Source organism: Gavia stellata, chromosome 1, assembly GCF_030936135.1.
Source record: "Gavia stellata isolate bGavSte3 chromosome 1, bGavSte3.hap2, whole genome shotgun sequence".
Classification (NCBI taxonomy): Eukaryota; Metazoa; Chordata; class Aves; order Gaviiformes; family Gaviidae; genus Gavia; species Gavia stellata.
In genome coordinates this window covers 129,189,407-129,310,441 of record NC_082594.1, presented here as the reverse complement: position 1 = coordinate 129,310,441, position 121,035 = coordinate 129,189,407, and the positions used below count along the sequence as shown (strand labels likewise).

The 121,035-nt window shown below is 47.5% G+C and overlaps 4 protein-coding genes across 6 annotated transcripts; 1 reads left to right on the top strand and 3 right to left on the bottom strand.

Moving 5' to 3' along the window:
- Positions 1-2,970: 2,970 nt before the first annotated feature.
- VANGL1 (VANGL planar cell polarity protein 1) lies at positions 2,971-34,528 on the bottom strand. Its single transcript, XM_059822943.1, has 8 exons — positions 34,458-34,528; positions 33,507-33,512; positions 32,436-32,562; positions 29,005-29,612; positions 10,196-10,329; positions 6,751-6,883; positions 4,485-4,719; positions 2,971-3,231 (listed from the first exon to the last, which is right to left on the bottom strand). The coding sequence occupies exons 1-8, from the start codon at positions 34,526-34,528 to the stop codon at positions 2,971-2,973; spliced, it is 1,575 nt and encodes a 524-aa protein (XP_059678926.1).
- A 16,254-nt stretch (positions 34,529-50,782) lies between these two features.
- CHD1L (chromodomain helicase DNA binding protein 1 like) lies at positions 50,783-75,031 on the bottom strand. 3 transcript variants are annotated; one of them, XM_059816709.1, is made up of 22 exons: positions 74,985-75,023; positions 74,100-74,206; positions 72,720-72,834; positions 71,169-71,200; positions 68,168-68,250; positions 66,713-66,883; positions 66,217-66,372; positions 64,900-64,992; positions 64,374-64,470; positions 61,727-61,800; positions 60,512-60,622; positions 59,425-59,539; positions 58,831-58,984; positions 57,571-57,736; positions 56,081-56,226; positions 55,544-55,707; positions 54,603-54,811; positions 53,436-53,534; positions 52,602-52,672; positions 52,225-52,339; positions 51,868-51,976; positions 50,783-51,185 (listed from the first exon to the last, which is right to left on the bottom strand). In XM_059816709.1, the coding sequence occupies exons 1-22, from the start codon at positions 75,006-75,008 to the stop codon at positions 51,107-51,109; spliced, it is 2,490 nt and encodes an 829-aa protein (XP_059672692.1). In that variant the 5' UTR covers positions 75,009-75,023; the 3' UTR covers positions 50,783-51,106. The 3 variants fall into 3 exon arrangements, with proteins under 3 accessions (XP_059672692.1, XP_059672676.1, XP_059672684.1); XM_059816693.1 differs by having other exon boundaries at positions 66,713-66,875; positions 68,169-68,250; XM_059816701.1 differs by lacking the exon at positions 74,100-74,206 and having other exon boundaries at positions 66,713-66,875; positions 68,169-68,250; positions 74,985-75,031.
- Positions 75,032-77,444: 2,413 nt separating this feature from the next.
- Positions 77,445-94,057, top strand: LOC104251349 (uncharacterized). The gene is made up of 20 exons (XM_059818650.1): positions 77,445-77,603; positions 77,692-77,748; positions 80,015-80,052; positions 81,298-81,438; positions 83,029-83,091; positions 84,271-84,391; positions 84,823-84,915; positions 85,971-86,131; positions 87,234-87,319; positions 87,535-87,618; positions 88,854-88,916; positions 89,037-89,114; positions 89,209-89,297; positions 90,051-90,087; positions 91,316-91,464; positions 91,681-91,743; positions 92,051-92,126; positions 92,771-92,855; positions 93,037-93,124; positions 93,690-94,057. Exons 1-20 carry the CDS (start codon positions 77,445-77,447, stop codon positions 93,798-93,800), a joined length of 1,842 nt encoding a protein of 613 aa, XP_059674633.1. The 3' UTR covers positions 93,801-94,057.
- A 3,185-nt stretch (positions 94,058-97,242) lies between these two features.
- TMEM39A (transmembrane protein 39A) lies at positions 97,243-117,303 on the bottom strand. The gene is made up of 9 exons (XM_059835796.1): positions 117,272-117,303; positions 105,279-105,472; positions 103,484-103,706; positions 102,215-102,298; positions 100,679-100,821; positions 99,873-100,221; positions 98,864-99,051; positions 98,223-98,343; positions 97,243-97,674 (listed from the first exon to the last, which is right to left on the bottom strand). The coding sequence occupies exons 2-9, from the start codon at positions 105,389-105,391 to the stop codon at positions 97,441-97,443; spliced, it is 1,455 nt and encodes a 484-aa protein (XP_059691779.1). The 5' UTR covers positions 105,392-105,472; positions 117,272-117,303; the 3' UTR covers positions 97,243-97,440.
- Positions 117,304-121,035: the final 3,732 nt, after the last annotated feature.

Below are 121,035 nucleotides of genomic sequence, written 5' to 3'. Positions count from 1 at the left end.
CTCACCTTCAGATTTCATCAAGCAAAGCACTCATGCTGCCGATGCACGGAAGAGCGTTTAATGCAGGAGCTGGCCCCCGTTGACAGTGTCCTTTTTGGCAGCAGGCAGAAAAAGCCTGCCAGAGATGAGGCAGCAGACCCAGAGCAAGCACACGCTGCTTCCGTCTGGTTCTCCATGTGTTCAAGGATTTAACGCAATTAAGACGTGAGTTTCCTGAGCAGATACCGTCAGACAATCCCCCTCGTGGGGGAGGGAAAAGGAAAGGGGAAGGAAATCCTGGGAAAGTAAGAAAGTTTCACAGAGGTGCCTGAGACAAGGTGCTCTCACACACACGGCACGCCCAAGCCCCCAGCAAGGTAGTTCTTGTTCTGGCTTCACAGAAATGAGCCAATTCAGCCACAGGCAGTTAGCCTCCGCACAGGCGTAAGTGCTCCATAGTCTCCCAAGCTACTCCCAGTCTCTTCCACCTTGCTGGTTATGCACATCATAAAAGCCAGATACAGGCATCTTTAGGAGAGCCAAGTGTGAAATACTATATGCTCCCCTTCCTCTTTTTTTTTTTTTTAAAGGAGGGCATAAAATAATCTATTTTTTCAAAATAAAATACTGCAAAGGCCACAGTCAATAAAGGAGTCCCTGGACAGAGTACCAGAAAGCCTGACCTAGAAAGAAACCCAAACATTAAGTTCAGAGAAGGAAAAACTCTACCTATTTCCCAGCCTTTAAGTGCCATGGGCCCAATCCCGTCATCTACCGCACCATCTAGTCTCTTCACAACCACATCCGGCACGTTATATGGAGAAGACGGGATCCCGGTGACTACCACGCACTTGTAAGAAAGGTGCGGGAGACCGCAGGTGTCACTTGGATGGGGAGTCACCACTTCGGACCCTTGCTTACCAGGGTGCTCCCTTGATCCCAAGAGGGCTGTTTGCAGGTGCTGTTGGACATGCAGCTCCACTGCTGCTGAAGCTGGAAGAGGCTGGACCCCCCCGCCCTGTCTCCAGCACCCCCGATTAAGGCAGCTGCTCCCTCCCACCGGCTCGTGGTGGGCACCAGCCATGCCATGCGGCACTAGCAGAGCCCCACTCTTAGCCGGGCCACCTCATGCTGGTGGGAGCATGGAGGCAGCCCCACGAGCTGCTGGAGGAGCCCAGGGAAGGCCTGGGAAAGGCCAAAGGGGACAGGAGGGGCTCTCACAGCCCCTCTCGGAAGACAATGCACCCTGGCAATGAAAGGCACTGGCTTAATGTACCTCGCTGAACCGGGGTCCTCTGCATTAAGACATCCGTATAGAGGGCAGGTCAGATCCTGCCCGATAAGAGATATTTGCATGGCAAAAAAGACTGGGCAGAATGAATCTAGCGTTTGCATTCACACACGAAAATCCACTGCCACAGAGCTGGGAGGGTCTTGGAAGGGCCTGACTGAAGGTGGGTCACTGCCAGCCTTGGAGCTGGCTCCAGTCAGGCGATGCCCTGCGCCAGCAACCAGACTTCAGCCACTGGTTTAGGCTCAGCATTAAAAGCAAACCTTTCAAAACTCCACAAATCTTAGATGACAAGTCACACACGAATGCTGCCCTGATGGACAAAGGGGGCCTTACAAACCAAACTGCAATTTAAGAGCTACGCATCTCTCGCAGGAGCAGATCCCGGCACCGAGCAGAAACTCCCACAGTACAGAAAGGCCAAGAAAGGCAGGCAGATTTTCAACATTCAGACATAGTTTGGTATTTCTTAGCTATAACTGAAGGCGTACGGTGGGGAAGGACACACTGCAGTGTTTCCAGAGCACAGTAGTTCTCCAAAGCAAGTGCATGTGGCAGAGGTCAGCCCTTCCCTGGCTCCTCTCCTCAAGGAGGGAAGTGCTTTTGCCCGCCTTTCCTCCAGATGCACTTGAAGCCGGCTGGAGAGGGAGGGGCGCATTCCTGCCTGCACCCTGCACCCCCCTTCCCCTCCAAAAGGCTGTCAGACATAGGGAGGGTCTGTGATTTATCTGAGGAGCAGCCAGCTACTTACCTACCCCATCCCAGTGCAAAAACGCAGCCCTTGCAGGTGCAAAAGGAAGCGGCGGTAAGGCAGACCCCGAGGGGACCACGGCTGAAGAAATGCATTTGGAAAGCCAGACAGAAGGGGACAAAACCAGGGAGCCTCGGGAGTGCCTGACACAGATGCAGGCAAGCAGGAGAGAGGGAAGCAGGTGAGAGATAAGAGGGAGCTGTGTCACACAGAACAGTTTCACTAACAAGCACTAGTAAAAAAAAAAAAAAGAAAATAAAAAAAATTGAAGAGCTGCAAGATGGGCTGATCCAGTTCAAGACAAGCAACTTCGGAGGGACGGAGAGCAAAACCATCCCACTACGCTCGTACAGGTCTGGCACTGACAGAAGGGGGCACATGGAGAGGAGGAAAAGAGTACGTCTTCAGTCTCCAGATCAGGCGGCTCACAGGAGCAGCCCTCTCACACCCACCCTTTGACACCCTCTCCTCCCCGAGCCAACAGGGACTGCAACCCCCCCTGTGCAAGCAGGTTTCTATAGCGGAGAGGGGAGCAACGCACTCTCAGAAATAGCTACAGGTAGCAAAAGCAGAGACACAAAAGCGCAGGCGCACGCACGGCGTAAGGCAGCGCTCCAACAAAAATACCGACGTTGCAATCGTGCGGAGAAAGAGAGCGTGAGATTTACAGTAGGCCTGGAAGGGGCGGGGGGAGAGGCGGAGAAGAAAAAGATCTGTTCTGTCTCCAAGGCTGAGCTAACCGAGCCAAGTCACCCTGTCGCCTCTTAAGATATTTCTTTCTAGATAAGATATCCCAACTCCCCCCTCCCCTTTCCAAATAAAGTGCAGATGGTCAAATATTACTGGTCCATCATCTGCCAGTTTCAGTCAGCATTGGGGAAATTAAACCCAAAAGCACAATATTGAAAAAAAAAAAATAAATCCCCAAACAACCCACCCTCAAAATCCCTTAGACTGAAGTCTCAGACTGTAAGCGGAGGACAAATTTATGAGATTTAGGGTCTATGAACTCTTCCGAGAGTTTGATGAAGGGGATTTTCTTCACATTAACAACAAGGCTGAAGTCCAAGCACTTGAGGACAAAAACAATGCCGTCTTGTAACCCGCTTGTGACCGCTTCCTCGCTGACAAGCGTCCACTGCTTGGAGAACCAGCGATCCCTGTCGTACTGGAGGGTTGGGCCCGGGTTGAGGTAACGCTCCAGGAATGCCTGCCGAGAGAGGGACATGCGTTAGCCCCGGCCCCGCAACCTGCTCTGCGTCGATGCTCTCTTCCCATCCCCAGCTACAGCTCCGCGAGCACGGGTTTGCCACGCTGCAAATGGTTTCAGCTTCCGCACCTCAGGAGACCTGCTCTCCCCAGTGCCCCCCCAGCTTTTCAGACTCCAGCAGCAGACACAATCACCAGGAGATCCTCTTTCAGTCCATCCCAGCACGCTTGCAAAGTTATAGCCCCGACTTCTGCTGTCAGCACTGCCATCCAGCAGCAGTTCAGTAGAGCAGAGGTCCTTTCTCCCTTACCAGCCCCATAACCCATCCCAAAATTCCAGTCCCAGAAAGGCAGATGGGATAGCCGGCCCTCCCTTCTTCAAGCCAAGCCAAGGTGGAAAGCAGAGGTTTCCATGTTTGCAGCCTGAGCGAGGCTGCAAAACTGAAAGCAGAACGGGGAACGCTGTTTGAGGTTGCTTGTGTTTTAAAGTCTCCTTTGCAATCTTAATGGCAGCAGAACTCCCCCTTGCACACCTGGGCGAGGTCCCACGTGGATCCCAGTGAGAGGGTGCTAAGCCCCATCTCTTGACAGCATTTCTGCTCTTAGCGAAGTAAGTCCTGGGTAAACGCCTGGGAGTAAATTCTCCCACTTCTAATCCTTCTCTAGGATCGTGGGGTGTTTTTAGAGGGGAAGGTGGAGAATGGGACCCTGTGACCTGTTTCCCTTATCATTCAGTCCCTCCCTGTGTCTGCAAGGTAGTCACAGTCAGGGCGTGAAGCAGCAAACTGACATTTGACCAAGTGGCCCACGAATTAAAAACACTGTGGGACAGACAGGGATTTAGGTAATAATTAGAAGCAGTCCAAAATGCAGCACTGCAGAGGAGATAAAAAACCCCCCAATAATGGTCCTTTGCATGTTGCCACCTGCATCATGCTGCTACCACGAGCAGCTCGGAGGATTCCCTGTGACTCAAGGCCACCGTCTCAAATACTTCTTTGATACTCCCTTTGCTGAACTAGATATGAGAACAATTACCTCACAGGCACTTTCAGATAAAAAAGAGACAGAAGATGCTGTAGAGGAAACATTACTTCCCTTTAAGACCTGATGCAACCTACAATGCTCTGAACATACCACAGACAGCAACCATGAAAACCTCCAACCCACCTCTCCCAACAATTTTCTGTTCTGCACACAGATGTGCCGTCCCCTTCTCCCTCCTTCCTGCACCAACGTTAGAGAAAGCGTTACCTTTGGTGTCATGTTATTGGTGATGCAGAAGGACAAGTGTTGCAAGATGCTCTCCATGCTGTGGTACTGTTGCTGGCGGGTGGTGCGAAGGTACTTCTGCAGAGCTCTTGCCATAGAGGGGAAGATTGCCTGGGCTGCTTCTCGGGGGTCCATCATCTCTCCTGGAGCTTTCTGCTGTTCCTCTGCCTGCAGGCGTTTGATGTGAGTGAAAGCCTCCTCTACTGCAACCACAAGCCTGCAGAAGGAAAAATCAGGACAGCAAGAGTCACAACAAGAGAAGTAAGATGGGTCTGTGGTTAAGGCAGAGCCTGGGAGTCAGGATTTACAAGCTCCTATTCCCGTCTCTGCCACTGACTTACTGCCTGCTATCAGACAATTTACATAAAGTCTTCTCTACTGACAGTCTGAGGGGTACACAGCTTTTCTTTCCTTGCCCAAGCCATCCAGCAACTGAGGGTCATAAACCAGGATTAAGACTTTAAAAGCCTGAGTGTCGTACTTGGTTCTGCCAACACAGCATAAACATCAGCCACATGACTCAAACAAGACACAGCTGCCCTTGCGTTTAATGCATGTTTTTGAAAACAACGGTTCCAGCATACAGTACCGCAGCGTGAAGTGTAAGGACGGGCAAGCAGTCAGGAAGAGGCTGGCTATAAACTAGCATGACCCAGGGCACGGACTACTCCGTGACTCTCTGTGCTCACAAGCTGCAGTCTGCTCCGATTTACACCAACCGGGTACGGACCTTGTGCTGCCGAATGATTGTTCTGCACCCCTCCGCTGAACAATGACGGGGCTCCCATCTTCATTCCTAACACTGCAGCTAGAGACATCCTCTGCAAACCATTCCTGCGTTGGCACAGGTGAGCAAACACCAAGACCACACCACAAAAAGGCAAACAGATGCCAAAGGACACTGGCAAGTTAGCCCAGTACTGAGTAATAAGTGAGGGGCTACAGTGCAGTTAGTGAGGAAAAAGCAATGATAATGGAAGAGCCACCCAACAAAACTCTCTTGCCTCCCGCAACGGGGCTTGTTTCACACTAGATCTCTACTCAAGTCACCAACCGCTGTCCACACTGCCCTCAATACCCAAAGCATCTGAAAGTCAGGGGAAGCTGCCTCACGACAGGCAGAGGTACAGCATACTGCATTCAGACTATACACGAGGAACAGCACGAGAAGCCCTGACCCCTGCCCATTTTGTTTAATTTGACTTGGGGGAGGTGGAAATCACTGTCTAATCTCCCCGTCTCTTTTTGTTGCAGCTCTGACCTTTCTCCTTTGAAACATCTGCCCTGGTCTTCTAGTGACTGATGGGTTTCCTCTGACTAAGCAGCTGTTCTAACCAAACTCGGCAAGCAAGGGAGATGTGCACGAGTTAGGATGCTGCGCTGCATGGAACGGAAAGTTTAAGTTCCTATTGCTCTTGAGGCTGGAAAAGAGCCCAAAAGACAGCGGCTATGGAGCACAGGTCAGAGCGAAGCAGGCTATGGGGGGACACTGTGCCAGCACTTTCCCAATGAAATACAAACTGCCAGAAGAAAACACAAAACAAGCCAGCTCCTTCCAGTTACGGCACATTCCTTCCCAACACAGCTCAGTTCAGGGGTGCCTGTCCGTAAGCAACTTGCCTCAAACCGTTAGGTAGGTTAACTACAAACTGTAATTAGGCTCCAGAGCAAAGAGAGGCACAATCTCGGGCCACCACAACAAAGTGTCAACTCTGCAGCCTGACTGGCAGAAAACATACCTATAAAACAAAACGCAACCGCTTCTGGTCACGTCTTTCCTCCCCAGCTGATCGAAAAGGGCCGTCAAGCTGCTCCTTTTCACTGACTGCAAACACAAATATCCGCCTTGCCCATGACCAAGCAACACCAAGTGCTCCACTGATCCTGTCCCTGGATTACTTGAGCTAAGACGACAAGCCTGGGCATGGGGAAATAATGGGATTTCCTACAGCAAGTAACTACAGATTCGTCAAGCACTGGACTGTTCCCTAATTCGTGACATTGCATTAGCTTATCTGGCATAATATACGTGAGCTCTGCTTTATGCATGTTCTTCAGATAATTCCAGTTGCAAGCTGTCACTGTCCCTTATGCATCTGGGTTTCATATGCTTCTTCACTGTGACAGATTTACAGCCAACCCCCAGCCCTTAATCACGGGTCCTCCCCCCTCTTGTCAGGCTTGGCAAGCCCCACGCGACTGAGCCTCGCAGCGCCGAGAAGCGGCATCCGGGAAGGGACGGCTTTACCTTGCACGGCGTTTTTTCACTCGGCGCTCGTGGTCGGCCTCTTCGTAGTAGAGCTCGTTGTGACTGGAGTCCCTGCGACGGGCTGCAGCCGCAATCATGGCACGGGACTGCCCCGAGGCGTTGTTACCTGGGCCTTTGGGAGGCGAGGATGAGCAAAAAGGAGACAAGAAAGGCAGCGTTACTGCCACAAGACTGGGGCTGGGACAGACCAGCACCCCACAGCATCTGTCACAAGTGCTCTGTGGCTCCAGCCTTCCCAGCCGAAGCTTATAAACCCCTCCCTGGTCCTCAGGAGCTCTGGTAGAAACCCTGCTAGGCAGCACAGGCTCGGAGAGGGGGCTTTGGCACGTGGACAAGGGAAGTTAGTTGGGATGAAGGATCTCACACAACGCACGCAAAGGCAGAGGTGAGGTGCACATGCCAAGGATGCAACTTACCACCCATTATATATGTTTTCAGTTTGAAGGCAAGGGCAGCTGGAACACACCGAATTTCAGCAACAAGACAGTGTGAGAGCACAAGAAGTGAGGAGTTGGAAGGAGGAGAAAGACAAACACAAGAACATCATGAGACATGGAGATGAATGAACGAAAGCCAAACTCCAGTTACACGCAGGGAGGAAAAACAGGATGCAGAGGCAGCAGGGTCACCTTTAGACAAAGCACAGGGTTTTCCAGAAGGGCAGATGCTGTCAGAGCAGCAGTCCTGCAATAGGGTAGGCTGGGGTCTATACATGCAGTAGCTTCTCATGGCACTCTGAGCAGCACCTGCTATTATGGCTTCTGTTGTGGTTAACGGGTCCTACACAGCTACCGGAACAGGGAAGCTGCGGTCTGCTCTGTAACACCCGGTCAAGCGGCAGAGCTGTCTACTACAGGACCTTAAAATACGGTTCTGCAGGTCCCCCGTGAAGCTCACAGCTCTGGCTCTTTGGGCACAGTGAGGAAAAATTGTTGCCCCAAAAGAGTCTACCAACCCTTCTATCTAGATAGAGGGCAGAGGTGGGTCTACCCAGAGGGAAAAAGGAGAAGTCTAGGACTGCCCCCAAACCACCAAGAGCTGCTTTTCTGACTAACTGTTCTGAAAGCCCGCACTCTCAACCGGCAGTGGTTAAGGCCAATCAATTGTACAGACACGCTTAGAATTGTTCTGCTCACGCAAGGGCAGCTTTTTAATTCTTTTTATGAAAAAGCACAAACCAGATTCCAAGACAGAAGCCTGAAACTCAGCAGTGCGAAGGACAAGCATTCGCACAGACAGCTGTGTGACAGTCTAAACACTTCAGACTTTGTATGACAGCCCTGAAACGGAGGCTATGACTCAAGGGAGACACCAGCTCCCAAACTTGGGGTAGAACTGTAATTCGCCTCGTTGACTATGCCTGGCAATGAAAATCCTGATTTTGAAGGTAAGCCTCCCCACTCTGTATCAGAGAGATTATGTATAAGAGAGATTACAGCAAGATGTTTTTCCTTCCTGGCTGCTCCAGTATCAAATACAAAAGCTGCCAACAAATTAGGCTGCCTTAATAGCATTATTGTCTACACATGGACGGTATAAGAGACTGTCAGGATGCCAAGGCAAGCTGCAGCCAGAACTACACTCTGCTTTGTAAAATGGATGAGAATCTTCTTAAGGACATGCCTCTAAGCCTGAGATTTCCACGTCCACAAAGGCAGCGGCATTGCACAAGGAACAGCCCAGGGAACTGGTACTGCCCCAGAAGGGAAGACATGAGTTTTCAGGCCCTGGCAGGCTCATGAGCTTGACACTCGGAAAGGCCTGCCAGCCACATCTGGAGCTTGCTTCTGCTTCCTTCTCTTCCAGCAAAGTTTTGTGAGCTAGCAGCTCCTAAGCTCCTAACGCTACCAGACGGGCAGTTTTTCCTCCGAGCTTGGGAGTCCCAGCAGGTGCTGCAGGAACAGAGACCCTGCCACCTCCTGAAGGGATGCTGTAGCGCAGGAGGAGCCAAGCCAGCTAGGAACCAGAACGGCACGTCCTGCAGCCAGCCTGGCAGGGTTTGCACGGTGTGCAGTCACCTGTGGGATGGGGAAGCCCTCGCTTTCCACGAGAGTGAGCAGCTGGAATGAAAGATTTCACCTCTAGGAAAGTGCAGAGCAAGCCTGTTTGCTTCCCCTTTCCAATTCAACTCCTTCTCGCCCATTTGAGAGCTTCTTCACTCCAGGCAGCAGAGGACACGCAGTGAGCGATCCTGCTTCTCTTCCCTCCCCGCTTCCACTGTCAGGATGGGGACATCTCAACCTTAAGGATCTAAACTTCCAATTAATTTTATGGACTCAGGAGTGCTGCATCAGGTTTGGGGAAACATTTAGGATACGGTCTTTGAAACCTCTAAAGTCACCAAAAATGAAAAAAAATTTAAAAAACCCCAAAACATAAGGCACTGAAGCTTTGTTGAAGGTGAAACAATCATGTCTCATGTTTTCCCATGCGACAGATATTCTTCATTATTTTGGTCTCCACACCCTGCACGCAGAGCCACCTTGCCCAGCTATGCCCCTTCAGTTGCTTCTCCCTTCCAGCTCTCGAAGTCTGTAACGCTAATGAATACTGTATCTCAAATACTAATGAATTCAGAGGCAGGATGTGCCTTACCACATCTTGTCACAGAACTTCATCCGTACTTCACCATGAAAGCTTCCCTACACAACTTCAGCTCTTCCATCAAAGCAATGCGCACTTTTATAAAGGCTCTGCTACCTGGGCACACCCTGCTTATCAAGCCTAGCTTTCACTGATGGGGTTTAAGAGATGTCAAGTGATTAAGTGCAATTTTCACTGCTTTTGAGTGTCCACAGGGATCCACCCACCCATCCTCGCAGAGGCCTCTTTAAAGTCCAAAAGTTTGAAACAGGTTTGTAGAATGGCAAAGCTCAAGAGGAATAGTTATCTGTCTCTGAATTTCCATGAACTGCTTGGCATGACGATGACTTGGGAGCATGGCCACGTGTAAGCCAGGCATCGCTAAATTACTGCTAAGGCTGCTGCTTCTTCCCACATTAGTATCAACCTCCTTCATTTTTCCTGAAGGCTGCCTGTGGAAGTGGCACTGGTAAACAATTGAGGTTTACCAGTTTTTAGGTTAAGAGTTGTCTTTATTGTACCAGCACAACCAAGGAGATGACCCAAGGGTGACAAAAACCCAAAGCTGCCTAAAACCAAGCAGCGGTGTCAAAAAGTGCTTGTCAAGCCTGACCCAAAACTTGGCTGTTTCACCTGGCAAAGACAAAAGCCTTATTGTGGGCTAAACACATCTGTAAAGTCATCTGGAACCAGCAAACTCAGCACTGTTAGGAAGATTTCCAGCAAGAGACAAGGATTTGGCAAAGCAAAAAGGTGAGAATGTGTGCGTAACAAAGCATAAAGCCAACCCAGCCCTTCCCCATCCCACCCAGTCTCCGGGACTACATTTCACCTCACCTACCATCAACGTTGTAGACTTTCAGGCCAGCCATATGCTTGGCTGCACGGGATTTGGAGGCTGTTAACAAGGCTGGGTTGTAGACTGTGAAATCTTTGTAGTAATTTTCCAGAACCACCAGAGCAGCTCGCTGGATGCTAGGGAAAAAAAGAAAAAAAAAACAAGAGAAAACCCCCCCAAAATGCAACAAGATCTTTTGTTTCCTTTTAAAAAAAAAAAAGAAAAGATGATGAAATAGCCACATCATTTGGAACAGGTTGTCACTCCCATGAAATTATGCAACATGCAGAATATTAATTACTCTCTCTAGGACCTAACATTTCATCTGAGATGCAAGATAACGTGTCTGCCTTCACCTCAGCAAGAGGATGATAGGAAATCCCTAAACAAGGGCAGCACAAACTGAAGTGCTAGGCTGCCTGCAGCATGGGAAAATGTGGAATAAGAGCTCATCCCGCCTCGGCAGTACGATAGCTGTGACACAGAGACCTGGCCCAGGCTGAAGAGCAGAGCACGGTGCTGGCTTTGCTGTAGCGGGCCTCCCTGGATGGAGGGACCGGCTCAGGATGGATGCTTTTCCCTTTGAGTCATTTCCAGCCGCACCTTGCAGCTCCTCAGATCTCCTCCATCCCAGCACTGACAAGAGCCCAATCTCTTCAGCTTTCACAGCAAGATAAGATCGGTGCCTGAGGAGTACGGCTGCCAGAGAAGGGATTACCTCAGTATTGCTTGTTAAATCCCAGGCGAAAGACAGAATAAGGAGCAGTGACACTCCCTCCCTCCCTTTGAAGGGATGCCCCTACATAAAATGATGACACACGGGAGCAAAACAGCACACGCGCCAGCAGCAGGAAAGGCTCAACCCAGAGGTATCTTCCTTTGCAATCATTTCGACAACAGAGAGATGTCTGTAGGCACTGCTACTAACAAATAGGACAGTATTTCAAAACAAGCCAGAGCTACGGTGTTTAAAAGTGCCAACACACACACGGGATCGGACATGGCTCTCTCCACGTTGCTCTGGCTCCGTGCCCCAGCATGGCATCTGGTTGGCAGTAGCATTCTCGGCAAATCACCACGATTGCCAATTCGGCCAGCTGGAGTTTGCCAAGAACCCAGACTTAATTTCATTTTGAACCCACAAAAATTACAAAGGAACTGTCAACACATTTGTTGCCGGTTAATTGTAAAGTTCACACTTACCAACAAAGCCTCTCCTAAGGAAAGCAACCAAGTATTCTCACATGTTACAACACGGGAAGAAAACATTACAAGGATGGTAACGTGGGAAAATAAGCCATCAACAAATTAAGACCTAAATTCAATTCTCAGCACTACCACCGATTCAACTCATGCTCCCGGAGGAGCAATTTAAATTTTCCTGTGCCTTGTGCTAATATTAAACTTCTGCATCACACGCCAGTAATTTAAACACACGCACCCACACCCTCCGCCATCCTCAAGCTCCAGCTGCCCTCCTCCCACTGATCAGTGAATTAAGCATAGATGCCAGCCCATCCACGAGATTCTGAGAAAGAAGAACAAACCCAGACTTGTTCACTCCGTACCTTCATCAGTCAGTATTATGGTACAGCGGCATGTATTTCATTAGCTGTATACCTTTAAGATGATGAATTTAGCTTTTGAAGCAAAGTCCATCTTTAGGACTGTTTGGTGGGGTTGTTTGCATCCAGCTACAGCATCTTCAAGAAGCTTTACTTTTCAGGTGCTGGTCCTTCGTATTTCCTCCTAGCAGGTTTGTTAAAAGCAACTCCATTTAAGCACTGATATGTAATAAAAAGCCACTATTTAATCAAGGGAATAATCTTCCTTTAATGAAGTAGTACAGACTGACCCACTGCCACATACTCGCAGGCACTGACATACAACACGTGAAAGCCGGTTTATTTTTCCCTGCTAAACTTCCGATTTCAGCTGTGAATTTGCTGCAGCTTGAAAACAAAATGTCACAGAAGTCATGCGGCAGCAGCACACATTCCCCCTTCTGACCGCCTTCAAATGTGACTGAGTTTTTCCATGTCTGCTTCCCAGGAAGGTAAAACTCCATGGAGTTTCATCTCAAAATGCAACGTTTGGAAAACTAGGACCAGCTAAAACCAAGAAGATAAAGATGAACGGAGTTATACTCTGCTAATACATTGCACTCATTTCCGGCAGCATTGGGACTTCCATCCCAGCAGTGGGAATGTTTGGGAGGTGCTCTGTTGACCAACTAGCTCTATTAGGACAGAATAATTAATTTTAATACATACACATTTTCCCTAGACCCCACAGAGAACATTATCATCAGGTTGCCCGCTTTCCCCACCCACTACCCCTTCCGTCCCTTCACTAAATAACCTACCCCACCAATTCATTGGCACACGCACCCAAAATCCAAACACAACGAAGCTTTTACGTTGCAATAAGCAACCATCACTGCCCTGAAAATTAGAGCCCAGCTATTTTTTCCTGATGCAAATCCAGTACAGGCTCAGTCCTGAATACGATACCCCAATCACACAGAAGGTCTGCTCTCTAGGGAGAGAATTGTAGTTAAACATCAGTTTCCCAGATTTCTACCAGCCCATTTCTGTCTCCCATGTAGTCCATCCTAAGCACGGCAGGTTAGGAAGAGAGCTGGACTGCGACTCTTCAAATTCTCTTTTAAAGAAAAGAAAAAAAAAGAATTAAAGAGAAGATGCTGTGGGCAAGAAAATTAGAAGGGTCGCAATAATTAGCAAAAGCGAGGAGGAGGCTGAATCAGAGCCTTCTGGACTATGTTGCTCAACCTCTTTACCCACATCAAGGGGAAGCCTCACCCTGCACCGCGCAGGACAGCCAGCCCTGCCCCGCGCCGGAGCTGCAAAGAACCCCCCCGAACAGGCACAGCCATCCCAAACACGGCCAAAAGGACCCCAACGCTCTTGTGCAACACAATGTGCGAGGAGGAGGGTAACCACAAGCAAATAAGCATCCAGAGCAGACCTGAGGAGCGAGTAGGAGCAAAGCCAAACGCTAAGGAAGCCTGCTGCCTCCCGACAGAAATTCAGGTTTTTTGGGACTTTCCGCTGCAGGGCAGACCCTCTGCTGCCTTGCGAGCGAGGTGAAGTGGCCGCAGCAAGCCTCCTCTCCACCCACACGCCAGCTCCGATGGGAATGGAAACTGGCAGTCTTCCCAGAGCCCGCATTTGGAGGCTGGTTCCTTGCAGGAGTGTCTCAGGAGGAGTTCAGCACCATGTCGGTCACTGCATTCATTCACCCCGCGCTTCAGCAAACCGAGGCTTTCCGTGCGTTGACGGTTTTAAAAGAATGGGGAGGGGCAGGAAAAAAATGAACAGAAAGTTTCTATACTTAGTTGCCTGTTTGGAGAGGGTCAGAGCGAGGATCCTCCTCACATCCTACAAGGAGGATCTGGCAGCCCAATATATTTCAGCCATTGTAACAAACTACCAGAACACAGAAAAGCGTATCGGGACATGAAAAGCACTTTCATGGAACAGTTCAGACTCAGAAAACCTATGACACAAGAAAAAAAAAGCTCTTGCACAGGCCAGAGACCTACTGGAAACTTAGTTTTCCTTGTAGGCAATATTGGTTAAGGCTCTACGTTTTGTTGCTTTGCATTTTGCGTGGTTGGAGGGTCGCTTTGTTCGGTTTTTTTCTTTTAATTCTTATCATTACTACCCTGAAGAAGGCCATGTCGCAGCACGCTGCCAACAAGGAAAGCAAACAAGCAGATCCAACAGAAGCACAGGGTACCTCAGTGGCATTTGGCAGGAGAGAAACGCAGTCCTTTACAAACAGTAATGAATTAACTTTTACAGGGCATCCAAGGAAGTGGAGGAGGGGACTATGTGACACAAAGGCAGCCACTATCGCCAATTTTTTTCCTTTCAAAAGGAAAGTCAGGAACAGTTTTGCCTGAATCCTGCTACACAGGATTTTGATATTTGAGGTCTTGCCATACTCTGTAGCTCAGAGGCAATTTTGGCTTTCTATTTGCCTTCTGTGACATAGCTACACCAATACTGAAATTGGCTTTTTTAGAGGATTCCCAGGAAAACAAACCAGTGCTACGCTGAAGCAAAGCACAAGCAAAGAACCCTGTTTATATAACCAAAATACTGGCTTTGGGCCCTGCCCGTTTCTAGAAAAATGGGTTTGAGTCTTCTGAAGTGGTGGGAAAGGGTTAGCAAAAAAGAATATAAGGAGTAAAAAAAAAAAAAAAAAAAAGATCGAAGCCACAGCCCAGTGCTCAAAGTCGGCACTGGACACACTACGGTCAAACCCAGGAGGCTGCAGCCGCCATCATTCACATGGTTTCAGCGGTTTCCCGCTAAGCTAGAAATGTAGCATGGCACGGTACTACACCAGCCAGCGGCTAGACACCGCTCATCATTGAAGGCAGAGGAGCGCCTCACGCTTGTGCAGATATAGACATAAATACACATCCAGAAAGAGCTGTTTGCTACCACAGCACCCCCTTCCTTACCTTGCTACGGATGCAAATCCCGTAGGATCAGAGTTTAGGGTGAGCCACACACCTAAAATCCACAGGGATACTCAGCAGCCTGATCACTGCTGTGCTAATGGAGGGCTGGGGGCAGAGGAAGCCTAGGATTATTTAATCAAATGGTTCCTAACACAGACCCCGCTCCTCCAAACAACCTTTTTTTTTTTTGATGTTCTCCAAAACAGACACAGCATCAAACCAAGCCAAGGTCTCCAGGCAGACGAAATACATTCCACAGCCAGTTGGGAAGCTTTGGCACCTCAAAGAGAAGCTGAGCAAGGACTGCAGAAAGCAACCTTCCACGCAGAGTCGGCTTTGCCTTACCCAGCTGTCTCCAGCCTACAACTGCATCAAGCTTATCTACTGCAAGAGATGCTGAGGTCTCCTGGAGTGCTGAGCTAGTTATCCACAGCACTTACTACTCTCTAGCAGTGCTGTCAGCTCACACCCAACAGGCTCGGAAAAATTCTGCACCTTCCCACAGAATCACAGAATCATTAAGGTTGGAAAAGACCTGTAAGATCATCAAGTCCAACCATCAACCCAAGCCCCCCATGCCCACTAAACCATGTCCTGCAGTGCCACGTCCACACGTTCCTTGAACACCTCCAGTGATGGTGACTCCACCACCTCCCTGGGCAGCCTGTTCCAGTGCTTCACCACTCTCTCAGCAAAGAAATATTTCCTAATATCCAGTCTACACCTCCCCCTGGTGCAACTTGAGGCCATTTCCTCTTGTCCTATCACTTGTCACTTGGGAGAAGAGACCAACACCCACCTCACCACAACGCCCTTTCAGGCAGTTGTAGAGAGTGATAAGGTCTCCCCTCAGCCTCCTCTTCTCCAGACTGAACAACCCCAGCTCCCTCAGCCGCTCCTCATCAGACTTGTGCTCCAGGTGCCCAGAAGCACCCTACAATCACATCTCCCTCCCAGAAAAGCCCTTTCCTTCCCATGTACTTCTGCTAGGTGCAGAGCTGGGCCTTGAGTTCCTGGTCCTTCACCACGACTGCTCTTCCAAAGCCAACTCACCAGGACCGAAGCCTTGGAAATAAAACTGGAAATACACAACGGAAATTAAAATGCTTCCCAGCCCAACATCCCCGCTGAAAACAGTTACAGAAGGTACTTCCACCATGCTCTACGTAAGTCTTGCTACCCCGCTCTGCCTACCATAGCCGGGGGCGAGGCCGGCGCAGGCTGCCCGGACGGACGCTCCCTGGGCAGCACTGCCAGACCAGGAGCCGCCTCCGGCAAGCTGGCATAGCGCGAGGGATTTGGTACTCGCTGGCTTCCCAAGCAGCGCCTTGAAGCAAGGCTCCGGAGAGGAGCGAGGTCATGCAGAAGCGCTTCACAGCGCCGGCAGTAGCAGCAGTGCCTTAGCTACAGGTTTGTCCTCTCCAGTAAACAGAGCCAGAGTCAGATCTCGGCAGAGATGCCAAGATGAGGAACTCCTCCTGCAGCCGTGGCCAAACAAGCAAGGCAGAAAAACGCCTTTTGATCGTCGTAACTACAACAGCATTTCAGTCTGGTGGAGTCAAGAGAACAAGACCGCAGCCCCTAGGAAGAGGAAAACCACATTTTCTTGTCAGACAACCACAACTGAAGTCTCCACTGGGCTAGGGCAGGCAAGCGCAATCCTCGCCCTCCCTGGAACCGGCACCGGGCGACCGAGACGCAGCAAGTTTGTTTTAGATACCCGACTTCTGGCATTTAGTCAGGCAGAGAAGAGAACTTGCAAGGTCAAGCCTTTATTGGGGAAGGGAAGGAAACCCCAGCATAGTAACAGGTTGTCACTGTGACGGCAGCACGGCTGCTGCCCCCAAGGAAGGGAACATCCACCCGTTAATGGTGCAATTTATAGGGAGCCCAAAACACACACACAAGGTTTGCCCCACAGTCTTGCAGCAACTAGTCCTCATCTGTTCTCTCCCCTCCCACCCTTTAAAAAAAAAATAAAATAAAAGAACAGCAATTTAAGAGTGTGTCCACACCCCCCAACGCTGCACATCTGACCAACTGCCACGTGAGTGCTGTAAGTTTAAGGAGAGCACCAGCCCAGTTTCTAGCTGCCGATCTCCCCTTTTCTGCCCCGCATGGTCCAAGACACAATGCTCTCCAACACGCACACTCTCTGCCAAGTCTCGTGTTTCCTGAGACAAAAACCAGAATCAACACACCAGCTAAGCAACACAATAGTTCGCTGCTAATGCAGAAGGGATTTCAATGTACGGATTTTCTGAATAAGAATTCAGATTCATTTTCAGGTTGGGTTTTTTTGTCTTCTTCAATAGCAGCCTAGCCAAAACCCTCCAGTATGGACTAAAAAGGAAAGGACCCCTGCAACTCTACTACTAATGTCGCTGTTATGTTCTAATTCTTTTATTTGGAAGAGAAGTTGTGAGTATGGAAACAGGAGCTTTTAAAATAAGAGGATTTTACAGGATGGTATGACCAAACTTTGGGAAAAAAAAAAAATCCACTCCTTTATGTCATACGACCCAAACAAGCTACTTATTTAAGCCTCCCTGAAGAACGCTATAAAAGTACTCCCAGACCAGTACTAAGAAGATGCTGCTACAGAAGTACAGAGTGCTAAGTTTTAGCAAGCAGCTATAAAACCCCAGTAAACCCGCAGGCATGCTCCCATTGCAATTTTCCTTCTGAGAAAACTTCCCAAAGTATCAGGCTGGAAAGTAACTGATCTTCAGGGTACCAGCACATGGGCTGAATGTTTTTCCCAGTCACCTTTACCGGTAGAACTTCAAATTTCGATGAATGCTTTCCCAACAGCTGCACTGCCCTCGCTTCCACTTCCAAGAGCTGATAGTGGCAGCTAATATAATTAGCTAAGACAAAAACCCAAGACACTAATGGTAATATATAGCGAGGAGGAGAGCGCAATCCTCTCGCTCGAAGAGTGGTCCAAAAGGTCCAATAATATGATTTACCAGAAAAAGACAGTCACTGTGTTGAAGTCTGATGCTGTGACAGCACCACACTTCTCTTCCTCAGTAGCACAGTGAATATCTCATTTCACGGTACACAGTGCCACGGCAGGCAAAGATCATAGGGACACTTACTACCCCCGACATCGTATTCATGATAGAAATGAAATAGAATAGAAATGAATAGATAGAAAATGAAATAAGAAATAAGCTGCAAAAGTCTAATGTGAGTTTTAGAAACAATGGAGGTCCCGGAGCACCAGAAGAGCTTCCTATGGGAGGCAGGGGACTCTTTTCACAAGAAAGGAAAGACTTAAGCCCTTGCTGAGCCTAAGCGTCATCCCAGGTTCACTGTATGCAGTTCTAGAATGCCTTATTGCGAGGGGTCAGCCTAGGTAACCAGAAAGGCTGTCTTCCAGCCCCCTCGCAGACTAGCAAAGGGGAGTTTGTTAGCGTGCGGCAAAGGTACGTTGCACTGATTACCTCAGCCCATCCACTGAGACGGGTACGTGAGCGTACAACAAGAGCAGCTTCAGGGGCTGCATCTGAAAGAGCAGCTTGTGAAAGCCTGAGCACGCGGCAGGACAAACCTCTCCCCCCGAAGGCTGAGGAAGCCAGCTGCCAGGACAGCAGGCTCCAGAGCAAACCACTCGCATCCTCCTACGCCAAGACCGCCTCTCCAAGACGAGCAGTGTGTGGGGGGGGTTGTTTTCAAGCACTTACTCACCATGCAGATACCTAGCAGAACCACTAAATCCAAAAGGTGTAACTCACGGATTAGCCAGTGGACAACAGCAGCTTTCAGGCACTAACAGCTCGGGCTGGATTTCAACCAGTTCCTCAGACACCAATAACCACATGCAGATGCCCCAACAGCTCTCAAACTAGAGACATCCACTTCCCTTTGATCATATATAACATTCAAACCTGCGGAGGTGCTACCTTCTCATCAAGCAGAGACTGAGCCCTTGCTACCAGCACCTCATTGCCCCAGGGTCTGCTGCAACACAGAGAAAAAAGATGAGAGCAAAGGAGCTGCCGGTGCCCGGCCATGTATCCGCCATGCCCCAGACACCCACAGCGAACCGAACCAACGCCTGGCCAGACATCCACACCACAAGCTCAACCCAGCACTCTCAAGAGACAGCAGTAGTCGAATCTGACCTGGAGAGCAGCAGCTACTGGATCCACGCGCCAGAGCTCAGAAATGGGTTTTCCGAGCGCACCGCCAGCACACCAAGCGGTCTGCCTCCACACCACTGTTTCGCAAAGTGGTGGGGCATCCTCAGGGGAGCTAGTGAGAATACTAACTTGCTTATTTAGGAGAAAAAAAAACCCTAACGTCTGCTCACACTGAAGCAAAACCCAAGCTGTGAAAGGCTTCCTTTATCTACTGAGCAAATTGGCAGGTTGGGAAGGAGGGCAGTGAGAGAAGAGCACAAACGGGACAACCTCAGTGAAAAGATGATGGGAGGAGGCTGCTGCCAAGCTGTCCCCATGAACCTGCACAGCATGGCAGATAACAGGCACACCAGACAGATGCAGGTGCTGACAGAGAAGGGGCAAGCCAGCTTCCCCCGGCACCTACGGGTGTTGCACCCAGCTGCCAGCAGCCCAAGCGGGCTCCACTTGTCCGCACCCAACTCAACACAGACCCACGACCGACTGGAGAGAGTCAGGGACACTGCTGAAGTCGATCTTACGGCGAACATCTCCATAGCTGAGCGGACTATTGAGGCCAGTGAGCCCCGTGGAAGGAGACCCGCATGACTCACGATAATAATTTAGAGTCCCACCTCGCAGCTGGCAATCTGACTCTACACCAAGCCCGCAACAATAAGCGGCCATGGGGTGCACCGTGTCCGGCTCTGCACCTTAAGGGATGTGACCTGGGACATGAGACCTGTCCCTCATGTTTGGGCCACGGCTGGTCTCCTGTAGGGCTGCTGGGTAGGGGAGAAGCAAGGACTTGATGCTCTCCTTTCCCCGAGCTCCGCAGAGGAGCACACCTTTGCGAACAGAGCCGCGCGCCACCGAGGGTTGCTCCTGCTCTGCAGGCAGACTGCAGCAACGCACCTGCACAACCTATCTCCTCATGCAGGCATTTCAATGAAACCATCACCGCCATGAGAGGATGCTGTCCTGCCTCTTTCCCATCACACCTTTCTGCTGCCACCACAAGCCTTTGTAACCCTTAAGCACCAAAAGGGCAGTTAAAAAGACTGCAGAAATTGAAGCGGGCTAAATAATACAGGAAAAAAGATATACACACAAACTGTAAAGCTATGTAGATAATAGAGAGGTACATGACCAGTTCCACCATCCAGATCCCTGCGCAACCAGGCAAGATTTCTTTGGGAGGGGTGAGGAAGGATCAGACAGTTGACAGGATAAATTTTTTCAGCAGCATTAGTTTAAGAAGTGATGTGAAACTACGATCAAACATTTATGTAATTGAGGGGTGGACCAAGTATTTATGAGGGAGGCTTAACCTCTTGGAAAAGTTTCTATGCACTTGAGGTTATATTTAGGATTTAAGGAGTTTCAAACAAGTGAGGGGGGACAGGCTGACACCAAAGTGTGCTTTACCTTCTGAACACAGGAGTTGGGAGCAAGAGCCTACCCTGCATGCAAGAGTGATGCAGGCACTTAGTGCAGACACTTCAGGGATGAAATACCAGACTGCCCCGAGTCCTGAGCACCATGGCACCCATTAGCCTCCAACTCGAGCTTGTGCCCCGCTCAAGCGCCTAGGAACCTTGCAGCAGCCGGCAATACGCAGTACCCTGGATTACCACTTCCAGTCCCTGGGATTAGCATCATCCGTGACAGCGACGCATTTCCTCTCCCAACATACACGTATGCTATGCCTCCGATTAGTCTGAGCCTCAAAAGAAAAAAAAAAAGGCAGGAACTAGCAGGTATGGCAAGAAGTTTATAAGAGTCTACATTTTCAAAAGATAACTTAAAGCCTGACCATGCATCAAATAAGGCCAGAGTCTTTAGACAAGGAATTCTTCAAGTGACATTAGTAGTTATGAAGTAACTAAGGGTGGGGTGGGGGTTTTAAGTGAAGGCTAAGAAATGCAACTTTAATTCCAAGGAAAGAACAGAAAGTGTTCAAAGCTTTTACCGGCACCAAAACTTCAGTGCTGTAATAGGACTTCACATTTAGATGCTGCTGCCATGGAACAGCAGTATTCAGCTCTTGTTCCAAGGGCAGCCTGGTAGGGTGCTCTCTCAGGAAAGAGGACCACCTCTTACTCGACCCCCAGCATGGGACAGGATGAACATGGCCAGACTTTGCATGAAGTTTGCCATTTGAGTCAATACAACAGCTTCAACTTCTAGCATTTCTCTCACAACACCTACGAGCATTATTTCCCTGTAAGCCTACACGGAAAGCAGCATCGATGCTACCCACTAGCCGACCCTTGCAGACAGAGGAGTATCAGCTCTCAAACTACAGCCCAGCCCTCCCTGCACAGCATCGCTCCACCCCAGCAGGCTTTGCACAAGCAAGAGACGCCAGCAACCCTACAAACAACGCTGGGGCTGCAGGTACGTGGTCCGCGGTTCCGAGCCGAGCATCAAAAATCCAGCCCCAACAAGGATGCAGATGACCCCCTCCCAGGACTTCGGGAGCGCAAGCCAGAGTCATCAGCCCCCAAACCGCAGCTAAGGTCCTTACTGCGGTGCCAGCAGCCTGTTTTGCTGTCAGCTGGGGAGTAGCTCTCCCCAAACTGTCAGCTGAGGTCCCCCCTTGACCTAAACTGCACAAAGGGAATTTAAACACAGAGGGTCATTTAAGGGGAGCGAGTGCTGGAAGGGGAATCAAGTTATAAGCGAAAATATTGCCCTTGGGTTTTTTGGGGAAAAAAATAAAATAAATTCTTTTACTACCACCCAGCTCCCTTATTAACTCTTCCTTATTCCTTCAGGGTAGGGTCAGGGAGATTGGCTTCCAGTTTTCTTGGACACATTACTTGACTGTGCTGTACGAGAACTGTAAATTCACAATTTCTTGCACTTTTACCAAAAAGTGAGCCTCCTCCTTTCCCCTAAAGGGCACACAGCTCACTCCTTTGCAGAATATTTGTATTTCACCACTCACCACAAGAAACAGATGTCAAAGGTTGAGGGGGTGGATTTTTTTTTTTTTTTTTTTTTTTTTCAGCACTTGAAGATAAAAGTATCTTCACAGCCACAAAATTTGTTCAGCAGCTTAGGGAGACCATCTGTCTCCGTGGGTGGCACACACAGGCGATTTGGAGGGCACCAACATCAGGGGAAAAGAAATTACATGACAAACCCCTTAAGTACAGGGTAGGCTGGCGTGCATGCTGTTCCTGTACTTCTGGGCAGCGTTGATTTTGAAAGACAAACCAACAAGAAGGGAAATCCCGGCAGATGAAACCAATGGCATTTCCTCCACACCATCTCTTTCAGAAGGATGAAGCCTGGCAGCTCCCCGTCGGGGAGCAAGTAATACCATACTAGCCAGGGGGATTAATAATTGACAGCGGGCCCTTCACTTACAAGTAGGCTTGTAAACTTTTAAAGTATTAAGTATTCCAAAAATGTGGGACCGCTCCAGGGTATAACAATCACCACTCGCCACTCCTGCCCGGTGCATTTGCAGCAGCACAATGCGACTGGCACCCGGGCTGTGGTCCTGCACACCCAACGCCACGTTCCTTCTGGCGAAAGGAGAGGGGAGGTGGTCTGTGCACGAGGGGCGGCGGGGGTCACCAAAGATCAAGAAAAGCATATGCTGAAAGGTATAAGGCTAGGAAAACATGCTCCTTTCAGAAAAGCAGAGCCCTCCCAGGCTTTGGAGACAGGCTTTACCACATCCGAAACTCCCAGATGAGTTGGGCAGGCAGTCGGATGCTGACGGTCCATCCTAGACTTTCCCTTCCCTCTAATGAGAAGCACCTGGCACTGCAGGAGTCTGCCTTTCACTACTGTCACAAACAAACATCCTCTTAATGAGGTGTTGCTCTGACCCAAGATGTCCTATCTGGTCTTTGCTGACAACACCCCTCATGCACCATCAGACAGACCCTCGTAAAACAGAACAAGGCACCGTTCCCATAACTCATCTGGAGCATCAAAGGAGACTGCTCCCTGCTCAGCAGGCAACAGCACCTTTTTTTTTTTTTTTTTTCAGAGGCTACTGCAAAATTTCCTTCTGCAATTCCACGGGTACCCTCACGGCAAGAGCAATCAGGTGAAGCGCTCTCTGCAGCACTATCCTCCTGGATGCGAGGCAGCAGACACAGGCGGGAAGGGGAAAGGTATGGCCTGTGACTAAGAATGCGGTTGGAAGTCTTTTCCCATTAAGTCATTATTAGCTCAGCCCCAAGTCAGAGCTTCCTTCCCTGCTCCATGGCATGGGGTGTCTGAAGGGTGTTAAGGCTCAACTGCCCATGCCACACAACTGTGGACAGAGAGTTCTGCAAGCTCAGGAATGGGAGCATGGAGAAGCAGCCCAGCTGCAGAGATAATGAGTTGCAAAAAGGTGGCTGTAAACACCCAGTTATGTAAAGCACTGCTGGGAAGGCATTGCCTTGGAGGTCACAAGTCTGACACCTCTCAGTTAGCGCTACAGAAGCTGCTCTGGAGCAGACAGCTAAGCTTCTTCAGGAGCTTCACACCTGCAGATGCAATTAACACCCATTTAGCCGGCTATCCCAGAATTTCTTGGGAGGAGAGACTATTTAACACTGGAGCTCATCAGGTTTGGTGATGGGCAGGGGGGAGGGATAGTCATACAAATGCTCATCAGCGTGCCTTGCACAGATTTCAGGACAGAAAAAAAACGCATTCAGGAATGAGGCTAATTTCAGAGCCTCCAGCCTGCGTGGCGACAGAGCTGCTCTGCAAAGTCGCTAGTCTGTGGAACACGCTATTCTAGGAAGCTCCTGTAATCGAGGCAGCAGGACAGTCAGTAAGATGTTCTGCTACAGAATAATATAAAAACTCATCAGCTCGATCTCTTTCATTGCAGTGTTTATCACAACGGAAGATGGTGAGGGCTGAAGAAACCCCAAGGAGAAAGGAGGGCCAGTGTAATTCCCCTGGTCCCTAGGAACACAGACCAAGCAAACCGCACACGGGGTGGAAGGAAGAGCGCACAAGCCCCGAGTGCTTCCAGCAGGACTCAGCTGGGCAGGTACAGCATTGCACACACGCGCGCCAATGCTTGTTCTGCAGTCCCACTTCTGATCGCCCGACTGGAAACAGAAATAGCCCACAAGTGTACGGGATCAGTCACCCTACGAACAACCAATGCAATTCGACACACATTATGAAGTTCCTTCACCAGAAGACAGCAAGATTTCAGCAGCTCTTGCCTCAGGCAAGAGATCCAGCTTCCTAAACCCGTGGTTAAGCTGATTATTTCACCACGCTAGAAACAGAAACAAAGGTGTCTATATGCGGTGGAAGCTTTCCTTTTGGGGGGGTAGGGAGATTTTAGGACAGCATAACCTAGCGGGAAGTGTTGACACAACTCCAGGCAAGAGCACTCTGGTCAACATTTGAACTGTACAGATGTTCTTCATTAGAAAAATATCACCCTTGGTAAGGGGAGGCATATTTGAGCAACACCTTGTTGTTGCAAGATCAGATGTGCGAGGTTTACGAATGCAGGCTGGAGTATGAAGAAGCGTATTCCCACTTCTTAGCTCTCTACACGCTCCCTCACCATGAACACGGTCCCAGTGGCACTAAGGGACACGGACAAGAGAGCGCTCATCGGATTAGATCAGTAAATACTGACAGCCTAGAGATCAGTTTTTAAGCAACGGATGCAATAGATACAAGACTGCCAACCCAAAGCAGCTGGGTCCAAAGTAGCATCAGCTTCCACCATGCAATTCTGTTTCAGCTCTGGTTTATATTAAAGGTAAGGGCTCACGCACCACCTAAGAAACAGCTACTCGGCTGCCTCCAGTTCAGCTGGGAGACAGGCTAAATGTTTTCCCCTTCCACAAAACGTGTGTGCACCTACTTTCTTTTGCGAGCATGTGCAAGCCATGAGATTTCTCAACAAGATATTGATAGTTCCTGCAGGGAAGGTACAGGCTCTTCAGAGACAGGTACCTGTTTTGAGGAAGCAGCTGCTCCTTTCCTGGATTTTTAAACCACAGTTCAGCAAACATCCATCCAAATGCAGATGGGTAACCCGGGTACAGGCAATGCTCTAACAGACTTCTTCCATACAGAGCTGCTACTTTGGAGTACTAAGCTTCTCTTGATTAGACGGACAGAGAGCATCAACCAGCTCACAGCCGTCTGCAGAAGCTGTACCCTGATTCCACAGGCGTACAGAGGCCTCCCCACTAGCTTCCCAGCCAGCTGGTCCATAAAGGCAAGCCCGTGGCAGGAAGGACAGAAAAGCAGACTGAAGCTCTCAGTACTTCATACAGCCCGACCCATGACGAACTATCATGGCCCTGCTCCTCATATCCCTACTGCAGGGATGAGCAAAACAGAGGAGAAAGACCCACTCTCAGGCATTTCTAACCTCAGAAAACCAAGACTATACTGGAGCCCAACATTCAGTCTATGTGCAAGATCAGTAATTACCACATGTGTTTGAAGCCATTCATTTTCTTGAGCTGTCTAGACTAGCAAAGCTCTAGGGTGGGGAAAAAGTATTCACTAGAGAGGAAGGGAGTATGTTTAACACCCTAACTACAAAAAAGGAGAGTTTTCTCCAGCAACATTCTTCCTACATAGTTTATCAGCCATCCAGAAGGAACTGACAGGTGCCATCAGTGTCCCGGTGCCATCAGTGTCCCTATCCCTAGTGACAAACCAAAGCCTCAGCTGCAAATCCAAGCCTCAGCTCACGAAACTATCAGCCTTTCAACAGAAGAGTTATCTACTATTACTCTCCCCCACCTTTGTTTCCCTTTGTTGTTGCTTTCAAAAGCCTTGCCAGGCATCCCCACCCAACCTCTCTCACATCCTCCCAGCCTTGACCTTTCTTGCGTCTACTCCATTCTTTGCTCTTTACCCATACGTACCACCGTAAAGCAGTCCCCTCGCGTGGCCACCCTTACTACCAGGAGCAGCAGAGCAATCAGTGAGCTGAGACTTGGCACCACGTTCATCGGAACTCCGATTTAATTTTTACCTTCCCCCCCCAGCTCCGGAATCAATGCCAGAGGGAACGCTCGTTTTGGCAGTCAAGCTTCCCAGAAGAAAAGTTACAGCCAAAGTGCTGGAGGTGGGACCAAGCCAGCCTATTAATAGGTTGATTATAATATGAATTTGGGGAACTACTCCTAAATATGCTTACCCTCCTGGAGCTAGGGCCCTCAGGGGTGGAGTGGAATACCTAACTCAGCACTTTCAGCTTCTTAGCTACATTTGGAGCCATGGAGGGTGGAAAATCCTGTCTGTACCCTGCCTGGCAAAAACATGGTTTTCCAGAAGGGCGGCTGAGCTATTGTTTTCTTCCCTTCTCCCCCAGAAAGCCTGTCGTTCTCACACTTACATAGCAGCTCCCACTGCCACATCAGAAAATCCCTAGAATTTGAAAGTTTCAGCCTTGGATTAAAAAGGTTCACAATTTTCCTGTGGAAAATCCAGAGCTACTCCAAGAAGCAACACTGAACAAGAGAAGAGCCTTCTCGCCATCAGCTTCTCCGGACCACGCTGGACTGTTGAGGGAGACAGACTCCATGGACAGCCAGGGAGCAAAACTGAAGATATTTGGGAGCGTGAAGAGGACAAACGGCTGGACTGAGGCAGCAAGCTTTTGACTTCAATAGGCAGTCAGATTGCTGTACCTGTTAAAGCATATTCCTCCTTCCAGGCGGCAGCCCACAACCTATCTAAGACCCCTTTAAAAGTGCTGGGGTGAGGCAAGTGTGCATGACAGCAAACGGAGAGCCCAGAGGCGGCAACAAGTAGTATATGCATACTCCAACATAGCTACAACCACCTCTCCAGCACACCCACAAGGCTGCTTCTCCAGTCTTCCTGAATAATCCAAACTGGCCTTGCACGTCTCCACATTTTCCCATCGACAGACCCTCCCATTCCAGCCCTGTGCCTCAGCCGGAGAGCCGACCAGAGGCACAAGGCAGCCCCTTGGGACCCTGGCCAATGTTTCACCAACAAGCATGTCAAGATCTTTATGGAAACTTTGCAAAATTATGCTGCAAAGGTGTGCAAAAGCTCCCACGTTACTCATGTGTCGCATAAACATCTCGCAATCCTAAGCCTTTAGAAGCTGAAGGAGATACCAACTGCATTCACTTCTTAGAGCGTTTATCACATTGGGGCCACACTCTATCAAGACCAGCAGTTCTCACCATTTACACACAAGTAACTCTCCCTGTTGCTTGTAGCAAGAGAGAGAATGAACTCTCCCTTAGTTGGGAGACACTTGGCCACTGATCAAACCTACACACTTCATCTTTACTAGTGTAAAGGTAGAAAGACACACACACAGGCTTCAAAACATGTGTCAACACACATTACACTCATCTATCAGAAACTAAGGAAAAAGCAACCCTAGTTTACTGTTATTAGACATGCTTGACAAGACTCTCCTGTAACACAAGACACTGAAGCATCTACATGCTGCATGGGTTGGATTCAATATGCCAAACAAAATTTGCAATCAGCTTGCAAACAAATCAGGAGTTATTAATTTTTCATGCATCTCAGATTTCACCCTAGGTTTTACAACTCTTTGCTGCCCCCGCATCACCCAAGGCATTTCAAAACCTTGCTGCAAAGAGAGAATTGAAGAGAACACCGTTTTTAAACACATGTGCTATTAAATATTTAGGCCTTGATCCTCGAGCAAATACTTTCCCTCCAATGGCAAGGTTACTTACATGGTTAAAGCCAGGCATGCAGACTTTGGCAGGGGAGGATCTTAATTCCTCTGAACAGAAGCCCACAATCCACCACAGTCTCTCAAACCAAACCTGCATACTCTGTGTGTATATAGGTATACACATATATGTACTGAACTTTCTGTGCAGAATTCACTTGTTAGAGAACTGCCCCAGCACATCTCAAGGCACAAAGCTGTGGCACAGGGGAACTCTTTGATAGTCATCTCTCCTTCTTCCTAGTGTTAAAGGCTACGCTGGATGTGTCAGGTACCACAGAGGAATTTTTAAGTTAAAAAAAGAAAATAAATTGGTTTCACAAGAAAATCACAGAATCACTAAGGTTGGAAAAGGCCTGTAAGATCATCAAGTCCAACCGTTACAGAAAAAAAACCCCAAAAAACCACCACACCACACAACACCACACAGACAAAAAAACCCACCACACACCACCATGCCCATCAAGCCCCATCCCACAAACCAGCAGAGTTCATTTTTTTAAACCCTGAAGGTGACCTTTCATTAAGTCAATGGGAGCACTTCCATTACCGAAGAGGGGCTTTCCACATTTTACAGAAAAGGAAAATAATAGCAGAGCTCAGACTTATCTCACCCAAAAGGCCTTGAGTTCTTCCGTTAAGCCAGAAACATCATCCAGGAGTCAACTCCCAGACTTGAGCTTCAACCACTAAATCTGCTTCAAAGCAATTCCATTGCTAAGCTAATGGCTACAGGAGACTGTTCCTACATCCACTTAAACCAGCAGACACTAATCTCTCCATCTGCAATAGATACACATGCCATAGGGGTCTGGACAGGATAAGCAGAACAGATGTTTAAGTGCACATAGTCTGGGGAGTCATCTTCAGAGCTCAGCTACCAGCTTCACAGGGTACAGGAACTAAGAGATTTCTAGAGAGCTTCACAGGACACAGGAACTAAGGAGATTGAGACACCCGTCCTTTCTTGTACCTTTGCTGAGTGAAGCATCAATCCCAGCAGGAAGCTGGAAGCAGGCATGCATGTGTCATACCTATAGATACTGCACAGCTCCCAAACACTCCCAGATACATCTGACCCATCAAACTGATCCATACCTATGGCAAAGAGCATCATGCTACAGAACCAAACCAGAAGCAGTGTAGCACTGCCAAAAAAAACCCAAAAGTCCCCAGTAAGGGGACAGGGGAAGAAGCCTGGAGAAGGATCTTAAAGATCTCATCAGGTTTATCCCAATGACCAGCCTCAAGTTGTGCCATCAGCTCTTTTCATTTACAGAAACGCACAGGACTCCTCTGAAGCAGGGACAACCCCTCCCACACTTGCAGTCGGGAAGAAAAGTTCGGTCTGGTAACTTTGGAGAGACCCCAGGGCTCCTCTAGGGGAGGATTCAGAAACCAGCGGTATCACACGTACAAAAGCTTCGCGCTACGGCATAGCCACACTTATCTACACCGCCGGCCTTCAAGGACTTGTACCTACCTCAAGTGCCCCAAGCTGTAGTACCGCGACTCTCCATCCGTTGACCGAACTACTTTGACAGTGAACATGGGCTGCAGCTGCCGCAGCTCCAGCAGCACAATGGCCAGGTAGTGAATGAAAAGCAGAGCATCCACCAGAGACACGGCGTACTGCACTATTCCTTGGTAATTGGTGTCCTTCGAGTCCAAGATGCGAACGCCGTAAAAGAGCCAGTAGGAAAACACAAACAGGAATATGAGGACCAACAGAAGGGCCCGAAACACAAACACCCTTGGTATATCTGCCTTAGGCTGGCGGAAAAACAGAGCCCAGGTCCCAATCAGAAGAATGAGGAGTTTAAACGCCACAGAGATGAACAGTCCCTCACAGACAGTACCACACGGCTCCAGATCATCCCGCCACAGGATCTGGGGTAACAGAATGAAGGCGATGGGGGTAAGGAAGACAAGGAGTCCGAGAACAGCTGCCACTGTTAAGCCCAGGTAACGTTTGCAGTCCAACCCAACGCTGTCCTCCAGATCCTTACTGATCCGGGCAATGTCCTCCTGGGAAATGCTGTGCTCAGAGGTGCCTGTGATTGCTGTCGTGGTCTCACCCCAGTTGTCATCCTGAGGGAGGAAGAAATAAACAAAAATAATATTGAAACAATCAGGTTATTCCTTCCAGGTCTTCTATTTTTCTTGCTTGGAAAAAGATTGCTGCAACAGACTTAAGTCGCAGGAAAAAAAAAAAGGCAAAAGCAACATCTTCAATATATTGAATAATCAACCCTGAAAATTAACAAGGGTTTGGAAACAACAGCAACTTGTCCAAACCAGTGACTATAAACGTTAGGTGTTAAAAAACCTGTAACCGTAGAGCAGGTAGCTCAACTTGCTATGCCACTGACTGTACCCCAGAGGTTCCTCTTCCAGCACACTTAACAAGTAGTATCACATAACTCTTGGAAACTGCAGTAATCATCAGTTCCCATGTGCAGGGTAGGGACTAGCACTCTTCCAGCCCACAAATTCTGCGGTGCAAGCGCACCACAGAAGCACCTGGAAGGGAAACTTTCATTTCAGTGTTTCAAGCCAGTTGTTGTTGTTGTTACACAATCAAAAACACATTCACACATTATTTTTCCATCCGTAACTGAAGCAACCACACTTCCAGCAAGTTCCTCCACTTTGTTTTCTTTTATCCTCCTCTACAGTAGCACTGCCCTCAATAGCTGACGTATTCTAATAAAAGTTTGGTTAAACCAACAAACTGCAGGTGTTCAGAGAGGGTATTTTCAGGTATGGGGCTTTAAATTTAGAGGATCCTAAACTACCAAGTAGCTCTGGTATTAGAGTCCAGGACATTGTCAGAAGCCACTCTGCCACAAACAAGCTTATGTAAAATAGAGTTGCCATACAGTCAAGCTTCAGATTACATTAATGTTTTCTGAAAGTCTCGTTTCTTCCCTAGCTAATATCAGAGGACTTCTGCAAGCTAGTTCTCCCATCCCACGATGCCTCCCATTGCTCCTTCCTGACGCTGGCACGGCCAAAGAGTTACACTGACATGTATGGATTTGACTCACAGCTGCTGCTGGAGTGACTCATGCACATGAAGACTCCTGATGCTTCCCACAAATACACACCAAACAGTGGGAATGCATGCGCTTTGTTGCTTGGCACCTGACACCTTTGCAGCTGCAACGCCCATTCAGAAGCACATGTTTTGCTCTTCTTTCTACCCTCCTGAGCCTATCTTCCTGCAGCCTGTGTCACTAGTAGGATTTACACCTTCCCCCAGACTTCTGCAACTACAGGTGCTGATCAAAGCACTGTGTTTTAAGGAAAGAGGCATAATTTTAAACCTTTATTCACTTCTTTAAGAGAGTTACAGGAAAGAGTCTTCAAGAATTTTTGGGAAAGAAGTAGACAGAGGCAGCACAACTACTTTGAACAACTCCAGGGATTTAACTTCTAAGGCACTCCAAGACATGAATACCTCCCATGCCTAGAGCAGTAGGGTTTTGAGACAGACCAACCACAAACAGTCAGCATCTTGAATTAATACGAGGGTTTTTTGAGTCACTTCTCACCAAAACAGAGGCCCCAGAAGAGATAGCTGCATTGTAGTATGTCCTGAAAGGCAGCATAATCCTATCATATTTCCTTCTTTGCCAGCATCTCCAGTAAAGCAACCTAAGCATTTCAACTATTTTATGTTTATACATGAAATAGCTCTGCATAGTTTCCTCCATCTGATGGACTGAGAAACTGTGCAGAAGAGAGAAGGGACAGAAACACCACAGCAGCTTAAGGCTACAGCCCAGAAGACAACAGGCAACTCCAGTCCCAGCTCACCCTTTGTAACAGCTCTCCCCACTTTAAAGTGGCACAAGCGAAAAATCATGCAGTTATATGGAAATAGGAGTCTAAATCTGCCGTGGTACAAAGCTGTTGGGGTCCAGCCTAGGGCACCCGGCTCCCTAGAAGAAATCTTGTTCACACATCAACTTATTTTGCTTTGACTCTAATTCGCATTGAGGAGGTCTGCATGAAAACAAGGGCTTAAGAATTCACCAGCACCTTTACATCTACTTTAAGTAATACCTGGGACTCATGAAAACAAGCATCTGATTACAAAATACCAAATGGCAGTACATGAAGTGAGCCCACCTGTAGCTACATGAATACTGTAGCAAGTACTACCATACGGAATTTGGGTGGAAACTGGGCATCTTTTGGGTTTTGTTTTTGGAAAGGGCAGAGGTGGAGCCCCACAGGCAAGGATTAACACACCCCAAATCCAACCCAGGAGGCACTGAAACATCCTGCACTCTATGTCTTGCAGCATCAGCCGTTATTTGAAAATGAATATGCACCTTCACATCAACTGCTAGAGCAGAGAGAGTACTGGATCCATCGTAGGTGCAATTTAAAGCCAGCATTATTCCATTCTTTATTTAACCCAGTGTTAATATACTAGCTTTCACTGAGTTCACCCTCCTTTCCCAGCTATTTCACATTCATTTTACATTTCTTGCCTCCTTTCCCTACTGGGATCCCGGTCCTCATGTGCTTTACACAATTACCCAGAGCAAACGCTGCTTAAAAACGAAAGCGCACGTGCAGGTGAAAGGGTTGACCTGAATAATGCACAGTGACATGATGAAAACAAGACGTTTCTATAGAGCTTGGCAAATGACACTCTAAAGACAGAGGCAAATTAGTGCCCCAGGAGTAGTCAAATCAGCACTGGTGCTGTCAAAGATAATGCTCTCCGAAAAAGACAAAACTGATGGAGACCTTGGCTTTATGCATGAATAAAGGGTGCCCATGAGTTGTGATTCTTTACTAACAGCACGTGAGCAACACTTTTTTCTACTCGTGCCAGTAAGTCATACGCTCTGTTCCAGAAACCACACTCCATGTTTGCTTTCACTCCCTCCTTACCTGTCCCTCCTCCGCCCGAGAGGCATCGTTCCCAAGCAGCGGCTCTGCAGGAGGTGTCTGGATAGTGACGGACTTCTCAGACCGACTGCCATCTTTGCTTCGTGGTGATTTGTGCCGGTCCCGACTCCTTTTCCAAACAGAGCAAGGGGAGAACAATGTTACCAGATAGTTTCTGGAGGAGGGCCTGGATTCTGCTAGATCTTTACCTGCATTAGGTCATAGTCATGCTTGCCCATCGCTTCATCGGTATTGACTCAATCTGTGACAAAACAAGCTTCGGAAGAGATAGAAATGGACCTTGCGCAGAGCAGCCTACAGCTTGGTGGCTGGGACAGTCTACCCTCTCAGTAATTGAAGAGAGGAGCAAAGGGGACCGGCGTACATCCCCACCACCTCAGCTTCTCTTAAAACAGACTCTGGCACTGCTGTGCTCAAAAGGGAAGCTTGCATTCTCCAAACAACTGGCAACTGCGTTTGGGATTAACGGGTCTACACAGCTCTCCACCAGCAATAAAGTGTCTCATGGGGACTTGTTAACACGAGGAATTAATCAAGACAGCTTTAGTTCCTGCAGCGTCGAGTCTTGTCAGCTAGGACCTTAACACTATAGGACAATTGGTGAAGTTTATTTCCACTGGTTAATCAACCCCAGTTAAGCTCATACAAAGAGAGCAAGAACAAGAACATCAAGGGTACTAGGGTAGTGCCTACTTCCAGAGCACCCTTGTAGACCTCATGGCTTCTCATCTGAGAATCTCTCAAGATGAGTTAAGCCCCACCAATCTGCTCACCAAAAGAACATCAAGGGTACTAGGGTAGTGCCTACTTCCAGAGCATCCTTGTAGACCTCATGGCTTCTCGTCTGAGAATCTCTCAAGATGAGTTAAGCCCCACCAATCTGCTCACCAATATTTTCCTCCCCCTTCCTACCTGAACAGGAAAGCAGCCTTTGCACCAGAGACCCTCACTGTGCTCAGGGACCAGCTTAGGAGCATCCAGTGTCCCAGCTCTGCTTGCTCCACTGCATCTCTCTTGGAATTACCAAAGCCCAAAGGTTTCATGGGATGAGACTTTTCCCTGTTTGCAGTAAGAGGCTCTAGGATTTTGTATGTTGTTTTGGGAACTTTGAAGTCATCTTTCCACACTGCATTCTAAGCTTCCAAGCGCAATACGTATTGGGGGTGGGGGTGTTAAAGAAGGGAGAAAAGGCAAACAAGAGATGTTTTACTCAATAACTGGACTGCGAGCAAAGAGACTTCATTTAATGGAAGAATTCTTTTTCCAACCACACAGGGTAATCGCTTCTGAAATGCAAAGTTATTTCAGACCAGCTCAGTTCTAAGTTGCAAAGACTGTAAGTGGCACATGTTTTGCATGTAAGACTAATGATGATGCAAGAAAAAAACAAGGATAATGTTTCCAAGTAATCAGAAGTTTTAGAGCAAGATGGTTTTTGAGGCTGCTGAACTACCACAACAAGGAGGACTCGCTATTCAAGTTCAGAAAAGCCTGACTTCTAATCCAATCAATGCTGATAAAGGACTTGTTGTGGACTCAAGTACCACTCAAATTCTATTAAAAAAACCCAACACACCAACAACAGAGTAGCCAGGAGGAGAGTGGGGAGCAATAGGAAACCTTATTATTACACAATAAAGAAATGGCATCTGAAGAGAAAACAATTGGCAATTAACCATTTAGGAAGTCTGACACGTCTTCTCCCCAGAGACTCTACTCAACCCTCACACTTTAAGAGCAGACTTAAGTGATCTTTTCCTTCTGCTGGTGCTTTCCCAACCTTTCTGGCCATGCATGACCCCAGGGTGCATCCAGCAGGTTCAGTATCATTAAATTAGCAGCATTATTTCTTCCAGCCTCTTCACTGGGTTCCTCATGAGGACTCTCCACATGTATCTCCTCCAGAGCCGTGGCCCCACTGACTTCATCCTGGCTTACAGTTTTTTTCCACAGGACACGTCCTAGCTTAGAGCAGCAAGTAATTAAAAATAAACATTTCCTTACCCTTGTCTGTGGGCTTTTTTGGAGTGACCTGAGTAGTGGGAGTATCCCGAATATGTAGATTCTGTATCCATTGCAGCAGACATCGGGTCTGCACAGAAGGGGCACAGATTTTACTTAGAAGATGAGTTCCTGGTGGTCCTGAGATGGATTCCGTGGTAAAAGTGCTTTCCTGGGTACTCTTTGCTTCCCAGTCATCAGTGAGGTCTGGTCCTCAGAGAGCGAGTGAGCTTCATTTACAAGGAATCCGATCAGAGGGGAGGGGAGGGAGGGTGCTCAGCTCCTCACAATTGACCTAAGGAAAGAGAAACAGGCATGGAAGTACACTCTAAGCAAAGCAAGACATCATTCCTGCTGCAGCAGTTCTCTCACCCTGGCCACATATCACCGCTCATCACACTGTGCCCAATTCTTAAGCTCACCCTAGCCAATATCTCTCTTTCCAGCCTAGTGAAATATGTGCATTTGTAGAGCTTTAAATAAACTGGTAATGTATCTCTGTTTTGCAAAGTCTAGCCTATTCATCTAAAAATCTGGAAGAAATGGCATAAGTCACCTGGAAGAGACAGTGACTTGGAGAAGGCTTGGCAGCCTAGATACAGAAATCCCCCCCCAGAAAAAGCACCAGGCTTGACTTCCACCCCCCCATCTCTTCACCTGTGTAATGCACAGCCTGAATATCCCCAGATTCAGAACAGCAGCATTGTAGCCTATACATAGGGGGAAGGGGTGGGGGGTGAGGGTGACTTTCCCAGGGGAAATGCAGAAGAGAATCAGACCACCATGTCTGAACCTGTTTTGTTTTCACAACTGCAAGGTGTGGTCGTTGTACAAGCATTAGCTACTATACAATCAATGGCATTATGAGCACCTCCCTTTCTTCGCAACCTTCGCCTCCAGAACCTAATTTGAGCCTTGAAGAATTGAATTTTATTAGAAATCACATCTATATATACACATACTAGTAACACTGGGGAGAGTTGATTTGAGATCACATCTAGCTTATATGGGCCAGCACTTCTTACAACGTACTTCCATTTGGAACGGACGCTTAAGTCCCATCCGTACAGGGCAGAAGGGGGTCATAGTTTTTGGAACAGGAGCGGGGCAACATCAGAACAATTCCCAATAGTGACACATCAAAAACCCCGAACCCTGTGGGGAAGAAGGGTAGACGCCAGCCCACTTTCCAAACCCACATCCTGCGTTAGGTGAGGAGAGAAAGAGAAAGGAGGGGAGTTAGTCACCGGTTTGGGGAAACGCGTGCAAATGGTGAAGAGGCGCAGACGGAGGGGTTGCAGCTCCGGACGGAAGTACCTTGGCACAGCCCAGTGTTTGGCATGAAAGAGCATTCTGACATGCCTCCTGTCCAGATGACTGCTGCCTCCAGCCAACACAGGGCTACAGCCATGCCGTACTTTCACAGCGGGCAAAAGACCGCTTTAAAATTAAATCAGATCCCTCCATTATTTTCTGCTCAAAGCAGTTTTCAAAGCTGTTAGCAATAAAACAGTCAACCACTGCTTTCAGCCCTCTCCCTCCCCGAACACAGAGGGACAACAACCGAAATCGGGCTTTATACTTGGCCAACTATTCTTTCCAGCCATAAGATTCCTCCACTAACACCTCCAGAGAAGCTCGTAAGTGAGTAGAGAGCTCTACCACGCGCAAGCCGTGCCAAAAATCCAAACCTCTTCCCCACAGGGTTCCTTGGCTGGCAGTGCAATCTGCAACACAGTAAAGCAGCGTTCCCACTGCATCCCGAGCTGCAGGTATTTGCACAACGCTTGGGCTTGCCAGGGCTCTTGGAACATAGAAGGCAGGGGGACCTTTTGTGTACAGGAATTCCCAAGCTCTAAGGGCATATCGTGCCTTAAAGGCAGCGCAGAATCTAGGGAGGACAAATACAGATGGGAATGAAAGGTCTGGTTTTGGGAGGGGAGGAACGAGGATGAATTTAAACACAGCAAGACATAAAGCCAAGGCACGGCACGGTTTGGAATATGGCATCATTACTGTAAGAGGAATAAAAATCCCCCAGCCTGGGACACATGAGGTAACACTCATTAACTCCCTAGATTTGCACACAGACTGTAGCTTACGGATCCAGCAATAGGCTGGGACTCATTAAACCCGATTTTTGCCTCCGTCCTGCTACGCAACCTTGGAAAACCCCTTCCTCTGTGTCAGTCCTTTGATAAATGGGGGTGCAGCCACCACCCCCCACCTTCACAAAGCGCTACAATACCCATAGAGGAGATGGCTACCCAGGGCCTTGGAAACGTTAGGCGTTACAGGAACACCCTCAATTGTACAAAAGGTGGTAACAAGTATTATGGGCTTAAACCACGGACTGTGACATTACTGGAGTTCCTTTGAGAACAAGCACTGCCTTCACAAATACATACCACCACATTACAGGAACAGGGAAAGCAAGGAGAGCTGCCGGCGTACATCAAGTAAGGATTACGCATTTTTCCTTGGCTTCTGGGAAAGTATCAACTCCCAGCCTTTAACCACATAACAAAGTTTCCCCCCTCCAAATCCCGGACTGAAGAATCAGAGCTGAGACAGGGATTGGGAGCAAAGCCCCTCTTCCGCCCCCTCCCAGCCCCAGCAGCACAGGGTCACGCTTCCCTGGAGACGTCCGAGAACATTTCAGCTGGTAGAGGCTCCTGTGGAAATGCACAGGCTGCCTAGACAGGAACCATGAACGAGCAGTGACCATTTGACGGCGGCTGAAGCAAGGCAGCGCTGGGCACCCCGCACAGAAAGCGGACTGATGGGAAGGCCAACACAGGAACATCGGGGCAGGCTGGACCACGCCAACTTTCATTTTCTGTGTAAACAAGAGCAATGGTTTTGACGCAGCTCTGTGAAAAGTCAACAAGAAGGCCCCCAAAAACGTTAGGCCTCCGGGATTGTTGTCGAAAGCAACACAATGAAGCTGGGGACTCTGCACCACCTCCTGGCCCCAGCTGCAGGACACACTGGTGGCTAAATAGATCTTCCTGCCAAGGCAGTTACGGGGCTGCTGGGAATAAAATATATCTGCCCAACTTCAGCTAGAAAAAAGCAGAAGACCACTGGCGTCGTCTGGTGCCTAACTGAGGCTGATCGTTAACAAGGCTTCTAGATTTGGCCAACAAAGGATAGCCTGGGCTGCCAGCTAGACACCACTCCCAGTCTGAGACGATATGAAGAAACCAAGGAGGGAGGAGCACAGTCCAAACAAACGCTCCTCATAGCCAAGCAGGTTACCTACCTCTTGGTCTATTTTTGAGCAGGAAGGGGACCAGCCCTACCCCAGAAAAGCTTCTGGAACTACTGGGGAAGAGGTAGGGAGGGGACCAAAAGACAATTAACACGCTAAACTACATCTCCAGGTTGGAGCTCTTTCAATGGCATAGACAGAAGCCAACCCTGGATGAGCCACCACCTCAATAGGAGCCACCACCCCAGCAGTGCCCACCACTAGAGCCTGAGCAAAGCTAGAGAAGACAAGCTGTACGTGTATCCTACATAGCACAATCATATCCAAACTAAGCACAGCCTTTAAACATCTCCACTACTAAATCACTATTAATGATCGCAGAATCACTAAGGTTGGAAAAGACCTGTAAGATCATCCAGTCCAACCACCAACCCAACACCACCGTGCCCACTAAACCATGTCCCGCAATGCCACGTCCACACGTTCCTTGAACACCTCCAGTGAGAGTGACTCCACCACCTCCCTGGGCAGCCTGTTCCAGTGTTTCACCACTCTCTCAGCAAAGAAATATTTCCTAATATCCAGCCTAAACCTCCCCTGGCACAACTTGTGGCCATTTCCTCTTGTCCTATCACTTTTCACTTGGGAGAAGAGACCAACACCCACCTCACCACAACCCCCTTTCAGGTAATTGTAGAGAGCGATGAGGTCTCCCCTCAGCCTCCTCTTCTCCAGACTGAACAACCCCAGTTCCCTCAGCCGCTCCTCATCAGACTTGTGCTCCAGACCCCTCACCAGCTCCATCGCCCTTCTCTGGACACGCTCCAGCACCTCAATGTCCTTCTTGTAGTGAGGATGTAGTGATGGTTCTTACCCTACCCCTCTAGGCAACGACAACTGTGCTGAGCAGCCCCATCATTTGGGGCCTCATCCCTCCACAAACAAGTGTGAATTGAGAGCCCAATTTAGCCAATTGAAACGGCTTCACAAAAGATCATTACATCTTGCAGGACGCCACTGAAGGCATGGTCTGTTTGCAGAGCTTCTGGCCCTGTGTGAAAGCAAGCTCCTCCAGCCCGAGGCTACAGTTGCACTGTATTTCAGCATTGACAAGAAAGCCAGTGTAAGTAGCTTCCACCTCCACACCATGGTTCACCACTCTCGGTTGTGTCAACACAATTCTCAGCAAGCAAATAGCACCACTGGAAAACAAAAACAACAACAAAAAAACCCTTATCTCCCCCTCACCACACTTTTGTCTCAGATCCTTTCCGTGACCTAGTTCACAACACAGCCCCAAACAGCAAAACCAACACCAGGGTGAATAGCAGCGCAAGCGAACAGCTACAGGGGAGACGGGAACGCCGCCTCCTCCGCTCCAACCATGACAACTGTAACTGCACACACCAAGCACTTTGCTCCCAGGAGGGCCGGCACTCTCACTTTGCCTTTCCCTTACTCACCAATGACAGAAGGATGCCAAGTACTAGATGGAAAACAATGCTAAGGATGACCCAAAGGAAATTTTGGGACCCTATTCTAGCAAAAAGGATGGCCGCATCCTGCATGACAGTGGAGAAATGTAGTTACTCCCAAATACCATGGAGATCACTATAACTACAGCATCTACACAGCTACACAACTCATTGTAACTCCCCCTTTTCATACGCTCATAAATCTCCAAAGAGAGTTCTTTTGAATCGCTATTTTCCGCACTGGAAGCCCAATCCCATTTCTAGTGAAGTTCACTTTGTGATTGTCTTCAAGGGAGCAGTTTGGCTCCCAGCCCAAGGGAAATTTAAAAGAGCAAGTTACATCTTTAAATCAAAGAGGGCAAACACAAACAAGAGCTGTCTTTTACATCCCATGCTTTCCCGATGGATTTTCCCCTGTGAAGTTGAGGCAAATAACTCCAAAGCAGCTCAGCTTTGAAATCCTTGTCTGTACAGTTTCACCCTTGCTCTGTTTAAACCTTGCAATCAGTTAGAGTTGATTTACCAGTTGGTTCATGAAGTTACATGTATTTGGAAGTGCCATCTGGAGCACAAGCAGCCACAAGTGTCCGCGAGGATGTGCGCACGTTCAGCTCCATACACTGCCGGCCTCCCTTGTTAAGCAGCACCAGCTGTCTATAGGGTAACGGATGCCCGCGAGCTATTGTGATGAGAAATCTTTTTTCTTCCTTTAGCGAAACGAAGAGCTTTACAAATTAAACACGCAGAACCCCAAGAGCTAAGCTGTGGGATAGCATTAGGGTTCAAGAGTAAAAATAATTAAAAGATGGCTAAGCAGTGAGGAAGCCTTCCTACTCTGGCATTAACTCGGCTGCACGGTACGGCTGCAGCATATTCCTACTATTCACTTCAGAAAAACGAGAAGTTACGTAACTTGCTATGTTCAACTGCATATATAGTAAGACCTATGAGCAATGCCACAGGAACTTTTGCTTTTGAATTTCCTGAGCAGGCCCCAATCCAGCAATTTGATCTGTAAGCAAAGAAGTTCACCCATGCTAACCCACTCACAGAGCCAAGGCTTTAGTTGTAACAGCCAACGAGCTTTGGGAAACAAGGTTTTCCCAAAAACTTTCTATTTATTTTTGCATGTCATTAAATAAGGTTAATTTTGGCCTTCTATATATATATATAAACCAGGGCTTTTACTCTACAGCGGTGGCTCTTGATTTGCAAGCCCCTTATCCTAAAAAAATGTTTCATAGTCAGCAAATTCATGCCCTCTAGCAATAGGTTCTCTTTTCTTTTGCTTCTCAGAGGCTTCTTAGAAAGATTTCATAGACCCCTGGGAATTTCCAGCCCCTAGGCTGAAAACCATTAGTCCATGACATGGATATTTCAAAAAAGAAAAGTCACTTGGTTTATTGAAGCAATCCACCTGCGTGTTTAATCAGAACATACAACACCGCAGGTCTGAAAACACAGCAAGGCTGTTTCAATTGACAACAGAAATGCCCAGCCAAAACCACCACCCAAGCAAGCGGCGTTTCCAAGTGGTGAGCCCCAGCCTCTTGCCTCCCTGTTACACAGCTGGAAGTTGGGAAGTTCTCCACGTGGGACTCATCGGTGAAGTATCTCCCTGGAGGACGTCCTTTGCCCGGTCCAAGAACCTGCGCTGTCCAAGTTTGTGAAGCACAACCTCAAGTTTGTCATGCAAGTTAGACCTCAGCTGTCATCCTGTCAGACTGTGAAAGCTTGTGTTTCCTCGCTCATACATCTCTCCTGTGTTGCGAGACCTTCAAGTGCACCTCTTAATCCCAGGTCCGTGCAGCGTGGTAGAAGGTATTGTGGCCTCACCACCATGATACTAGAGTACCTGGGACTGTGCGCAAGAACGCAGTTTTCTACACTGACATTTAAAGCCCTACAGCCTTACTGAAACAAACAAATAATCTTGCAAGACTCTTCAGACTCTGCCTATTCAAGCAGGCAGTACCTGTACCTTATTTTCAAAGTTTACTTTTACCTACAGCACTTAGATACTGAGATAGCATTAAAGGCTATAAACCGCAAAAGGTTTCTCTACTGAAAAGTGCACCCCCTCCTCTAGGATACTCCATGTCTTCCTGCATTTTCTATTTGAATTTAAAAAGCAAAAGACCCTGACCAAATCCCCAGCACAGTGGGACTCTACAGTACAGAGTCTCCCCCTGTCTCCCTCCTCCTGCTCAACCCTGTACAAAGGCAATGCCATTCTGACCTTGCAAGGAGAAAGAGCAAGAGTGTCGACCCCTGAGGAAATAACCATTGGTTTTTAATTTGACCCAAATCAGGTAATTTTGAAGTAAAGGCTAGTGAGAAATTAAAAGAAGTCCTAAGATAGTTTTCACAAGGGTTTATTTTCTCCTTCCACCAAATTCCCCAGTAACGGTACCAGATACGGAGGAGCATGACACTTACTGTTTCCTACCAGCAGATCTGGAAATCACAGTTCTCCACTCGGGTTTGCCTCTCGGGTCCCTACGCAGCACAACACGCCCTGTAGCAGCAAAGCCGCATTTCTGATACCGTTCTTCGCTTTGTTTGTCAGAGATGGGGTTGGAAGGAATGCAGGCTACCAAAGCAATACGACGTGCAGTTTTGCTAGGACAACTGCGGTCATCTTGGTAGCATTTTCCCAGTACAGTATCCCAGGTCTCCCAGTGACAGTAAGCCCTCCCTAGGCACGTGTATCCGTAAGAGAAGGGGCACCAAGAACGCTGCCACTACTAACCAAAATGAAAAGGCCAGCGGCAGCCACAAGAAGCTGCTGGTCAATGCCCATGGGCAGTTAGACACTTCCCTGGGTGGTTCTGACACAGGCTGGAGTCCTTCCAAGATTTCAGCTCATCGGGAGCATTCTTAAGGAAGGCTTTCTGTAAGACTCTATTCACCATTTATTTTTCAAAATTAACAAGTGAAATGATCGCAGAGCCAACATTGGTCCCATAGTTGCGGCCAGCCATATCCCCAAACCCCAGCGGAGGAAAAGCAAAGAGCCAAGCATGGTCGAAATGAAGCTCTTCAAGGACAGCAAAGCATTGCTGAAGCTCTCTTCTCCACAACTCCTCTCCTCAAAGTCAGGCTGCCCCAGTGATGGGCTCACAGGCAATGATATCACAGAATATACTCCACAACATCCTAATTTACTCTTCCAGCCAGTGTGACTTAATTGCTCAACTCTTTACAGCTGCAAAGATCTAGTGGGCAAGTCATTATTGGCAAACCCAGGGCCAAAAAAACCCCACTGCTTCAAACAGGGACAGAATTGCTAAGTCTGCCTCCCCAGACCAAACACCCTGCCATCAAATCATTTACGCTTTCATAGACCCTGCAGCCAAAGAGGTCAGCCCTTGGCATAAGAGAGTTAGTTTCCAATCTTGCCAGTCTTCTAAATAAGAAGGCAACGCTGTTGCGCAGCGGCTCTCCAAAGCGTGCCATTACTGAGACTCAACAGCTAGTGCAATAGCTTTGCCCTCTTTTGGGCGTGCTCAGGAGCGTTCAGGTACGCGTCCCAGGCCAAGGCTGCGGAGACGCAGGAGGAGACCGTCCTTTCGTCGGCTCTCCTTGGAGCAGATGTATCTCCGACCATGTGAGCTCCAGCTTCCCCAGGCCGTAACTTGCTGAACGGGAACAACCGTTCAGTCCTGCAAGTCCCGGACTTCGTGCATCGCTTCAGCGACCAAACCAGCTTCTAAGCAGAGAAGCGCGACTGTGTCCTCCCTCCCCCGGCAGTGACCCCCTCGCTGCCCCGTGGGATGAGCTGAGCCGTGAAGCGGCTTGGTTTGCACGGGAGGCGTCCGCAGAGCCTTCGCACGGGCGCCAGCGCACCCGCGCTGGAAGGGCGCAGCGGTCCCTCCAAAGGCAAGGCTTGGCGGAGAAACTGCTGCCCACCCTCAGCGGCTACACCTACGGCCCTCGCCGGCATTTAAGGGTTGGAACCCCGGCAAGTTGAGACTTCTCCCGCCCGCGGTGCCGGAGCCGGCACCCGCCGCCCCGGCAGCCTCACGGCGGGCGAGGGCAGCGCCCAGGCTGCCCGGCGGAACCCCGGCCGGCAGGAGGGAGGCCCGGCGGCCGCCCCCGCCCGCCTTCCCCCTCCGCCCTGCCACGGGAACCGGCCCGGCAAACGCCGGGCAGGGGGAGCGGGGACGCAGCGGGCTGCCCGCGCAGCCGGCACCGCCGCAGCCCAGGCGGGCTCTCAGCACCCCCCCCTCCCCGGGGCCGGGGCCGGACCCTGCCGCCAGCCGCGGGAGCCGAGGAGGCTGCCCCAGCGCCGCTCCCGCCGGCCCTGCCCGGGCACCCCGGGGCAGCGCGGCGGCAGGGTCCCGGCGGCGGGAGGGCGTGGTGGTGGCTGCTGCCGCCGCCCCCCGCCCCGCACCCGACCCCGCGCAGGGAGACAGGCTGAACGGACGGATGGACGGACTCACCTCCCTCCCGCGGCCGCCCCATGCCGCTCCCGGCACCGACCCGCCGCCGTGCCGTGCCCCGCCGCCTTCCCCCGGCGGCGGCCGCCGTCGCTGCTGCCGCCGCTTTCCGCTTCCTGTGCCCGGCACCGCCCCGCACCCCCGTCCCTCCCCCGCCGGCAGCCGCGCCGCCCCCGCCCCGCCAGAGCCGCCGCCCCCGGGCGAGGCTTCCCTCCGCGGGAAGCGGCCGCCCCGGCGCCCCGCCGCAGCCCCGCTCCCCAGCCTGCCTGCCCCCGCCGGACCCGGCCCTGGCATCTCCCAGCCGGGCCCTGCTGCGGCCGCAGCTGGCGGGCACCTGCGGCCGGACCCTCTACTCGCCCCTCCGAGGCCCGATTTCAGCCCTCGACCCGCTCCCTGCAGCTCTGCCCCCTCCGTATCTCAGCTCGGACGCACGCTCCTACCTCCTGCCGCTGCCCCTCTCGCCGAGACCTAACCCACCGCCCCCCGCCCTGCTCCCGGGTGCCCAGCTCCCGAGCCCCACCGCCCCTCCGAGGCTTCCCGCTCTCCTCCACCCAGCCTCGCCTGTCCCTACACCATCCCACTCTCCTCCAGCAGAAAGGTCAGTCCCTTTGAGCTCTCCCATCCAGGACAACCATGTTCCTGGGTTTCTCTCCAAGGCCAAATGCATTGCTAGGCGCTGTAACGCCTAGCCTTCAGGACGGCTTGGTCTGTTCCTCCACCCAAAGCCTGCAGCTGCAGCGTGCGTCGCCCCTGGTCACAAGAGGTCTGCAATGAGGAAGGACCTCCTGCTCCCGAGGGAGAAGGGCCTGGTTTGCCCTAAGCCTGCCTTGGGCACCAAATTCCTTACACAGCCTGAGCTGGGCAGCTGGGAAGGAAACAGGCAGAGTTCTGCGTGCAGTGCAAGTCCCCTTTTCGGTATTCAAATGTTACTCCTTCTTCATTTCACCTCTGGGTTGCCTTACCCTTTAAAAACAGTTAGGTTTTCAGGCCGTGCAATGAACCTGCAGCTGGGAACGCAAGAAGAAAGTCTAGACCTCCTAGATTCCAGCCCTGTGCTTTGAACTACTCCAGAACGATCCAGTCCACAAAGGGAACAAATGCAGAAGATACTGAAGTTATTCCTATCAGATAGTTTCTGTGTTGCATTATTGTGGCTGCTGTAGATTGCATCTTTTATTTTTCCTGTCCAATTTCCCCCCAATCCCTTTTTCCAAAATAATGCCATGGTTTTATTTGTGGTGCATGCCCCCTACTCAACAGCCGTACAACACGGATTGACTTTACAATGGAACAGTCAGCTGGGAATTAGAAGAAACATTTCCATATCACTCTGATTTGGTAGCTACATTACCTCCTGTTCCGCATGGCGTAGACGCTGACCCAACCCCGTGACTGACTGGAAGAGACCGATATCAAGTGATAGGCTCCATCTTGTATTACGCATCAACATGTGTCTAAACTTGCCCAAGGCCCGAGTACTCTGCTGCATTCCAGGCAATGGCCCAGCCCTGGAAAGCGTCCGACACCCTGCTGAAAGCCTGTCTCTCAGCCTCACTGGCTGCTAATGGCTCCCCGCAGCTCGACTATCGTAACGGGGCTTGCTTCCTCCCCGCTCAGAGCTGGGGGACATGTGACAAAAGGCAACAGGCCTGAGTTTACGCAGGCTGTACACCTGGCACAGGGGAGAGACTCGGTGCAAGGAGCAAAGTTTTACCCGTGGTGAGTGGGGAAGAGGAGAAGGGGAGATGCTGCCCTGCCTGAAAGGCTACGGAAACTCAGGGGAAAACTTCAGTGAGGGAAAGGGGACTTTTTCAAAGGTCTTTAATTGAACTTCTTTGAAAGCAACGAAGAAACTCCTCTGCTAAGCCTGTATTTCTTCTCCTACTATGCTGCCCCAGCAGCCGCTCAAGAAGATTTAGGGGATTTCTAAATACTAGTTTCATGGTCTAGAGCAGCAGGACTTGTTGCAGTAGCACGCAGAAAGATCTAAGCTGGGAGCGTACACAAACCTCAGAGAGGACCAGCACCTACGCCTTGTCCAGACCTAGCTGGTGTAGATACCTGTTAGACGCAGCAGTGGGGCCCACCTGCACCCAACTAGGTCAAGCTAGAATATCGGCAAAGGAGGAATAGGCTGAAGATGGGCTCAGGGGCAGATGCTGAGACGCTGGTACATGCTTATCTCTCATCATCTGTTTAAACCACTGAGACATGAGGAAATGTTTTGCATGAGTCAAGCTACCTGTGTGGTAGGGTCATAGTTCAGAAATCTGTGAAGTGCAATCCTCCTGTACACTACTTGAATAGGTAAGATTAGAGTTCGTTTGGTTTCTTTTTTTTTTTTTTTTGAAGTGCCCGGAACAGATCTCGTAGATTCACAGGAGAATTGTTTAAGTTGGAGTGGACTTCTGGAGGCCCAGTCTTCCCACTTACAACAGGGTCAACTACAGCAGGTTGCTCAAGGCTGTGCCAAGTCGGGTTTTGAGCATCTCCAAAGACAGAGTCCACAACCTCCCTGGGCAACCTGTTCCAGTGTTTAACACCTGCATAGTAAAAATGTTTTTTTCTCACGTTTAAATGGAATTTCATGTATTTCAGTTTGTACCTGTTCCCTCTTTTCCTTTCACTAGATGCCACCAAGAAGAGTCTGGCTCCATTTTTTTCCTCCCTTCCATCATGTGTTTATACATGTTGATACACATTGACACACATTGATTCCACTCTAAAATATCTCTTCTCAAGGCTAAAAAATCCCAGCTCTCCTAGCCTCTCCTGGTATGTCAAATGTTCTAATCCCTGAATCATTTTAGTGGACCTATGCTGAACTCACTCCACTATGTCCATGTCAAACAAAGATGGTGTCTGGTCCAGAGTGCGCTCTGTCTTCACGTAGTGCAAGACACCTTCACTGGTCAGTTCCCTTCCGTTTTTATTTTTTCCTGTTCCTGCTGGCATAGCGGCCAGAAGATGTTTTAGGAAGGATCTCTGAGTGGTCAAGTACGCGGACCGGCACTGCTTTATGGCATGCTCTTAGATGCACACACAGATAGACACATGAAGAGGTAGGACACTCATATGAAGCCAGGCCCAAACCTGGCCTCTTTCGTGATGTGGCACACAGAAAAGGGATACGATCTCAGTTTCTGCATCCCTTTCTGCAGCAGACTTGCATGAGATCATAAATACCTTTGATTTGCTCCTAATTTGTCCCTCCTCTCTTAAAAAAAAAAAAAATCCTTATCATGTGAATGCCAATGCTACAACCTCAAGTTCACTGGAAGTAGCAGAGGAGGCTAGTAGATGCCCTGCACTTACTTCAACAAGTTAATAAAATAATTCTTTTCTGCTCAAGCCAGCAAAAACTGACACTTTTTCAGATCTTACAAGCAGCAGCTTCTGGCTTCCCTTAATTCTCCATTGGCTTGTTTTTTTCCAACAGCAACATGACTAACATTCTCATTTCATGTAGCTCCTTGAGGGGATTGTTTTTATCCTTAACTTTGAAGAAATACTCAGGAAAATGCTAGGAAGTGCAAGCAGGAACATTCTCTTCCTGGTTGAAACACAAGGATCCAGACAATTTTTGTCCTCATCACATTTTCAGAAGGATCCAGGTGTCTTCCCACTAATGCAATACCATCTGACCAGGTCCAAGCTGGGTGGATGGTAGAGTCCAGCATGTAAAACACACACCGACTCATTCATGCAAGGAATTCAACACAATACAAAGATCTGCTTTTTTAGAGGAATTACTCATCTGTAGTTCTACTAATGCTGCTACTGCATTCCTCAGGCTTGTATTTTTCATTCTGAAAAGCATGAGTTGCACAGAAAAGCAGGGAGAGATGGATTTTCGGTCACAGTTGTGTGGAACACAAGTTATCTCGGATCTACTTAGAAGAGACACTTGCCGAAATGTGGACATTCTCTCTTCTTATAACAAATCCCTTAGGGTTTTGAATCATTCTGTCTTACATTTTGATTTGCTGATCCCAGGGCATGATCGACCTGCTATCCAGTCAAATCAGCTAAACAAAGGTCTGTGTTCTCTCTTCTAGGATCATCTGCTGTAAAGTGGTAGGAGTTTTCAACACAACTTGACATGTAAGTTACACTTTTAAGTCATCTCTTTCCTCAAAAGTTTGCCTTTTTTTCCCTCCAGGACCATTACAGTCACTTATTTTTAAATAAATCTATCTACTTATCCTTATATATTTTTCTATTGATCATTTTTGTGGGCCAGATTCTGCTTTGTTTGGCGACACATACATGCAATATTTTTAAGATACTGAGGTTGAATTTGCTGTAGATTTTCTCCATCACCTTGGAAACCAGTCTTCCTCTTTTTTTCCCCAAAATCCAGACTGCACTTTCCCCAACACACAGTGACATATTCAGATAATTTCTGTCTGTGACAAAATTCAGTAACAAAATCACATATCTATACATGTCCATAAAACCTGATGGGTTTCTTCTTTTTTTTTTTTTCCCCTGTTTCCTGAGTAGAATGAAAAGATCATTCTTAAGTTACAGGCCACAGAGATTCCTCCCCAAAGACAGAATTTGTCTGCACAATGCTTTGAGAATCAGAGGCAGCGCCTTGTCAAGTAAGAAACACAAGCATGAGCTGAGCCAGCACAAGTATAAACGTCATTCTGAATTACTGCTCATTCTCACATGGCATCAGCTGGAGCCTCCAGCATGGGCTGGAGAGGAAAGTTTTTCACTGAGGCTGGATGCCACTTCATAAGTCCTATCTGATGAAACTGCTTGCGTAGCCAGTCTGAACTGTGCATGATCTTGCTCTGCACCGCTGACCTCAATCTAGCAGCATGCATCTAAAGTTTAAGTAAACGTGCAATGACAAATATGCGCAAGGAGCCACATTTCAGCTGTTATGCTGCAGAAAATCTTGTTTAGAGGAAAAGAGAGGCCAGAGGGACATGACTACAAAAGAATACCTTCCTTCCCTTTTGGGGTGGTTGCTATTTAGAAAGGGAAAATGCGTAGTACTGCACAGCTGAAGAAACAGCATGACACATTTATTTTGCATAGCCAACTTGCATAAAAGCCACTGAGCCCTTTATGGAATTAATTATCCAAAATAAATTATTTCTGCCCAAATAAAGAGAAATGGTGGTGGGTAGCAAACACTAGAAAAACTTCACTTGGCTGAGATTCTGCAAAACCCAGATCAGGATTCAGTTGAAATCTCACTTCTATTTCAAAGCAGATAGAGGTAGAACTTTTCTTTGGGTTCAGCAGATTTAAAGAATATCGTTTAAAAAAGAAAAAACCCAAACAACAAAACCCCCCACGCTCCAGAAGCATTTCCTAAGTAAATTTTAAGGGAAAAAAAAAATATGGTAGATTTCATCTGTACAGGCCAAGAGGACTAGAGGGGGGAAAAAAGAACATCTTTTGTCTGACTTGCTCCTAAGTTAGAGGGCTAGAATCTATTGCATACCATGACCTTTCCTCTGTGCGTGCCAGGAACCTTGCAGCCCCCCGTGGACCTTATCTGAGAGGGTAAGGGACATTAACAGGCAGGTAGTCATGCCCTCCTCTCCTTTATAACTCTAGTCAGAGTTATAGCAGGGTAGGGGGCACAGGACAGGCAGAGCCCCATCTTCTTGTAGAAACAAAGGAAAGCGTGAGGCCTCAAATAGGAATACCTGGCCATAGTGGTGGTAGATGTACTACTTCAACCTATTCCGGGGGACTCAGCCACAAGACAAATCCTGTCTATGTGTAACTGCGTGGTGGCCAGAGAACCGGTAGGTGGGCTGGGATTTGGCCATAGGTCTGTGTGAAGCTGAGGAACAAAGACTGCACACACTGGAACACTCGGGAATGAAACCTTTTAAAGGGCAATAAACACAGAGAAAAAGAATAGGTGGACGAACAGAGCCTCGAGTCTACAGACTGAAATTATGTGTCCAGTCAAGCTGGCAAAGAGAAAAGTATAATCGGTGTTTTAATTCTGGCAAAGAGGGAGCGTTTTTCCAGGCTGGAGATCGCTGCCCTGCTCTCTGAAAGGAGGCCGAAGAGCAACATGTGCTGCTGCAGCTGATTAACAGTGCCACCAGCCGGCCTGCTGGAAGAGTGCCAGTTCGCATGACTGGGGGAAACCAAGGTAATGTACATCTACTCGCCACCTTTCACCCCAGAAAGTCTTCACAGCCAGACTCTGATCCTGCAAGCCCTTTGCCAAATACATAGGGGCTGTTCCTCTGAGCAGCTGCAAGGTCTAACCCACAGAGATGCTATGCAGCACTAGCTTACCTAAGCTTCAGAGGGTCAAAGGAGATAACAAATCACTTACGGTTTTCCGGTAGTGAATGACAGAGTATCCAACTCAGGAAGGCTTATTCTAGTGAGGAGCACACCGGTCAGCCTGAAGAGCCATGTCAGAACCACGCCTGAAATTATTAAGTAACCAGATGGTGCTACAGAGGCAGTGCAAAGGCAGCCAATGAGATGTGTGCTGGCAATTAGATATTTAAAGACATCCTTTTCACTGCTTGTGGGGTGATTTCCTACTGGAAGCTGAACTTTAAATTGAATTAAGTTTGGCACCTCACAGTCTCTCCAGTCAGAACACATATTAGGAGAGCTACTTTTGCCTGGTTGTACTAAAAAACCCCTAAAAATATGCTAAAGCCAACAGTGCCAACAATGCAAAAGAAAGGAAAGTTCTCTTGCAACAGAGTAAAACCAACATCAAAAACTCTGCATTAAGATTTCCTTAAAGTGCATCAAAGGGTCATGGAACCTTTCACACAGCTTTTTGGACAGCAATGAGGACCTGGTTTTGCCCAATAGCTGCAACAAAGAACCGTGTAATGAAAAAGCAGTTGTGGGAGAAGGAAAGGTGTCATTTATAAAGCCAGTCTCAAATTTTGGCAGCCTTGCACACCTTTGCCAAGAATACTGGTCATGATTTTCCTAGATTGTAAGCATGTGATTATGCAGCTAAATTTTATATTTGAACAAATGCAAGTGAAATGGACTTCTGGGGAACTGGAACAGTATAAACAGTTTATACTATGTGGTTGTCATGCACTTGATAGATGTCTCAGTGGAAAGGAAACTATGTGGGCAGGTACACAGAGACCCAGGTAACCACAAAAAAGCTGACTGAAAAGGGGTATAGTGAGACAAGGGATGAAATTTGAAGGGGGGGAAAAATATGGCCAAACAATACTGTATTCTAAGCCCTAGCAATAACTTAACGTAAGGGATTAACAACTGACCATCAGTAACAGTTTAATTTTCCATCTCCAAAACAGATCTGGGATTGAGTCAACATCCTTATCCAAAGACTCTTTGAACTCTGAAGCAATCTCGTTCCTCTCCAGAGCCACTGACAATACGTAAACATTCTGGTCAATAAAGATACAGGGGTGAATAACGGCTGTGTAAGCCATGTTTCTGAAGCGGATGCATACAGACTGTCTGCGTGAGGTTGAAAAGACCCTTGGCTTTTTGCGCATGTTTCTCAAAGAAATTACTGCATCCTCATGGCTTTGAGACTGTCATTGAAGATGAATATGGTTGTGAAGCAGCGGAAAAGCCTTTATTCCTAGGGAAGTAGTATCTAATAAAAAAGTGTCAAGGAATGCCAGACAGAACGTCCACTAAGAGATTCACCAAGGAAGGAGGCCAAATGCTCTGAACACTATTGTCTTTGTTTCAGACTTCCAGTTTCACAGAATTGCTGACAGTGGCAGTATAGCAAATGCATGTCTTCCTAGAGGAGTGACAAAACAGAGCCTCCTTGTAAACCTCCTTTTCCTTTCCTGGAAGGTGAAAGCAGTGAACAATTTTGTTATGAGAGCCTGTCCTAACACACACCAACTCCACCACGTTCAGCCAGGGAAGCAGGTTATCACTTGCTTGGAACATTGTAATGGTTTTTTCACCTTCTCACTTTTGCCACTTTCTGAGTCACTTCCATTATTCTGAAATTCCAGTCATCTCCCCCACAGACGTGGCATATACAGGTAAGTTGATGGCTGTCAACAGAAGACTAGCACTTAGTTCTAACAAATTCTGACAGGCCTACTGAATCACACTAATCTGTCATTATCTCCTAAAATGATAAGTCCTCACTGTGGAATGAGTACCTGGATGACAGCAAAGCCAAAGAAACCAAGTTTTTAGCTGTACTGTGGCATCTATGCCTTGCCTTGCTTCCTTGCTTTGCATTCACCAAGATATTTAGGGGATCTTTTCAATATTAGATTGTGAACAAAATAAGACATACTCCAAAAGGATACATAAGAGTGGGGATACCCCGTGTTGCCAAATATTTTCGGATGAGCCGCTCGGTACCGTACCAGTTGAAACTTTTTGTTGCATACCCGATACGTGGAAGATGCACTGTTGCTGAGAAGGAGGGAACAGAGAGTGCACACTCTTTAGGACAAGATACACATATAGAAAGCAATCTAGATAAGGGCGTCAAGCGATCCAACAAGAACAGAAGAAATATTTCAGAACACAACATATCTGCCGTGGAGGTCTCCCTCTCACTTTACTTCAGAAAAAAAGTACAGGAGAGGTGGAAATTGGCCATCATCTTTAGGTGCAATCACACACATAAGGATTCACTCTTCTACTGCACAGACACTTACCATTCCTTTTCTTGGCTGCTAAATAAATCTTCTTCAGGCCCTTTTCCAAAGCAGACAGCTTAATGCCAGACAAGTTGTTGGACCGATCCCGGTGCTGAGCTACAATCAAGGCCAACTAAGGAGAAAGCACACAAAAAAGTGAAATGGAGTCTGTATACAGCACTAAAAGACACAGTGATAGCTGCTGGAAAACTGCATTATGAATTATCAGGTTTAATAAACGAGAAAAAGATCTTCTTTTCTCTAATACTTAACTGCAACTTAGCCATGTTCAGTATTCAGTGTCATTATTATTGGGAAAAAGACGTAACGTTCATTTCACACAGCTTCAAAAACATGTAGACAGAGCAACACAAAAAGGAGCTTCTCATTCTCACCAAGTCTTGTCCTTTTTTCCTGGATTTTTTATCATCAATGGGGAATAACAGGGTTCCTCCTAACTCCAGGTCTGTCCACAAAACAAGAACAGAACAAAAAAAAAAAAAAAAAAAATCAGTTCTGAAGAGTCCACGGGCAGTCAATGCAGCAGTGAATTCACTGTCATGTTCTGTATTATTCTCCTTGGCTTTCTTTATCATGATGGTTTCAGCAGAGTCAGACTCTTTGCCCAGGGAAGCAAGGCAGACGTTAGCCCCCCTGCCGAGACACACAGACACACACACATCCCAGCTGAAGACCACAAAAGGAAAGAGACACTGGAACAAGAAGAAAGCATCTCCCAGGAAATTAGAAAAAACAACAGGTCCACCTTACAGCAAGATGTGCATTCCTCACTAGCTGCAGGTAGCTCAAAACTGCTAATACATGCTCAGGAGGAGATTAGTGCTTGGAGGGAACCAAAGGTTCAGCTGAGTACTGCCTGAGAGGGCTTTCATCCTTCTTAAAAGCACTTTGACAGAAGATGCAGTGCTCTGTCTTATATCGTGAAAAACACCCTGTGAATAACGAGCAAGTTTTTTGGGTTTTTTTCCTTTTTTTATGACTTGCAGCATGGATCGGAATGACCAACCCCTATGCAGAGTTCTCACACTCCAAACAAGTCAAGTCAAAGCACCCACTGTATTACTACTTTCAGAGCTAGGGATGCACTTATCTAGAGAAAGAGGAAAAAACATTAGTATTGTGGTATCCAGGCACATCACTCCTGCAACATCAGTGGGATTTAAGCTCTTTCAAGTATCTTGGCCTAAGGTCATGTTTTAATCTCTTACCTTTCATCTTTCCTGCCATCTCATATATTTTCCTTGGCTGATCAGAACGAGCCTCCAGAGCTGTAAACAAACCACCCCTTCCCCAGCGTCCGGAGTCATCTAGAATGAAATGACAAGTTAGACTCCTTTTAGAAAGTGAGGTTGAAGACCACTCCTGCAGGAAAGGAATGTACTCTGTACAAATGCAACAGATGATTATCAAAACCAGATACGGGAACCACACACGAACTGAAGTCAACCAGTACTCAAGGGACCATCCTAGAGGATAAATCTCAGCCCTTGAGAAAAACAAACTTGTCACAATTCCCTGAAAAACTGCAGGAAGAATTCCTTCTTACTGTCCACTGAGGATGCTCAAACAAGCACTAACCATGGCATTGAGCATATAAACCCGTCAGTATCCTCATAAATATGCATACAGGTGCATACAGCATGCATCCAGTATGTCCCCAGATTGGTGCCTTGGGCTTCCCACAACTAGATGTTTGTTATTTGCAGGCTTTCACTTTTACTTGGCATTTCCACTTCAAACATGAGGTTTTATACTGAGTTTAACATAAGCCAAAACAGATTATAATGTTCTGCTATAGCCCTGGTCACAGAGCAGCTCCAACACTGAATCAGGAGGAACTCTGTAATGTGAATTTCTCTCCCTCAGCTTTAGTGTCTTAACAGAGGTCCTTAAATTAGGAGATTCGCCTAGAGTCTCTTTACGGTCAGTGTTAAGAGATGAGCACTGAGATAGAAAAACTCTGACCTCAGCTTCTGGAAGTGCCTGTCTCTCTCTGCTGTGTAAGGCAGATGATTTTCAATATCTCAGTTCAATCCCTACAGCTTTCATGGGATGAACAAAAGGCCTGCTCTCAGGAGGAACTGTCCCCACTTGGCCACAGATGTAAAATTTCAAGCCACACAGGGACCCTTCAAGAGGCTCACCCATAAATCCAGAGAGGGCATGAAAAGACCCATGTACACCTTGCTAGTACTTGCATGGGTTATACATGGTGGAGTAGAGGCTGTATTGCCTCTGCACCACTCAAGATTAAGTCAGACTCAAATCCAAATTATTTCAGTCTGGATGGGAATTAGAAACTATTGAGCTGGTAGAGACAATTCAGCCCCCTTGTCCACCTCACCCAACAACATTCCTGTTGTTGTAAGTCCCACCTAGGCAGTGGACAATGATGGCATCCTCCTCTTCTGCTTTGGGGTGGGTGACATCTCCCATGACATACTTGATATAGTTCAGGTCTGCATCTTTGGACTCTAAATCCACATTCAGTCCAGCCTCATCCTCCTCAAAGTCTTCCTCAGAGTCACTTTCCTCTGAAGGAAGGCAGGTAGATGTGTAATGATTTGCCTCCCACCAGGCCATCCTGAAACAAAACAAGAGAAGACGATGTTCAATGAAAATCAAAGCTGGGGGGCACACACCTTGTTTTAAATCACTGCAGTGAAACACAGGAGACCCAGACCTGCATTCCCTCTGCTCCCCTCCCCTATTTTAGACCGGAACAAAGTTTAGCACAGTTGTTATCTGTGATACTAAAAGCCACATCCCAGTGTGAAAAGCCAATTGCAGGCACGGGAAATGTCAGCATATGACAAAGGGCAAGGAACTACTTAAGAGTGGTGAAAAGCAAGAACATCTAGGAAACAAGGAGGAGAAAGTTAAGACACATGCCAGAGAGTCACAGATGCCAGACCAATACATAGGGGCCAACTGTGCCATTTCAGAAAGCTCCTCCCAAAAGCTCACTGTACGTTCAGATATGGGGTTCTTATTCAGGCCACTCTCTATGAATTAAATTGGATGTGAAGTTAGGCGGTGTATTCAGGGGAAAAGAACCTTTGCTAGGGGCTCAAGCCATTCACATCCCCACGTTATGCAGTTTGAGCACACACACGGAAATATCCTGATGTATGAAGTTAAGTCTCTCATGAGGTTGGCCTGCAGCCATTTTGTCATCTTCTCCTCCCCTCATCCCCAGTCCCACCTGCCAGAGTGGATACAGAGCATGACTTGTTTTCGTCAATCAGACACACATTTCTAGAGTATAGTGTAACAGACATCAGCTTACAAGTAGTAGATGCAGTACAAACCATACTTTTTCTTGTGTTCTGCCTCTGCTTTTGCCTTCTTCTTTTCCTCCATGAGCCTTGCTCTCTTTGCTGCTGCTTCTTGGCGCTTCTTCCTCCTAGCCTCCAGCTCCTCTGTGCTCAACAAGTGCTTCCTCCTGGTTGACTGTTCCCGGAGGCCTGTGAGAAGGGTCTGGAGAAAGAAAGCAGTTATCATGGAAACAAACTGCTCATCTTAAAGCCACGTCTGGTGCCCACCTTAACCTACATTCCTTTCCCATTTGTCTACTTGTCCACAGGTCCTAATCATCAGATCCCAATTGTCACATAACATGTGGTTTTGTGACCTAAGTTTATATTACTGCCCTGTACATCATATCTCTGATCTGTTATCAGAATTGCTGAATTGTCAAGCCCTTAGATTCAAGAGCCAACTCTACTACATTGACATCCAAATCTTTTAACATGTGTTCCGCAAGCTGTAGGTAAAGAGAGAAAACTGTCAGCCTCATTTTCCACAAGCAAATGAAAGAGCATCATGTGCCTTGTCATGTCTTTTGTCTTACGTTTGCTTTGTTCCGGAGAGCTCTCCCTTCCTTACTGGTCTCTTCAGTCAAGGCTTTCTGAAGATCCAGAAGCTGATCAAATGCTTTTTTGTCTTCTCTGCTGGGTTCTTTTGAATAATCTTTGCCTTCGTACACGTACATATGATCTTTAAAAAAATAATTAAAAAGTGTAAAAAGGAACTGAAAGCCACTAACACCTAAAATGTACAGTGACAGCAGAAGAAATATGGCTTCTCTGCAACACTGTTCTACCCTCAGCAGAAGATGATGTTCACTCTCATCATTTTTTTGTAAGACTGGTGTCAGCATCATGTAGAAACAAGAGAATCAAGATTTGCTTCCTTAGGCAAAAGCTTTTCATTTAAGTCATTTATAGTGGCAAAGAACCTTTCTTCCTATTTCGGTCAATTAACTCTTTTAAGTTGTGGCTCCATTGCTGTTCTCTTTGGTCATTCCATCTCTGCCAGCAGTGAATCCATTTAGCTTTGCTATCTAGTTACAGGCAACTCTTGTAAAGGGACAGTAAACTTTTGCTTTTGATCTCCCAAACAAAATAGAAGCACAGAACTCTGGCAGCCCAGAGTTACTGCTCATCAGGTGAGCTATTTTCCCAATAACTATTACACAGTGTGGTACCACTGCTCCTCTTTAAGTTACCAACAGAAAATATCACTCTTTGCTAACTCTCAGCAAATAATTACTTGTTGCTGGCAACTGCTGCAGGATGGATAATACCTAACCTGCAGGGCCATATTTCTGCTTCAGTCACAGATCTATATTTAAGTGCTGCTGTGCACTCAAAACAGAAATTCAGTCTTTCTCACCATGACATTAGAAGAGGGTAAGTATCCTTAGAATTTATTCTCATATAGTATGGGGCTATGAAAAACTAACCACAATTGTGTGATGTTTTGACTGGAAGGTAGAGTACTGAAGACAGAGTAGGTTTGTTCTAGTTGTTTAGACTCCATAACTCTGCATTTCTTATCTCACGTTTTGGAATTTTTTACGGTCATTTCAACTTGTGATTTTTGTGGCCAATAATCTTTTGTTTGGAGATAAATATAAAATGACTGCTATATAGCCTTTCTTTAAGTTACTGCTGTATCCCTAAAACCATAGATCTATCTTAATGGTTCTCTGTGGGAAAAACAGCAGCTGCAATTTCAGTATTTCCCCTTTCCTCATTAATTTCATCTGAGGTCTCAAAATATTTGAAGCACATGAAGGAGTTCAGCCCTCCAGCCACCAAAACTGGGCAAGTATCATTACCATTATCTTACAAATAGGGGCACAAAAAGAAGAAAAAGACCAATAAAGGCTCAGAAATAAAGTTTGTGGATAGGCCACAAACAAAATCCAAGTCACTTACTTAATTACAAGTCCACTTCTCTTCTTGTTGCCTGAAAACTGTTACCCGTGCTTGGGAAGCCTTCTCTACCAGCACCCAAGTGTCATGTGTTTCACAAGTATTTAGATTCTTAACTTACTCTCTGTATCCTCCTCTTCACTCTCTTCTTCGCGTGGCAGCACAACGTCCATTACCCACTTCCCTCCTTTTGTCTCTCCAAGGATGTTTTCTAGCTCCACATCCTGCGTAGTACTCCCCTCAGAGGAGAGCAATTTATCCAAGCCAAATTTCAAGATTTCACTCAGCTTTAACAAAGAGAAGGGGAAGTTCAGTATTAGTATCTCCTAATTCCATGTCAATCCCAGTGTCTCGAGTTTCTCAGGCTTAAATGCAAAGGATGTACGAGTGGAGAAATCTAAGCCTTAATGTTATCTGTCAAAATACTTATGCTTTAACGTGCTTAGTTCTCCCAACGCCTGATGGGACAGGCCCCTGCAACGTATCTCCCTCAAACATAACTCATCCAGACTTGAACGGTCATTTTTCTTCAGAGCTGAATGACAAAGCAGGATTGTATTGACTGCGTTCAAGCAGCTTTCTTCATAGCCAGAAAGACCAGGCTTGTTTTTGCCCTCAACTCCTTTAAAACAAAAGTTGAAATACCACAAAAATCCAGGGGGAGCAAAACATCAGCATGGAATTTCCTTTGGGCTCAGTTCCACTTCTCCCATGGAAACTATAATTGCTGAGATACATGCTGACTGGGTGGGGAGGGATGGCATCGGTGGGGGGAAAGGATATATTAATTCCACATCTCTCCCAGGTTTAGCTGCACACAGGGGATATATTCCCCTAAATGTCACTTTGCTTGAGGTTTTCAACCCAAGTTCTCAGTACAAATCTCAGCTTTCAGGTCAGAATTATAAATCATGCCCTGACACTATATTTGTCAACTGGACAACAGAAGGTTGACGGAGTTTCAGACTAGCAACCAAAAGCTGACTAAGTACTTATCATCAGTTCTGTTTGTGAGAGAAAAGCACCAGAGACAGACAAGTTCTAGAAACAATGAGTCAGCTTCCACTTTAGACCTATTATAATTAAAAATAAACAAGTAAAACAAGGAGAGGTTCTGCCTTCCCCTCTTCTCCAAGAAAACACGCCAATTTTCAACAATGGATGCGCCTCAAAATTGTAAAAACCGTCTTCAAATGTCAGATCTTGTCTGGACCTGGGATGTCATTTTGGTTCCTAAGACATGCAAAAGCTGACATGTCAGTGCACATCTCCCCCAAAACATAAGTGTTTGGCCAGGTTCATATCAGACAAATACAGAAACACTCCAGAACGTTTCTAAAGATGTTACTGAAATCAAATTGAGGATATAGCTCTATTTTACCTGTAAGTCTGCTGCTCCCTCAGGCTTGGGTGCTCCCAGAGCAAACTGACCCCCTTCTACAATGGCATTTGTCAGCCGGAGCTTAGAAGCAGCTCTTCGGTAGATTATTTCTTCAATTGTATCTCGCCCAATCAAGCGGATAATTTTTACAGGCCTTGAAAAGTTTAAGAAAATTCTTATTGTTTTCCTTTTTTGATGTGCACTAAAGCTGTTTCCTCGCATGGAGCACTATCCCCTCACCCACTCCTTTGGTAGGGAAAAAAGGCAAGAGCAAAATCAACAAAAATAATCAGCAGAAATGTAGTGTTGATACAATTGCTTCTTTACATAGGAGAAATGCTCACTGCAAAAGTGCAGGCAAACCCCAGATTCCCTCTTCTACTCCAAATCTACAAAGATCCCACCCTAGACACATGACAAGGACAAGACTGTATGAGGCTGCAACAGAAAAACGACGACATAAAATCCTCTCTGCTCTCCTTCTTTGATCTTCAATCTATTGTACTTTAACCCTCCATTGCCTATGGATAGGGAAAGCAATACTGCGAGACCAAGAGAGTCAGCAACCAAACCAGAAGTAGCAACATTTCTCACTTGTGCTGCCCAATCCGGTGAGCTCTTGCTATTGCTTGCAAGTCATTTTGTGGGTTAAAATCACTATCAGTAAAAATAACAGTATCTGCTGCTGTCAGGTTCATGCCAACTCCACCTACAAACAAAGAAGGTCACAAAATATGTCACCAGCAGAAAATAAAGGAGAAACTGGAGAATTTATGCTATGCAAGATTCTGTCAGATCTGATCAACTGTACTTAATTCAATCCATCTCTCAACCCCAAATCTAAGTCTCATAAGGATCTAAAAAGATGGGTAAGCCTTCCATTTCCAGCTTCCAGCTTTCTGCAACAGCCCAAAACCAAGCTGTACTGTGCAATGTAGTCAAAAAAAAAGCTTCTCTTCAGTCTCTCTACATACTCCCCTCAATGCACTGCAGTATCATTGGAGCCAGGCTCATCCAGGAAAGTCTGACCAGAAGCCCAAAGGAAAACTTAGTTCAAGTTTGATGCTTGAGATCAAGCAGCATGGATCCCTCCTCTGGAGACAAGCAGACGCCTGCCTCTGCGCTTGCTTGGATAGAGAGACAGGGAGGTTTGAAACTGTGTTAGAAGATACAGATCTGCCTGAGGAGCTAAGAGGGGAAGAAGCACAGATGGCAGTCCCATGGTGTTCTTTGCACTCTCAGGATGGTAAAAGGCTCTCATTTGAGTCTGTCTGCCAGCTAGAGAGCATGTCCACGTTCAGTGAACTTGAGAAGCAATTCCACCAGCTTACTTAAAGGAAGCCTGTTCCCACCTAAAGTCTGGTGGTTGCTGAAATAAAATGCTAGTGAGATTTCTTAAGCTCAACCTGGCAGAGGGACAGGCATTATGGGACTGGGAATAAAAAAAGTAACTCAAGTGGCTGCAATATGAATAGTATCTTGGCATCAGCTGCTGCAAGGAAAGCGCAGAAACAAGATGTCCTAGCTGAGAGACCCAAGTTCAGGATGTGTCTTGTCTCCCTCAAAAACCCCCTACATGAACAGGCTCTGCAGGATTCATAACTATCTGAAATCTTGCCAGAGAGAGCAAAAGAAGAGTGCAGAAGCAAGATGGGTTTTTTTCTCTCCTTTCCTTACTTACCTGCTCTGGTGCTCAGCAGGAAGATAAAGATGGGCTGTTGACCGAAGTTCTTAATGGCAAGGTGTCTCTCTTCACCCCTAACAGAACCATCCAGCCGCTCATAGCTGTAGCCTTTTCAAACAAGCAACATGTATGTTTCTGAAATTCTCTCTATGCTCTTATCCTCTTACCCCATTCTCTATTGTCTCACTGCTGTCCTGAATCTTTTTATGCCAAATCCTCCTGCCTTGGTTCTCATTTTATTGCCTTCAACTCCTTCATTCTTTCCCAGTTAAACCTTGTATAAACTGAAGTAGTGACCCTGACTTCCAGATTGACTGTTGGCAAAGGGTAATTTAGCTGAGTCTGAAGCAGAGACTCTTAGCATTTAATCTGCTGCTTGGAAACACAACAGGAAAATTCAGAGCCAAAGTAAAAGAACGTTGAGCATACAGTCCCATTTCAGACTATGCTGTGCTGGCTGTTGGCCCCACAAAACAGGCCAATAACCACTGGATCCTCCTTATGCAAACTCCCACGGCCTTCAATGTGTGCTTTCCTGTGAGCAAGCAGTACGGGATATGGCCCTACATTTGGCTTTATCCTGCATTATTAGTTGTCCAAAACCATAAACACCAAACAAAAGCCTCTTTCATGGGAAATCCTAAATAGGCATGGAGCCATGTGGATTGAAACAAAAGAAAATGTCCCAAGAACACTTTGGTAACCTTGCCAAAAATGGTCTGATCCAACCTGCTCTCACAGACATGTTGGGGCCCCACTGCCAACAACTGTTTTAATCAAAAAATTAATTTCCTGGTATGAATGTGGCCCAATTTGTGTTTTGTGCTGGACAAACTGAATCTAAAGCAAGCCTATTGCCTTCAGTGCAATTACTCCTGGACTCAGGTACATAATTGAACACAGGTATATAATGAAACATTGCTACCCTGCCATCTGTTAGCCCCATTTTATCAAGGAACCAAAGCTGAAACGACTTTGAAGAACACTTAAGTGCCAGCTCATTTCAGGCAGGTGGTAACACAGCAAAGAGCTGAGCTCAAGACCCTCCAACTCACAGTCCCATTGCAAGAATATGGTTTCTATCTACTAAGAAGCCATAAATCCTCATCACAGTCCTTTCTCCATCCCAGGCAGATCAAACAAAATCAGAGGAACAATATATGGCAGAGATCATTAGGATACCCCTCTGCTGCCAAAGCACGCAGAACATACCTCTATAATCCATGTAGTCTTGCAGGATATCAAGCAGCTGAGTCATCTGAGAAAAGAGCAAGACACGGTGGCCACTGGAAGAAGAACATGAGACACCATGAGCCTCAAAACACCATGACAGCATTTCACAGAGTGGTAGAGGGGTTACAATAGCTTAATCACAGAATCACTAAGGTTGGAAAAGACCTGTAAGATCATCCAGTCCAACCACCAACCCAACCCCACCATGCCCACTAAACCATGTCCCGCAGTGCCACATCCACACGTTCCTTGAACACCCCCAGTGCGAGTGACTCCACCACCTCCCTGGGCAGTCTGTTCCAGTACTTCACTGTCTCAGTAAAGAAATTTTTCCTAATATCCAGCCTAAACCTCCCCTGGTGCAACTTGCGGCCATTTCCTCTTGTCCTGTCACTTGCCACTTGGGAGAAGAGACCCTTTCAGGTAAATGTAGAGAGCGATGAGGTCTCCCCTCAGCCTCCTCTTCTGCATACTGAACAACCCCAGCTCCCTCAGCCGCTCCTCAGAAAACCTGTGCTCCAGACCACTCAAAAGATTCATCACCATTCCCTGGATACACTCCACCACCTCAATGTCCTTCCTGTAGTGAGGGGCCCAAAACTGAACACAGCATTCGAGGTGTGACCTCACCAGCGCCAAGTACAGGGGCACGATCACCTCCCTACTCCTGCTGGCCACACTGTTTCTGATAGAGGCCAGGATGCCGTTGGCCTTCTTGGCCACCTGGGCACACTGCCGGCTCATATTCAGCTGGCTGTTGACCAACACCCCCAGGTCCTTTTCTGCGGGGGAGCTTTCCAGCCACTCGTCCCCAAGCCTGTAGCGTTGCCTGGGGTTGTTGTGGCCAAAGTGCAGGACCCGGCACTTGGCCTTATTGAACTTCATCCAGTTGGCCTCAGCCCATCGATCCAGCCTGTCCAGATCCCTCTGCAGAGCCTTCCGACCCTCCAGCAGATCAACACTCCTGCTGGTGTCATCTGCAAACTTGCTGAGGGAGCACTCAATCCCCTCATCCAGATCATCGATAAGGATATTAAACAAGACCAGCCCCAAAACTGAGCCCTGGGGGACTCCGCCTGTGACCGGCTGCCAACTGGATTTCACTCTCTTCACCACGACTCTCCGGGCTCGGCCGTCCGGCCAGTTTTTTATCCAGTGAAGAGTGCACCTGTCTAAGCCATGATTTGCCAGCTTCTCCAGGAGAATACTGTGGGAGACAGTGTCGAAGGCTTTAGTAAAGTCCAGGTAATCAGTCACTGTTAGTCACCGTTACGTAGCAAGGCCTCACCACCTCTGTACACTAAGCCTCACAGAGTCATGGCCCCTTCCCTCATCACATTTTCAGCCCCACACCCAAACGCAACCAGTTAGCTTCACCTGCCATCATCAGTTGCCATGTCTAGAGCGTGGAGTCACAGAGAGGTAAGAAGGCTCTGGCACAGCTCTGCTGCTGGCTGGCTGCAGCCTGGTGGGGATCCAAAGGAGCCTGTCTAAAAGGAGCCTCAGCTTCAACCTGGCATCACGAGGTCTTCCTCACCACATGACCTGCCACACCAGACTGCTCTCAAATCACATACTACAAAGCATCTTAAATGCTGGGAAAATGTAGTATCAGCATCTTTGTGACAGTAGAGCATTTCCTCCTCCAGCATATGACCCTCAAAGACCAAACTCTACCTACAATCGTGTGTAAGTGAGAAATCAACTCTCCTCCCTCCCAGCTCTAGGCCTCAGACAGTGCTCTGCTTAAATCAGACTTCACTGTAGAGCAGAAGACAGGCGTTTTCAAATCCAGAATGTGCACGGGGCTGGTCCTGCAGCAAAGACATTCAAGGGAGAGGCACCCACTCACAAGGTGCTATACAGCAGAAGAACAAAGACTTCCACAACCACATCAGAACTTTCCAAGGATTGTTGAAGCTCTGTCCTTTGGAAGTAGTCAAAGGGAAATCGCAGACCAATTAATAGAGAAGGTAGAATTTCTATCACACAAGAGGCACTGCTTCACAGACTGCACAAGAATGCAAACCGCAGTTTGATTTGCCTGCCATCTGAGAGCTGGAGGTAAATACCCAAGTTCCATAGGTTCCAGGTTCTGAAGTCACCAGATCCCAGCACCAGGAGTTCTGCATGCCATTCCCAAAGCTGAAATTTCAGCTTATTCTTGGTTTTTAGTCCAGTCAAATTTCTTTTTCACATTTGCTATGCATTCTGCCTCCTGGGCTAACACAAGCATGGTAGCACAAAGGAACTCAACTGATGCACTAGAAGCTACACTCAGGAAATCCATAGTCAAACCAGATATGCTGAATACCATGTCAGATGGTTGTTCTCTCAGGTTCCCAAATATGGCAAATACAAGAACATGTGAGAGAGTGAAGTCTTTTCAGAAATGTTTAAAGGGAAGCTACAGAAATCTTTGAGGTTCCTCTACCATCTCTAATGCATCTCCTTATACTGAAATTACTTCCTTCAGGTAGTCAGTAACATGCAATAAATAGGGCAGTGCTTGCGTTGTGATGAGTATCTGCTCAATCTGTGGCTAAATAAGGTAGTTTGCCTTCCCAGTTTACCTGTTCTCCCTATGTCAATCCCACCCTATCTTCCTCACCCCAACATGACATACCCAGCGTACAAGAATGAAAGGAGTTTATCCAACAAACACAGCTTGCCACTGGCTTCAACAATATGGTCTCCAATCTCAAAGGGTTCTGGCTCAACACCTGGAACAGAAAGGAGTTTCAGAAACAGACCTAATACTGCCAGCTATTGCTAAGAAGACCCCCATGATGCTTGCTTAAGAAGCGATAGTCCTTCTCTGTCTCTAAAGAACGCCCTCAGTAGTTCACAAAGCATTGTGATTTCATTGTTTAGGTGAGAGTAGATGCACTGATGAGAAAACAAGTGGAGAGCTGCAGTAAGAAACTCAGACTTCACACAGTACCCTACTTTATTCCTTATTATTGATGAACTGTCACATATTGGAACTGGTCACAAAATCACAGCTGGTTCTGATTCAAGTACAACATTGTTTATTACTTGCTTCTTCTTGCATTACTTGCATTACACTGCCAAGCAATAATAGAAAACCATTGTGTAAATCAAGAAACTTATTTCTTTCTATTTCATGAGAGAGAACAGGGCTTTCTTACCATTGAAAAGGTATGGGTGGGCAACACACTTTCGAAGCTGAATTAAGACATTCTGAAGTGTAACCTTCCTTCCTGTTTCACTTTCAAATGCATCTGGAACAAAGAGCACAGAAAAGGAATTGAGTAGGAAAGCCCATGCTCCACCAATGGGCGTGACTGGGAATATCTGGGCACTGAGTGCTGCTCCATAGTGCTTCAAGCACTGGAGTATCTCTCTCTGCATATCATATCTGCTTTTGAATTTCCATCTCAAGACTAATAGATCTGTTTTCATGGACCAAACAAAATTTCCCTCACATTTTTTGAACAAGCCTTTAGAAATAAGACCCTGATGAAAACTACGCTGCCTTGTCAGACTCCCTGGAACTTTCTGGACTCCCTGGAAAGGGTCACAGTCATTGTTCTAAGAGTGAATTATAGATCTAGAAATCATCAAAAATAGTGAAAGAAATTTGGTGCAGTTCATTTGAATTTTCCAACAAAAAAAGTAATACAGGAGAGTCAAGATCTACTGGGCAACCAGGAAGTTAAGAAGGGTTGCATTTTTGTGAGGAGAAAAAGAAGATGTGTGCACATATGCTGACTCTAGAAGAAGGAGGTTCAGCCTGCCTGGCGATGTGCATGCAAACTGCCATTGGCTCCTTGATGCACCAGGCATTAGCCCTAGAAGAACAAAGGGTCTCCATCCTCCCACTTTTACTTTCCTACAACACATAAGCACTGGCAAGCCATACGATGTGGTATTGCATAGATGGAAGAGGAGGAATTCAGAGAGAAGCAAATACTTTCTCTCTCATACCTCAGGATGCTTTGTTACAGTTAGTTCATACGTGAAGTGACAAGGACCGAGCTATTATGCATTCTCTATATGGCCCCATGGTTTCCTAAGAAACTCGTATCTACATCCAGTAGGTTTAAATTTGCTTTATGGCACCTGTGCTACTATTAGAAAATTTGTAGAGATCCACAGACCCAAAATTTCTTGCACCACCCTTTTTGTCTGAACAGAAAAACATACAATAGGAGCAGGCTTACCTCGTGATAAGTATTTTTAATTACAGGCTGGCCCAAAGCAGAATCCTGAAGCTGATCCTCCCTAGCTCTGCAACAGCTCAGCTCTAGATCCACATGTCTCTTATTTTATCAAAAGCTAACACCACAAATCAAGCAGCCCAAAGCACTGAATTTGGCATGTTTATTCCGTGCATATTCTGCAGGCCAAAGTACCGTCTGCTTCACTACAACAGAGCACGGATTTACAAAAGGAATTAATTTTGTTTTTAAAACTAACAGATAGGATTCAAAACCCTCAGTTACCTAGATCTTTCGTCAAAATGGCCTTGTAGTACTTCCTCTGCAGAGCTGACATTCCATGGTACAGAACCACTTCCACCTTCTTTGGCAGCTCTGAAGCCACCTCAGATTTGACTCTTCGAAGCAAAAATGGCTGCAGAAGATTGTGCAATTCTTTAGCTATGCAGAGGCAGGGGAAAAAAAGAGGTGATTACTACATTAAATGTAAGGAATTTATACAGTACCTTCACAACTATACTTTCAAAATAAATGTATAAGGAACCTTACATCTATTAGTGAAATGATTCAAGCCAAATTTTACAAACAGAGAAACCAAAACATAGCTGCATACCCGAAATACTTAAGAGCTACATTAAGGCAAGTAATCATCACTTTTAGTGGCTTTGTTTTAAAGCTAGTCAGCATTAAAAGAAAGCAAATAAAGAGGACACAACATGCCCATTTCCTAGTCAAGATAACAGCTGGTTCTGACTGAAGTACAACATTGCTTATTACTGACCTGGCTCACTCTCCTTTTCAATCACTTGGTAGTACTCAACAAACTCTTTGACTTGTTCCCTAGGAAAGATATCAGGCTCAATAAGGCTGAGTAAGGAGTACAATTCCTGGAGGCTGTTCTGGATTGGAGTGCCTGTGAGTAGCAGGCTGAAGCCTACTGAGAACTGAAAGAACCAGCAACAAAACAAAATTATTAAGAGAAAAAATCTGGAATAAAAAAACCTTAATATACAACTCCACCCACACCACTCTTAAGCTTAACTTAACGAGGACAGGTGGCACAGAACTGCCCCCAGAAAACTGCATATGTCTGCCAAAACCATCCAACATAAGGTATGGTGTGACAGTCAAACAGCTCCACCAAACTGACTAGGATGGCACCAATGCAAGGAAGACAGTGTAAGCAAAATAAGAACAAAGTGCAAAACTGACACCGTTAAAATTCTCAGATCCATGCACTCTACGGTCCGATACTGCATACTCAGTGTTAGGTAATGAGAGATGACTGGAAAATGCTGTTGGAATAGGACAGTGAAATGAAACTGCAAGAGACTATATTCCATTTCTATTTAGTGGATAACTCTGACAAACACAGCAACATTATGTGGCCCATGTTGCTTACAGTAATCCTTGTAAAGAGACTTGGGGAATACGGTTACCTTTGAAAAAATACAATTCTTCTCTCAAGTTTGGTAATAGAAAATATATTAGGAGGAGGGCTAAGGTGAATCATGCCTACTTCTTTGTGACTATAACCAAAGCTCCTGAAACACAGGTGTCATGGACAATATGTTCAGAAAATACAAGACTTTCAGGAATTTAATAAAAAAAATATTTTTCAAGGTACTGTAGTTCATTGTTGCTGATGTCAGCCCAGACCTAATGCCCATGTTTCACTGCCATGACAAGAAGTGCAGCCTCACTCAGGCACTCATTGTACTCTGGCAGGGTGCTTTGGAAGCTGGAGCAATTCTATTAATTTCAATAAAAAAGGCTAGCTCCATTAAATGGGACAATGGAAGTCAATAGTTCATGACTCGAGGCCCCATGAACTAGGCAAGGGACCTAGTCCTTCACCCTCCCAGAGCTGGAGATAACCTCTTGTCACTTTATGTTATCTTAGGTCAGCCAAACTTCTACCACTTCGGTAGCAGAGCTGTAGTTCAGTGCTATGTCCAGCTGCTTTATATTTTTCAGTCTCTCAAATTGCTCCAAGGTGTCAAGCCCAAACATGAGTCAGAATGAGAGGTAAGCTCCAAATACTGCCCACCTCCACGCAAAGCCAACAGGATAGACCTTTATCTGTCTGCCACTAAACATGTGAATCTGTTTACCAACTCTGATGGAAACTGGTTGTGGCCCAGAGCTTAATAAATACTCAGAGAAACAGAGTATCTGTATGCTATAGTGAAGAGGAAAAAGTCTTTAGACTCTAAAATATGGATGAGTTATTTTACCTCAGAAAGCGTCTTGTAAAGCAGAGAACTTTGATTCTTCAGTCTGTGAGCTTCATCTACAACCAAGGCAGCCCAGTTAAAGCTGAACAAACACAAAACAGCATCTTCAGTTAGGGACTGACAACAATTCATTCTTGTAAGTACAAAAAGACTGAAACAAGTGGTGGCTCTGCTTGGCTGAACTCAAGATGGTCCCACGCCACGAACAACAAGCAAACATCACGAGTCGGGTGGGAGGAATTCACAAGTACTGGTTTTCAAGAGCCAACACAGTTTCATAACTATAGCCTGGATAGTTTTTCTGAAATCAAAACTAAGTAAATTCACTTGGATTTCTTGCTTCTCTCTCCAGCCCCATTTCTATGAGGAAATGACATAAGCACATGTTAGTCAAACATTCAAGAAGGTCTATGATTTGGAAAAAAAGAGATTTGAAACTAGGCCCTAGCACCCGTGCAGAAACCCAGCAACTATGATGACGTAGTGGTGGTGGAGCCATTACAAGCCTTTTGCAAATCACCCAAGAAAGGAGCTTCAACTTGTTCTGGGCTTGATACAGCTATATGCAGTGTCTCATCAAGTAGGCTGCAGAACCACTGGTGACCTAGTAGACCCACTAGGCTTAATATAAACTCCAGATCTTTTCAGTCCTCAGTGTCTGTGCCTGCTTATCACTAGGGTTTCAACTCTCACATCACAGAGTGATTTCCACGCAGTCAAGTCTGGCTGATGGGTAGGCAGGGGACGGAAGGCATGACCCTCCAGCTTTTCTTACCCACAAGCATCTCTTCCCAGTGGAATGCAAGGGCTGAAATCACAGCGACCTACATTCCTCTCACAGCTCTTGTTTCCTTTGATTCCCCTCTTTGCTATTTAAGAGCGGTTCTCTGTTGCCAGGACAGCCAAATGTCATTATTCTTATTCTACAGGCACAGCAACTGAATTGCAGAGGGGACACTTCAGCATGAAGTACTGGAGAAGCTCATGTGGAGAGCAGAGTCTCATCTCTTAGGCATTACATTAGAGCAGGGCTCTTGCTCAACTCATTTGTGCTGTTACAGTGCTTGTAAGGAGTGGTGGTGGTGGGACATTGGATAACTTTGACCCACCTTTACGAAGTGCTCCAAGTGCTCCTACACAGGACAAGGTACAAATGATGAGCAACCACTTTTTTCAGAAGGAATACTAGAGGGCAAAAGCCCCCCCAAACTTAAGTGACATGGCTTTGAGTTTTTGTGCTAGCCTTAGAAATAGGAAATTGCACCGGAGCTGACATTTCTGTGATACTAGGGCTAGTTACTTGCTCTCCCCAAGTACTACATATCAGGGCTAAGCTGCAAAATAAGTAAAATCATACACAGCAGTGTAGGACATGACATGAAACTGTAAGGACAGTATGGCCATGGCTACCTTTCATACGGCCTGGCTTCTATCATGATGTGTTCATCCAGCACAGCCTGGTGTTTCCAGCAGTGGCCAAGGGCAGGTGCTTTGCAGAAAGACGACAGGCCACCTACAGCGGGCCTGACTAGTTCTGGGACACCCAAAATTGTGTCAGCGGGGGCCACTGGATTCCTGCTCCTACAAAGATCCTGAACCATTCCTGATATCTGGCTGCCCCCAGCATTTGGCACAGCACTTATCACTATTGCAAGGCATTGGCGCTATTACTAAAAAATATGAGAATTCCTCCCCATTTCAAGTGTAGGCTTCTGTAAAATCCTGCATGACCATGACAATACTTCCCACAGGCTGAACTTCAGCTGTACAATCAGTCTTGCTAGAAAGCATAATGCTCCACAAACCCTCCACAGTTCTGACTGGTGGCAGGAGGCAATAAACTTCAGGATATATGATCACCATAGTATAATGCAGGTCAATTTCAGCAAATTTTGCACCTAATACCTTTATAATCTGAAGCTCTTGGAAGATCTCCTCTGTTCTAAACATCAGCCTTCTGGACTGATATTTAATGCACTGCTGTAAGCCACTATGTATCTTATACATTATAAATGTATCATATACATCATATATATTGCAGTGCTACAGGCTTGGGGACAAGTGGCTGGAAAGCTGTCGAGTGGAAAAGGACGTGGGGGTTGTTGGTCAACAGCCGGCTGAATATGAGCCAGCAGTGTGCCCAGGTGGCCAAGAAGGCCAACGGCATCCTGGCCTGTATCAGAAATAGTGTGGCCAGCAGGAGCAGGGAGGTGATTGAGCCCCTGTACTTGGTGCTGGTGAGGCCGCACCTCGAATGCTGTGTTCAGTTTTGGGCCCCTCGCTACAAGAAGGACATTGAGGTGCTGGAGCGTATCCAGGGAATGGTGATGAATCTGTTGAGTGGTCTGAAGCACAAGTCTTATGAGGAGCGGCTGAGGGAGCTGGGGTTGTTCAGTCTGGAGAAGAGGAGGCTGAGGGGAGACCTCGTCGCTCTCTAAAACTACCTGAAAGGGGGTTGTGGTGAGGTGGGTGTTGGCCTCTTCTCCCAAGTGAAAAGTGATAGGACAAGAGGAAATGGCCACAAGTTGTGCCAGGGGAGGTTTAGGCTGGATATTAGGAAAAATTTCTTTACTGAAAGGGTTGTCAGACATTGGAAGAGGCTGCCCAGGGAGGTGGTTGAGTCACCATCCCTGGAGGTATTTAAAAGATGCGTGGATGAGGCGCTTGGGGACATGGTTTAGTGGTGGATATGGCAGTGTTAGGTTGACGGTTGGACTTGATTGTCTTAAAGGTCTTTTCCAGCCTAAATGATTCTATCATTCTATATTATTTTGAGTTTACTGGCTTGAAAACTGTCCTTGGGGGAAGTTCATGTACATCTTGGCTGACATTAAATACTCTTCACTGAAAGCTGATAAAGACAAAGCTCTAATCACAAGCAAAGAACATCCTTGGCTCTTGTGAAACAAGCACGGGATCTCACACACGTACAAACATACACTTAAGAAATCACTGACAGACGTGCAGAATTAAATTTGAAAAAATTAAAATCAGACTCACAATTTTAGAAATGCTGCATCTTTCAGACAAATCTGCAATGAAAGGAAATGAACCATGGTTTATGACTTAAGTTAATACATCAGTTAAGAAATAGAACATCTTTTTATCTACTTGCAAACTATGGTGGAATGGAGGAGAGTGGAATGAAGCCACTTATTACCTGAGGACAGTAACATGACACTTATTGTAACCACAAGCTGTTGTGATCCTACATTTTAACTCAAATCACCAGCAGCAGAACCTCAGAGAATTAATGGAAATTTACACACCACAAATGCTCTTCACCTCTGTAAAGTTTTTCGTATCTTTCTCACTCAGTCAGAAACACCATGCACCTTCAGCATCACAACCTTTTTCACTCTAACCAAACATAGCTTCAGTGGATTAATCTAAGCTATTACAATGACCTGGTAGTACCCTAAAGTGTAGACACTGCTTGCCCAACTTCAGATTCGGAGGAAGAGAAATCATGTCACTCAAGAGAAATCCTTAAAAAGCACAGAATTTTATCATCAAAAGCAACAGAGACAAGAAAAATCCTAGCTAAGTGAGTATCTCGACACAGTCGATCTCTTCCTTGGACTTGCTTCAGTATTAGCACCTCTGTTTATCACATTCAGGACAAGGGTTATCACTGCTACCCACTCCTGCTTGTGCAACGTGGAAAAAGATTCAGGTTCAGAGTGGTTAGCACAGGTCACACAGCTCCCAGCGGGAAAAGACAGTACAATACTTGAAGAGAGGGAAAGCAAAAGGGCAAAGGGAAAGGGAGCTCAAAAGCCAGGGGGGAAGGAGCTGTAAGAGATGCTTTTCATCTAATTTCAGGTTGATGTGTTTTATTTTATTTTAACAGTCTCTTAACAGAGTGCTGATATGAAGTAGCACCTGAGTAGGACTGACTCATAAGAGAAAAACAGGGGCTTTTTCCCACTCCAGATAACTAAGCACCAGATCGTGCAAAGTCCAACGCGGTGCCCAAGGAAGCAACCCTATTCTGGTTGCTTCCATTTACAGCAGGACAGGACCTTCTCAGGAGAGCTCTGATCAGATTCAGCCCAAAGTCCTACCAATTGTAACAGGAACCTCACCATTTTGCAGTCCAGGAATGGGAGTTTTGTCTGAGGAGGGCATGCTAAAGAGGGCACAAAAAAGGCAAACTCTTTCTGAGTGTTCTTGCATTGCCTGATTAAGATAATCTTAATAAACATCACACATGTGTACGCTTCTATTAAATGTTAAAGGTCTGTAAGGCACCATACAAAGACAATGCAGTACCCATTTAGCATTAGTGAAGGATGGATATGTGTCTGTTTTCTTTACTCAAGGTGTGATACAGCTATGCGGTAAAGCTGGGGTTAAAGTAGATTATCTTAGGGACACAAAAACTGCAGCAACTTAGATGAGTTGGTGAAATGGGTTACAGAGTAGGAAATCACTGAGGAAGGTCAGAGATGAGTACAGAGGACAAGGCACGAGCTAGCCGGTACAGAGGAATGGAAAAGGCCAGGAAAAACTTGAGCCCCCCTTTCAAGTGACAAAGACATTGCATACCTCATATGTTGTCAAAAGTGCACAGAAGTGAGATTGCTCTTTCAGGTTCTGCTGCAGTTTGGGTCGTTCCTCCTTGCTGCCTATGTATGTCACAAAGGAAAGACCTGGAGCAAACCTGTTGTCAAGAGAAAGATAGAGAAAAAAAAGACTGAGCCAAGCTAAGTCTTTCATGTGCTTATGACCCCAGACCCCATTATCAAACGCAGCTACTGCACAGATAATGAGAACTTCCTATCCAAACACCCTACCCTCCTGTGACATGTGGCTGGATCTCAGCTTCTGAATCTAACCCCTTCCTGATTAATTTGCGTCTCAGGTTGGCACCTCAGCTGCTGGTTCTGGTTTGGTCAAGCCCCAAATAAACTGCGTTATCCTAGGTCTCAAAGTCCAAGGCAGATGATTGCAACCCAGTCTCATGGCCCATCTGCCATTTGGAACTGAAAAAGCTCATGAGAAGCAGACGAATGAATACAGTTTGCCCAGCTGGGACGAAAGAACTGGCCTAAAGCATGCTAAAATAAAGGCAAAATATGTCTGCAGCAAACAGGTCCAAGTCAAGGCCTCAGAAAACTATCCTCTTAGTCAAAAAGCAGATAAAACCAGTTCCATGGAGGAAGAGTTGGAACCATAAAATTCTTCCTCATTTAACCCCACCACTGATATTTGTCTAATGTTCCTCCTGGATAGCTGTTCGCTGCTGATCTATGAAAGGATGCACTTTCCCCCAACTATTCCAACCACAAGTCTATCCAAACCAGGCCAGCTCAATTCGGAATGTAACTTGGATGATTTCAGATGCTGAGAGAGAACATTGCCCAACAGCCACACAGACAGACTTCTGTTCTGATCTTTAACTTTCTGCCCTTCCTCTTTAAAGGAATGTTTGGGCTCCAGCTTAAAAATGTATATATTCTGGGGACAGCAGCTGTGCCATCAGCAGTCACTGCACCCCAGTGAAAACAGGTTGCATGCACAGATGTAATGTATTTTGCGTGCATATGTGAGCATGCCAAGAAAGATACTATTCAACTTGGGTCTTACCTTTCATCATACAGAATCCTGGCTGTCTTCAGCAGATTTTGCCTAAGAGAGGCTGAGCATGGAGGGTTACAAAACAATAAAAAGCAAGGAGCTAGTGGGGGCATTTGTACTGAAAGTCAGCCAGTACTATAAGATGGATAAATTCATGTATACCACAGCACTGTAAAGACTACGCATTAACTGCAAGTGGTGTTTGCATTGATTCGTAGTTGCAGTAGCTTCCCTTTTTACTTCTTTCCCTTTGAAAGGACAAAAACTGTTGGACTGAGCCCATCTGAAGAGAATCTTTGTAACTTGCTGTACAAGAACATGACAAGCCAGACAACTGTTGAAACTTACCTCTCCAGCTCCTCCTTCCAGTTGCTCAGAACGGACAGAGGACAAAGTATCAGAAATCTCTCTTTGTTCGTTAATTTTTTTGTCAAATAAAGAAGTAGAGAAATAGTCTAGAAGGCAAGGAAAATATTTTTTATATAATAAGAAAAGGGTTAAACCCAATAGCCTGAACCTACATAAGCTGTCTACCTCTTGAGCTTTGTAGCTGGTTCCCACAGGTTCTCTAGCACAAAGCAGAGCTAAGAGAATGTCAGGTGAGATCCAACATCAATGACAAAAAAGCTTAGATCCCAAAACGTGACCTCAATATCTAGAGCCCCTTTCCCAAGACCTTTCTCCACAGTCACAAAGATCTACTATACATCCCTTTCTAAAACTACCAGTTTGTTATTTAAGACCCATTGAATACCACCAGCTGAAACAAAGCACAAGCATTCATTTTCCAACAAAACTGAAACCCATTTCAAAACTTAACAAAAAAATAAAGCAGCACTGAAAAATTTAGACCTGTAAATTTTAATCCATGTGTTGACAAACCCAAAAATCACTTTGCTGCAGGTGCATCAAAATGACATCAGCCTCTCTGTACCAGCTGTGTATTGTCCCTTCAGGTATGCACACTACAAATTACACATTCAGATGTCTGTGTAAAACAACGACTCATCTTTTTACAAAACCCCAAAACCTTTCTGGAGTGTCATTCAGGACCTAACGGGGGTTTTTAAGTGATTAAGGAATGAAAGAAACAAAGAGCTCTCTCTTTTGAGCATGGATTTCAGGATGGGGCTGCTTAACTGACCAATCATTAGGGTGCTTTTCTTTTCATTCTGCAGAAACACTGGGCTAAATTAGGCAAAGATCGTTTTCCATAAGAAGACAACAACACACCTGACAAGTCTTCCCAAGACCCATCTCATCTCCCAGGATACAGCCATGCTGGACTTCGTAGCATTGCACCAGCCAATTTACACCTTCTATTTGATAGGGACGAAGCTTAATGCCTGGGAATAAAAGCAATTTATTACATTTACACAGTCATCCAATACACTCTATACGCGGTTACACCTTGAAGCCACCAGAAACAGGTCCACAACGAGGCCATCCCAAAGAGCTGCATTGCAAGAAAAGCATGACAGTTGTCAGCAAAGCTGGTTTACCCTGCCGGAGAGCAGCGACACTGGTGTTACAGCAAATCCTTTAAATTAAATCATATTCAGGAACTTGTACACACAAAAATGCCCCAAGTCATTACAAAGGCCTGTACAAGGAACGTAATTTGATAATTAAGCCGCTACTTTGCATTCCTAAAAGATGTCTTGATTTTCAGCTCCAGACGCTTTTTTAAATATGTAAGTACTACATCCAGGGACACACTTTAGGCTACCAAAAACGTCTGTAACACTCTACTATTGTATAATAATCATTTCTCAACAAGATGTTTTCCAGCTTTCCTATGCTTAAGCTAGGACAGACCTCAAGTGTAGGTCACTGTAGCTACTACCACCATTGCCATCCTTATTATGGGGCACAATATATGAAAACAAACACAAAACAAGCCAAGTAGGAGTTCTCAAGATCCTTCCTTGTACCTGGACTCGAGTGCTGTGTATTGTTAATAACGTCGCGCCACTGCCGCCCTCTCCTCCCCAGGGAAACGTGCACGCTGAGCACATGAAGTAACTCACAGCCCGCAGGAAAAAGAAATCCTAACTAGCACAGGGATTGAAATACGGGCTCGCCACAGCTGAGGAAAACACACAAGCAGGCTGGATAGCCCAAGCGCTCCCCTTTAATGTCTACCCTTCAGGCAGCGGAAAGCATTTTAAAGCGTTCACACTCGACATCCCACTTGGAGGCGGATGAACGTTGCCCTGTTGACCTGCTCCCGAAGCGCGGAGCTGAGGCTGTGGCCAGCCCCTGGAGCGGTAAAAGCAGGGCTGAGGGAGCGGTAAAAGCAGGGCTGAGGGAGCGGTAAAAGCAGGGCTGAGGGAGCGGTAAAAGCAGGGCTGAGGGAGCGGTAAAAGCAGGGCTGAGGGAGCGGTAAAAGCAGGGCTGAGGGAGCGGTAAAAGCAGGGCTGAGGGAGCGGTAAAAGCAGGGCTGAGGGAGCGGTAAAAGCAGGGCTGAGGGAGCGGTAAAAGCAGGGCTGAGGGAGCGGTAAAAGCAGGGCTGAGGGAGCGGTAAAAGCAGGGCTGAGGGAGCGGTAAAAGCAGGGCTGAGGGAGCGGTAAAAGCAGGGCTGAGGGAGCGGTAAAAGCAGGGCTGAGGGAGCGGTAAAAGCAGGGCTGAGGGAGCGGTAAAAGCAGGGCTGAGGGAGCGGTAAAAGCAGGGCTGAGGGAGCGGTAAAAGCAGGGCTGAGGGAGCGGTAAAAGCAGGGCTGAGGGAGCGGTAAAAGCAGGGCTGAGGGAGCGGTAAAAGCAGGGCTGAGGGAGCGGTAAAAGCAGGGCTGAGGGAGCGGTAAAAGCAGGGCTGAGGGAGCGGTAAAAGCAGGGCTGAGGGAGCGGTAAAAGCAGGGCTGAGGGAGCGGTAAAAGCAGGGCTGAGGGAGCGGTAAAAGCAGGGCTGAGGGAGCGGTAAAAGCAGGGCTGAGGGAGCGGTAAAAGCAGGGCTGAGGGAGCGGTAAAAGCAGGGCTGAGGGAGCGGTAAAAGCAGGGCTGAGGGAGCGGTAAAAGCAGGGCTGAGGGAGCGGTAAAAGCAGGGCTGAGGGAGCCGAGCCCCCGGCCTCACCCCCCACCCAACCGCACAGCCGAGGAGAGCGCGACCGAAGCAGCTGGGGGAGGTCTGCACGGAGCAGCGAGCACGGCAGCAATGCCGTTCTCGGCTGTGGCTCACTTTTACAGGCCCGGGAGCCACCTTTATCGACACCTTCGTTTGCCTCGGGCCTGGGGGCTGTTAACACCGAGCCCAGACGACTGCAGCTGCGCAGCACCAGGGCCCCTCCGCCGCCTCTCTGACCCCTCACAGAAACCGGCCCCGCAACGCGCGTCACCGCTCCCTCACCACCCCTTCCCCCGGGCAGCCCGGGGCCTGGCCCGCTGCCGGCGGCGGCCCGCTGACCTGTCAGACCCCACCGGTAAACGTCCGCCTCCTCCACGCCCGGCCCCCCCGCCCGGGCGCTGGCGGCGCGGCGAAGCGCCTGGAAGAAGCGGGACATGGCGGGCGGCCCGGCTCGCCCCGGCCGGCCAGACACCGGCAGTCACCGCGCCGCTCCCGCCGTTTTCCCCCAGCTCCGGGCGGGGCGCAGGCGCCCTCGGTGCGCGGGCAGGGCAGGGCCGACCCGCAGGCGGGGCGAGGCCCGAGCGCCGCCCCGGCAGCGGGCAGTCTCGCTCGGGGGCTCGGGGGAAGGACAGTCATGGCGCCGCCGCTGCTGTTGCTGCTCCTCTCGCTGCTGCCGGCCGCCGCCGTCTACCTCTGCTGCGTGCGGCGCCACACGGGCAGCGCGGGGGCCGCGCTGCGCCGCCGGGAGCCGGGCCGGGCCGAGGCGCGGGGCCGCAGCCCGCCGCGGGACCCCGTGAGCGCCGGGGAGGGAGCGGGCGGCTGGGCGGGGGGCGGCGGCGGGGAGCGGGGCCCGGCGCTCACCTCTCGCCTCCTCTCCGCAGTGGGCTCCGCGGCTGAGCGGCTCCGGGCTGCGCCTCTTCGTCCGTGTGGCCAACACGGTGAGTGGGGGCGAGGGGCGGGCTCGCCGCCCGGGCCCGGCACCTGAGGGCGCGGCGGGAGCCGGGTAAACAAGGCAGGAGAACCCCGGGTTACTCGGGGAAAACCGGACGAGGCCCAGACTGCCGGTGCGCTCGGAGGGAGGGGGTCTCGGTGGGAAGGTAAAACCCGCGTTTGTTGGGAAATTGTAGGGAGGCTGTGGCTCTCGGCGTGCTCTCGGGTTCATCCTGCGCCTGTACCAGCAGCTTTCCTCGGATGTGAAGGGATGCGGCTCCTTCAGCCCTCCCGAGTGGGGTTTTCAGGAAGGCGCTGAAGGCATCTGACCCCCAATGCCCGTCCTCGGGTGGGCTTTGGCGCTGGAGGCAGCAGTCCCCTCAGTGCCCGTCCTCGGGTGGGCTTTGGCGATGAAGGCACCAGTCCCCCCAATGCCCGTCCTCGGGTGGGCTTTGGCGCTGGAGGCATCAGTCCCCTCAGTGCCCGTCCTCGGGTGGGCTTTGGCGCTGAAGGCAGCAGTCCCCTCAGTGCCCGTCCTCGGGTGGGCTTTGGCGATGAAGGCAGCAGTCCCCCCAATGCTCGTCCTCGGGTGGGCTTTGGCGCTGGAGGCAGCAGTCCCCTCAGTGCCCGTCCTCGGGTGGGCTTTGGCGCTGGAGGCACCAGTCCCCTCAGTGCCCATCCTCGGGTGGGCTTTGGCGATGAAGGCAGCAGTCCCCCCAATGCTCGTCCTCGGGTGGGCTTTGGCGCTGGAGGCAGCAGTCCCCTCAGTGCCCGTCCTCGGGTGGGCTTTGGCGCTGGAGGCACCAGTCCCCTCAGTGCCCATCCTCGGGTGGGCTTTGGCGATGAAGGCAGCAGTCCCCTCAGTGCCCGTCCTCGGGTGGGCTTTGGCGATGAAGGCACCAGTCCCCTCAGTGCCCGTCCTCGGGTGGGCTTTGGCGATGAAGGCAGCAGTCCCCTCAGTGCCCGTCCTCGGGTGGGCTTTGGCGATGAAGGCAGCAGTCCCCTCAGTGCCCGTCCTCGGGTGGGCTTTGGCGATGAAGGCACCAGTCCCCCTCAGTGCCCTTCCTTGGGTAGGCCTTGGCGTGCCTGTGAGCCTGTGGGTTGATTCCCGGTGAGGCCAGTGTGGAGGAGGCATGACCGCCGTATGGCAGGGTGCTGGGGGGAGAAAAGCTTGCGTCCCCTTGGCAGTGAGCGCCTTGCAGCGTTGTCCACCTGAAAGCAGGTGGATTTTGTTGCTGCTCGGCCTTTCCTTTTGAGTCGGTGTCAGTTAGGCACAAAACATTTCGTTTCAGCAGTGTGACCTGTTGTTACAGAGCTTGGTGGCTGTTTGGGCCTGGAGTGAAAGCTAGCGATGGGCTGTGCCTTTATTTGTGAGAATACCTTGCAAGTGGCTTTCTTCCAGGATCTAACAACCAGAACACCTTTTTATCCTTTGCTTTGTGGCCGCTTCTGGTGCGTGGCCCTGGGCTTGTTTCCTTTCCTGACATCCCTCTTGGAGGGGGGACATGAGATTCTCCATCTCCTACAGGATTGTGCTGTCTTAGATTAGACGTATATTAGGAGCAATGCGTTTTCAAAAAGAGACTGTAATTCTTATGTAATGTGTGAGGCAACATATCACTTCTTGGATCTAGGAGTGTGAGCCTTGCTTCAGACTTGTACTGTATTTGTACATCCCTTAACAGGTTTTTGAAGTCCATTGTTGAGCTGTTCAGACAGGCTAGGACAAGGCTGGTCTCTTTGGGACCGCTGGTATTGCTACACTGGGAACCAACATATTCAGAGTATTTTCAGCAGCCTACTACCATGGAGTCTTCAAATTTCTCATGCATTTCCAAGTTCACTCGGTTTACTGCAGGAGCTGGTTTAGTGACAGGAAAGGTCCTAACAGTGGGATAAACAAAATAATAATAAGCTCCTACCTTATTCAATGTTTGCATAGTTTGGGGAACATGAAGAAAGTAACGGATGGGAGCAGCCTGCAGATGCAGACTTTCCAGGCGGAGTCAGGGAAGGACAAAAGCATGTTTCTGCAGGAGAGCCAGAAGAATATGACCCTTAAGATTATATAAATATGGGGGGAAAGCATTTCAGACTGAGTTTGTGGCCTGAAATACAAGTATTTGTGCTATTTTTTTACTACATAGCCTTGCATGCTCTCTAGGGTGCTCTGAGACTGCAGCTATTGTGAGCACATTCAGCATCCTTGTCTAGTGAGGAAGATGTTCAGGTCAAAGTTACCGCAAACCAATGTTCCTACTTACTTTCTTCTAGGCTTTTGGACAGATCTGCTTACTGCCATTCTTAATAAGGTAAGAGTGGGGAGTTTTTTCCCCCTTCAAGTTTCGTTTCTTTTTTTTTTTTTAAGGTGCTTGCCTTGAACACCACTTACAGGTTATCTGAAGTGACCGTTTCCAAGAGAGAAGCTGCACAGCTTTAGTGAAGAGAAGTGAGATTATTTCATCAAGGGTGTTTACTAGATTTTCTTTGTTTTTTATTCTAAACTTCCCTGGTTTGAGTGGGTCCCTGTCAGAAGGAATTAACCTTTTTTCACAGTCAGGCATGCGCAGGGAAACTGGATTCACCAGGTTGCCTCTTTCCCTTTCTGTGCTCTTGCTAAAGAGCAGTCTTTCTTTCAAAGACTGCAGATGTGCAAATCTGCTGTGTTTACCACTGGTGGTGGTAAAATAATAATAGTAGTGGGCAAATAAGGCCAGACATGAAGTTCAGAGTTTTTAATGTGTTCTTTTTAAAGACATTCACCATTTTAGGTTAGCCTTTTCTCTTTCTCTCTCACTTAGGTTTTTGTTTAGAAACTGTGCTTTGAAGTGTACTAAGAGCCACTCAGGTGAGAGATGTCAGGAACATCAAGCTCACACTTGGTTCACATAGTTTGCCTGTCATTTGATGGGTCATCTGTGCAGATCCCAGGACACTGAGAAATCTATTAAACACAATTGGTACCCCTCAATTTTTACTTGGGGCATGGGCTTTTTGAGTGACTCAAACCCAAACAAGTGTCACTGCTGTTATACAGCACATCATTCCTTGACATCTATGACAGACTCTTGATTTCCTTGCTTCATTAAGTGTTCCAAGCCCTGGACTCGTGTTGCCATCCCTGTTGTATTTGGTTGCAAACAAACTATGTTGAAGCAAGTCATGGAAAAGTCTGAAGAGGCGCTTGTTCTAACAGGATTAGTGCTTGCATATATGGCTTATACTACTTTCACCTTTTCTTTTCCTTGCCATTTCTGTCTTTGTTGGTCTGTGGGTGATGTGTCTAATTAAAGTGAATTGCAAACTTTTACTGGTTCTTTCCCAGCCGGGGTTTAGGGAGGCTGGCTGGCCTTAGGTCAAGAGGTAGGAGGCTTTGTTAAGTGAGCAGAATAGATTTGATGCTGCCTTTAGGAAAGACACAAGAGATTATCTTGTAACTGTTGCAACTCCCTGCTGTGAGAGCAGGCTGCTTGGGTTCTTGGGTAAGGTTCCCTCTGAACAGTCTGAAAAATTAGTCATGGTAGAGCTTGCAAACTCTAGCAGTGACTCTCTTTCAGGCTGAACAACTTCTCGCTCATGCGTTCACTTGACATTCAAGAAGATCCCACGTTTACCCCGGAGGTTGCTGCTGAGGTTATGGAAGACAAGTCCGAGGCTGAAAGCACTTCAGACATTATCGCGCAGCTGATAGATGCAAGGTTAGTATGTGGTGTGTAAGAGTGGAGTGGAAGAACACATGTGTTGACACTATTGTATTAGTGGGAAGCTGTTGTCAGTAATTTGGACTAAAATCTTCTTCCACGCCCGGCTACTTTACAAAACAAATTGTGCTGTCAGTCATCTTTCCTTTTGTAACTTATAAATCACCAGTAGTTACAAGCAGTGTGAAGTTTTTACAAGCTTCAGGGAGTCTGCTTACTGGGGAGAGACCAAATTCTGCCCTTGCCAGGGCTGTGGTTGCACTAGTAGAGCAGATACACTTAGTGGTTGGCTAGTCAGCACGCACATCCCTTTAAGTGAGTTTGCAGGTGAGCTGTTTCTTGCCTGCAAGGAATCTCAAAGAGAACACAGGTTGCTTGGAGGAGAAAAGGAACACAGGGTATAAAGAAAACAATCCACAAGAAATCAGGCTTTGTTAGTTAGGTTGCTTGGTTAAAAGCATGTTCAGCTTCTTGATCGCAGCCTGTACTTGATTAAATCCCACTGGATTCCAGACAAAACCTTACTCAGGCTCACTTGTCTCACTGAGGTCTGATGCTGAGGTGGGAGCAGCTGGGCTGCTATGAATGGTTTCCCAATCTGGTTTTGGTTTTAGTTGTGGGCCTATCCAGTAGTTACTGAAGATGTCTATGAGCTGCACTTCATCAGCATCTCAGAGAGTGGGCTTTCTGTATGTGTCTCTGCTTTTAGCAAGACTAAGCTTGCTCCCTGCTTCCCTGCTTGAGTTCTTAAGCTAGAGAAAGGAAAAACTTCCAGTTCCTTCGCTTTAGAGGAAGGGATGTATTTCCCGCAGGCATTGGTCAGGGTGAGTGCAGCCTTCTGGTTTTTGTGTCCCTAGCTCCACCAGTGATATATTGAGTATTACAGGGCAGGTTACTGGAGCCTTGCCTCTTCCCTGCATAGCACATTATGGTGCCATACGCTGTCCTATTCCAGGCCATGGCTTCTGGTTTGGGTGATGGTATGGAGGCATCACAGGAGTATTAATTGTAGCTAGCGCTTCAGATGATCTTGCGTTCATCCTGTTGTGATGAGAAATGGACTATTTCTTATGTGCTAGAGCCATCAATTTAGTTCTTAAGCAGTTTGCTGATGTGAACCCTTGTGTGTGCTGCATAATGTCTCTTCCCCCTCCTGCACCACACACTGTACGTGCTGCTGGCTGTCTGGATCAAACTTGGGACAGAGAGCCTGAGAATGGGTTTACCAGTATATTCTAGCTATTCTGTATGCTCCACTGGTGAGTAGCAAATGTAAACCTGGAATAAATCTGGAACAGTTTAGTGGCTGCTGTATTGCAGTAGAAATATGAAGCAACTAGAACATGTCAGCAAGACTGACCCCTTATTTCTGTGGCACCCTTAGTGTACCTGCTGTCTTGCGTGTGTGCAAGGAGTCTGACAGAGTGTGGGCTGAAATGCGTAGGCTAGCGGTCCAAATGGTGACCAGCAGGTTTACTGGAAGTGAGTGATGCCCAACCTGCATTGGACTGTGATACTGAAGTCTGCAGGTCTAAACAGAGGTGGCTTTAACGGTTCATAGTTGCCCCTATAATCCTTTCTTTGCAGGTCTGATTCTGCTAGCAATGGGTTTAGCTTCAAGGGGATCAAAGACTACCTGGACTGCTACCGGTAGGTGAAATTGTAGTCTGGGAACAACCTGTCTCGCATATTCCTCTGCTGTGGGCTGCTACTGCTCCACAAGCTCTCAGGCTTCTTTTTGTTAGGATTGTTCTTGAGATGCAACTGTTTAGCATCATCCTTCGCAGTCCCTTCCCTCTAACAGAATAACAAAGGAAAGCCAACTGGGGGAGCTGGCACAACTTTTACAAGCGCTGCAAGGATATTTAAATGCTGTTTTCCTTGGCTTATTGTCAGTCTTCTCTGGGAGAGATTTCTACATACCTTGTTTGCCCAAACACATGAGTGAGAAGGAGAGGAAGGTTCATCTGGATGATGCGAGTTGCACATGCGGTGGATCTCTGAAGTATCCCTTGGTTCCCCAGCTGCTGGTGCTCCTGTGAGCAGTCTGACTGCTTTCACCAAGTAAATCTGTCCAGCTTGGGAACAGCTGGAAGCACATCCATGACTGTGAGGTTCTGTGATTCTGTGTGACTGCTTGGTAACTCCTGGTTGCCTCTGGGATCTGTGCCAGATGTGGAGCACTGAGATAAATCCTCTTGCAGTCCTGGCACATGTTCCTTAAGGGCCACCTCTGCCAGTAGGCTGCGGCCTCGGAGCAAAAGGCTGACACTGCAGTCTGGTGTTACGGGTGCATCCTGGCTGTGAGGCTTTCGTGTCAGCCAGAGATAGATGCGTTTCTGGTGTAACGTAGCCTTTTGCCAGGGGGGAGGGAAGGCCTATTTGTTAAAGGTGGCTTATGACAGTACCGCTGGGAGCCCCTTCTCTGTTACGGGAGGCCTGTATAAAGAGGGCTGGCCCCTTGGTCTTAGCTCATGATACTGTGAGTTTCATAGCCTCAGGCATTCAGGAGCTTGAGGACTCTGTAAAGCTGTCAGCTGTCCTTCCCTGTTTATCTGGTGGTTCAGGACTATCTGGGTAACTCTCCTAGCTCCTGCCACTACTCTAAGGGTTGGGGGCATGCTGTGTAGGCAAATTCTCCCCTTGAGGAAGGGAGTCTCCTGTCTTGGTAGTGTCAACTGTGTTGAAATCATCACCACACACAGATTCTTATCTTAGTTCTTGCTTACAGCTGTGACAGCTGCTGTCTTGCTACAGGAGAGACAAACCCTGTGTGTGGGTGCGGTGTGGGGGTCTTGTAACAAGGTCCCAACTTTTCCTGTCCTGTAGGAGTGGGAAGCTGACGCCATCTCAGGTAGCAAAGAACATCATTGCCGTGCTGGAGGACTGTGACAAATCCACGCCCCCACTGAGAGCGATAGTGCAATGGGACCAGGAGCAAATAATGCTGGTAACGTCTGCCTCTGGTAGGAAAGGGGCCTCTGCCACCCCAAAAGCAGTAGCATCCATTAGAAGGGGCAGAGGCTCTTCTGCTGATACACTGCACAGAAAAATACGTACGTTTTTCCTCCCTCCTTGTGTAAAAGACTACAAACAAGTTTGCTTTCCTTCCTGCAAAGAGAGGTAGCATTAAAGCAATCTGTTTCCTGCTTGATGACTATGCTTAAAACGGGACTTCTGTGCTTATATGGCATCCATTAGCACAGATGCTTCCAAGTAGTAGTTTTCCATCAGCATATGGTGGAAGAAGAAAGAAACTTTTACAGTTTGGCTTAGTAGCAGCCCGAGAAAGCCATTTTTAGTATCTGTTCTGATACTGGTGATGACCTTCAGCTCAACTTAATATATGTAACGTATACTTATTTTTTTTTCTCTGTGCAGATGGCTGAGGCCTCTACTGCTCGTTACAGGAAAAAATGTACCCTGTCTTATCTGGATGGCATCCCAGTGTGTCTGAAAGAAGAGTTCAAAGTGGTGAGTTTCCTTGTCTAGCTGTCAGTTCATGCTGTAGGTGGTCAACCTGGACAGCTCACTGCGACAAGGTTTTAAGGCCAGCTCCTCAGCAGAAGCCTGAGAATATGTTTGTAATAAAAGGTAGTATGTGGGTTTGTAGTAAGTAGGATTATTAACAAGTTTTGCCAGGTGAAGACAGGTCTTGGGTACAGCAGATGTGTTCCATATCTTGTACTGATCTCTTTAATCCATGGGGAGTAGAGGGTGGGGGTGTGTAACAGTCCCTTTTATGATGAAATGAGAATGTATGAAAGCATCTGCAGCGGTGGGTGTAACTGTCTGTATTTCTCAGGCATCGACTGCTCCACTGGCAAAACATCCCTCTCTCCTTCCTTTAAAGGACATACTTATGTCAGAAATATGCAAGTTACTTTGAAAATTCCCACTCACAAGAAGTTTTGCCTGTGGCCTAACAGCAGTTACCATTAAATACTCCTAGCAGTGCCATCAAGCTGTTGTAGGCTCTGCAGAGACCTACCCATAGGGTGGGTGGGAGTCCTGTTTATGTACAGATTCTGTTGCTGCATCGAAGTGAAGAGTACTTAGCATACCCTGAATATGAGTCCATCAGGTGTTTTGGCATCCATCTAATCTCGGTTGCTTGCTTCAAAGTACTGCAGATCTGAAACGCTGCAGCTTTGTCCATAGAAAAATGGAAAATAGAACTCCTGTGTGCTGTGGGGCCAAGGTTACCGCTCTGCAGCCTCGGGGCTTAGCAATTGCATTACTGCAGGGAGACGGACTTTTGACCATCTACATATTTGTGCTCTTCCGTATCATGGTATTAAAAGGACTTCTCTGCATGGGAGAAGGACCAAATATTGAAGGGTTAAGTGTCCCTCCTAACAGAAATCAACATGGGACAAATTGAAGAGTGAAGCTTCCCAGCCCTTAACTTAGGTCTGGGGTCCTAATGTCTGGGATCTCTTGTGGAGCTAAAGTGTGCATGTGACGCACATGTGCCTGCCTACCTTGCCAGGGTTTTAGGATGAATAATAAGGTGTATTCTTGCTAAGGTACCTTACCATCACCGAGTGGGAACAGTGTATCTTGGGACAGAGCCTGAAACAGAAGATGCTACTGTGGCCAAGAAGCTGCGAGAGGCTGGGGCTATCATTATCGGGGTCTCAAACATGCATGAACTAGGGACTGGAACAACTGGATGCAACCCTAATAGGTAAAAATCCCTTTCCCCTCTCCTACCCCCCTGGTCTAGAAGGACCTAAAAGTCTGTCCAGGACTGACAGGGAAGACTACAAAAATAAGGCAAGCATGTGAGAATAAAACTGATGGAATAACCCTGTGCAGGGAGAACCCTAGGGGTATGAAAACCCAGCATTGTAGATTTGAGGGTCAGAGTAGCCGTGGAAGCCTGAAGGCTCCTGAAGCCAAAGCAAGGAGAGGATCCAAGTGGTGTCTGCTGAGTAAGGAACTTGGTTTGCCAGGCCTTACAGGCCTGGAGCTGTGAATGTTTACAGGATGAGTGGTAGACAAAAGCGGTGACAGAAAACAAATAAGTAGTAATCTGATGCTCAGTCACAGTAATGGCTAAAGGCCCAGAACAGTGAGAAAAGGTACAGTCATCTCAGGAGAATGTAGTGTTTTTATTTCCTAGCTAAAACAGGTTCACTGGCATTTGCTTTACTGTTGTGAATTCTCCAGCTGTAGCCAAGCTGAGAACCACTTTTCCAGAGTAATGGTCCTCACAGCCTTGATAAGCCACGTGCAGAGCCACGCTTCGTGCATGTCTGGCTGGATGGAACTGGGGCTCCCCCTCAGCTGCAGCAACGTGCCAGGGCATTTCCTCACTGTGTGAGGTCTGCTGGATACCCTGCCGCCTGGCAGGTCTCTTTGGTGTCTGGGGATTGTGGTCAGACTAGAGACTTCGGGAGCAGCTGCTCTGGGATAAAGGGCGGAGCTGGGGATGCTGACTTGCTTGTCTGTAGGAATTTCTGCTCCATCTTTTGGAATTGCATAATGCACTGTGGCATGCAGTAATGGCACAGTGCTGCCGCAGACAGAAGAGCTAGAGCAGGATCCTTTCTCTTGCATTGAGTCTGTCTCTTTTGGATAGGCTGCTTATAGTAACAAGAGATTGGACTCTGAGGCAGAAGTCTTTTTTGCATCTTGTTTTCTAGGGACATATCACTATCTGGGATGAAATGGTATCTCTTTACTAAGAGACTGGAATCCCTGAGCTGTGTTTCTGGATCTTTTCCTGCCCTGTAGTGCACGCGGTCCTTCCTAGGAAAAGATTGAACACTATTTGTCTGCTTCAGGTACCACAAGATCCCTAGGAATCCTTACAAGCCTAACCACTTCACAGGTGGGAGCTCCAGTGGGTCAGCAGCAGCTGTAGCAGCAGGTAGGTGGTCCTAAATGGAGTTCAGGGGTGATGGGAGGAAGGTACTGAGCCAAAGTACCTCAGGCCTTTGGTTTTTATGAGGGGGTTTAGAAGCTGGAGGGAACTCCTAACTGAACAGGGAGCTCTGTGTGCTGTCTTGGCTACAGCTGCTGGTAGAATGGACAGGGCAACACGATGTCTCTCTGATCACAGGCCAACGTGTGGGTTTTTTGTAGGTCTTTGCCCAGTGGCTATTGGCACAGATGGAGGCGGCTCTGTGAGGATTCCAGCTTCGTTCTGCGGTGTGGTGGGGCTGAAAGGTAGAGCCCTTTAATCATGGAGGCGGTGTGTGTCTTGTTTGCTGTATCAGAATGCCACAAACAAGTCAGGCACAGTCCGTTAATTCCTGTCAAGCAAAACTTGACCAGAGAAACTCTGGAGTATAACACCCTGAGAGTCATGTGGGTTGGACTGGCAGAGTAGAAGTATTCTCAGTACTGGCTATTGAACATATGTTAAAGAAAACCCCTAACTTACTTGAGTCAAATGCTAAACAAAACATGTGTGCTGCTTTTCTTTCTACACACTCGTCCCTGTTCAATCTTCCTTCTCTGCTGGGAGGTGTTCCCAAAATAGTTGGGTATCTGTAGTGAGCTGGTGAAAAGCATCTCCACCCATGATGGTTTGCCATCACCCCAGTTATATGGAGAGACTGATGCTGCTCAGATTTGTATCTGGTAAGTTAAACCTGGCAATAGGCTTATATGAAACAAGGATGTAGCCATTGCCTGTTATCTTAGTGTTACAAGAATTAGCAATGCAGTTTTTGCAGTAAGAAATAATGTAGTAAAGGGGAATGTGCAGAGGACATAAGAAATGCACAAGGGCAGTGTCTACAGCATGGAAGATGGCGAGGCAGGATTGTCACTTGGAAGAGGTGCTGGCTTTTGGGAATGGTTCATCATTCCAAAGGATCTCAGCTGCTTCATCTGAGACCAGATACTCAGCCATTACTCTGTTTTTCCATCCTTCGTATGTGGTGAATTTGATTAATCTTGATTCACCTGAGGAAGATTACGATGATGATGACAAAAATGTAACTGGTCAGAAAGGCAATACAAGCACTCACAGAAGACAACTGGTGTTAGGCATGAGGTCTCACTGGTGAAGTGGGTGAGATCTCCCGGGGGTGGTATCTCATGCTGTTGATAATCCTGCTCCTGCCTCTCCATCCTCCATATCATAGATGCTGCTTCTGCGTATTTAAATGCATGTATTTCAAAATGTCCCTGCACATATTTCCCCTCAACTAAATAATCTCTTACAGGGGAAAACAGTTTCACTATTTGTTGAACGCATCTGTTTCCCTGATGAGACAGACTGTGGTCAGCAGAACAGGGTATTGAAAGATGAGTGACTGGGCTCTGAAATGGCAGACGTAAAAGTGACTGGCAGGGATGTGCTGCTTACTGACTGGGTGCACCAGAAACATCTAGGTCAGATTTTAACCAGCGACTGCTGATATCTAGGTAACTGCCCATTTATTTTTCTCTAGGGACGTTTGGGCGCATCAGTTCTCATGGCAGCTTGCCACTCTCCTACTCCACAGTCAGTGTAGGTAAGAGGACTTGTGCTCCGTGTGGTGTTCTCGCAGGGGAGGCAATCTGTGCCCACAAAAGACCTTGGGAGGAAGGTACTATTTACCCCTTGTCACATTTTTATAACTGATCTTTTACAGGCCCTATCTGTACCTCAGTGGCAGATGCAGCCATTGTTTACAGTATCCTTGCTGAGCCAGATCCTCTCTATCCATATGGTAGGTGAGACCTCTCCCTCCCTTAGCCCAGGTGCTCTGCCTTCCTAGAGGCATCCTAGATAAAAGGAGGAACTCTTTTTTTTATTCCCTGCAGGACTAAAACAGCCCAAAGCAACCCTATCTGATATGTGCGCTCCTGACCTGAAAGGCTTAAAACTGGGAGTGGACTGGACATTTTTTAAGGTGCCTGCCTGTTCTATCTCTCTCTTTCTGCTGCTTTGCGAAATGAGATTTTGAAGGAATTCAATGCATTCACTGTTCTCTTGGCTGTCATCATTAGGGCTTCTCATATTTAGTCCTGTAATTGGAAGAGAATATAGCCTGGGTGAAAACATCAACAGGGATAGATATATTTTTTTTTTCCTAAGGCAGCCTTTTGAGTAAAAGTCTGTTGGAGGCATCAGGAAAGGTAATGACTGTACAGTTGATGGCTGTATGCTTCCTCATACTGCTGTTTCTATTGGAAGCGATGCTTCTGAACTGATTACAAAAGGCAGTTAGTTTAAAATCAAATGAGGAAAATTAGTGTATCCATTTGGTGACAGTGCTGTAGCTGCTGAGTGGTATTTCATCATTCCAATGCAGAAACTGGGTTTGCAAGCTAGTACTGCTTGGCAATTGTAATGCAATGCCACAAATGTGCTCAGGATTTCTTCCCTGGAGGAAAACAAGGACTCTTTCTGTCTCTGCCCCAGCAGAGAGGAGAAATATCCTCTCCTCTGGAAAAGAGGACACTTCCTTTTTCATAGGGGTATGACCTGCAAGCTGTTCTCTTGGAGCAGGTGGCCTAAGGCAGTGCTGGAGGGCTGTGTTTCACTACCATTAGGGACAAGAACAAGGAAAGCTCCATGAGGACCCCAGTCGTGGTGAGTGTGCTCACCAAGGAGAGGAGGGCAGTTACTAAAGTTCACTTAGTTCTTTCCTCTTTTTCTCTAGGCGTGTGATGCTGAAGTCCTGTCCATCTGTGAGAAAGGTAAAGAGGAAAAGTCTGTAAGTCTCTCTGCCTGATGTCATGGTACCACTTGGTGCTCCTCTTACGTATGGGTTAAAAAGATCTTGCCTGAAGTCCTTAAAGGCAGATGCTTAAAGAGGCCTGGCTGGACAAACAGCAGTAGCTTTGTATTAGGGAGCCCTCCTGACTGCTGAGGGTTAAAAAGCTCAGCGGTTGTAGGCTTGTCAGGTTACAATGGAAGAATGCAGTCCAGTGTGCTAAGCCTCTGTCTCTCTATAAAGACAGTTCTGTGCTCAGTAATACTTACTCTGCAAGCTTTAATGGTGAAAGACTTTTAAGGGAGGGACGTGTTTCACAACATAATGTTCAGTAGGAAAGACAGGGCTAGGTCTTTGTGATGTATCCAGTTCTCTGGTATTTCCCTGAAATCAGCCAAATGGTGCCTGTAGGGCAGTTTGTCAGACTTTAGACTATGCAAAATTGACCCTGGTGAGTACTTGGGGGTGGGGGAGAAAGACTCTACAATGCCTGTATAGTAGTCGGCCTCCTATGCATTGGAGCTGAGAGAGTTCACAGTATTCATGGCTTTGCCTGGATTTTCTTCAGCCTCCTTATTTCCATAGATACTCATGCATAGATACTACATGTGTAGAGTTTTCTTAGGAGAGATGCACCATAAGCCAGTGAAATAGGCAAGCTTGGATATTTATGAAGAAGATGGGGTCAAAGAAGGAAGTGGATTCTTTTTAGACTGCAAAAGATTAACTTTTTCCGAAGTCTTAGTGTTCAGCCTTGCTAAAGTGCATCAGGATTTAGTGAACCTGTACTGTTGACCTGGTCTCTGAGAATCCCCCAAGTTCCTCTACCATTACAATTCACAGGAGGCTTTGAATGGGAATCTCATGACACTAAATAACCACTCCATGCTGATAGAATACCAGTGATGTCAAGTGCTCATGGAAGCATTGTCAGTCCACCTTTACTCTTTGGGTTAACTGGGGGGCAGAGGGAGGAGATGACCTTCCCTGAAATGTAGCAATCTGCCTTGTTGGAGTGCTGAGATCTAGTTAGGCTGAAGGCTTTTACCTACAAGAAGCAGCTGCAGCAATCTGCATGCCACACTGAAGATGCTTGCCTTGTAATGGCCTAAAGAGTCTCCAACTTCTCAAGGGGGTGGGGATTTGCAGTCCTTCTATATAGTTTGGTGAACTCAGGGATGCTGTCTGTGCTTTACCTGTTCTGTACTCAGCTGTGGAGCACCTGCAGAGTTTGGGAGCCAGCGTGGTTGAAGTGTCCCTTCCAGAGATGGAGGAATTGCGAGTAGCACATGTAATCTGCATTCTCAGTGAGATGAGGGACTTCCTGCAACCTGACTTCAATAAACATTTCCAGGAAATGGTAAGTAGCAGCAGCTTGGATCAGTGGCAGTAGTTGTCCTGGCTGATACAGAACAAGTGTCATGTCAGTGAGAAACCTGAGGCTCTCCTGCTTTTTCTATGACAAACCACCTGTGGGATGACTACTGATAAATGAGAGCAGACCTGGAAGAGAAGTCCTGGGCTGTCACATTCTGTTTCTTGCAAGCAGAGCCATGATCGATGTATTCTTTTTCAGAATCTGGACACTCGGGCTAACCTGGCCTTGGCTTCCCAGTTCACAGCTCTGGATTATATTACGGTAAGGTGAAGGCTAAAGGGAGGCATCTAGTGAAATTGTAAAGGTGGGGTAGAGGATTCTCTTAACCTCCCCATACACACGGAAAGATACCACCCAGCTGTACTGCCCTCTGCTGTGAAAGCATGCTGAGTAGTGGGGCACCACAGAGGACATGCCATGTGGATTGGTGTCCTGCATGTTGATTCCAAACCGCAGGAATGGTGTCTTCTTTTGCAAAGGCATAGGTTCCAATGGGCAGAGTCTGTCATCAAACATGAGCCTCATGCACCAAGAGGGCCCAGTCGGACAGTTGTCTCTCTGCTTGCAGGCAAATCGACAGAGAACTCGGAGCATGAGATTTTTGCGAGAGATCTTCACCACTGTGAACTGTATCCTTACACCAGGTATTGGCAGCCTTGGCCAAAGAGCTGGTCCCCAACAGCTGTGTGGTGCATTTTAAGAACAGTCACTCCATTAACTTTCCCTCCCCAATTTTAAAAGCATGACTTTTTTGCAAAGACTTTGCTGTGCTTCAAGCCTTTAGAAGAAAATGCAGCCTGGTTAGAAAGACTTGCTGTGTATTTCTAGACTTGCTGCCTATATCCATGGGAGTGAGATACTCCCTCTTGGTACGTGAAACAGGAGCTGCACAGTCAGCAAATTTACGCAGGAGGGACTGGACATCTGCTTATGTATGAAGATGTTCTTGGTCTAACTAGGGACTAACTGCTTAATTCATAAATCCCAGTGACTTGATTGCATTCCAGGGGCGTGAGTTTGCATCACCAGTGTATATCAAACACGTGGCTTTTATGAACTGAGCTGTTCCTTGAAGATTGCCCACTGCCTGACTCTTCCTTTGCTCTTTAAGCACTGGATCAGGTTGCCCAGAGAGGCTGTGGAATCTCCATCCCTGGGGATATTCAAAAGCCATTCAGACGTGGTCCCGGGCAACATGCTCCAAGTGACCGTCCTTGAGACAGAGGGTTAGACAAGATGACCTCCTGAGGTCCCTTTCAATCTCAGTCATTCTGTGATTCCTCCACAGCTGTTGCCTCCACTGCCCCAAGAATCTATGAATCTGACCTCTTGACTGGGAGCAGTGATTCGTCCTTCACAGTCCGGTCCATGAGGTAAGAAGACTGCTGCTTGCACTATGGAAGCAAAAGTTTGGGAACAGCTGGAGGCTAGCTGTAGTAGCCGAAGGAGCTCAGGCTGTAGAGCAGGAGAGATCAATCCTAGCTGCCTCTCCCTTAAAAGGATGACTTTGCTGCTGTCCCAAGGCAGGAATGTTGACAACAGCTTTTCCTCCAGGTTCATGCAGCTTGGTAACTTCACTGGGATTCCAGGCCTTGTGGTCCCCATTGGGTATTCTACTGCTGGGCTTCCCATCGGCTTCCAGGTGAGTATTGGATCTTTGTGAATGCTGGGTCACAAAATCCCCAGCTGGCTTTGTCCTGAGCCACGATAACCAGGCTCCTGCTGTTCCACACAGCACACTTGAGGAGTTGGCAGGTTCTGGTAATACCATTTTAACTTGTGGATGAAGAGACTTGCCTCAGAGTAACTCACTCCTGAATGGCAGAGGGACTCTTCAGGTATCTGGGAGATAGATTTCTCCATTTCCCTGTCTGCTTGCGTCAGTATGTGCTATTTGTAACTACTCTTTCCTCTCTCTTCCTTATTTCTCAGTTCTTAACTTCAAGTCCTTCCTTGCTCTTCTCCCTCTTGAAATGGGTCTCATATAAATGAAAGGTCCATGTCTTTTAATGAAGTCATACAGCTGCCTTTATCCCGGTTGCACTGATGCAGTACTTACTGGGGTAAAAGGGAAAAGCATATGTCCTTTTGGTGCTGTTGGGGGGAAAAAATAAGTTACATTTTGCAGGGCTTTCAAGAGCGTCTGTATGTGATGATGCCACTTCCCCCCCCCCCCTTTTATTTCTGTCTCTCTCATCTTCTCCCAGGTCATGGCAAAATGGTGGGATGAAGCTGTTCTTCTGAGGATTGGCCTGAAGCTAGAGCAGTTTCGTTACCAGACCAAAAAACCATCCATTTATTACGACATCCTTGCATGACAGAGTGACCAAGATGGGGACTAAGTCATTTTTTCGGACCTGACCAAGTATTAGAGTGGACTCGTTTTCAATGTTCATCTGAATAAGGCTTAGTAGCAGGCCCATTTGAGGAATGGGGAGGAACACTGATGCTGAGCAGACATCATTTCTGCTCCCGGTTTGTTATTGGATGGTCCAGTTTATTCTGGTGAGACCAACTGTGCTAGCTAGTTCCTTGCCATGTTTTTGCCAACAGGGGAAGCTGCAACTATCTTCTGCAACTTCTTTCTGTGTAGGGGTCCTGTGTAAAGATGGAAGACAGCTGCATCTACAGGACTGCATGCAGGCAGTTCATACTACTGTGCACGGAAAGGTACAATCCCTAGACCTTAAACCTTCTTGCAGAACTCCTCCTGCTCTGGGATATAACAAAGGTACTGTTTTAAGGGGGAGATGCCGCTTTCCTTAAGAAATAACGCCTAGCTCCCTTGGAACGAGGAGGATCTTAACACACCTGCAGTTAGGTAGCGTGTGTGTGTTGTGTCCCCTTACTTCGATAGTCCTTCAGAGCAAAATAGAAAGCCTGTCGCTGTGGAAGTGTCGCTGTGCTTCTGTCCCTTACGCTGCAAACCGTGCAAGCTCAGTCTAACTGTTGCACAAAGTATGGGTGTGCTGACTGCATGAGCAGCCTTACGTGGAAGGGGAGGAAAAAGCAGAGCATGAACCCTCATCAACTGTGACCCAAAACCCTGGTTCAGGGTTCCGGCTTTCTGTTGCACATCTCTATTTCCAAAGCCAAGCCTTGGAGAGCATCTTTTCTCCCACTTGTTCCTGAAGTATAAGCCTACTATCATTTAGGTGTCCAAATAGCAGAAATTACCTGGTAATGCTGTGAAATACTGCTTAAGGGGTGCTGAGCTAGCTATTACAAACAAACAGGTGAAATTTGTGGTACTGAAAGTAGGAAATGCTACTGAGCTACTGCAAGAGCTTGGGGAGACCTTATTGCAGCCTTTCAATACTTAAAGGGGTCTTATAAGAAAGATAGCGACAGACTTTTTAGTAAGGCCTGGTGCGATAGGACAAGGGGTAATGGTTTTAAACTAAAAGAGGGTAGGTGTAACAAAGTTTTTTTTATGATGAGGGTGGTGAAACACTGGCACAGATTGCCTGGAGAGGTGGTAGATGCCCCATCCCTGGAAACATTCCAGGTCAGGTTGGACAGGGCTCTGAGCAACCTGATCTAGTTGAAGATGTCCAGGCTCATTGCAGGGGGGTTGGACTAGATGACCTTTAAAGGTCCCTTCCAACCCAAACCATGCTGTGATTCTAAGAGTTGAAGCTGGGTGCAAGAAAGGTGTTGCCCAAAGCTATATATGTGCAGCAAAGAGCCTGCTCTAGATAGGTAAGAAGCCAACGCTCTTATCGCAAATGTGCTTCCTGAAGTAATCAAGGTAGAATTAAGACATGGATTAAAGATGAGGCTGTACTACATAAAGCATGACATTACAGGAGGAAAAGCTAGAGAAGACCCCCTAGAGAAGTTCCCCTCACTACAAAAAGGACATTGAGTTGCTGGAGCCTGTCCAGAGAAGGGCAACAAAGCTGGTGAGGGGTCTGGAGCACAAGTCTTATGAGGAGCGGCTGAGGGAACTGGGGTTGTTCAGTCTGGAGAAGAGGAGGCTGAGGGGAGACCTTCTCGCTCTCTACATCTACCTGAAGGGTTGCAGAGAGGTGGGTGTTGGTCTTTTCTCGCAAATGACAAGTGATAAGACAAGAGAAAATGGCCTCAAGTTGCGCCAGGGGAGGTTTAGGCTGGATATTAGGAAAAATTTCTTTACTGAGAGAGTGGTGAAACACTGGAACAGGCTGCCAAGGGAGGTGGTGGAGTCACCATCCCTGGAGGTGTTCAAGGAACGTGTGGACGTGGCACTGCGGGACATGGTTTAGTGGGCACGGTGGTGTTGGGTTGATGGTTGGACTTGATGATCTTACAGGTCTTTTCCAACCTTAATGATTCTGTGAAGACTATACTTGTAAAAGAATAGGCTCTAAGCCAGTACTGTGTTTCATTGAAAGGTCCCAGACTGTAAACTCACAAGTACCTGTGTCCTGCCAGCCGGCAGCGCTAGGGCCACATGAAAGATAAGAAGAGGCCTAGGAGTAACCAAAGCTAAGCATTTGTGTTTGTTTTGGAGTAGCTTGGTGTTAATGCTTAGAGGCATCTCCTGTTGCCTACCTCATCAGGTATCCTGGGCTTGTGATCAAGCAGGCAGGAGCAGAGAAGATCACTGTATTCTTACTTAGCTTGGAAGGAAAGAAGGAACAGAAAATAGTTGCAGTTTCTCCCAAACTATATGGGGTTTGGGGTTTTTTTTCCCCATACATATCCACTCTTTAAATGGAGCTAGCACTTAACTAATGGCTAAAGTCAAGTCAGATGGCATCTGAATGGAAGAACATTGCATTGCTGTTGCCTCCTTAATTACTCGATTTAAAGCATCAACTCCTACCATCAGCTGTCACCAGCATCCACAGTTAAATTAACTATATGGTTGATACTGTCTTTCATCTTCAATTGCTCTATGTGATACTGCCACAGCTATTTTTTCACTATATTCTAGTATAGTTCATCTTTATGAAGAACAGTTTAAAAGCAAAGTATTTCCTCTACTATTAACGATAAATTATTAAACACTACTAACATACCTTCGAGTGAAACGCTGCTGAAATGCCTTGTATAGCAATAAGGGAGTTGATAAGTGTTTGACAAGAATAAATTTCTGCCAGGAACATTACTGCTTGAAGGAAATGGCTGAATGTTCCCTAATTTAATGCTATTACTCAAGGGATAAGAGGTGGATGTTTAAAATAATCAATTACCATCCTGCTAGATGAAGCTATTTATTTCAAAAATCTTCCTAAATGATACACTACCCTGAAATTATAATTTCAATATTTAGTTCATTCTCTGGGTAGAGTGAGGGAGCTCAAGTGATATGAGCTAACGTAAAAAGTTTGTTATTTTTTAAAAAATAATACTTGCATCCTGCTAACAGTGGGAAGAAGAAAGAACTAAGAGCTTTTACTGAATGTGACAGCAACTTATTCTGTCTTTCTGCACACTGCTTCCTCCCTTTCCCTAAACTGGTATCACATCAGTGCACATTTCCAGTGCAAAACTTCCCTGGTAGTGAGGTTACTAAGATAAACTTTACTCATCCTGGTGAAGGGCCCCCATGTTTCCTTTCTTCCCCTGGCCGTTAGCTTATTCAAGTTCTACAGCAGACCAGTTCCTAATTAACAGCAGTTCTGTCCCCACAGTAGGCAATAGCAAGGCAGTTGTGTGAGCAAAGCGGACACAGTGACCACACACACAATCCTGTTGCTTCACATAGATATATGTATGGGTATAGATATACGGTATATACACACTGATTTTTTATATATATATAAAATAACACGTTGTTTATAAAGCAATATTTAATTGCCACTGGTTCCCTTCCTGCCCCACAAAAACAATAGTATACAAAATATAAAATATTTTAAATATTTATAAACGCCGCAAGAAAAAAATAGAACTGTACGAAAATATTTTTTTTCTGAGGTTCCCTCCCTGCCCTGTGGGAAGGGAAAGAGAAGGGGTACACGTTTGGCCGGCCTAGTGTGCCTTGAGTCCATAGTTGTTAAGTGGGTAGGAGTATGCCCTGCCTAATACTATCCGGTCCCGGAGGAGCTTAAATAAGACATAGTAATTGCAGAAAAGGATGAGGGCCATGGAGAGGGTATGGTTCCACTTCTCTGAGCGCAGCAGCGAGTAGAGCTGGTAGCAGACCACACTGCCTTCGATGAGAATCAGCAGGTTGAGCAGCCGTAATGGACGGTGAAAAAGGAACTGCAGGGAAACAGTTAAAAAGGACAGATAGCTGTAATTTGTTGCAGTGTTAAAGTGGGGAGGGGTATGTACATAATGCTGCCAGGCACCACTGAGCTAGCGACCACTGTGCTGGGCGGAAGAAGTGTTTGTACTCCAACCACTGCTAGCTGCTACTTAGGGAAAGCAGCCTAAGAAACAAGGCACGTGGAAGTGTCATTTTGCTTGAGAAGGGGAGGACAGGTGAAATAACCAGCTCACATAGTTTCCTATTTCCCTGGAAGACGTTAACTAGAACCCTCTTAAGAATATACCACTGCCTGATGGGAGAGCTGCATCACCACGATAAGAAAGCACTGACAAGGCAGCTATGGCCTCCATCTTGCCCGGAAATCACTGTAATACTGCAATGGGAAAGCCACTCTGCTGCAAAGAGGTATTTTGTTTAACAGCCACAGGCTGTGGCACAGCACTGAACTCTGTTCCACAAAATCTGCTCTGCTGCAGCTTGATTTGAGCCTCTCCTCCCTCCCACTCGTAACACATCAAGCAACAGAAGAGATACTTGCATAAAAGCGGGCATGGGACACATCTGAAGGCACTGCTACGTTGTAAGGCCCAACTGCTTTATACAGGCATCGGCTACGTCGCACCAGAACTCCTTGTGGCCATATTGTGTTTTCTGACCAGCTGTGGGGAAAGAATGCCAGAGCATTAGCATCTGTGCTCCCTACTCCCTGAATGTGGCTTCACAGGAACGGACTGCATCTTGAAAAATACCAAAGCCTCTGCCACAAGGACATGTCCTAACTCCCACTGGAAAAGCACAGAGAGGTGATCGCAAGCCCACCAGATAGACTCAGACTGAGCAACGTGAACAAGTGGCTCCCAGTGCAAGAACCTAGCGCACTGCATCGGGGGAGCCACCCCCTGCGCCTGCACAAGCTACTTCTCCAGTGGCCAAGAAGAATCTCAGCATTTGTTTCTGGGAATGAACCAGCAGTGACCGGAGCTCAGACAACTCTCTAGAGCAGACAATTCTGTTTCTAGGGAACAAAAAGACCAGCAGAGTTGCATCTGTGATGCCTGGCACTGTGGGGAATGGAGAAGTGTCCTCAGTAGATAAGCACTGCTGATACTTGCTTATCTACCAGAATGTCTTCCTGGCCCCTTGCTGGGCACGCCAACCCCTCCTCGTCCCCACACTCACATATGCTGTGGAGCATTGCTGTAGGAACCGTGTTCTAGTTTCTGCCACTTGCCGAGGTGGGCAGCTGATCTGTGGAGCAGGTCACAGTACTTGGGAGGCAGCAGTTGCGTGGTGAGCATGACAAAGGCATTGATCCACACCATGATGAGGTGCTCACAGGACCAGCGCATGTCGTAGTACTGTGTGCTCTGCAAAGAGACCAGACAAGAACTTGGCACCACTGTCACAAAACAGAGGAAAGAATGACAAGGGACGTACTGCGTGTGCATCCAGCAGACCCACACCACACATTACAGGCATGCGCTTTTGGACCGGTGATTTCAGAGGGTTACAGCTTAGGAAACACTCAAGACTCCCTTCTCCTTGACCTGAAGGAGAAAGGGCAGGGGGATGATGCTGCAGCTGGTGCATCTCCTCCTCCAGCAGCATATAACAAGGGGGTTTGCTTGCCAACAGCACTGCCCCAGGAGCACCAATTGCACCAAGACTGCTACATGGATTGTGGAGCCCTGCTCATTTCACTACACCAACTGGAGCTCATTCAAGTCAGAAAAAAAGACAGATTAAAAAATACAGCCCCCACATTGACAAGAGATTCTTGGATATAGCTTGCCAAGCACCCTAGTTGGCTCTGTTTTCTGACAGGCTGAACACCAAAGCCTCTGATCCAAGCACTCAAAAGGCAGGACCTTGGATCTGAGACGGGTAACAACAGGTTCCCTTTTCTAGGAAGAACACAGCTATCCATCTGCCTAGGACAGGGGTGGGAGAAGGGGAGTTAGTAAGTGGGGTGATGGGACTAGAGGTGCATCACATTTATGGCAATACCTATCCGCCAACCAGGAGCAGTACTAGTGCACTCCGGATGCAGCCATGCTCCGCTATCCGGGCTGCCAAAGGGGAGACAGAGAAAAGGGGAATTAACCAGGAATCTGGCCTGGCAGCAATTCACACAACATTCAGAAGGAGACGGCGGGCAGGGGCACAGAGAGAGCCAGACAAGAGCTACCTTCACAAAACACAGTGGCAGGAATGCCACGTAGTAGGCACTGAAGAGAGAGTTGAAGAGAACTTCCTTGATCCTGCGGTTGAAATCTGCTTTCAGGCACTCCACCTCGTTGCGGATGAGATCTGGGGAGAGGGGGCAGCTATGGGTGGGGATAGACGTAGGATTATTGAACTGTTCTCTCAGGGATTCCCACAGAAGCGAGAGGAAATCTTTGGGTTTGACCAGGCTGCTGACAGCTGAAGACCCATCATCCACCATCTGGTCTTGTACCAAGTAACCACAGTCCGCAGGCAGGGGCTGTGCTCTGCTGTCCTGGTGGAAGCAGCAAAGAGGAACGTAGACACCAAACCTGCAGGGAAAGAAAGAAAAAGGGCTGAAATGATGGCCATCCCAACATGAAGCAGGGGACACCTTCTCAACAGATGTTGGCCCTTATGAGAGGGACACCACACAGGAACCCTCATTCCAGAAGCTTTAGCGGCCAACTTTTCTCCTCCGTAAAAAGCTAGAGGCAGCAGCTTTAACAACTGTGCAGAGAAGCTTCTTTAAATCCCATTTGTGGAACCAGTGATCCCAACGGCTCAGTCTTCAGTCACAGTCAAGGCCCCTCACGCAAACAGCACACTGCGGCTATTCGCTTCATCACTTCAGCGCCACCTCCTCGCATCGTTCCCCAGCCATTCCTACTTCTCCTTTAAGATGAGGAGACAGATTACAGCCAACAGCTCTGCTTCCCATGGTGGCTCATGCCACCCCCAAGCAGCTATGCTCCCCCCACCCTGAAGGTACAAGGTGGTGTCACTCACGGGTAGCCAAGGAAGAGAAGGTTGAGAACAGAATGGCTGCGGAAGAGGTTGACCAAAGTCCAGCAGAGCACCCATCCACAGAGGGTGAGCAGCACCAGGCGCACTATGTAGTGAATCACTGATGTCGCACCTACCTGAGAGGCCTGCAAATGGAGAAGAAACACTCAGCAGCCCTGTAACACTACTGCTAGAACAGGAGCACAGGGGGTGGCTGTGGAAGAGCAGCAGGGAGAGGGGTGCCAGGAGGCACTGTAAGAGGGATGGCTGCCCTCTTCCTCCCAGAAGTAGGAGACTGACTCTCTTACAAATGTTTGATTTTATTAATGATTGGTAGAATCCGAAAGTGTCAAATAAACATAAGTTGTTGGGCATGGCTAAAATAGGGCCTTTTAAAAAATCAGAGCTGCAAAGTAGAAAATATTTTTGCTCAAGTCCCTTATTGCTCTGATGATACTCCAGGATAGCCTGAAACACATTTCCTTTTGCTCTTCCCTTTAGAAGGATCAGGTCTCACCTTTCATTCACTTCCCTAAAGAACTAGAATGTCACGGTTCTCAGCTGAGGGAAGAGAAGATGGTGCACCGTGGCAATCCCCAAACTAGATTTCCACCACTCATCTCTACTGCATGTACAGGCTGCAGTCTAGTGAGGAGGCACCACCTTCAAAAGAAAGCTTGTTCCAGTCTCCAGAGGGGAGTAGGCAACTGAACTATGAAAAGATTCTTAGAGGTTAGAGCCAACAGATGGGATGTGCAAGAACTTGCATGGAAGGTTTCAATGCAGAAATTTCAGTCTATGGGAGGTTTGACAGAGGATGTGAACATAAATGAAAATGGCAGGAATCATCTTCTCCATGCACCTATTCAACAGCACATAACTCTTCCTTTATTTTATTTTTTTTCAAACTTACTGCTTAGTTGCTTAGCCTGGAGTTGTATTAGCTATTTCAGTGGACAGAACTTCCCTTTTCCTCAACATGACCTTTCTTAAATGTATATTTGGCCTGGTTCTGCTCTCTCAAACACAGAGCGGGTCTCAAAATCTGAGATGACATGACCAGAGCCTCAGAGTTATTGAGTAACCAGGACTGGAAAAGCTATCCCCATTTCACCGTAGCGTACTCAGATGTCCTCCTCCTGACCTTAACCCTCTAATCGCCTGTTCTTTCTTCCAGTCTTGGCTAACCTCCCTGTTTGCCTTTCTGCTACTTGACGTGCAATTCTCTCAGCCACTTCTCTGGCACGAGACAGTGAGGTACAGTGTTGCACCTGCAAAGATACAGAAACAAGTGGGACAATTTCATTTCCTTCTAGCTGCAGAGACAACACAGCTACCCAGTACTGCAGGATGTGAATGGGCACAAGGAGAAAACTGCAAGGCAGAAGGGCATCACCAAAATCTGAGTCCTTCACACCCAGACTTGTTCTGGGGGAAGAAACCCTCAAGCTATCCAACTTGCAGAACTTTCTCAGGCCACGGATGGTCATGCTGTGCAATCAGTACTACAGGCAGGAGTAGGAACAGTGGGAATGTTACCTCAGAGATGAGGGCCCACACCAGCCTCCGCGCCAGCATCACTGTGATGAATGCCGCCAAGTGGTAGTCAATGAGGTGAAAATTCTGAAGGAGGAAAAAGAAAAGGTCTTCACCAGGGGAAGGGACTCTGAAACCACCCAGCTGGGGTGGGACTGGAAAGCTGTGTGCTGAAAGTGCGTTAGGACTTCGTGTAAGCATTCCTCAAGTTTCCCTATTAGGGATGAGGGAGAAGGGAGTAACACAGGAATGTCTCCATAAAGTCTTCCCCACATGGAGGTTCCTTCCCCTAGAGTGATTTCCACTGAAAGCAAACCAAAACAAACCCACAACCCACCCTTCAGTCAAGTATTTTTGGGGTCAAAGGGAGATGTAAGACCAGGATCCTGCTGCAGAGAACAGCTTGCAAGTTCTCCCGGGAAAAGCTACTGAGCAACCAGAGCAAGGGCAGCCAAACTGGAGTTCAGAATGAGCACACCAGCTCACTTCAGCTCTTGGTCTCAGAAATGGGCTGTTAGTGACTAGTGCTCCCTGATAATTAAGTTGATCTGAGAAATGAAGAAAGCCTGAAACAGAATGCTTTTTCTTCAAAGAAAGCTGTGTCCAGCACAGCACAGCTGAACTTGAAACTAATAGCTGGCTAACTGGAACGCCAGCACCACCTGTTGGTATAGTTTACTAAGGAACCACCTCACTCATCCAAGCAGCAAGGACACAATATAAACTGAAGGACTACTTCAGAGGCTAGCTTCACTCAGATGAGGTTTGCTGACTCAGGTACACGTCACTGCCACGTTGTGCAGCTTATAGGGCCAGGAAGAAGACTGAAAGCGAGGAGACTGGAAAGTTTACATAAGCTGAGGATCTGAACCCCTCCCCAACTCCTCTCTTGCTGACCTGCTGCGAGATCCTAATGAAGACTTCCATCACATCCCTTCTCTCAGGCTCCCTTGTTTCTACTGGAAGGGGCACCCACAGCAGGCTCCTGGACTCTCAACTCCATTTCAAACCCTAGGGGCTAGCTAGGCCATTAAAGTATCTGCAAGATATTTCCACTGAAGGGGCCCTGCTGACACCTCTTTCTCTCTCTCACCTTCCACGTATTTTCTCCTCTGTAAAATGGGGGATGACATGGCCCTGGCTGATGGGGGTGCATGTGAACTGCCCTTCACCCCCTTATGTCAAATGCTTGGTGATTCCTGGACTGAAGAAGCATGAAGAGAAGCTACGTAATGACAGAATACAAGTGATGGCATTTGCTGGGGAACTCACCAGTGAGGTGCAGGAAGCGGGGTGATTGTATGGGTACCACCAGACAGTCTTGTAGATGTTGATGTACTGAATGAAGAGGGCTACCAGTAGGTAGATGAAGAACAGGAATTCAAAGAGAAGGCTCCCATCTAATGGCAGTTCAGGGATCCGACAGTGACGTACAGGCTCTGGAGTAATCAGCGCTGTGATCGGAGGTGCAGAGAGGCTGACGGTGCTACCATTCCTGAAGCAGACAGATACCACTCACTTGGTAAACATTCTACATCATCTCTACCATTTTCCAGGACAGGAAGTCCTTGACGTTGTGAATTTGGGATCGGGCATTGCTAGAGGAGAGACGGCAGCAGTCTTGCATTCATATTTCAGGCGCAAGACTAGTGGTAAGCTTCATCATCATCTTAGCTCAGACAAAACCCTTATCCAGCATTTTCTCTAGACAACAGATTGGTCTGCCACAGGGGCTGTGACGTGCCCAGCAATATTTCAGTAAACTTGTAGATGGAGGAACAGAGGCAGAGAGCAACTCCAAGCAAAAATCATTGAGGATTCTGTGCCAGACCAAGCGCTTAACGTTGGCTCCTTGCGTCCATGACTAGGGAGCTGCAGTAGCACTCTGGCTCCTTCTCTAGTATTGCAAAGTGCCCATCACCTTTCTGCTCACAGTTCCTCTCTTAAAAAGTGGGGTAACTAAAAATGCAACGGAGGAGTTCAGCCACTTCCTACAGGCTGACCTCTCAAGTGTTCTCACACTTCCTTCTTTCCTAGCCTTCAGAGGAGGCTAGGACAACTAAAAGCTCCAGCAGACTAAACTGATGGAGGAAGTTCAGACATAAACTATGCTGTGTCTGACTGAAACCAGGATAAGCAACGCTCCCCCATGACCTTGGGGCACTGACTCCATGGTCTCAACAGTCACTTGTTCCTCAAGAATCTAAGACTGTGCCATCCATCCATCTGTCCCAGCCACAGAAGGCCTTTAAAGGCCAAAGCTAAATGGCTTGGATCTCTCTTCTCTGTAAGGATGAGCCTATACCAAGTAGATCAGGGCCTTCAATGTGCAGCAAATGGCTTCTCTAGTCTGCCAACTTCTGTATGGAAGGAAGTAACGCTGGGCCCTTTTAGTCTTTATGCCAAATGTGGAGATCTAAATGTCACTGTGTGTTCCTTTTTCAGCCCCCAACTTCCCCAGAGAATGGAGATGAGCTTTGCCAACTGTGAGAATTAGTTTCATCTGCAGCTAGCAGGGCTAAAACCCTACAGGCAACCTTCTGCCCTGCCTTTCTATCACGTAGGAGCGGGACTCACAACTGAGCTCTGACATGTCACGCTAACTCCCTGTGGTACTGCCGACAAGAAAGCAGGAGAGACAAGATTCATACTCCGCTAGGACTGACTGCTCTGGGAGCAGCTGCAGGGAAAGACAAACTGAGCACATGATTTCCACCCCTGCCCGTTGCAACCACGGTGAGCGATGATGGGTGGCAGAGACCACTTCCACAATCCTCCCACGGGGCTGATTTTAATGCATGAAGTCAAGAGAGGGGCTGCAGAGGGAAGCATATGCCACAGCAGAGCTGGGAAGAGAAGCTGAAAGAGGTTTGTCACGCAGGGCACGTTCCCTCTTGGATGGGCCATCTCCTAATGGCACAGCAGAGGGCTTGAGGTTCCCATCTCCCAGTTCCTCGCTTTAACCACAAAGCCACACTCCCGCGCAGAGTTCAGAGTGGATCAAGGCTCCTAGCTTTTAGTGCTATCCTAGCTGCAGGTCTCTCAACAACCCTACCTTTGTCCTCACCTGTTTCTCAAACCGGTACCGTTTCCGCAGCTCCCGCCAACCAGTGTCTGGAGAGAAGGCAAAGCTGAACGGCTTAGCTGCTGCCGGCTGGGTCCTCTTCTTCCACCGGGCATGACCAGGAACCAATCCACTTCCAGTGCCTCTGGCAGGCTGTGCCCCGAGACCCAGACAACAATCCCGAAGCCTTCCCAGGTCTGCAAAGGAGGCAGAAACATCACTTAGGCTGCAAACTGCTGGTCACCTAGTTCACACTCCAGCCAAACAAGTTCATGCAAAAGGAAGCCACTCTCACACACTCAGAGCCCTGTGGGACACCCATCACTACCCTAAAACACTGTGCCATTTCAATGGCACCAGATCAGCATCTGCTTGCATACAAAGAACAGACGCCACTGACACTGTGCCTTTAAAAAGCAGCTGCTTAAATTAGCCATCAGCGACTGCTAGCACTTCCTGTTGGCTGGAAAGCACCACTGAGCATCTCCAGCGCCGGAGACCGCACAACTGTGTGCCTCATTTCAAAAGCAAGCGTGGGAAGAACCCTCTCCCTGTTCTGGTGCAAGGAACTACTAGAGCTTCTCAGGTTTTTTTAACCACCCAACACATCGCTTGACAGGCTCTGATGCCAGTAGGTAATTTGGACCCACTCTGCCAGAGCTCTGGACAGACTGGTCTCCGTGAAGTTAATTAATTGCATGGTTCAGCTCCCTTCTGTGCTAAGAAAGCCCAACTGACATGATGGTAGGAGGTCCATTTAAAAGTGGTTCTAGTTCGCAGAGTAGTGCAGCAAAACACACACGTATGCATGTACTTCAAATGCATGTATAGGCAATCACATATCCCAGCCCTCAAAAAAGAAAAAAAATTAAAAAGTAAGCCTGTAAATATTTATTTATTTTAAATGACACATTTAAATCAATCAGTTCCTTAAAATGAACTAGTATGAGAGAGGCTGGGCAACTCAGAATATCAGTAACAAAGGTGGATTCTCTGGCACAGACTTTATCACTTCCCATACGATTTTGCTTTTACTTCATTCGTCTCCCACGTGACACTTCAAGGATTTTGGCAGTAAGTTGCTGATGGCCAGCAGACATAAGAGAGTGAGGGGCTAAATTGGAGTGTGAACCTGGAAGTCATTCCAAACACGCGTGCTGTACAGAATCAACACACTGGGCGAGCATCTCGCTACAAGGGCTCTGGTGTGCCTGCATGTCTGGAGACTAATCAGCTACCCTTTTGGCAAAACATCACAGCCAGAACCAACCCAGGGTCCAAAAAAGGACCCCCACCTTCTGGGAAACTCTGGGATCTAGCTTCGAAATTCACAGATGGAACCTATCATCTATTTATAATTCAGTTATCACCTCCTTTAAAACCCTGAGAAATCACAGCTGGCAGAAATGCCAGAAGTTTGCTCAATGAGTCACACCACTGTCACCATGAACACAGTGTGCAGGAGGACTATTCTAAAAAAATCTTCCTCAAAGAATCGTCCTTTGTATTAAAATTTCCCATCCTTCATCTCTACTCCAATAACCAATTCTCAAAATTTCAACAAAAATCAAGATGTTTCAAAAGACAAATGCTTTCCACATACCCACATGAAGGTCACTTGCAAAAAAACCCAAAAACCCAAACACATAAACCAGAGATCCTGGGGGGGGGGGGGGGGGAAGAGTTGTGAAATTGCATGAAAGGAGAGAGCAAATGTTGGACAGTTTGGGTTTTGAGGAAAATAATGTGATTTTGGCAGACTTCAAAACTCTCATTATAATTCCAATGACAACACAACAGGGAACTGAAGCCTTCCTTACCTTTCTAGTCAAGACTAAAGCTTTCAGATAACTTTCTCTAGCATGTTCTAGATTTTTATTTGGGAATATTTATATTTCAGGAATTAAATATGAACAGAAGAAAATTCTCCTGCATGCACAATATGAGTAGGGGCAGCAACGGACAATGCAGAATTCACTTAGGCATCCAGACACTTCACATAAGCAGCTAAGGTGAAGGAAAAAAAATTATGAGAAAAACCTGTAAAAGGAGCAATTCTGAAAGCCATTTTAAGCCCTATTAAACTATTACAGGGACTGTGGGAGCTAAAACAATTGGTCTGATTCAACCTACAGGATATTTATGATAACGGATGCAATACGTTGGTGGTCTAATGAGTGGTATTAACAGTGGAAGGTATTTTATGCCACATTCAGTAATTCATGTAAATAATTTAACAGCTCTCATTAATATTATCCCATCAGTATGCTTCACACGCTCGCCAATATAGACACTTGGACACTGAGTAATTGCACTTCCACCCTCCGGTTTTGCAAACCAGTAAAATGCAGGTTCCTACCAGTAAAAAAAGAAGGCCTGTGGAAAGGAGCCCTCCTTAATGTCAGTGCACCATATTTTAAATGCACTTGAATAAGCTCTTTCACAGTGATCCATGAACATCCAGACTGGGCAGTTCCTCAAGCCAAGCTTTAACTAACTGCACTTCACTGGAGTCTGATCAAATTAGGTAGGAGTCTGTTAGAGCAAAATCTGCCTAAGAACCATTCCTTTTTTATTTGCTTTTGTTTTGTAAAACTAGCCACACAAAACTGAAGCTCCGCAGATAAAGTTAAACAAAGCAGTGAGATCACAGATGAGTTTGACTCTAAGTCTGCTTTTTCTGGCCTTGAACAAATCAACAGCCCTCCTTTTTGAGGAAAGAGACATGGGAAAAAGCCTTTTTATAGTTTTCAATTAATAAACAAAGGCATGATTCTACTGTGAAAAATATGCTAATGAGAAAAAAAAGCATCCATGACCCTTTACTCCAACAGATAAGATTCCTGTGTGCATTAAGTCACATTAAGTATTAATAAAGAGCCTGCAGAGCGAGCTGGGAGTCTACCAGGCTCCCTTCTCTGTTTGCAGAGTCCCCACCCCATCAGCGATCTTATTTTATATAGAGTCACAGGCACAAAAAGCGATTAATGGAAGATAAAAGCTTTTCCTGACAACACTCTTTAGTCCATTACTGTGATTCCTCATTGTTCTGCCCAGTTCACCTTAATTTCCCTCAAAAATAAGTCACATACTTGTAGTCCCTTCATCCCCAACATCCCCAGAACAGAAACTGCCTAGCTTCCAAGATCTCCTCTCCCAGGCAGACGTGGGCATCATAAAAACACACAAGAAGGATCTGGGGACCAGCTACAGGAGAGTGGACAGTAGTCCTGTCCACGCCCAGGGAACGGCTATGGGTACGGACAGCTCTTGGGTCCTAGAGAGGGACCACGCGCTTTCTTCAGGACAGAGACAAAACCTTCAGCTGTGACATGGTTGTAAGAAGATCCAGGACCGTCAGGCATCAGACCCTCTGATTTCCAATGCATGCTTTTAGGACTACAGAAAGCTCTTGGGCATTTTGTTTCTCTGCACCAACACCCCTCCTCCCTGTCAGCTCCCCTGATGAAGCAGGATTAAAGCAGGCAAGAACCACAGCTGTGAGCAAGGCTTTACTGATGAAGAGCTAGGCAGACGAACTATCTACCAGTTCAGAGGTGAAGCAGCATGCAGCCCTGTCCTGCTCCCCAGGGACCATCACTCAGAATCGTGTTCCTGCATCAGCAGCTGCCCAAACAGCTCTTACAGGAGGCAAATCAGGAGAGAGGCAGTGACTCATCAGAACGAAAAGTCTGCCTGGTTCCCCATCTCTTTGCTGGAAATGCTACAACGCTCAGCCAGTTATTTTGACGGCGTTAACGTTTTTTAATTGGAGAAAACTCCGAGCCTCCAATCCTCTCGGGAAGCTCGCTGCACCAAGGCGTGAGAACTCTCAGAGCCTGGAAAACATTCAAGAGCCTCTCCTTGGCTCCACAAGTCCTACAACCAGATACTCTCAAGAGCAGAAAGCAAAATGTGGCCATCCTCACTTGCAGCAACATGGCCTGAGAAGACCACAGGTCTCTCGTTGCAACCCTCCATCTTGATCAAAGCAGCCGCCTTCCTGCTGACTAAGCACATAATGTCTTGGGGTGAAGAACACATTGCCTCTGTGGCCATTAGCAAGGGAGCTCTGCCTGCCTCCTCCTCCTCAGCAATGCAGAAGCTCCCAGCGTTGCTAGCAAGACTTTCCATTCGGGGTGCCCGTGCTTTATGGCTACGCGGGCATGGAAACACACTGCCACCTGTGCAGTACTCCCTCGCACTCCCCGCGACACGGCTGCAGACCACTGACACGTAGCACGGGGAACTACCAGCGCTGACAAAACACCATCGACATTTCCACAGCTAGCATGACAAAAGGGTGAAGGAACTGGGAACGGCACAGGGAAAGTACAAGCCAAGGAGCGTGGAAGCCGCAGTGCCAGAAGCAGCCATTCAGTGCTACGGCAAGCAGCACCGCCCATCCCCAGAGCGCTCCTGCATCCCGGGATCTGGCAATTCCTCCCCCTGCTGTCAGGAGCACTAGCTTCTAGGTCATTTTTCTTCAAAAAGGAACATATATCCTGCAACTGGACTGTCTGGATAAGCTCCGAGGCATGAGCTCCCAGACCACAAAGGCAAAGGACCATTTAAGACCTGGACAATTCATCCTGGCCTGCGTGAAGGGCTCTGTCCCCAGGGCTGCCACTGAACAGTGCAGCCACAACCTGTACAGCTTCTGTTGTCACCCCACAGGTGACAGCAACTCACTGTGTCCCAGACAGTGGCTTATTTATAAAACCTCATTTGCAAGGCTGCAAAAGACAGTTACCAGCCCCTGGTGAAACCATTTCTGGAAGGATGGGAGGAGGAAAATAGGGTAGGATTCTCTAACCTGTGGGATTAAATATATACCATAACAGCCGTGACTTTCAGCTGGCAGACAAACAGCTTTCTCCTCTTTCTCCCTCCTGCCCCCATCAGTCTCCGAAATTGAAACAAGCAATGTAAAAAGGTCTCTTGGTTACTAGTGTCCTCACTTCCAAGTCGCTGTAGCTGGTCAACCTCATCCCAAACTTGCATTTCTCCAGCAATCCTAATGCCTTTGCAAATTATCAGCGAATTCACCTTATAGTCAAGTTTTCTTTTGAACTGCTGTTAAGTCCTAGTTACTATGGCTTATTTTTACTTCCTTTTACTGTGAGCCGTTTATTTATTTAAATAAAAACATTTTGACAGATGGAAAAAATGAGACACAAAGCTGGTAACAGATTCACTCAACACAATGCCAAAAAAAAAAACCAACCAAAAGTCGAGAAGAAAGCCTAGGAACAGCGATGGCTGCACCCGTGCCTTAGTCACAAGGCCACCTTGTCAGCACCCTCACATTGCCACCTTGCCACACCAAAAGCCAAGAAGTTGGAAAACTTTTGTGAAAGCCCTAACCTGGTTTGGGAATAAAAAAAGCATTTGGTTGTTGCGAGGGAGGAAACAACCAACAGATTATCAGATGGAAAGCTAAATATTTGCTTTGCCAGAGCTCCCCCAGCGCTAAGTCAACACAACCTTTCAACTCAGGCTGGCTCCAAAGGCACACACCCACCACCTGGTCCGGAGCTTGGCCCTGGCTCCGGGCTGGGAGGCAAAACCGGTTAGGAGGGAGGTCTCCCAAGTCAGCGCATTTTCCAAGTCCTTGTGCCATACGGAGCGACGGATTAAGAAGGAGATTTGGTTGGGTGAAAAGGACGAGAGCCGGGGGGGGTGAATCACTGCCATCAGGTGATGATGCACCAGCAAGACTAATTTTTGCTCAGCGACTACGAGCCAAGAACCTCCTCTGTAATAACAAAACCAACCCAGCCAGACCAAGTCAATGTAGGCTTTTCTGATACGGCACAACTCTGGCTGAAGAGGCTCCATCTATCAGTCCTCTACACACGTGCCAAAACCGGAGGGTGGAAGTAGCAAGGAAAAGTCAAGAAGTCACAAACGGCATATATACTCTGTTACTCATTTCAGGCATCTTCAGCAAGGCAGACTGGAGCTAAGCAGACAGGTAATGGGGGAGGAAATAAAAATTCTAGCTAAAGACAAGGTGAAGGCTGTGCTTGCCATTTGTAGCTGCCACAGACCTTCAAATACTAACAGAGGAAAATGGGAGCAGGAAAGAAAAGTCTCCCAGGAAGAGCCTCTCCAGGTTAAAGTGCACTAAGCTCAGTTCAGCTCATTTTGCAGATGTGCTCTTTAAGGATGGGACATAGATTTAAGTTCTTAATACTCTAGACCAAGAAAATTATCCAAGAGATTGAAAAAGCAATTTTTAAAAACAGAGAGGGATTTCCAACCCAAATCCTACACATTCCTTAAAAATCCCCTCAAAGACCTTACTTTAGAGGGTGCAAGGAAGAGATTTCCAAAGGTATGCAGGCGATACAGTCCTCTTCAGAATACAGATGAGTTCAAGTCTTTGAAATGGAGGAAAGAAGATACACACTCTAAGCACTCTTAATGAACCTCTGGCGAGTACAAGAACAAAGCTGCGATTCCTGGAGTAACAAAATAATACCTCATAACCATATAATGAACTTGGGCAACTAACTGCTGCAAGAGGTCAAAGCAAACAGCTTAGTAAGACTTTAATGAACAACTGTAATAATTTTATGAATGAAGACAAGTGAAATTATGTTCCAAAAAAGTGAAAAAACCCACAAATCCACAACACAAGATTCTCAGGGCTCAGCAGCTACAAGTGGCTGATAACACGCTCCTCACCAAGACAACAGTATTGCCCAGTTAGCAAGACATTTTCTTTGGCTTCTTCTGATGTATACAGCAACACTCACAGCCAAATACTGGATCTGGGAATAAAGAAAGCATTGGCTTGTTCTTGTGTCAGGACAAGACAGAATTGCAAAGTTGAGCTTTTCCAGCAGCAGAGGGAAATGCAGGCCTGACCAGTTGGGTCATGGTCTATTTTGGTCCTACAGTTCCCATGCTTCTAAATCGTGTGGGGAAAGGGACGGCGAGTCCAGCCTCATCCCAAGCGAGAGGCTCAAACTAAAGAGCTGGCAGGAATTACTGAGCTAGACGTAATGGTTTTCAAAGACAACCTGCACTGTCGTCTGAAAGCTCAGGAGAGTTTCAGCTTCAGATCCAAACCAGGATTTGCATATGTAACAAAACAAAAGTTTTAAGCTCCAATTCCACGTGCCTACTACAGATAGAAACAAAAGTTCACTTTAGAAGGGGACACTTGTTGGGAAGTAATGCTAAATCACAAGGACTATGTATTAGCAGACACAACACGGGCAAAGCTATCAAAGCTGGCTCTTAATACAATTTATCAACATGTGCTCCTAAGTACATCTTGCACCAAAGCTCTTCAGTAAACATGGCGCGCAGGCACGGCACTGCTAAAAGACAGCCACCACTTGCCCTCCGTTACACCATGCAACACACGGCGACTGGGAAAGGAGGGGAATTTTGGCTATGGCCACCAAGATTTTATTTTCCGACTTACTGGGGCAAATACACAGCAAAATGCATCACTACTGGGGGCGGGGGGAAGAAAAGATGCTCTTGCCTTGACATCCCATTTTATAATTTTCAGCCAAGCAAGCCACCAAAATATGCATTCTCCTCCCAACCCTGAATATATACACATGGTCTAATGGCCTGAGTACAGGACTGCAAGCCAGGAACTCTTTTGCTTTTTAATCGCTCCTCTTCAACTGACTTCCCTGGAAGTTGTTTTACCGATTTAGACCTCAATTTCCTTATCCCAAACAGGATAAACTGTTCAGCAAGTATTTCTCCTCCCAGGGGTCTCTGTACGTAGTAGTGAATATTTTTTACAGTATTATTTTAGTGCTTTAGACAAGCTTTTTTTAAAACAAACAGAAGCAGCTTTCCTGCTGTTTTTGCTCCTCTGCCAATCCCTATGTTTAATTTAATGGAGATCAGCCATGATGACAAATCATGGGGAGTCACTAGGATTTTTCTGTTTTGGCCTCACATAGCTAAAAATAAGGCAGGCATCTGCCATCTGTAGCAATGAGTTTGAAGGCATGGAGTAGAACACAAGGAAGAAACACTCCCTTGAGCCTTACTCCAAGTCATCGCACTGGGATTCGTATCAGAAAGTATCAGTGCGACAATGATTTGCATATCCCTGACACTGTGGAAAAGCAAAATTATTGCAGGGAATTTTAAATAAATTGTAATTTGCATAAATCGTAGATTTTCATTAAAAGATAAAACACATATGAGAATACATCAACTCCCCTCTACTTGCCTCTTAAATAACAGGTACAGGTAATATACAAATTCCTTGCGTAACAGTAAGGGTCTTCAATTCAACTTCCATTACTCTGGTAGGCGGCACTCAGACCTTTGCACAACCATTTACAGAGCAACTAATCTAGCAGATCAGGAAAATACAACAGGATACGTTAATCCCTGGTATCATTAATTATACCAAGACTAATTTAGCTGTCTGAAACTGCATACACGCTCCCTGATAAGTATTTCTGGGCCACAGACATCTACTGACAATTTTGCTTTAAACCAACCATTTCAAACGCGCCAACGTACGAGGATGCCGCTGCACCACGTTAGCCTGCACTGCTTTTCTGACTAGCTTGCATAATACTCACTTCCCACCAGAAGTCTCATTTTCCGCTTGCAACACGTTCAGCCCAAAAAGTCAAAAAAAGGTTGGAAATGACTCTCCAATGACTACACCCCACAAAGAATGGCAGGAAATCTTTCAGGCAAGTTTGTGATAGCTCACGAGCAATTTGCCCATGTTACACAGCTGCTAGAGATTTACCTCCGATTTTAAAAATCCACCTGCTAAAAGCTGTACCGCTTACCTAATTGTGGTACAGTTAGAAATAAATGGACTAAAGTTTCCATCAGCACAAGAGACCTGCGGCAGTTAGGTGAACAAGGAAGAGGAAGAGAGTTAACTTCATGGCACCATCCACTACCATGGCAGGCCAAACTCTGCAGCCAGAGAGCAGAGGAAGAAGATGGCAGAGGGAAGGGATCACCGAAAGAAGAGGAAGGTCGACTGTCGTAATTTTGTATCTTCCTTACGGTTTCTTGTGCCTAAGCTAATACTGCAGTACTATCATCAAACTGTATCAGTTCTCCAATTGAATGGCAGTGCAAGGAGAACAAAAATTGGGCCTCAAAAAGGAAGATATGTATTAACAGAATATCATACTGCACAATTAAGTATGACAGACCAAGTAATACTAAAGTCTAGAGATCCCAAGCATTCAAGTAGATTCTGCAAGCCAAATTCAACCCTCCTCTGTATTTCTCAGTCCATAAGCATGTCAGGGCATAAAATTTCACAACGGACAAACAATAGAATGGTCGGAAATCAGTAATATTTTTAAGACCAAACGTTCCAATAGTAAAAAAATTCAGCCAGATCTCCAATTGATTTTCACCAGTGCTAAAAAGCACATACATCTTTGTATTGACAAAGTATCTCCTCTTTAAATCCAGAGTACAAATCCAACCCCTCCAACTCAAAGTGTTTCACGTCCGTAAACTAAAACTGAACCACATGCTTGTAACTGCCAGAAGAAAACTTTTTGTCCAGGATTTCATGATACTGAAGCACAGGGAAAGCACTGATGCTGAGCAGTAGGACGGCCTCAGAATCAGTACTATCTTGCTGCTTTGCACCACATCCATCTTTAGGAGCTATAACTCTACAGAGTCGTACTGAGTGGCCCAACTGGCTTCTGAACTGAACGCTCATGGAAATTGGAAGCCACCTTAACAAACATTTCTAGCATATATGCTTTTGCTGTATTCTCAAACATCCAGATTTGATGCCTGCAGAAGAAGAAAAAAGAAGTTAGTTTTATGATATCCAGACTTGAGTTGCCCAAGTCAATTTGCAATACAGACACTTTCAGAGAAAGATTTGTGTTCAGTGCTGCTCAATTCCAAAAACAGCAGAAAGGTGTGGGGTTTTTCCCCCTCAAACGCTACATATATAATTCAATTCTCTTTCTAAAATTTCAGACCAAAAAGTAGTGTCTGAAGAAAGCAGAGACAAAAAAGTGATTAGGCCTGTCTGCTTTTGAGTAATACATAACAGTATAACTATATTGGCGATGTTACATCAGCACAAAAATTGCTAATATAGGCAGACCACTAAGATGTGAGTAGCTTTATTTCCTTAGCTACCAGGATGCCATTAGTGTCTCTGTAAAAACAGGAACTCAGCAAGGTGCTAACCTGTACGTTACAAGTTTTTGAAAGAATTTCTCTTCTTACAAGCAGCATAGAAACACACTCCGCAAAAGGAGGAAGCAAAATGTTTTATCCCCATTTCACAGTCAGAAAGACTGTAAAAAAATAAAAATAGAAGGCCTGCCTTTTCTAAATTATGAATGATTTTGAATGCTCAGGTTGAGGCAATATAGACATCTCTATTGGTAGGAGTGTGGACACCCTTCTGAACCTTCTGACCTTCTGAAAATTGGGTCTCAAATGCCTGCAAGTCACTAGGTCTGCAAAGAGACAGCCAGGAGTGAGCTGCACAGGAGGCACACAGATGTTCTATGGTCTTGAGATTAGAAGTACACATCACACTGAACACAGTTAACCGTGCCAGTGGTATTACCTGAGCTCCTCTGGCCTTCCAAATCAGACCTGGACAGCATTCCCCCCCTATGTACTGGTTTGCACTGCAAAACCTGAGTCAAAGATGCTCAAGAACAGAAACAAGGAGTAGCTGCATCTACACATGAAGAAATTCCAGTCTGATAAGGAACAACAAGGAACGGGTGAAGTTTCAGCACAACTCCCGGAGAGGTCAGCATCGCCTGGCTACCACTTTGGCTCCAGCGGGCCCAGGTTTTACCAGCAGAGCATCATCTGATTGCGGTGCCAAGCGCCTTGGCTGAAGGAGCTGGCGCTCCAGAGGAATGGCAGGAAGGAGCATCAGAAACAAAGCTGCTCCAACAACAGGAGTGCCAGGAGGTGAGCAAAGGAGCGCCGGTGTCCTGCTCGGCTCTCAGCATCCTGTGAAACTGGAGCTGAGCCATTCCAGTCCCGTCCCCGTACTACCGTATCCCTCTCCCAGAAAATCTCTTCTAATCCCGGTGAGTTAACAGACCTGAGCTGGTTACAGAAGGGATGCCTCGTCTCCAAAAACTTTACCGCTTTGCAATATAGGCATCTCATTCCTTCGCTTACAGCTGTAACAGATGCCAGTGATATGAGGGGCCCGTTATTCACAATGAAAAAGCACGCACAAGGGCGATCACACATTGCGAACAAAGCTGCCTCTGTTTCCGCTACATGTTCGCATGTTAAAATGATGCTGGAACAGGGAAGGAGCTACCTCACGTAATAAGGAAAATCATCGGCCTAACTGCTATCCGGCATAACGGAGGATGATCGATACGCTGTTTTCTTAGCGGTACAAAAGAGAACAGCCGTAGAGGTGCGCACCCACAGCCATTCTGGCAACGGTACCTTACGGCGGGCTGGATTTGCCTAGACTTGCAGCAGATGGCCTTAGCTCTTCATCTTCCCCAGGACGTGCCCTCTCCTACCTCCTTCCTAGGACTGAGGAGCAGGGACAGCGTTTTAAGAGCCCAAAGCAAACCTATCCGTGGCCCCTGACCAACCTCCTCGCCTTTAACCCTCAGCCCTCCTAATGCGGAGCACCCTCGTCCCAGCAGCGTGCTCGGACCTCTCGCTCTAACCCCGAGGCGCCAGGAAATGCCCAGCAGCAGCAGCAGCAGCAGCAGCAGCAGCAGCGCGGGACCCGGCGCCGCAGCTTTCCAGCGGGACAAAGCAAGCCCGCAGAAGCCTCCCCAGCACACACAGGCGCGCACACGAACTTTCAGGTAGGCGGGAGGCGGCACCGCACGCACGGGGCAGCCTGCGAGGGCTCCGCCGGGAGGCGGCTCGGCCGCCCGGCGCCGCGCCGCCGGGGCAGGGTCCGGCCCGGCCCGGCAGCGCTCGCCGCCCGCTTCGGTGGCTCGGGCTTTCCCGGAGCGGGGCTGCCCCGAGGGAGCGGCGGGGCCGGTACTCACACATCCAAGCGCGGGCGGCGGCGCGGCTCGGACATCAGCCGGCAGCGGGGTCCCCTTTCGGCGGCAGCGGCCCGGCGGCGAGCGCCGGCCCCCGCAGCCCCCCGGGCCGCCGGCGGGGGTGCGAGGCTGCGGCGGCGGGTGCCCCTCCTCCCGCCGGGCAGACCCACCTCGCCGCTGCCCGCCGGCGCCCGGCGCCCCGCGGCGGGGCAGGAGCAGGAGCAGGAGCAGCGGCGGGCAGCCGCGGCCGCCCCGCGGGGCCGGGAAAGGAGGGGAAGAGGAGGCGGGCGGGCCCGGCCTCGGCGCCCCGGCGCGGCCCTGCACAGCGCCGGCTGCCCGCGCCACCGCCGCCGCAGCTGCCCGGGAGACGTGGCAGTGAGGGCTGATGCTCTCATCACAGGGCGACAGGCGGCGGCGGCAGCAGCCACCGCGGCGGCCGCCGGCCGTGGCCGGCCCAGGGAGGGAAGGGCGCCGCGGGGCGGGGCGGCCGCGCCGCGCCGCCATCTTGGTGGTGGCAGCAGGCGCGCCTGGCTGGGTCCGCCTCCGCCTCCGCCTCGGCGGGGCCCGGAGCCCCTCCTCCGCGCTGGCTGTTCTAGCCCGCGCACCACCGGCAGGCTGGCTGGAGCCAGGCAGGGGGCTGCAGGGGGGATGCTCCATCTCATTTGCTCTTTGCTGCACCAAGAACCAATGCCGCACCATTTTTGTTGCTCTAGGATCACGAGTAATAAGCCAGAAAGCTCCGCGTTTCGCATCGTGAGATGCTGAAAAAAATTAAATCATAATTCTTCGGCGTGAGGGTGGTGAGGCACTGGAACAGGTTTTCCAGAGAAGTTGTGGATGCCCCAAGCCTGGAAGTGTTCAAGGCCAGGTTGGACGGGGCTTTGAGCAACCCGGTCTAGTGGAAGGTGTCCCTGCCCCTGGCAGGGGGTTGGACTAGATGATCTTAAGGTCCCTTCCAGCCCAAACCATTCTGTGATTCTACGATTCCATAATAATCAACTGCTTCATTACAGCCAGCAAATCTATTTATCCCATGACTGAACATCAACCGCCGAGAAGTCCCGCTGCCGCTGCCACCCTCAGCTGAGGTGCGACGCAGACGCCTCACTGGAGGAGACCTGGGCCACCCAAATATGTTAGAAGGTACACACAGGTACTGGGGACAGCCTCAGGGCACTGAAAGACCTGGTGAAGAGCGAGCAGCGGGGAAGGGACATCGGGTAGTATCTGCAATAACCACCAAGCGGCAGCAAATAATCAAAGGTTGGCAGTGGTTGATGCGAAACCAACCGGAGGCTTTCTTGAGCAGCGTTCAGCGAGTGACTTCTGGGCCAGTTTGTAGATGCTAGCCCAAAGCTGGGGAGCTGTACTGCTGAAAAGGTATCTCTTTGAATTATTAGCTTTCACAATCGCAACAAGAAAACTCTCCCAGGGAGTGAGAGGAAATATTGGAGGAAAGAAATTATCTTGCGTATGAGCAATAGACAATTCTGCGTGGGGAAGCACTGCTCACAAGTTTTACCCTGAGAACCTGGTAACTCAGGCCAGGCAAGTCTATGATAAATGGCACAGAGCTGGCCTGACCAACCCTCCCCTCTATTCAGTTTTACTTTTAAGACGATGGTCTGGAAGGGGCTCTGATAAAGTCTCATTGGCTTATCAGTGTGGTTGGGCTTGTTTCCGATATAGAATTCACCCTCCTCATTCCCTGACAGCAGATCAGGGTCTATCCCTCATGCATTCACTTTCCTTCCTCCAGCCTTAGCAGCATCTCCAGATAATTTTCACATCTACGGACTGGACCACAGCTGCCGCACTCTGAACAGACTGCATATGCCTGCCTCACTGCCCTCGCACTTCAGCTTTGCACATCCTTCTCACTGTAGCCACAAAAATGACCAGTCACATCCCAGTTGTATCAGCACACTGTGGCCGTAGTTCCTGTGTTTGCACCTCTTCAATACCTTGTACTGGGAAATCTGCCAAAGCGTTCTGTTGTTCTGGATCAGCTGGAAAAAAACCCCAAACTAAAATGTGAAATCTTTCAGAAAGTAAATTGTTCTTAACCTCAGTCCAGGTATCTCTAAGGCCTGAGGTCCCTGCTCCAAGAGAAAGCTGCTCTTTGTGTAAAATATGCCCAGGAGATCTTAGCTGATGGAGCTGTGCAGCAGGGCACAGTAAAGTAGAAGACAGAGGTCTGTGCTAATTCCGCAGGGTGAAATTCCTTCTCAGCCACAAATCTGAACACCAGTTTAAGTCTGGATACATGCAGAAGACTCTTACAGCTGCTATGCATTTTGACTCAAAGAAGAAACTTTGTGTTATTTGTAAAAGTTAGGCTAATGACCTGACAACAATTCTGACTAGATGTTTTAAGGTTTACACACCCTCCTCCTCAGCATACTACTTATTAATGGTTATGCATACAGAATTTAATGAAGTGGTATGGAGACTTGTGTGCCTCATCTATTCCTTTCTCATTCACACTTAGAAACAGTATGAGCCCGGGACAATTGCGGAGTGACAATGTATTCCCATCTACCCTTGATAATGCTATTTCACAAATACCTTGCATTTATCTGCCAGGGTCCTTGTGTCCAAGCTATGACGTGTTGTATTTTTATCACTGAATTCATCGGAGAGCTATGTGAACGTTTGGGTCCTTGCTCTCCTCATATTTGCGAGGAAACTGTAATCCAGCCTGAGCTAAGGAAACTAGTACTGAGGAATAAGGAGCAGCTCAGGCAGAATGTGAAAGATGAGACCATCCTTATTAACTTCTGTGAAATCCCCTTAGTGTTTTAACTGATCCTTGCGTGAGACTTCATCATGTGAAACACTGGATTACATCAGTGAGAATCCCAGGAAAGTACAGAGGCCCATGTTCAAAAAGACCCTTCCTCTCTGACTAAATGTGTAAATACTACAGGGACTTCAATAAAACACTCATACTGAGTCACCGTACCACCACTTTCCCCACTGGCCGGTAGACCCACAAACACTAACAGCATAAAACTTCTTACACTCTCAGCCAGTAGCACACTTGATTTTGCCCATCTTTACCTCTGTTCCTGTTTTCTTCTCTCATTCCCTTTCTGGCATTTCAGGTTAATGCCCTTTTCATCTCCTTCTCACTTCTGCTATGTTTCGTGTCTGTTGTCCGCTGTCTCTTAGAAGACTTAAACCCTTTTTCTTTGTCAGTCACTCTCCCTCCTGTTTCAAATCCCTTTCCAGTCTTACTGATTTAACTCCTTTCTTTTTCATTTTATCAAACATCCCCTCTATCCTTTTACTCCAGGGCTATTGCCCCACAATCTGTGGGACACAAACGGGTGTGACGCTGAACAGTCCTGTAAATTTACCCTGGGATACAGCTGTTACTTAACTCAGAGAGTCAAAGCCTTGCCTCGACAAAGCAAAGACATAATTTCCATCTTGTGTACACAGATCCAGATGAGGTTCGGTACCCCTAACAGTATTGCTGTAGCGACATGAAATTCATCATGAACCAATTGCTTGAACACCCACCAGTTGCTGGGATGACTTTTGAAACCCACTCTACACTCCTTGCTACTGACACCACGCTGTTATCGGCACCTGACCCACGTTAAAGTGAGCTCTGCTTTGCTGCCTTGTACAACTGTGACAGTAAGTCATCGCCGCCAGAGGATATTTCCACAGAAGTTATTTTGTGCTGCCAAACGTTTATTTCATGTGTGCTAGGATCGGGCTCCAAGGTTTAAAATAGGGTGTAGCTGAATAAGACA

Excerpts from the sequence above, each read along its gene's own strand:
- VANGL1 (XM_059822943.1), bottom strand. The coding sequence starts at position 34,528 with ATGGATACAGAATCTACATATTCGGGATACTCCCACTACTCAGGTCAC. Across the intron at positions 6,884-10,195 it reads GAAAGTCTACAACGTTGATG|GCCCAGGTAACAACGCCTCG; the intron begins GTAGGTGAGGTG and ends CGCCTCCCAAAG. Across the intron at positions 3,232-4,484 it reads CCAATAACATGACACCAAAG|GCATTCCTGGAGCGTTACCT; the intron begins GTAACGCTTTCT and ends CTCTCTCGGCAG.
- CHD1L (XM_059816709.1), bottom strand. The coding sequence starts at position 75,008 with ATGGGTCTTGGGAAGACTTGTCAG. Across the intron at positions 72,835-74,099 it reads TGGAAGGAGGAGCTGGAGAG|GTTTGCTCCAGGTCTTTCCT; the intron begins GTAAGTTTCAAC and ends TCTTGACAACAG. Across the intron at positions 51,186-51,867 it reads CGGGGTATCCCCACTCTTAT|ATACTACTTCCCTAGGAATA; the intron begins GTATCCTTTTGG and ends CTTTTTTATTAG.
- LOC104251349 (XM_059818650.1), top strand. The coding sequence starts at position 77,445 with ATGGCGCCGCCGCTGCTGTTGCTGCTCCTCTCGCTGCTGCCGGCCGCC. Across the intron at positions 77,604-77,691 it reads GCAGCCCGCCGCGGGACCCC|TGGGCTCCGCGGCTGAGCGG; the intron begins GTGAGCGCCGGG and ends TCCTCTCCGCAG. Across the intron at positions 80,053-81,297 it reads TTACTGCCATTCTTAATAAG|GCTGAACAACTTCTCGCTCA; the intron begins GTAAGAGTGGGG and ends ACTCTCTTTCAG.
- TMEM39A (XM_059835796.1), bottom strand. The coding sequence starts at position 105,391 with ATGCCCGGTGGAAGAAGAGGACCCAGCCGGCAGCAGCTAAGCCGTTCA. Across the intron at positions 102,299-103,483 it reads CCGCTTCCTGCACCTCACTG|AATTTTCACCTCATTGACTA; the intron begins GTGAGTTCCCCA and ends TTCCTCCTTCAG. Across the intron at positions 99,052-99,872 it reads TGCCACTGTGTTTTGTGAAG|AGCACACAGTACTACGACAT; the intron begins GTAGCTCTTGTC and ends GTCTCTTTGCAG.